Raw genomic sequence first — 120,606 nt, 5'->3', positions numbered from 1 at the left:
AAATTTTGATTTTTGTAGCACAGTGCTATTGTTAGCCCAGTGCTGTACAGCGATAAATAAGCATCGCGCCATAAATACTTCATCGGACAGACAATTTGGGGCGTGTGTTACATTAATCAAAACCTGAGGAATATTTCACCTGGTGGTTGCACTGCACCTTCGCCGCATTGGGAGTGCAATCAGCATTTCAATTTGCTCAGACGCCCACGCGGTGGTCACTTTTTATAGTTTCGTGCGTGCATGCGAGTGTGTGCATGCGTGTGAGTAATTGAATCTGCTGATTGATTGATTGTGATTGATTAATGATATTTAAAGTGCGTGCGTGCTGACGCTGCAATGGCATTGCAGCTTCTTGGAAATGCGCCTCGAGGCAAATCAATAGAGTAAACACTTTACTTTAGACAGGAAAAAGAAAGCAGAACAAATTCGAATTTACCGCCATTTGAAGAGCTCTCTGACAAAAGCTGCTCGCTTTGCAACTCACCTGCGTGCTGCTCTGTTACAGCTGTGCACAAACATCACATACGGTCACACTCTTTTGTTGCCAAAAAAAAAATGTGCATATAAAACCGAAAAAATTTCTTAAGAAAAGCGAAAAACAACCGAAAAAGGATATTGAAAATGTCTGTGCTGCGCTTCCTGGTGACGCGCCAGGTCCTGGCCGCACTGTCCAGGCCGGCGTCCATCAATCTGCTGCAGAATCGGGCACAAGTCGCACTCGCCTCCACCCTGGCGAGCAGCAGCACCAACAGCTGTCTGAAGGCAGCCACCTCAATTTGCGATGGGAATCCCTGCCAAATGCAGATTAGAGGACACAAACGCTTTGGCCATCAGCAGGAGAAGACCCCTCAAGTGACCAAATACTTCCATGGACTCATCCTGAGTCTGTTCATCATATCCGTGCTGGATTGGGGAAAGTAAGCAGCGAGCCATAAAGAAGACTACTACGTACATTCTGTGGCTAAAATGGAATCTATTTTTAGAGTGAAACGTTTGCTGATGCCCAAAGTGGATGCAGATTCCGGCCAGCGCCCGTCTTCGGCAGCTGGCGTGAATGGAGAGGACAGCTCGGACGACTCCGAGAGCGACGATAGCGATGAGGACGAATCCAGCGGCGGCCTGCATCTGCATGAGGGCAAGAAAATCAGGGAAAAAGTTGGTTTCCGCGAGCGCAAGGTACAATCCAGCTTATAGGAAGCTGTTCCCCTCTCTTTTCCTTCATTAAATTGTTTTCTTTTACCAATATTTTTGTTTTTTCTTTTATGTTGTCCCCATCTATATGTATTTTGCGTTGCCATTACACTCCACACACACACACCCATGAAGATTATTGAGTATGAGAACCGCATCCGTCAGTTCTCCACGCCCGATAAGATCTTTCGGTACTTTGCCACAGTGCGTCTGCAAGATGCCGCACAGACGATTGTGTGCATGACACCCGAGGACTTTCTGCGCTCCATCTATCCGGGCATCAAGCAGCCAGATGGTAAATCTTTCATCCTGTTCCCATCCTTCCCTCCACTAACATCAGTTTGTAGTTCCCGTTGGGTTTTTGTTTTTGCCTGTCTACTACTGCTCGTACGATTCCCTAAGCTAAGCTAAGTTAATGTCCTTTGCCTTAGATCATTGAGTATGAGAATCGCATACGTCAGTTTTCCACGCCGGACAAAGTATTTCGCTACTTTGCCACCATCCAAGTGCCAGTTGCCGATGATCGTCATGAGGTCTACATGACACCGACCGATTTCTTAACCAGCATGACGCCAGGCATGAAGCAACCCGATGGTATGTGCTAGATAACCAAACAATCAAAACCCCCACTCAAAGATAGCAGCAAAATTGGTTCTTTACTAATACTCTGAAAGTCTCATTATGGATTAAGTTTACTAAACGGACTTTTTCTGCTTTTTTTAGGTCTTGGTCTGGATCAGTATCGTCGCTATGATCCCAAGGTAAGGCTTTGATTATTTACGAGGCACAGCTGAAAATAAACCGTGCTTCCTCTACAGTCTGTTGGCGAACAACTGAACCTTCACTTGGAGAAGAACAGCATATTCTATAAGCTGGGTTCCTATGGTCTTATCACCTTCTCCGACTACATTTTCCTGCTGACAGTGCTCTCAAGTAACTCAATTAAGGAGATATCTATTCCCCTATTAATTTGTATGATTCTTGCCCAGTTTCCCGACGACACTTTGAGATTGCCTTCCGCATGTTTGACCTGAATGGCGATGGTGATGTAGACTGTGAGGAATTCGAGATGGTGGCCACTCTGGTGCGGTCGCAGACGAGCATGGGTACCCGACATCGCGATCATGCCAATACGGGCAATACCTTTAAGGTAAACACGGGGTAAAAGATCGCTTGGAGTGTGATTGTATGAAGGAGACCGAAAGAGTACCACCACATGTTGTACTAAACGAATCCTTTTTGTATATTTTGTATATTCTCTGTCTTTTGGCTTTGATCCTATATTGAACGCGTGTCTAACTGTGTACATATCAAATCTTAACTTCCCTCTGTTTTTGACGTACTTACAGTCCTTGAAGGTACTTTTGTGTGATAATGCTTATTCATTTCTTTTGCCTTCTCAAAATCTGTACATACCTTTATCTTAACCCCAACACCCCCATATTCTCACCGAACTAGTCAACCACCCACCACCACCATACACACAATCATTATTTGCCTCTCCGCTCGGAACGTAACTTACGCACCTGCTCCCATGCACCCCAGATTAATCTTCTTGATGTTTTTGCCCTAACTTTTATGGAAGATCAGTGACAAGTTCTTTGAAATCCTCTCCACAGGGCGTGAATTCCGCTTTGATCACGTACTTCTTTGGCCCTAATATGGATGAGAAGTTGACGATTGAAAAGTTCTTGGACTTCCAAGAGCAGCTGCAGCGTGAGATCCTCTCTCTGGAGTTCGAGAGAAAAGAACCCAATGATGATGGCAACATCACGGAAGCTGATTTCGCTGAGCTCCTTTTGGCCTATGCGGGTTATCCCTTGAAGAAGAAACAAAAGAAATTGAAGCGTGTGAAGCGTCGCTTCCGTGATCATGGCACGGGCATATCCAAGCAGGATTATCTGGACTTCTTCCACTTTTTGAACAACATCAATGACGTGGACACTGCCCTGACCTTCTACCACATTGCGGGCGCCTCCATTGATCAGCAAACGCTGCAGCATGTGGCCAAGACAGTGGCTTTGGTCAATCTATCGGATCACGTGGTGGATGTTGTCTTCACCATCTTCGATGAGAACAGTAAGGGCAATCTTCGGAGATATAATGGAATGCTATACAACTCTCTTTTATCATTGATTTAGACGATAACCAGCTGAGCAACAAGGAATTCATTTCGGTGATGAAGAATCGCGTTCAACGCGGCCTGGAGAAGCCCAAGGATACGGGCTTCCTCAAAATGATGCGTTCGGTGTTCAAGTGTGCTAAGGAGACCAAGCCTGTTCTCTTGGACATATAGTAAAGGGTTCGCGGGGGTCCTTTGTGGACTCTTCTTCTACTTGTGCCCCAATCTTAGTCATTTCTCCTACGCTTATGGGTCTCTGCCTTATTTATGTTTTTTGTTTTTAATTATTCTCTACTGAAATCGAGTTTAGCTTTATCCCTATCCTTGGGGGTTCTTTGACGATGATGATTATATCTCTTGTACAGTTCACCAACTCTTGTGCGCTTAATACGTTTACTTTTTAATATCATAATAAATATAAATAATTAAATTAAAAGATAAGCCCCTATTTTTAGGGCATTTTGTTTAGTTCATAGATATGTATGTATTTCTTATCATATGGATTAACCAAGCAGTAGTGATATATAAAAGAATTTACTCCGTGCTTCATTCTATCGGTAATTATTACTGGAAGTCCACTGCGATTGCGATTCTTTCACTGGGTTAGATGGACTTTATGTATAGCTGGAAAAAGGTAGGTGAATAGAACTTAAAATAAAATATGAATGTTTCATTCGTTGTAGTGGATTATACATATAGGAAATACTGCCTTACAGGATAGGAATGTCTTGATTTTAAGCAGGATTTGTAATCCTGTTTGAGAGAAACCACACCTCTCCTCACTCACAGTGGAAGTTAATAAAATAACTAAAATAAATAAATGATTCAATCATCGTATAGAAAATTCGTTCTTTCGATCCGTTTGGTGGCATCACAGTTAGGTCTCCAGTTAGGTCCCCTGTTCCTCGACGTCCACATCATCCACACTCATGCCGTACAGCTCCATGTCGTGCTGCTTGAGATGTGCCGTGTACGCATCCAGTTCGGTGAATCTCTGCTGGCACTCGCAGCACTCCAGCCAATCCTCCACCGAACTGTCGCCGTCATCGCTCTCATAGGCTGACTTCTCCTCCTGATGCGAGGCTTTGTGGGAAGTGTAGTCCAGATAGTCCTGGAACCTCAATGGGCAGCGCAGGCACTTGTACCAGCGATCCCGGACATGGGTGACCATGTGCTTCTTGAGGGTCGAGCACTCGCGGAATGGCTTGCGGCACTTGGTGCAGCTGAAAGGCTTCTCGCCGGTGTGGATCATATAGTGGCGCTTGAGGTTGTGGCGCGTTCCAAAGGGACGGTGGCACAGCGGGCAGGGATAGGAGCGGCGACTTCTAGAGGGCCTCATCGGGGAAGCTGTGACTGTGGCGTCATTGCTGAGGGACGAGGATGAGTTGGCGCTGCTGCAGCTGCGTGGCAGGGGCGGGCGAGCAGTTGCAGGTGGCTGTACTGGTGGTGGCGGTGGCACAACTACCTCTGGGGCGGGTGGGGTGTGCTGTGGTATTATTGGTACTAGGGTCACGGTCAAGGTGGGTGGTAGCGAGGGCGCTGCCGGTGGTGGTGTGGCATCCTTTTGATCCTCCTCTCCGTCGTCCTGCTCCTCCTCATCATCTTCTTCCATCTCTTCCACAGGATCATCCTCTGCTTGGTCTGCTTCTTCCGTATCCGGCTTCACCATGAGATTCTTGCTCTCGCAGTCCGCACAGCGCGTCGAGTCCTGCTCTATGGGCGGTCCCAGATGGCAGATCATGCAGATGAACAGCGGATCATGAGAGTGCCTCCGGCGATGCTTCTTCAGATCGCTAAACTCTCGGAAGCGACGCTCGCACAGATCACAGGGAAAGGGACGTTCGCCTGAAAAGGGAAAGGGATTAGTAAATGGTAAATGGTGGAACAGCGAACTGTCTGGGGACCGATCTCTCACCTGTGTGTATCATCATGTGGCGCCGCAGATTATAGTTGGACTGCACCTTCTTCCCGCAGGCGGCGCACTCGAAGAGATGCCGTCCCCGGCGGTTAACATAAGGGCGTCGTTTGTTTGGTCTGCGGGGACCATGCTTCTTCTGCTTGGTTGGCCGCTGTTCCTTCTCTTCTTCATCCTCTGATTGCAGAACAATCACTTGTGCCAGCTCCTCTTCTTTCAGTTCACAGCTGACGGCAGCCAGTGGCAGAGTATCCTCATCGCTGGGCTCTTCTGGATCCTCTTCTTGCTCCTCATCGCTGTCGCTTAGCTCGATCTCCGCCACAATGCGCTGCTCTACTCTGGGTATCAATTGGATGTCGGGTGATGTACGTTGCTGTGGCCAAATTCCTGCCAAGCTTCTGGCTGCACTGATGATCAAACCGGACGGTGGCTGTTCCTTCTGCTTTACTCCCTCTTCATCGAGCACAATGATTTCCAGGCAATCCTTCTCTCTTTCCAGACGACGCTGCCTTTCCAGCTCCTCCTGCTGCTGTTGCTGCTGCTGCTGGCCGATTCTCAAAAGCAGCGCCTTGATCTTCACATCATCGATAGATACAAAGTTCTCCTCCGGCTCGTGGTACTCGTATCGAATGGCATCCTGTGGCAGCATCTCGCAGCTGGCATCGTAACACGACGACGCACTGCAGCAAGAGAGGGGGCATTCAGAGCAGCATTCCATGCAGGACGCAGCGGGTGGTGCTCCAGCGGAGCACGTAGACTTACTCAAAGCCAGCTCCATGGCCTGCAAAACAAGTAAAAGAGAGATAGAAATAGTGACACACCAATTAACAGTTACTCAAAGTTAGTCGTGTATGTATGTATATGCATCCCCCTCACTCTTGCTTAGTAAAGAGTAAAAGAGAGATAGAAATAGTGACACACCAATTAACAGTTACTCAAAGTTAGTCGTGTATGTATGTATATGCATCCCCCTCACTCTTGCTTATCCTTACCCGCAGAGGATCAGCGTCAACAAAGGCTGAGAGCAGAAACAATTTCCAACTTTCTGTTTTTTTGCGCTGCAAATTTTGCGAATAATATTATTGGCGCTCGCTCCCGGGTTGCCCGTCTGCCTCTGACGCCGTGCGAGTGAAGAAGAAACTGGATTCGCGGCTTCGGTGCTCGGGCTCAGCAACCTCTCGACAAAAGTCGAGTTTCAGCAGTCGACGCTGGCAGCGACGCCAACGTGACCTGCCCCCCCCCCCTGTTGGTGTCTGGTCCGTCTGCCTGGTCTGCGCTGTCTGTGAATCAGCGAAGCGCGAGAGCACGAGAGAAGGCAACTGCGCTGCAGGCTTTTTTTCAACACACGAGCGCAGCGTTGGCGTTGGCGTTGGTGCTCTGCCTCTCCTATCACCGCCCTATCCACTGTGTTTGCGTGCGTTGGTTGTTAACTTGATTTTTCTTTGGGGGACGCTGCATGCCTGCCTGCTGCCTGGCCTGCCACACACACAAATCGAAAAAAACAAAGAAAATGCGCACAGGGCGGACCGAAAGCATGCCCCAAAGCTACAACAACACTGCAACTGCAACTGCTACAGCCGAAGCGGAGCAGCAACAGCAGCAACAAACTCACGATTTTCAAGATTACTCTGAGAGTGGAGCCCGAGCCAGAGCAGCGCACCCAACAGACGGCAATCTCAATGACGTCCGAGCGCCGTGCACAATAATTTTGTTCTCTTCGTTTATTTGTTGTTCTTTTTCTTTTCCATCTCCTTCTTTGTGCTTCCTGCCTGTTGCTGGTCTTCACTCCTCCCCTCCCCCCCCCCCCCCCCCCCTAGCACACCTTACGCCTTAGTGATCGGCCTTTAAGTGGTGAATAACATCGCGGGGAACGAACCCTTTCGGTGGAAACTTGCACGAGGTTTTTGAATAGCGTGAGGTGAGATGCAGCGGAGAGAAGTACTGGAATGGCGTGTGAAATGCTCATTTGTATGCCTCTAGCGTGGGGGCCCATTACCCATTTCATAGAGAGTTCTGGCTCGGATCTAGAGATCTCCTCCTCCAATGCTTGGCTAGGCTCTCGATCCGGGAACGGGGGCAATGGAAACGGGAATGAGAATTGGATTGGATTGGATTGGCGATCGTGACTACAAGTACGAGCAACACCGCGCACACTTATTTCTTGTTGCTCTTTCAGTTTTCGCTATAAAACTTGTTTATATCGTATCCCCACCGTCCACCATCAACATCCACACGCTGCAAACGCCCACTCGGCCCGGGCCTGGGGGATTGCCGCCGTCATGAACATCCGTGTCGGGGCCTGGCTGTACATGCGCATGCCGTGTGCGGGTGTATGTGTGTTCGTGTGAGGCTGCTGCATATGTGTATATCTGGAGAGCAATGCTCGGCACGATAGTGCCCCCAGGTGTTCGAACTTTTTCGCAATGTGTAAATGAAATTTATCTGTATATGGAATGGAATATACATACGCGTAGATACATACATACATATATGTATAGGGTTTGGCAATAATCATGATATCACGATAATTGGGGGCAATCTGTTTTCGCAATTCCTTAATATTCAATTTTCATTGACTGCTAAATTTTTTCTCATATTTATTTATTATTTGCGCTTGTAAAACTGATGGGACCCTTTCTCAAGAGTCCTTTATTATGGACGACAGCTGGGCTTCTGTTTAACGAGAAAACTCTGCATCAGTGCTTTCATTTCGATATGATAATTAGTGGCAATCTGTTTTGGATTACATTTTCATTGACATCGTACTCTTATATTACTACTAGAAGGAATGTACCTTTGACGAACATTCTCAGGGTTTTCTTAATATGTGTTTATGGTATTCACATATGTAATTCCGAGAATTCCTTGATCATAAACGACAATTGTATTTCTGGTTAGAAAGAAATGCTGGGAAGGTAACACCTCACAGGTGCTACAACTTTCAGCAATTTTGTTCTGAAATAAATAAATACGCATATAAAACTTTGATATTCTTTTATTAAGCATCACGATAAACATTGGGAACTTGCTTTGAAAGTACATTTGTATTCAGTTGTGTTTGACATGCCACTATTTTGTATATTTCAACCTTTCTAATATTCAACAGAGATATACGTTTTGCAATACGTTTAAATACTTGATAATCACCCTTATTCGGAAGACATATATCATCTTCTTTTTTTATTTACTGTGAATGGTAGATGGGGCATATCATTCGACTATCTCAGTACCTCCTTTAATATGCCTCTATCCTTCACAAGACTTTAATTTTTCATATCCACATATGCATACATATGTATATCCAAAATTTATAGTATAGATAGTGCAATGTATGTACGAATATGTGCAAAGGACTGGTAAGAGCAACCATCTCGTTTCCCCAATCTTTTTGGAATCCTAGACTTCGTAATACTTTAATTTTTTTTCCCAGAGTGTTGCATGCATTCTTAAAATGTTATAAAAAGGGGAACAGAAAACTTGTTTTTATATTATGATTATTCTGATTATTGTTAATTAATTGTTTAGTTATTAATTACTGTTCAAGAAAATCTTCTTTGGGTTTGTTTTGCCTTTCTAAAAAATAAATACAATGCGATTACCAGATTTCAGATAATATTTCAGGCACGACAGCTTTTCGAACCATTCAATACATCCCATATCTTAATTATTGACCCAAGTGTTCGCTCAAGGAATCTATGTATATGTGAACTTATATCGTGAGGATTAGTTCTTTTGATCTTTGAAGAATTCTGTAATCATATAGATACATATATGTATATTTTGTTAATGGGACCACAGGTCATCTATTCGATTGTATTCTGGATTGATATTTTAATTTACATTCTCCAAATAATTCTTTGCTATGTCTCCCGCGATATATTCGATATGAAGCAATATTTCACTTTTAAATATCTCCTCCCATCTCTGTTTCAGCATTCCATTCGATTAGATCACCATAACCGAAAGATACATTTAAAAGATTAATTTCCAAATCTGACGTCACTTTTCTTCTGTCAGAGATATATAGATGGATAATGTCTAGAAAAAAAACCAAAATATCTCTGCAATTCGTCTAACACAAAATCAATAAATATGTAGATCGAATACTATTGAACAATGTTTAATATGCATTTCTTTCCATCTGTGGTTCCTTTCTAGATATAACATTTCCTGAAACTACGTAAATTCGCTTACGATAAATACAAACGAATCGTAAAACTATAGTAATTGTATAAATCGATCAGTTTATGGCGGGGATTTTTGTATGTTTGTAGCCCCGCACTTAATTGGATCACATAATATGGATGTACGTATAATTTTCGATTACATAAAGGAAAAATATTTGGCAAAATTGGGTTCTTGGTAGCTATCATCTAAGGGATTGAGGACTACTAACTAACAACTAAACTTCCATAACTATATGGAATATATATAAATATACAAAAAAAATTTGTAAATTGGTAGAAGAAAACATATAGTAACATATAGAGGATTATGTTAAGTTAATAACTCTTTTGCCTATGCCTAAACCTTAGGCTAAACATATTAAAACCAATGTTTTCTAGGAGAATGTGGGATTGCGTGTGGGGAATTGGATTGCTTGGGGAGGGGACATGATGATATGCTTCTAATCGAAGGCGATGTGACGACACAAACAACTTAACTATGTACAATAAAGCTATTAAATAATGTGGGATCAATGGTTTCAATCCTTAGCGGGCTTGGGGACATCTTGGGGAGTGCGTTAGTATATAAATTATTTATAATCTTAATGTACATGTGGGACAATACAATCAGCCACTCGATTGCTTAAAGCTTTTGCTGCACATCCTTGCTGGGACCACCACCACCCTCGTGATGGTTAACAATGTACTTTTTGGCCCCCGAGAGGCCCTGTTTGTTAATGTAGAAGCTCTTTTGGGCCAGCGGCGAGTTACCGTCGTCCACCACCAGACGATTGAGAAAGGTGGCCGCCGTCTTGGCCCCGCTGTCGCATGAGGAGGACTCTATGCTGATCGTGGAACAGCCCCCGATCGATGAGGTCTCGCTCTTGGCATCGTCCATTAGGGTGGCATCGTCGGCCAGATCGTTGACCAGCACTTGGGTGCTCGATGACGCCGTGGAGAGTATGGAGGAGGTGCGACTGCGGCAAGAATTGGGCTCGCTCTCCGGTATGGAGATGCCTTCATCGATGCTCTGGCTCTGACTGCTCCCAGAAAGAGCCAGACACATGGGCTCCGATGAGGAGCCAGCATCCATACCAGGCCCACTGCTACCACCAGCTCCGGGCGAAGCGGAACTGGGAGAGGGACAGTCAGAGCTGCTGCTGTTGTTGTTCTGGCCACCGGCTCCAACGGCATTATTTGTGCACAGCTTGGAGATGAACAGCTTAGGGGTGATGCGTCCATCGTAGGTGCCCGAGTCGGGGCTGGGACACACAGAGGAGGGGGATTGGCACACGGGCGAAGAGCCGCGACTATTTAAGGCGAGAGAGATTACATTGGAAGATCTGTAAGTGGAATTTAGGCGGCATTTAGACGTACCTCTCTGTAAACATCTTTTTCATGGGCGACGGCGAGTAGACACTCCAGTTGCTGCCCCCGGGATTGTCGTCCAGCTCGAACTTGCGCTTCACCGGCCCCAGCTGGGAAGGGCGCATGGCAATCGGCGACATGGAGCGCCTGGTGGCAAAGGTGCGCCGCGTGGGCGATGGCGAGTAGGGCAGTCGCATGCCCGCCCGATTGCTGGTGGGACTGGGACTGGAGCAGCTGGTGCTGCCTGTCGATGGCAGTGTGACCTGCAGCGGATTGGAGAGCTCGTCGGACTTGCACGACCAGTTCTCGGCCACCAGCGTAAGGTCCTCCCAGCTCTGGGAGATCTGTATCTCGCGATGCACCTCCCGCTCGTGGTTTACCTCGCGGCTGTTCAGATCGGCGCACTCCTCCTGCCGCAGCTGGGAGACGCGAGGCGTCAGACACAGCGCGGCCCCGTTGGTCCCTCCGTTGGCGGTGGACATCGGACTGTAGCTGGCCGAGTAGCGTCGGGCACGTGGTGCAAATATATTGAACACCGGCGCCGGCGAGACCTCGCGGGAATTGGGCTGCGATCGGATGTGCATGCTCTTGCCAAAGTAATCGATGGTCGAGTTGCATTTGGAGGAGTAGTGCTCCATCTGCTGGTGCTGCGGTGGGTTCTTCTTTGGCGTCTGCTCGTGCTCCTTGGCCGCGGCGGCAGCAGCTGCGGCTGCGCGTGTGGTCATGGGTGCGTGTGGCGAGGGTCGCCCTGAGGGCGTTCGGATGATTGGCACACTGAGGCAGCGTTTAAGGGTCTTCGAGCTGCTTGGCGGCGGCGGATCTAGGGTGTCCATGGCCACGGGCGTCGCCGTCTTGGCCTGCTCCTCGCTGCTGGCTTTCGTCTCCGTTTCCATTCCGTTGCACTCTTCGAAATACAAGTCTAAAGATACATATAATAGAGCGGCAAATGTTTTATTTTCGACTTGTGGGTATTTCTGGGACCAGCGGCCTGGGGCGAGGGTTTCGTTTGGGTTTCGTTGCGCTACCGATCGCTCGACAATTTGCTTTTTCGTCGGTTCTTATTCGCTTTTTTTTCGTTTTTTGTTTTTCTCTATATTTTTGCACACACTTTGTTCTCGCTGGCTCCACTTTGGCCACAGCTGATGCGAGAGTGTCCCCCTCCCCTCGTTCAGCGGGCAATATCCAAATTCCCAAAGAAATTTCTATTTCAGTTTCGCTCTGGCAGGATTTTTGAGTGCCCGCTGCCTGCAGCCCTCTGCCGGCGTCGCTGCCGTCGTTGGCGACTTCAGCTGCCTGGCGATTTTTTTCTACGACAAAATGCGTGCCCAGCGAGGCACTTTTTTGCTTCGTTTTTGGCGCCTTGTTCCTAGCGAGCGATGTCAAATGTGGCCAAAATTAGTTTGTCCAGAGTGTGTGGCACACTTTGATCTAAACTCTTGTGGTACTTAGCGGTGTCTAGGGGGTTTAATTCACTTACAAAATTGTGTCCTGTGATTATAATTTTCAGCTACCCGTTTAGTTTTTTTCTAGTGTTGTATAGCGCTGGTGCTGCATTGATGAGAAACACGTTCAAGCTGACTGAAACTACCAAGCTTGGTAGCAAATATCTTTACAAAATGATTGTATTTTCATCGGAAACTATTTGATAATAATGGTAAATGCTGGCAAAAATGTCTTTCTATTTTAGTTTATGTAGTCCCGCTTTTCAAACAATTCTGTTTTGCTTTTCCACGCTGCTGCAACAGCTCGTCATTTCTTTGCCTGATACATTTATAGTCATGCATCTCTGGGTTTTGCTGTTGCCCAACATTGTGCGCGCGCGCAATTTGAAATCCACTCGCTGCTGCTGTTGCCGCCCCAAAATGAAAACTCTTTTTATAGACATGTTTTATTTATTATGCGAAACTTAAATACAAAATGTCGTAAGAGAAAACAATCGTTTTTACAAGCTTCAGCTGCAGTTTTAGTTATGGTTTGTTTTTGTCGTTCAGCGACTATGGGATTGGCATTTGTTTTAGTTAACAAAAATCACATGAAATTATAATAACACAGTCGATCTCCATTATTCAGACTAATTGAATCAGTAAATCATTATACATTATATTCAAAATGTAAATTAACATTTAACGCTAGGATCGTACCGAAGATCGTTAAGGAAATTATAAATGTTTCTTTCAGAACTAATAATACTTAAGATTTGCAATAAATGTTCTTGCATTTTGTTTTGCATTTCTACTACAAGCTAAAATTACATTTTAAGCTAATTTTTGTTGCTTAATGCCCTCTTTTTCATTTTCTCTAGATCTCGTTAATCTTTCTTCATGGATGGCTTACAATTGAAATCGTTTAATTACTTGACAGATTTTGAATGTTAAATGAGGAATTTGGTTTTCAATGAGATTTTTTGTGTGTTGAATGTAATTTTTGTTGAGTTGGCAAACACATGGGCATCTGAGCGGACGTTCGACGTGGTACTTAACCATCGGCCAGGCTAGGCGTGACCCAGCCGTACTTCTCATGTGTCTTCACCAGCGAACGGAACGACTCCTCTGCCTGACGGCTGTGAAAGCAAAGGTAAGCAAACAATCGATTTTAGTTTTTTTAATCAACCATTCTGTAACACTCATTCTGTGCTGTAACACTCACCGACTAAACTCCTTTGTACATTTTGGTTTACGCATGATACGACCCTGACCCTTGACCACGCTGGCAGAGAACTGCATGATGACGGCCTCCACGGTGTAGGCACTGGCCCAGCCACGGGGCGTCAGCAGTTCCATGCATATGGCACCTCCCTCCATCACATAGCCCTTCTCGATGCGCGGCTCAACCACACGCATAAAGGGCGGCGCGAAGGGGAAGTTGTTGGGAAAGCTCAAGTGCAGCAGGATGTTTGGAATATTCAGCTCCATCATGTCACGGGCCAGCGGCGAGTCCGGATCAATTACATGGAGTCGCACATGCCACTCAAATAGGCTATCATTGACCAGTTCCACCTGCACAAAAAATAGAAAAAGAGTAGCTAAAATCCAATAAAAGAGCAAATAGATGTGTCCCTCTACCGTGAACACAGCGTCGGACTTGAGCTGCAGTCGTTCCATTTCACGGTACTCTTTCATGAGGCGACGCGATCGAATACTCTGATCGGCTGGCACCAACTGACGCCCTGCCGTCGGCGTCACTCTAGAATCACAAGAACAAGTTGGTTTTATTTTAGGCATATTTCAAACAAAATTTTAAATAATTTTTAAATCCTCAACTGACTTATGATCCTGTCGTCGACGCTTGCCTGGTGAATCGCACAGAGCCTGCTCGCCTGCCATGCGAACTACAGGATTTTTTGAGTTTGTCGTTTCAGCTGCGGCTCCTCCGCCTCCAGCTGGTCCTGATCCAGATCCTCCCGCAGCTGCGGAGGTGGCTTCCTCATTATTGTTGTTAATATTGTTGCCGGTGGCTCCATCAACTTTATCATTGTTGTTCATATTGTTATTATTATTATTGTTGTTGTTCGATTTATGGAAGATTTTACGAAATGCAGTGACAACTCTCTCCTTGGAACGCGATGACATAGCAATGATTTTTGCTATTTTTGGTCTCTGTTTCTGTTTAAGTGCGTGGTTTTGGTTCTTGTTCAGCGGTGGCTTGGATTTCCAGCTAAATATTCCAGAAATATTGTGCGAGAGTGTGTGTGTGTCGTTTTTCAGTCTTTTTCAAACATTTGTCTTTGTGGTGTGTGCAATGATTATGGTTTGTGGGTGGCTTGGCGTTGAGTGAATGCTGAAATGGAGAGTAAAGTGAAGAGACCATGAGAAATTATTGTAAAACAAGTCAAGAATATCAGAAATTATATAAAAAGTATATATAGATTCCTAACATTTTCCTCCGGCTAGAACCATGGGACACATACGGAAAAACGTTGGAGAACGGCATAAAAAATTCCTATTTATTAGTATACATAGATAGCAAAATGTGCAATGATCTTCCATGACTTAACTTCTACTAGATGCTGTCCCACTTTTAGATGAAAAGTCAACATTATTCTAAGTAGAACTTATGTATCTGTTTTCAACTTTATTTAGAACAAATCTCCATAGATTTACCCAATGGTAAACAAAAATTAGCATATTTTATTTTGTCAAGGGTGCCATCTACTTGGATTTTGATTCCTTCGAAGCTATTTTCATATGTTTCATAGTGGTCTCCCTCCCTCGCCTAGAGCCGCATTTGTGACCTTGAAACATACGCATTTTCCCTACCAAAAAGACAGCACAGCCACCAGATACTTTAGGATGTCTAGAGCAGCAGCAGCAAAATATGTTAAATACCACACTTCAGCGACAACAAAAAACAACTCGTAAAGAAATTCTGGTAGAGGGACGACATAAAAAAACTTATTACGTCGCAGCCAGCAGCTGCCAGGCAGCCAGGAGGAGAAATTGAAAGAGGCGTAGGCGTCTCCGGATGAGCATGAGGATGAGGAGGAGCTGTGATGCGGCAAGAGCCAAAACACTCGAGGCGGCACACATACAGAACCGTTTTATGGCCAAAGTTTACACAGCCTCTGCCTCTGGAGGGGCGCTGCTTCTGCTGCTGCTGCTGCTAGAGCGCTCTGGCTCTTCTGTGTGCCAGAGATACAGAAATGAAGACCAAGAGGACACCCACACCCACGCCTCTTTAGAGGTGTTTCGAGGTGTTGACCATGGTCTCCGCCAAATTGTTTGTCTTGCGCATAATTAGCTCTGGTCCCCCCGCACTGTGATTGGTTGGGGTCGAGTCTTTGGGTTGGACTAAGGCCAACCGCATTACAGCGGGTATGACTGAGGGACTATTATTATTATTATTGTTGTTATAAAAGATAGCAGATAATAGTGAGCCAAGTTTAGACCCAAAAATATCAGATACAGAGAGACCAAGGGAAAGGAGTTGGTTGCCAAAGATGGGCAACAATTATATGATTTTGTAGCTATACTTATTTTAAAAGTAGTTTTTGCATGTCTTACCTTATTATTTATCCTATTTACACGATATTTGACTCTGATTTTGGATTGTTTTCTGCACAATTTGTATTCTCAATCACAGGATTCCCTATTCCCTATAAGGTACAGATTTTTAGACAGTGATTATTTCCTCATCTTTTATTCATATCACATCGTAATAGTAGTTCCCTCTTTGCGAGCTTGTTAGGCTACACAAATTATGAATGATTGATTGATTAATTGACCCTGGCAGATGTGTTCTTTTGACCCCCTCTACCAACCTCATTAAGAGTTCATTAAAGTTCGAACTCGTGCTGCTCTCCCATTTCTTGTTCTCTCTTTCGCTTAGTTATGGTCCATTTCCGTGCAACTAAAAGTATTTTAAGACAAACTTTTTGCACTTTTGCTTTCAGCTCGAGGGAAAACTGGACTGCCACAGTGCTGTGGCACTGGTCCGAAACAAAAGGCGCCACAGGCAGAATCAGAGCCAGAGCCAGACCAAAACAAGTTACAGCAGAAAATCAGACAAAGAGATAGAGAGAGAGAGAGAGGGAGAGAGAGAGAGAGAAAAAAGTAGTCTGGTCTCCAATTGAATAAAATAAATGTCAAGAATGGTTGACATATTTCCCCATCCACCCACCGAGGAGGAGCTGTTGACAAGCCCTTGAAATACGAGTATTTATATAGATTGGGCGACAAATTGACTGCGAGGGTTGCAAATTACAGTACAAACACACACACCAAATTTGAGAATATATCTTATCTGGCGCCAGTAAAATCGATAGAGTCCCCACGATTCCCGCACTGACCTACCCCGGACACAGATACAAATACAGATACATACGTATTTAATAATAGCCTTGCCTTCGGTACGCCAGCGTTGAATCAATGTTATTTGCAGATCCAAATATAGAGATAGCTGCTGGCGGGCCTCTGGCTCTGCCCCAAGCGCTCTCGACTCCAGCGTGTCGTTAAGTCAGGTGGCGGGGAGCGGCTATCTTAACTGCTTTTAGGGGGCGTGGGCTAAATGAGTTTTTAATTGAATTTCGCACTGCACAATCCATACTCGGAATGGTCTTCCACTTCAAGTCGATGCTTTATCTTGTCTCGCGTTAAGTGTAAAATATTTCCTGTCCATTGCTAACTTAACACCATTTGGTGAGCACTTTTTATCGTTAAACAGCACTGCCTTGTGCCTGGTGGTGACCAATCAAGTTATAATAACTTTATCAGCTCTAAGTTGCAATAACATATTGTAATGAAACCTTCTCCTTCTTATTTCACTCAATCCCAAAACATAACATTGTTTGTAATATCAAAAGTAAGGGATCATGTTCATAAGAAAATAATAAGACCAATAATTACGGATGGAAACTTCTTCAACTAAAATTAAATCACTTCAATAGTTTAAACTCATTTGGTTTGCTTTGCCTCGCTGCCCGTAAGAAGCGTGGGAAATTTCACAGAGGTAAACAATTCATTTCACAATTAAAAAGAGCTGCATCGGTTAATGCATTACATTATACACACAATTCATAATTAAATATATACATATGTCCATATCCGAGAGACCGAGAGAGACGATATACCGCAAGACCGACATCTGCTTGTGTGCATGTCCGTTCATGTTTAAACGATTTAAGACGTGTTTATTGTTGTTTCTCCATGGCATGCAAATTTCTTTTTCCCCTCGTTCACCCCATGCAAATTTCCCAATGTAAACACGACAGTAAAAACGAAAAACAATACGAATACGGTATATCATGTGCAAACACGAGAGGAAAAAAAGAAGTAGAACTAAAACTGTGCCAGTTTTTGTAAAATACAATTTTGTAAACTCTCGTTTCTTATGCGATTAATTGATTTTCGTCACTGGTGAGTGAATTTTTAATTGCATTCTCCTCAAATGATATGCGGGAATTATTCAACAGTGAGAGCTTTGCTCATTAATCAACAGTGGTACTGGTGCTGGTTCTGGGGTGCTGCAGCAGAAATGCGGAAGTATTTGTCAAGCGGGTGAAAAGAGGGGTGGGGTACGTAGGATGCTGACTAATGGTCCCCCCAGCAACAGTTCTTTGTTCTGTCGGTTATTGCGTTGTGCTGCTCTCACACTCTCACACTCTCCTTCTCACTTTCGTTGTCATGGCATTCAGCCGCTGCCACGCGCCGGTCATCCAAACCCAACTTCTCCCACTCACACTCACGCACCTCCATTTTCTGATACCCTTTGCTGAGAGACTGCTGATTTTTAGGAGATATTTGCAAGGCAGACGGCATGGTGTGCATTCGAAAATGGCATCTTCGTATATCCTCCTATCCATAAGACTTTTTTTCTTAAAGGGTATCAATGGCTGCGACTACGCTTCCCTTCCATGTTATTTCTCCCACCTTATGCACTTGTTGAGACGAGGGGCTGGTTGCTGCTGCCTCTGCCCCTGGCCAGCATTGTTCTAATTGCGCTCCTGCCCATCGTCGTCGTCCGAGTGAGTGAGGGTCAGTCATCGCTTGTTACAGCTCTCTGTTAATTTATTTATAAACAATTGCGCCTGAATGCCTGACAGCCGCCACTCGGACTCTCGGGCGCATGCAAATTGAATCAAGCACGGATTGCATTCTGTTTGCCCCTCTTTGGAGAGCTTTTAAATATGCATTCAGTGTTAATCAAGGCCAGGCCATGCCAGGCGTTTCCTTTATTTCCTGGCTGGGCACGCCAACCCAATCGAATCATTTTGTTACTCCCCCTCCCACCAGAGAGTGTACAGATGAGATGCCGTGTCGTCGTGTGTCGTGTCTGGATGAGTCTGCGGTCTCTCTGGTTCATTGACTTATTCGGTGGAATTCCAGATAAACTAAACTGACTAACGGACTGTGACTGATTGATGCCTTAACCCCATTATAGCCGCCAGGGTAAAGAAACGAACAATAGATGTGTCTTTCCCTCTTTCTCCTTTGACCTTGATATGTCTCTGTTTTCTCAGAGCTTATCTTTTTGAAGTGAGTGGCGCCACAACGGAGGGACAACCGAGCAAAGCCAACAGAAAAGAAACACACATGCATACGTACTCGTACTCCTTTCGCACTCGCACTCGTTTGCCATTTGCTTATGTATTTATTAAGACTCTCTCAGGCATTGCCAGGCACGTAGAAAGAGTCTAGGAAATGGGAATATATGAGTTTGGAGAGGAGAGTGGTAAAAGGATAGCAGAGGAATAGGAGAAAAGTGAACCAGCATTGTGGAGTAGGGGATTACGACTGCTAGATACCCTCTACTGACATAAGCTTCCATACTCTGGCAATGTTTTTATTTTAATTTGTAGCAACATGTGTATAAACACACATCCTGGAAACGATACCTCGCGTGATGTCTATTTCTATTGTTATTATCTCAGGCGACAAGTCGTCCATGCTTCAACAGCTGTGCATAAAGCATGCCCGACACCCCTAAACAAATAAGGGGTATTTGGATGCAAAGCCTGCGTCCTAGTCCTAGTGCTTCAGATCCTCTTCTGCTTCTTCCAGTGCTGGCTGGCGCGTGTCTTGTTCAAACGGAAGCCATTTACAAAATTGCTTTCAACAGGCAACAAAAATAACAAAAAATTCCATGGGCGAGAAGTGGACTTTGACATGGAGCGTCATTTTAGCGCTTCAGTTGATGACGTTAGTGGTTCGATTGTGGCTGTGTAACCGTTGTCCTGGGTCTCTCTTCCCTCTCTCGCTCTCTCTCTGGTGTGTGTGTCTGTTGAACGCGTCAATTTCGCTCTGGTCGGTTGTCAATGTTAAGCACGTTGGATATGACATGCACACGACGCGATAAGCTCTTACTTGCGGTCCAAGCATGTGATTAAATTTCTCTCTACTCTCATTAACCACTTGAAAGTATGCTATAGCATTTAATATATATTTAATGGTGTAGAAAAGATCCATTTAATGCGGTCGTCGCATTATGATTCCTCCTTCTTTGTGTCGTTCCATTTCTCCAAGGATTGGCTTAACCTTTCTGTATAAGCAAGCTGGATATTTTTCACACCTCCTCTGAAAGATTAACAATGCTGACGTCAATGGGGCCTGAGCCAGACAGGGACGAACAGACAGACTTCAGCACTCGTATCGCCACATGCCATATTGTTTATGCTGACTGAAATTGTTTATCACCTGCCACACACACAGCACACCCACTCTCTCCCACTCATGTAAAATGCATAAATTCCAGCAATACCATGACCTGAACCCAAACTCTCTCCCTCTCTCTTCCTCTAATTGCTGGCGACCCTTTGGTCTGCTATTTATAGAGAGAGCGCCACCACACCAGGGAATTCATGGGCCCGGGACTGACTTTCATGGCTATGCATAATCAATTTATGTATCGTACATGGGTTAAATCTATAAATTAATCCAGCCGTAAAAATAAAATGCCTACTGTGCCATAAAGGCACAAACACACACGAGTACTGCCTATAGAGAAAAGGATATAGTAAGCTCCACTGATCAAGCGCGATTTAAATGCACAACATGTCCAAGGAATAGAGGAAGAAAGGAAGGATGGAAGGAAGGAAGGAAGGAAGGAAAGAAAGAGGATGCAAAGTGCTGTGTCCCATTGTGTTAAGTCAGCGGGAAAGGAAAAACGATAGTGCAGACAGACAGAGGGCATATTATCTAGACTCTGGTGCTCCTCTCCTACGTGGGTCTGTCCTTCATTCATGAATGGCAAACAATGAGAGAGCCCTTTGCGCCCTTTCGACTTCTCATGCTTTTCTGAGTGTATGGTCCATGTGTGTGTTTGTGTGTGTGTGCCTGTACCGTATGTGGGGGCGTGAAAATGTCAGCAGTAAATAAAACTTGAGCATTCGCCGTTGCTGGAGCTTCATTCATTTGTTCTTGGATTTATTCCGCTTTCTTCCTATGCTGGCATTCCTTCTCTGCTTAATACTATTTGCTGTGCTGATGCCTTTCATTCTTGACTGTCACAGGCATTTGCAGGCAATAAAAACCAAATAAAATAAATAAATAAAAACCAAATATCCATGAACAACAAGAACAAAAGCAAATGAAACGAGACCTGGCAGCGAGATAGCATAGCGCCAAAAGCAAATTGAAATTTTTCAGCGGAGCTTTATCGCTATTTGGAAGCTCAAACTTCTACTGTTCGTTAAAGCAATATACATAGATGAAATAGGAGATCTGATAATCTGAAGGTAAACCTTTCCCAAGAACCACTGTTTCTAGCTTCTCTTAGTTCAAATTCCCTGTAACTGGAACCTACTATACTGCCTACAAGCACTTCTTTATTTTTTAAACTCAATAAATCATTGGCTTAGACCCATTTTCCACAGAAAATCTTTATCATGAATGCCTCCACCAAGAGTACGAATTGTTTCGTTGGACTGTGTTTCAAAAGTAAAAGGTGCGAAAAATTCTAATCGATCTGCTTTCTTTAACGCCTTAAATTAGTATAAATGTGCAATACTTTGAAGGGCGTATAATATGCAAAAAAGATAGTGTATATAACTTGCACATTGTTTCCACAAGGCATGTTTGAACAAGGCATGCGAATGCGATATGAGTTATGGCTATAAAAATGTAAGTACTACATACTTACAAAATAGGTAAGTCTTGAAAATAACCTTCTAAAGATAAGAAAACTGCACATTGTTCTTATCTCTCTGTTATATGTATGTATATATCTATCAGCCAGGCTCCGTTTTTCACATTCACAAAAGTTTTCCGATTTACTTTTGAATACACATAAATTGGGGCTCCCGTTTTCACATTCCGAAAGATTCCGAAAACATTTTCGTTGACGAAATGAAAAGTAAACGGCTTCTTTTACAACGTAACGAAGCTTAATTGCAAAAGGAAACGAACGTTGTGAGTTGCTGCGGACACCGCAACTCTACATTTATACCCGATACTTAGTCAGTATGGCTCTCCTCCGGCAGACGCCGCTAATATTAAACGACACGACAAAGAGTGCGTGCGAGAGAGACAGAAAATCAGTCTGAGCGTGACGTCGGGCGCTGCGTAGCCACTGCGAATTGATTTGTTGCTTTTGGCTATACAAATTATCCGATCTGATCTAGATTCCGCAACCGGATAGATATGATCATTCTCTATGATTCTGCATTTTTAGTTTCCCGAATCTGCAATATTGTGGATGCAACAGATTTTCGTCCTTTGTGGGGGCGGAAGGAGGTGGGGCGAAATTTTCAGATATACGTTTTATACTCTAGCCTTAATAGTCTCTGAGATTTGTGGATGCCTCAGATTTTCGTCTTTTGCGGGGGCGGAAGGGGGTGTGTCAAAATTTTGAGACAAAACGGGCAAGGTCCGATATCACAGGAGTGTGGATACCAAATTTAGTTGCTCTGGCTCTTATAGGTTCTGAGATCCTTGAACTCATATTTTGCAATTGGCAAAACCCACCATGAAACAACCATGGGCGGAAGGGGGCGGGGCAAAGTTTTGAAATATACTTGTAGCAGTGACATATCACAGAAGTCCGGATATAAAACGTCGTTGCTCTAGCTCTTATAGTTTTTGAGCAATAGGCGCTGATAGGGACGGACAGACAGACAGACGGACGGACGGACTGACGGACAGACAGACAGACAGACAGGACGCAATCGACTCGGCTATTGATGCTGATCAAGAATATATGTACTTAATGGGGTCGGAAACGATTCCTTCTGGACGTTACACACATCCATTTTCACCAAAAATCTAATATACCCCAATACTCATTTTGAGTATCGGGTATAAAAAATAGATGACTTATTGATGCATTAACATAAACTTAACACCTATATCAGGGTAATTAAACTTTTTCTTTCTTTATAAATAATTTTATTTTAACCCAACCTCAAATTTGGCTCGCAAAAAATTGGCCAGGACCTTAAAACGGCTGAAAACGTAATCCGCAAAAGTAAGTGAAAAACGGAGCCTGCCTTTATACATATGTATGTATATACATAGAGGAAAACAGTTTTCTTGGAATTCTCAGTGTGGCCATGACTGTGGCCTTGCCACAAAACAGAACAAAAACCACAAAAGTCAAGTTCAATGAAAAGCTGACATTGAAACGATGGACAGTCCATCCCTTTCGCTCTCATCTATTTTGCATTTTGCTTTTAAAAAAAGCACTCAAAATCTTGTCAATGTCAGAATGTGCAATGGATAGGACAAACACAAATACATTGACAGCCGCATCCACAAAACACACACGCACACGCATTGTGCTAGGTACATACACTCCCCGACACTTGAATACGACATACTAAAATGTACACTTTAGGCACCAATATTTCCGGCACAAGCCAAAGAAAACGGTAAAAAAAAATAATAGCAATATGTATATACATATGCATACATATGTACATATATAAAATGGAAACGTAATGCCTCCAAATCTGTGTTCCAGAGTGCAGAGGGCAGAATAATTTATTAAAATGCTCTTAAATTTGTAGAAATCAAACCAAGTTTGAGTTTTCAATATATCTTGGTAACAAACAACCATAGATTGGCACCGAGAGAGGGAGACAGCAAGAAAGCATCTCAAATAACAGCACATTTCTGTTTGTCAGAGAGCGAGGCTGTGGTGGAAATGTGGGGGGAGAGGTCAAAAGCTTTAAATTGGCGAATTATTGTCGAATGCTGCGGCGCGTTACAGCGAGCGGGAAGGGCGCATCGCAGGCGCCAAACAAAGCGATAGAGGAGAGCAAAGGAAAGACGAAAAAGCAGAGATAACAGAAATTAGAACTCCCGTTACTTACCACAAGCGTAATGCGATTTTCTTCTTCGATCCAGCGTCCTATCAATGTTCAACTCTCACACATACACACACATGTGCACAGTCATGTACAAACAAATAACAGCAAATCTCTTTCTTCTTTTGCGTTTGTGCAAAAATCAATCAAATGCAATTTTTCCCCTTCCCGTTGCAGAAGTTTCGTTTGTTTACTGCGTTCTATAATATTATTACGCCTCTCCGTAGGTACACAATAGTTTGCGCCGCCCGCCGTCCAATACTTTCTTGTTGTTGTCTCGTTTTCCTTTTGTGAGCCGCACTTTTTCTCCCTTTTTTGTTTGCAAGTTTCTCGTTTTCCGTTTCTTGACAGTAGCATGCGCGGAGCTTTTTTTTTGGATTCGGCGGCGGCGGCGGCGGTTGAAATAAATCAGTGGGTTTTCAAAAAAAGCGGAAAAATAGGGTATGGAGAACAGGCAAAATAGCCCAGAAAATACCACGCATGCAGGGTAAAATGCACCCCTTTTGCATAACATACCATGATCATATGATATCACATGTATAAACACGCCGAGGTGAGGTTGGTACTAGTCTTGCAATTTTCCATGGATTTTTTTGCCTGTTGTCCATACCTTTCCACAGTCCAACAAACCAAGGAGAGTGATTTTACTTATTTTTGCGTAGCAAGTATGAGTTTTGGAGCATGAAAAAGTGTGACCGTCTGACTCTCAGGGATGTACCTACGAAAACGAACTTAACCCACCTAGCCCGCCGCTATTTAAACAGACGAAATCTTTGAGCTAAACCGCGAAAAATAATTGTGAGTGTTCCTTATATATCCATCCTATCCTTCTTTTTCACTTAAAAAAAAAAACACCACGATATCTTTTACCTGAACTATGCTAAAATTATTCAAGTTTTATCATTTCCTTGGAGTGTATTAGAATAAATTACTAGGTAGCTAGGTAGCGGCGCTGTTTTTTATATGCTCATTTTAGTCTGTTCAAAAATCTCGCCATTAAAATGTATGGGCGTAAATCTTACATCTTAGTGCGTGATGAACCTATAATCGAATTAGTTACATAAGACGTGAATCCAGTGAATCCTTTAAATATCGAAGCCTTGGCTGGAGAAACAACGATGCCTGCGGACATCGCTTGAAATTAACCCATTAAGGGTATGAAATGAATATGTTAAGAAAATGTTGTAATAATTGGTATATTAAAGCTCATCCTACACCTCAGATCTTCTCGCAAGGCGTTTAAAACCGGCCTTTAATGGGTTAAATTTTAAAGAAATAAAAACATGTACATATATACTTAATTATGAATTCCCTTTCTACACTAGGTTGAGTTATGGAGTTAGGGGCATAGGAGCATAGTGCCCTCCTCTTCCCTCCTGCGCGACGCTTTACCTCATCGGCTTGGACCGGGTAAGTTGTCCTTGTTTCCCCCATATTTATATTTCCTTGGTTCTGCTTCTCTTATTCTTGTATTCCCTCCAGCTCTATTTGGCGAGACGCTTTCTGGACACAAACTGATATTCCGCGATCCCCTCCTCTAGCCCCACCCGGTAAAGTTATTAAGTTATTATTTATTCATTTTCCTTATTAAACTCTTTCTTTCATTTTAGCAGGTCGCACCCTCGGGTGGCTAGGAATTCCTCTTGCGTGCCCGCGGTCAGCGATATGTATACCATCGTTTACCAGGGGCTTCACGCTTCTGGTCTTCCGGTTCATATGATCGAGTGCAATTTGACTGCAGAAAATATCCTTGATCCTTGGCCCATGATAAGGACCAAATGAAGTATTTTTGTCTTACGATCACAGGAAGCTGTCGCACTCCAAGGTCGGACCACAAATAACAAAGAAATAAAAATATGCATGCATTATGAAATTTGCCAAAAATCGGCAGAGATTTGATGCCGCTCAACAGTGTGGATCCTCACGATCCTGGGAGAGTTGGTCCTTCAACAATCGTCCCATAAAGAGATATAGCCTTTTGAAGATTTAGATTTCATATGAATACTGGTTCTTTCTGAACGCTATATCTCTACTATACGGCAGCCGATCGGAGTACGGCATGTCTTTTCGAGATCGGGAGGGTCCTGCCAATCGACTGCCATCGGAAAAAGGGACATCCATTTTTTCACGATTTTCGCAAAAAATCATGATGGTTACATCATGAAATTTGACAAAAATCGGCCTCATTTTCATAGTCGAGATTTTGATGCCGCTCAACAGTGTGGATCCTCACGATGCTGGGAGAGTTGGTCCGTCAACAATCTGGCCCTATTTATCCGGGATATAGCCTTCCGAAGATTTCCATATCATTAAAATACTGTTACTTTATTGAACTCTATCTTTCTTTTTAGCAGGTCGCACCCTCGGGTGGCTAGGAATACCTCTTGCGTGCCCGCGGTCACCGATTCGCTTGTTTACCAGGGGCATCACCCTTTTGGTCTTCCGGTTTATATGAGCGAGTGTGCGATGATTCCGGTCGCGCGCGGCTGGGGCCTTTTGTCCGACATTTTGGTCCGGCCACTACCATGGCCCTCTTCCCTGCATGCCACGCTGTTTTCTTCGTCTTTTCAGTTCGCTCGCTGTCGGTAACTCCTCGTCCTCTGTGGCAGCCACTGACTGGCCTATCCTGATGACGCTGCTGTGTAGCTGGCCCTGCTAGTGGCGCCCGTCCGCTGCAGCAGTGACCAGTGATCGACGGCGGAGTTGTTGGTTCACGCCAACGGGAAATAATGTCAGCAACCCCGCTTTCATAAACTGCCGAATCAAACGCTGGGCTTCAGCTTCACGACACGTAAGCGAATCAGTATATAATTGTGGATATAATTTTAATTCTATCTTCCTTCACAGAGGACTTACTTATGTACCCTACGCTTTGCCACAAGCCATGTCGTATCTGATTTGACCCAGCCAGACGGTCCTATCCAAGCATGAGCGAGGCGTTTTCGAGTCAGACCGAGTATCCCATTGCAAGATTCATACCTAAAAAGCCATCGTCATCCTTCAACATGGTGATCGACAACAAGGACTTTGATTATGGCCACCAAGGGAAGCGCTACGCGGGACGCTAGATACACGCATCCATTCATTCAGATAGTACTTAAAAAATGTTTTCCACTTGTTTATTTATTTATACTAAGCTAAGTTTTGATGAATAAAACTATTGAAAAATCATCCTTGCTGTATCCTTAATCGGGGAAACTATCTCGATTACAAAAAGGCGCGGCACGCCGAAATCGGTTCACAAATAGCGAAGAAAACTAAATATTTGTAATTGGGGAAAATGTCCTTGATCCTTGATAAGGACTAGCAAATCAGGGACATTTTTCCGATCACAGGGAGCCATCGCACGCTCAGATCGGTCCACAAATAGACGAAAAAACTAAATATGTGTGGCCCGGGGTTTTTGGAGTCCTTATCAAAGGATCAAGGACATATATCTGATCAGGGGAAGCATGGCAAGCCCCGATCGGGCCACAAATAAAGGAGAAAACAAGATATATAGGTCTGGGGACAAACCTTGATCCTTGGTCCTTGATAAGGACTGCATTAGATCAAGGATGCTATTCCGAACACAGAAAGATTACGCATGTCCCGATCGGGCCACAAAAAGCCGGGAAAACTAAATATGTATGGTTGGGGCGGTTGATGTCCTTACCGAAGGATCAAGGAACAAGATCTGAGCACGTGGGTCCTTGGCACGTCCCGATCGGACCTAAAATAATGGCAAAAACAATATATATACGTCTGGAGTAAATATCCTTTATCCATGGTCCTTGACAAGGACTCCATCAAATCAGGGACATTTTTCCGATCACAGGATGTCGTCGCACGTCCCGATCGGGCCTCAAATAACGGAGAAAACAAATCTAGGCTGTAATTTGTTATTTTTGAAAATGTAGTTCAAGAAATCACCGATAGGGGCGCCACCGTACAAAAAAAAAGACTCGCGTCAAATGGCTGGGATACCAGGCGAACAGAAATCAGCAGCAAGCAACTGTAGGAACTGCAAAAAAAAAATGTTCGCAGCATACCTTAGGGGGCTCGAAATTTAAAAAAATCATCGACCTTCTGCTGATTTCTGTTCGCCTGGTATCCCAGCCATTTGACGCGAGTCTTTTTTTTGTACGGTGGCGCCCCTATCGGTGATTTCTTGAACTACATTTTCAAAAATAACAAATTACAGCCTAGATTTGTTTTCTCCGTTATTTGAGGCCCGATCGGGACGTGCGACGACATCCTGTGATCGGAAAAATGTCCCTGATTTGATGGAGTCCTTGTCAAGGACCATGGATAAAGGATATTTACTCCAGACGTATATATATTGTTTTTGCCATTATTTTAGGTCCGATCGGGACGTGCCAAGGACCCACGTGCTCAGATCTTGTTCCTTGATCCTTCGGTAAGGACATCAACCGCCCCAACCATACATATTTAGTTTTCCCGGCTTTTTGTGGCCCGATCGGGACATGCGTCAGCCGAACGCGGCTTGCCATGGCTTCCCCTGATCAGATATATGTCCTTGATCCTTTGATAAGGACTCCAAAACCCCGGGCCACACATATTTAGTTTTTTCGGCTATTTGTGGACCGATCTGAGCGTGCGATGGCTCCCTGTGATCGGAAAAATGTCCCTGATTTGCTAGTCCTTATCAAGGATCAAGGACATTTTACCCAATTACAAATATTTAGTTTTCTCCGCTATTTGTGAACCGATTTCGGCGTTCCGCGCTTCTTTGTAATCGGGATAGTTTCCCCGATTAAGGATACAGCAAGAATAATTTTTCAATAGTTTTATTCATCAAAACTTAGCTTAGTATAAATAAATAAACAAGTGGAAAACATTTGTAGTTACTATCTAAATGAATGGATGCGTGCATCTAGCATCTAGTAGACCGCGTAGCCCCTCCCTTGGTTGCCATAGTCAAAGTCATTGTTGTCGATGGCCAGGTTGAAGGATGACGATGGCTTGTTGGGTGTGAATCTTGCAATGGGTGCGCTTCTGTCCTGTACTTCTGTACTGGGATACAATTCTGTCTGGCTGGGATAAGACTCGGTCTGACTCGAAAACGCCTCGCTCATTCTTGGATAGGACCGTCTGGCTGATAAGATAGATTTAACAATATACCCACAATTATATACGGCGTTTGATTCGGCAGCTTATGAAGGCGGGGTTGCTGACATTATTTCCCGTTGGCGTGAACCAACAACTTCGCCGTCGATCACTGGTCACTGTTGCAGCGGACGGGGCGCCACATTGTCAGGCCAGCTACACAGCAGCGTCATCACAACAGGCCAGCCAGTGGCTGCCACAGAGGACGAGGAGTTACGGCGGAATCGTAACCGACAGTGAGCGAACTGGAAAGACGAAGAAAACAGCGTGGGATGCAAGGAAGAGGGCCGTGGCAGTGGCCGGACCAAAATGTCGGACAGAAAGCCTCGCGTGACAGAGGCGCCCCGAGGGGCGCACGGCATCGTGGCCACGTGCGCAGGAGCCAGCGGGGGTTCACGATGTCAGTCGGTCAGACTCCTGGAATGGACAGCCGTCATCGAGTAGTGGTACACGTCGCAGCGCAGCGTTGGCGTGCGATGTCCCCAGGCCACAGAGCTCGGTACCGTGGGGTGAGTTCTTTGCGCATTTAAATCCACTAATGAGTACAGCAGTTCCCTTTTGCTCCCTACAGCCTGACTATCGATCTGCAAGCTCCATAGGACCCATTAAGCAAGGCAACAGCAGCAGCTTGCTCTGCACTGAATAGGATGCCATAGCCAGCACAACAGCTCCTGCAGTAGTGTCGACTGATTCCTCCCTGGACGAGGAGGAATGTTTCTGGACGCGTAAAAGCGAGCCCAGCTGTGCTAAGAGTAAGCCCAAGAAGGCGAGTTGTGGAAAGCGCAGACGCAAGAAGTCGGCTTGCAAAAATCGCAAAAGCAGGAGGTCCAAGAAAAGCTGCTCAAAGCCACCCCGCAAGTCTCGCAAATCCCGCAAATCCAACAAGTCAAAGTGCAAGAAGACTGATGATCATCCTCAAGAAATTTTACTAAAAAGAACCAAAGAAAATTACACGTGTTGGTCCTCGAAGTCGAGTTTTATAGACTGGAAAATTCGTATTTCCTCGTTTTTTTCTATAAACAAAATAATTTTATTTTTAGACAGCAGAGAATCCGGTCCTGGGGCATCTTGTCATCAGCGTAAGTTAGGATTTCGAAGTGGACCAAAAACCGCTTCAGGTGCCCATTCGACCAAAGCTGCGATTGGGGTACCTTAAATAGGTTGAAGGTGCTCCTGAACATGCAGAACTTCACTTTGTCCGCACCAGATAGCTGTTCCAGGGCTCTTTGTGGCACGCCCAGTGGCTTGCGGATCAGCTTGAGCTTTTCGATGCGCCTCTTGTACGAGTCGTCCAGCTCGTGTTTGTTCCCACCCACGAAGGATATAGCCCTCTGCTACTTTCCGCTCCACACCATTTGCAGGTAAGCAATGGCCAGAGTGGGATACAGCATCACGTATACTTCATACTTACGAAAGTCAACCATTTCCCTGGTGACCTTCACGATCGTCTCGAACATTTGCTCATAGTCCTCGGGCACCTTATCTGGTAAGGCAGAACCTTTGCTGGATCGGTCCGAGTCCAGCGCCCTCATAAAAATCGACGAAATCTTCGTTTCGCTTTTGCGAAAATCGTAAAAAATGGATGTCACTGGCCAGAGAACGTCTCGCCAAATAGAGCTGGACGGACTAAAAAAATTAGAGAAGATCCAAGAAAAAATTATCAATGGAAATTATGAATATGGGGTAAACAAGGACAACTTACCCAAAGCCGATGAGGTAAAGCATCGTGCATGAGGGAAGACGATGTCGGTAATGCATGCACATGCGAAGCACATAAGTCGTACGTCGTAAAAAGAACAGGTAAATAAATAATGTACCAGCTGCTGGCGGTATGCATGCGATCGTGGATGCAGTATCAATCCAATCCGGCAACACTCAAACAGCTGAGGCCACCGTAGGGCGCCCAGTTAAAAAAAAGTTCGCGACCGCTAACTGCTGTAAAGTGAGAAAATCACCAGAGCAGCGCAGGACATGGAAAAGTGAAGAAAAAACAACAGAAACCAAACTCTGAAAGCGAAAAAAGCGTTGCAAAGCGTGGCTGGCTCATGATGACAGTTACAAGTTAATCATGATCAAGTTGCATAAATCATAAGCTCACATATATACTGACTGAGTACCGGGTATAAAGTAGAGTCGTGGCAATTGCCGGTGATCACCTACATAGGTGATAAACGGTTGCAAAAAACCTTTTTGACAAAAACAGTACCAACGTTTTTTTTTGGAAACGGCGGAATGATCTATAGAGACGTAAAGCCATGGGACAGTTTTTTCTACTGCTTTGTTGCGATCAACAGTTTAATCAATTCACCAACAACTTTAACGTTAATGCTGTTGCCGAGCAGCCGGTACTTTTGTCGATTTGTTGTTTCAGGGGGAAAGGCAAACTCCTCGGGAAAACTCATCAGCCGTGCCACTTCCCGGGGTGTGAAGTAACGTAGTTTTAATTGTCGCAGGAGATCCAAACGCCGCTGCCGCACATCCTCATAGCTACTACTGGTATCGTGGTTATTATTGTCGATTTCTTTCACCAACTCAAATATACGATGGGACTCCTCCTTAGAAAACGGTGTAAAGGCCGAGCCCGTGCCTTCAGTATAGTGCGTATAGCCTTTGGTAAAGCACATAGATCTATTTTCTGTTGGATGTATTATGTCCATGACCAACACCCGCTTGGTTAGAACGTCGTCGGGTACAAGGTATTCACAGGAGACATTTTCCTCAAGGATCGCGGAGATTTGGGAAACGGACTGTTCGGTTGAGGGACTTTCAGGCATTTCCTCCCAGATTTTACCTCCAGCAAAGGCAAAGTCTTCAGTCTTGCGAGCAATGCAGTAGTACCGATAGCGAGTATTGGGAACATTAAATTGTGTGGGCGTCAGTATAAACTCCCGCCAATAGAATCCAGCCTTCTCCAGGGCTTCAACGAATTGATTTCGAGCTTGAGAGCATTCGAATCCCTTAACGTTTTCCATCAAAATATACTGGAGAGTTTCGCACTGCGGAATGAGAGTGCACAAATGGGTGAGTGCATCCGATCGCTTGTCCTCCGTGTCCCTTTGTAACCCCTGGCGGGTGTGCGGCTGACACGGCGGCGACATAAGAAGCACGGTAGCTCCCAACTTGCTGACCTCTTTCTCACTGAGGCTTTGAATGTTTCTCGTCTTCACATGGCAATTGAGCGCAAAATTATAAACAGCATTGGCCACTGTATTGACATCCATTGCGGCCACAATATTGCCATCTAGCTGGGCATCTGCAATGCAATACGAATGTCAATAGGATTTTCATTCCTACATAATATCTACTCACATTTAAAGGCATAATGCATGCCCCCGATGCCACTGAATAGTTCCAAAACACGGAATCCCATTAAATTTAAATGCTTTATATCGAAGATATTCTGTATTTCAGTGACTTTGTCAGCTGTCAACTTTAACCCATTAAGGTTATTAATAAAAATTGTCGACGTACCAATGTGAATGAATTTTTCAAGAAGAAGAACAACATCAACACGTGCGGGGCTTGAATTTATTTTACAGAAAAATGATTAAAATAAAGAGAAAACTCCCGCCTCCGCCTCCAGTGGACGAGGACTCGGACAGCGATTCGAGCTTCGCAGAGGAGGAGACCGAGGACAAAGAAATAAACCCAGAGGACGACAGCACAGACGAAGATGATGAGCCAAAGGAAGATGATGACGGTGCTGTCGACGACGATGCCGAGGACACCGCCATCAAAGATGAAGATGAGGATGAGGAGGACGACGACAACGAGGATGATGATGAAGATGAAAAGAAGGCACGCATTCCTCTTTTCAATCCACTAAGCTTGATGAGAAACAAGGAACAGCGCTTGGCTCTCTATCGCAAAATGAAGAAGGAGAAGCACAAGAAGAAGATGCAAGAAAGACGTGCCCGTCGCAAGGCTGGTGTGCCGGTCAATCCGGGCCACACAATTGAAAGCCTGCGTGAGAAGGATCAGACAGAGGTGGCCAATCTGAACGATTCGGACAACGAGGAACTGCAGAAAGAGCTGGAAATCGATGACTTCAGTTCGTACTTTGAACGCGTGTACGAGCCCAAAGTGCTGATTACCTTCGCCGACAATCCCGTGACCAAGACACGAAAATTTGGCCTGGAGCTGTCTCGCATATTCCCCAATGCCCTGGTCAAGATTCGGAATAAGGCATCAGTTAAGAAAATCTGCAAAAGCGCCGAACGCGAGGAATTCACAGATGTGGTCATCATCAATGAGGACAGAAGGAAACCGAATGGTTTGTTGGTCATCCACTTGCCTAACGGCCCCACGGCACATTTCAAGTTGTCGAACGTCAAGCTTACATCGGACATCAAGCGGGATCACAAGGAGATAACCAAGCATAGGCCCGAGGTGATTCTGACCAACTTCACAACGCGCTTGGGTCTCACAGTCGGCCGTATGCTTGGCGCCCTTTTCCATCACGATCCAGAGTTCAAGGGCCGGCGCGCGGCAACGTTTCACAATCAACGCGATTACATATTCTTCCGCCACCATCGCTACGAGTTCTCCAAAGAGGGAAAGCGCGTGAAGCTTCGCGAATTGGGGCCCAGGTTCACGCTCAAGCTGCGCTCGCTTCAGGAGGGAACATTCGACAGCAAAACTGGGGACTATGCCTGGATAATTAGTAACAAACGACATGCCATGGAGTCCCGACGACGCTTCTTCCTCTAAATGTATTTCGATTCTTTGTATTTAGCTTAGAGAACATAAAATAAAAAAAAAATTTCTCAGCTCAAGAGAGATAACCATCTGAGGAGACCACCACATTGACATTTTGTTTTGTCCAGAAATACAGAAAATAATAAAAATACAAAGTCTTATCCTAAAAATGTGCAACACTCAACAGTTAACCGAATTGGCACACTACGGAGAAAGTGTTCCAAAAGAAATTGCACCTTCTCTTCCACCTACATGGTGGGACACTGGGGATTTGGGCCACCGCCACCGGCGATAGCTGCTGTGGGATCGGTAAACGGCAGATCACCACCCATCTCGGCCAGAATCTCAGCTGGTGGCTGTCCATAGTCTTGAAGTTTTCGCATATCGTCCAGAACCACACGGAACTTCTCGCGCTTGACGGTGGCCGAATCGTCGGGCTTTTCCGACTGCAAGTGGCCCTCGATTACCTTGTAGAGCTCCATCTGTTTTTGGTACCTAGGGAGACACGGGACATGTAACCGTTTAGAATTGTATGAACATTTAAATCAATGTCTAGCCAACCTCTCTTTGTCCTCAGCCGATAGCTTGGCATCGTTCTCTTCGAGGTACTTGGGGTACTTTTCCAACATCTCTTTAATGCTGGGCAGTAGAATTTCAGCCGAAAGCAGGCTCTGCATCATGTTTTCCATGAAGGGTAGGAACATGTTGCCATCAGGGGCGCCACTCTAAAAATTTGAATAATGATTGATTTCACTTGACTTAGGCTTCAGACCACACTTACACCATCCAGATTTAAGGAACCAAACATGCTGGCAATGTCATTCTCGGAGGCAGGTGCTGCCAGATTGTCAGTGCCTTCCTGAAGACATTTCAGGGCCTGCGAAATGCTGTCTGAATACTTGGAGACGTCTTCATCGGTGGCCGAGTTCTCGCCACTCAAAGTCAATGCGGCTGCCTCGGCCATCTTCTTAAAGCCAGACATGATCTGATCTGGGTCCTGCGGCAACGGTGGAATATCCCCACTGGGCGTATCCGGACCACCGAACAATGTGTTCATGCGGTCGGCCAATACCTTGGCCTGCTCGCTGCAATTGGAGAATACAAAGTTCAAAAGTTGGCTCATGACATCGCGCAGCAGCACAGAAGTTGCTGCAGACTCCCGTGACTCACATGAAAAATGCATCAGGGTCTTCGGAACCTTCGGAGACCTCGGCGCTTGCCGCATCGGTGGCCTTGCCCTTCTCCTTCTTATTACCACTTTTGTCGAAATCCTGCAGAGCACCTGCCGAGAGAAAATTTCAACATGAAATCGAGCATTACATAATTTTGTCAAAATTCAATGCGGCTCCAAATGGGCCATCCACTCACTGTCCAGCAGGTCGTTTAAGTCATCTCCGTTTTGCTTTTCCTCAGACATTGTGTAAAAAATTAAAGAAAAATCTTTTAATTCTAATTTTCCGTGGGGAGGGGGTTGGGAGCAGTGTGACCGCGGACTTTTACCGTAAATATACTAACGAATTCATGTTCTACTATACATATTCCTCGTTTTTTATATTCCGTGGATTATTACTAGCTATATAGAATATTTAGCCATGCCCACATCATTTTATCCGATTAATGAATGTATTTCATAATTGACTGGTTTAATTTAAATACTTGCTTTTATTGCATTTCTATATTACGTTGAAAATGAAATTACCACCAACGTATTTGCAATAAAATACTTTGCAATAAAATAAAATAAAATACTTATCGATAAAATATACCGTCCAAGCCTTAGAAATATACCAAAATATACCGTTATGTCATGTTAAAAATATACCGTAAATATACTGACGAATTAAAGTTATATTTTACATACTCCTCGTTTTGTGATATTCCGTGGAATATTACTAGCTATATAGAACATTTAGCCCTGCCCACATAATTTTAGGCCATTGAGGAATAAATTTTCTTTAAGATTGACTAGTTTTTAGGCCTTGCTTTTATTGTATTTTGGCTAAAACAAGGCTTAAACAACCGTAAATATACCGCCGGTTCAATTTACTGACAGAACGGCAGTTGAAAATTCAAATTCAAATTTAAATGTGTAATTATTATGCGGGACAGAAATACAATCAACGTGTTTTTATATCTCCTTGTAAATTAATAAATGACGGGTATAATAATAATAATAAGAAACAATTTTACAGAAAAACCAAACAAAAGGGTTGGGTCCTTTCAAATAAAGAAAACAGATTGCCCTGAAGTTGTATAGGTTTTTAAACATTTGAATTTATTCTGTGTTACTTAAGTTTCCAACATTGAACATTAGGACTGTAGATATTTGTGCAAAACTCGGTAACAAAATGAAACAATCCAAGGACATTAGTCGAAGATTATCTAAAATAATCACCCAAAATATTTACGGTTCTTCTGCGAAACACAAACATGCTAGGACAAGCACCTTGCTGTGCGTCCATGAAGATCGGCGACCAAAACTGCGACCAGAAACCCAAACCGCACATACTCGTACTGCAGCTCAGCGTAGAGCATCGCAGCGTAGCGCATCGCAGCGGTGAGGGGCAAGCAATCACCAAGTCAACAAATCCATCAAGGTTACGCCGAGGCGCGACCAATTCTAAAACCAGAACGCTACACCCACACCCACACCCAGGACACAGGGGTTTTTGCAGTAGGGAGTCAAAGCCGGTCGGAGTGTTCTCTTCTGCACGAAGGTCATCTCTCCTGGCTAGTTTTTCGATTCATCTCATATGGTCAATTGGTTTGGTTTTGGGTTGGGTGTTTTTCTGCCTTAACCGCACAGTTTAGTTTACCGAAAGAGCAAAACGAATTCACGATTCGGCACGCCCACGCAGCGAAGTACATATTGTGGTAAAATGTGTACTTCCATTCTTCCATTTGGGGCGGAGTTTTCGACGATATCGTATGAACTGAACTGCTGAGGGTTCCATGAACGTGCCCAGCATGGGCGGAGCTCCAGTTGAAATAATGCATAATTTAGTGTTTTATTTTTGGGCTACAGCACGGATTTAGGGTGTTATAGTAAAACATTTGAGCTTTTTTATTTTGTCAAAAAGGGGAAAACATATTTTCTCACCATTTTTCAACGGCAAAATATACCATCTTTAAGATTTCCTGGAACTTAAACGGTTCGAAAAGTCAAGACAACCGTCAAAAAGTCAAAAACAAAAGTCGAAAGCGTAAAAACCCTTTCGATAGAACACAATGTGGTATTGGCCCATACGGCTGATCACAATATACAAAACCTGGATGGTCCTTTGCTCTTTTTTGACATAATTTTTAATGAACAAGAGGTTTGTCATAAAATTATTTATTTGGATATAATCGGTTGCTTGGAGTTTAGCGAGTTTACCTGAGTCTCGGTCGGCACCAGCGCACGCTATGCTTCTCAGGAAGAGTGTTGAAACGGAACTCAGGACCCGGTCCTGGTCCTGGTCGTCTTTACCGTCATAAAATGCGCATCAGCATCTCCTTCTGTCTCTCTTTCTCTTTACAGAGTTTACTTCCTTCTTGCACATCTTTTTTTGGAAACTTTGTGTAGATATAACCTTTCCATATATTGGCTGCGATTTCACGGTCACTGATCGCAGCATTTATATATTTATTTTTTCCGACTTTTCCGCATCCTTCCAGCGAAAGAAGGTGGAAGAGGCGCAATTTTATGAGCTATTGATCATGCCATAATGGACTTTCGCGATTGTTCAGTAATGGCAATGATTGCGGTTTTATAAGCACCACCATTCAGGTCGCGGTCGTGGCGTGTGTCTGCCCAGGATCACAGATCATCGTCAACGCTATCTTTTGATATATTTACTATAGGCCATACAAATTGCGATTACAGGGCCTGCAATGTTTTCCTGGAAAACTCCCAGTTTTCCTTTGAAATTCAAGTCACCCCCTAAAGAACTTCTTTCTCATCCTCAACCTCATCACCATCCCCATTCCCAGCCGCATCTCCTTCGGTATTGCGCAATGAGGCACTGAGTTCTTCATGCTCTGACACCATCGCTCTCCATCAAAGCGCTTAACGCTCGCTCCCCACATGCAAATGAGCCCTTGCGTCTGTCGTGACTCCGGGCGTCGGCGGTGGCGGCGGCCGGGCCAGATTGGGCCGTCTGCTCCAGATGATGTGGGCTGCTATTTGCTGTTTGCTGCCCCTGGTTTTCTGTTCTGTTTGATTAAACGGAAATTAAGTGTGCGTTTCGGTTGCAGCCGCCCCATGCGATTCGCCATGGCTGCCTTTTTATTCCGGCCTGCACATATTTTTTATTTTTCATGTTGCTTGATCAATTTGGCATGTCAAGTTTTTTGAGTCAATTTTTTGTGTTTGTAGCTGATGGAGAGAACCATGGGCCTACATTTTATTTATTATCTAAATGCTAGGGGTTATGGATTGTTCTTAGATCTACTCAAAGATCAGAAGAATTTGATCATTGATCCTGGCAATTCGGCAGAGTTTAAATGCTTATATTCTGGAAATCGAAATTGAATCAATTCTGGTAGTTTGTTAGGATTAACTTAATCTTAAATTACCATTTAAAGTCATATTTAGAGCACGAAATATTTCATATCTATTTATATTTTTTAAATTGTTGACTAAGATAAATCCAATGCTCATTAATAGTTATAGACAAAGCATAAAGGCGATCAGTTGAATAGAAATTTCTATTCGAACTTTTAAAAAATATGAATATGAAAAGTATATGGAAAACACAAACAGATTACGATCGATTTTCTATGACTAGAAAAAATATTACCTCAGCTTAAATTATCTTAAGTTAAGATCTTAAGATCTGTGTTAACCTGTGTGTGCACTGCATTTTCTCGAAGCAAATAAAGAAAACGCAGCTCCAAGGCCTTTGATTAATGAAACAATTGAATAATATTATTTAAATTCGCATATATCCGATGCGAAGCGTGGCTAATGGACAAACGCCGCCGCAGATCCAAGACCAGGTCCAACAAACTACATAATCGAAACCCACGAAGATGTGAGAAAAGTGCCACCTACTTTTTGGAGTGCTGTGTGCTGTGATCTTCGACGGCTAGCTAATGATGTGTATATGGTGAGTGGACGGTGGATCCGTCCACGATCGATGATGATCCACAACAATCGGCTACAAAGCAGAGCAATTACAAATCAGAGAACGAACTCCCGAAAGCGGACGGACGGGCGCAAGCGAGCCAGCAAGAGTTCGGGACAACAGGTTGCTGGCTGATGGATGGCTGGTGGAAGCCCCTTGACGGCCGACAGGAAAACAAATTAATCTTGTTGACGTCTTGGCTTGATCGCCGCGCCTCATCACTTTCTTCAGAGCCCTGCTGCAGGCCAGACCCAGAGCCAGAGCACAGCAGTTCAGTGCCTCCAGATGTTTGATCTCGCCCTGATGCTGATCTCCTGATCTGCTGTTGGACAACGATGTGTTGCGCCTACCTTTGCGCCTTCTGTTTAATGATCAATTTGTTGGCCTCCGGGTCTCAGATGTGTGCCGACAGCGTTTAGTAGTCGATTGGATTGGATGGCTTTGTTTTTGTTTAGGCCCCAGGCTAATGAGTTTCTTAAAAGTGGGTGTATGTGGCAGGGGCTCCCCTTTGGCCCTCGGGAATCGGTAATCGGGAAACGGGAATCACCCTTCAAGAGTCAGCGAAAATTTCCGCCAGACAATGCGTCGTCTCAGCCATGACGAATCTGACCAAGACTCTGCGGCGAACCGACCACTGGATTGTGGGCAGAGTTCGAGGAGTTCCTTTCAATCGAAATGCGATGCGTTATACTCGTACGAAATATGCTAATTTGCAGACAATGCCATTTCTCGGGAACGCCAACCCAAGCTCGTGACCCACAAACAACTAATGCCTTCAATTAGCCCGGCTAAACTGTCATGGAGGACTTGAACATGGACCAGGTTCGCTCGGCTGCCACCAAGTGCAAGGGTTAATCGTATTCGCTTTGCTGCTGATCGCCGCCTGCAGATCGGGAAAGACCCTCACTCGCAGAAGCTGGATCGCCCCTGGCCCATCCTATCGATGGGCGTTGGCTGCGTTAAGCCGCAGCATTTTTGTTTTTCTTTTTTTTCGATGGGCTGGATGGACTACCTGGGGTGGCGATGCCCCGGTTTAACTCGTCCACATGGAAAATCGTTTACAAATGTTGATCAATAAAACGTTGGACTGTAATGCGATTATCCGCTTTAATCATGCCCAGCTACAGATCAACACTTGAGAACTTTTCCAAAATATTTGAAAAAGTCAACTGGCGATCTTTAGGATCTCCCTCCAGTGGCTCTCCTCTCCGGCACTAAGCTGGTGCGACTTTCCCTTTAATCTCGCACTTTGGTGCTATTTGTTTGCATGCTTTAGCGGGGATTTCGTTTTACAATCGCTCCCTGGAACTATAAGGACACATAAGGATACTCGTAGAATATGTGTGTCTGCAGGGCTTAGGGCAGAGGCATGGGCAGTGACCAGGGGGCAGCCTTTCTGCCTACATATCGAGACGCGTATTTACTAAAACTTACTAAGGATTACCCGAAAAGTCAATCGCCGCCTGCCTGGTCTGATCTGGTTGAGCCAACGGAAATATTTGAGGATCAGCAGCCAGCTTGAGGATCAAAGAGGCGGATCAATGTTTAAGTCAAGGTTGGAATAAAAAGATTAGCAGATTCCTTAAGATCATTTATAGAACTGCTGCAGCATTCAACTTGAGGATCGGAAAAAAAGTTTCCATATTTAAGGGATAGCTAAAAGTTTAAAAGAAAAGAAAATTGAATAATTACTTTAGCTGCTTGGTCAGTCTTAGATTTTGAAACATATTAAAGGTATGTGACGATTAGTACATAGAAAATTCATATATAATCTATAGAGAAACATCAACACTCAAACATAATGGAAGATCACTCACAGAATCTGGCACCTCTTGAAAAACAGATAGACTTGGACAGAAGTTCTGAGCATTATTCGTATCTGTCACAGAGATCACGTATGGGACAAGTTAAAAGGTCTGGCATGTTAAATTAAGTTCCCTAATTTCTACAAATTATGGCTCTAAATAGTTCATTATATAAGCATCCCAGACACCCGTTGAGTGGTCGGTTGGAAAGATCGCCTTCGCCTTCTGTGGTCTGCATGGAAATTCGTTGCACAGCAACAGGCAGGCATGGCAGGGCATCCACGACAGCAAACAAGACCGAGAGAAAAAAAACAACAAAGCTAGAGACCCCTGATAAAGACATTAGAAGCAGGGGAACGTGGAAACAATCAAGGCCGTTCCAATGTGTGACAACAGAGCACATTACGTTTGCCCAAAGCGAATCGATTGCCAAACAGAAACAGCTACAGAAATCAAGAGGAAAAAGCAAAAACACAAAGTTGGAAAGAACTATGCAAGAATGATGATCAGATGAGATTTCAAGACTTGGGAGATACTTACTAAAAGCTCTCTATAAAGCAAAAATTAAGTTTAGTTCAAGTTGTTTATGATCGATCAAACCATGTGATCACGCGGAGTTTCATTGCATTTAAAGGATGTTACATTTGAATGAAGAAAGAATCAAAAGATCTTGTGAGTAATCTACCCATCGAACCCACATATGTATGTTAGAAGGTTTGAAAGTTTGCCAAGAAATGGAATTTGTTATTCCATCTTTTAGGTTATGAGGGCGAAGCCAAACAATTATCAACAGATTGCAGGTGGAAATGTGGAGGGTTGATAACAAAGAGGGAGGAGTTAAGAGCTCCCCCATTCCCCTGGCTAATAGGATCGTTTGCACAGATTGATTGATCACACGATCCTTTCAAAGACGATATACCAGGTATGGATATGGGCCTGGACGAAAGTTGGCTTTGAGGACTGAGACAACGATCACGAGTATGATTTTCATTCATAGCACCCTGGATGGCATCATAAAAAGTCTCTTAGAATCTTTATTCATTGCATGGACGTGTTTTCATTTTTCCGCTTGTCGTCCTGTCCGTTCGTGGAAATGCGATTGAAGCTGGCTCGCAGCGTTTATGGCACCGCTGCCTCCTACTGTTTTCTGCATTTTCATACCGCGCTCGCAGCTCTCTCCCTGTTCCACTCGGCCTGTTGCTCTGCTGCAGAGCCGATCCCTATGATGATGCTGGACATTTTGCGCGTTGATAGCGCAAAATTAGCGTTATATGAGTGGCCTTTTCAGTGCTCATTGTTTGGCCAAATCGAGAAATCAACGCCGTATCGGAAACGGAATAGGATTGATCGGCAGTTGCGGCGCCGCGTACCCCAATTCTTCTTCCTGTTTTGGCCAAGGTCAGTGGCTCAAGGTCGTCCTGGGTCTCCTGCTAGGCGTAAATGTTTGCACACCCTGCACATCCGTACTCCGTACTGGGTACTCCTCCCGTTGGGTTTGCTTAACCAAAAACCCACCGGGCAGCCGTACCGAGCAGTAGAAACCCAAATCTTTTGTTGATTTGCGGCCTCCGTTGTCCTTGATCCTTGCTCACTGGCTCTCAGGAGGATGCGGGATTCGTCACGTCTCTGTGGGCCAATTTCCTCGCTGGCGTTTCAGCTGGGGCCCGACCCGGGCCCTGGCCCATCATTAATTCTTCAAACTCTTGGCGCTCCTCCATTGTTCCATGGTTTTTGTGTGTTTCAGTGGTTGCAACAGCCATCGGTTCGCTTTCTTTTCCAGCGGTTTTACTTAACCTTTTCGAGGGGTCTCTGTTGCGTGAAATTTCATAATTAATCAAACCCACACGAAGCCCAAAGACTGGCCACCAGAAGCAGCTTGAATCAGCCGTCAGCTTGGGTCCACTGGTGCATAATAGTACGGAGAGAAAAGCGTGACAAGGATATGGTTAGGATACGACTAGGGTAAGGCATATGCATGGGAACAGTTTTCGCTTCAAAGAAGAACCTGTCAGATCATCACTTTGAGTTCGATTCCTTTTCGAATATGAACTGAAAAGCTAATTGATTGATTTATATTTCTAGTAACCGTTTTAGTGTTCGTACTGTTGAATAATTCCATGATTTTTCGAATCAAATCTAAGCCCAATCTTTTACAAATAGATTGTCCATTTCTTCATTCTTATATTTTCTTATGGAATATCTCGACTTTATGCTATCAGGATTATTGCATGTTCAAAACCCACTCTACAAACTTTAGGAATCCTTCATATCCTAACAAAAAACCGGACTAAAAAGATCAACACAGCAAAATTTCCATGCTAAGAATATCCACGTCGTCATTCAAATATTCTAATGGAAGTACTATCTCGTCTCACCTTTCATCTATGTATCCATTGCTTCCCCCTAGAATGTCTCTGCAACAGCATTTTAAAAGCATTTCGTTCCTTCGTATCCGAAAAGAAGCTTCCTTGAGTAGTTCGATCCAAGTCCGATGGGTCTTTGTTCGGTTCCGGAAGCCGTGGCCAACTGTCGGACAGGTAGAGGCCTGGAAGCATATAAATTGAGGGCGCTAATGAGGTATCAATAAAGGATATATTACGCTTGTAAACTGTTTAATGCATACTCGATTGCATTATGCGTTCCATTGAATATCTAATTTGATTTCCAAGGGTAAAAGTGGGACCCGGAACCCCTCTTCATGAAAAACTATGCCCAGGACTGGTGCCATGACCAACAGAAGAACCAGGCTGGAATATGACAATATGGTACACCCCCTCAATTTCTGCTACTCATTCCCGCCTTTACAATTGCTTTTGCTGAGACGCCCCCAAAGAGCGGGATGGCGTGCTGGCTGGTTTGAGATCTAAGCACGAGTGCGAGGGAGAAGCCAGGGCTGAGCGAGCGGCGATTGGTCCGCGTATTGCTTTACCTGCCAGATGGCTGACATCTTGGCTGCCGCTGTCGTCGTCGCCGTCGCCGTCGCCTTCTTCACAGAAAGGCAACGATCTTGGCCGCCGTTCGTCTGGTGAAGTCAGTTAGGCCCAGACTGCGCAACGAGTCAGACCACATCTCGTCTTCGTCTTGCGTTTCGTTTCGCCTCTGTTGCCGTTGCCTCCGTCACCAGCCAGTGTCGTGGCTATGCTTATCGAAATAGTGAAACAAATCGCCAATTATAATTTTGCTACACTCACTTAATGCTCTGATCGATTGTCAAGTGTCGAAAATCGAAAGAAAGTGCAATCAAATTCGGAACAGAGCACGCCGGTTAGTTCCGGGAAAACATTTTGTGGTCTTGCCACTGGGAGCCACTGAAACTATGACTGTAACCGCCTTTGCCGCCGCAATGCACAGACCCTTCTTCAATGGATATTCCACTATGCAAGGTAAGTGTCTTGGATCATCCGAAAGGCATCTTGGGGGATTGAGAGATCGAACAGTCCTTCAAAGCTTTGAGATGTCCAGTCCTTCTTTTCTCCGAAGATTGAGAGATGAAACAGTCGTTCAACAGTCCCTCGGTATTGAGGGGTCGAGTTCGGACTTTCCTTCAACGGTTCGAAAATTGAGCGATCAACAGATCGTACAGTCCATCTTCTCTCCAAGGACTCACTAATGGCCATTAGTTGCTCTCGGCGGGAGAGTCGCGCGTCGTTGAGACGGAATGACCTTCGCTCCGACTGCCGACTGTCTTTTCCCCTTCCCTGGAAGTCAATTGTGCGAGAGGTGTCGTAAATCAAGTGGCTACGGTCGTGACACGCGCAGCCTCCTACCTGGCAAATTGGAAACTATCTTTGGAAAATTGTCTAACTTTCCCTCCCGCCTCTCCCTTTGCAGACATGAACAGCGGCCAAGGACGAGTCAATCAATTGGGCGGAGTATTCATCAACGGACGTCCACTGCCAAATAATATACGTCTAAAGATCGTCGAGATGGCCGCCGATGGCATCCGGCCATGCGTGATCTCACGCCAGTTGCGCGTCTCCCATGGATGCGTGTCCAAGATTCTGAACCGCTACCAGGAGACCGGCTCGATACGCCCGGGAGTGATTGGGGGATCCAAGCCGAGGATCGCCACGCCCGAGATCGAGAACCGCATCGAGGACTACAAGCGCACCAACCCGGGCATGTTCTCCTGGGAGATACGCGAGAAGCTCATTCGCGAGGGCATCTGTGACCGCAGCACGGCCCCATCCGTGTCCGCCATATCGCGCCTGGTGCGCGGCCGCGATGCCCCACTGGACAGCGAGCTGTCGCCGTCCTCCTCCTCCGCCGGCCACCACAAGGCCCCGTCCAGCTCCTGCGGCTCCGACCTCTCGTCGGGCCACCACAACAACAACAACAGCAACAACAACAAGCCCTCCGACGACGACCTCTCCGACTGCGAGAGCGAGCCCGGGATCGCCCTCAAGCGCAAGCAGCGTCGCTGCCGCACCACCTTCTCCGCCGCCCAGCTGGACGAGCTGGAGCGCGCCTTTGAGCGCACCCAGTACCCGGACATCTATACCCGCGAAGAGCTCGCACAGCGCACCAACCTGACCGAGGCCCGCATCCAGGTGTGGTTCAGCAATCGCCGGGCACGCCTCCGCAAGCAGCACAACTCCGTCTCGGGCGGCCCCGGATCCGGAGTAGGTTCCTCTATGCCGTCCGTCTCCATACCCTCCAGCGTGCCCAGCATGGCGCCCCTGGCAATGATGCCTAGCATGGAAGCGGCAGCCGTATACCAGCAGCAGTACGACTTCTACAGCACCGCAGCCCCAACGGCCACGGCGGTAGGGAGCAACCTCTCGCCCGGCTCCAGCCTGACCCTATCCTCCCTGAACTCGGCCACAACACCACCGCATCACCACCAGTTCTACAATCCGAGTGCCGTCAGCACGGCCAGCTACATCATGCCATCGAGCGCCAACGCTGGTTCCGTTCCCGGTTCCGGTTCAGGCTCCGGCAATATCATCGTCTCTGGAGTCACTCCCAGCTATGAGACACAACTGGGCTTGGGAGTGGGCATTGGAGTGGGTTCCTCCGTCTACAGCACTGAATCTGAGCCGCATCAGACAATGCCACGTAACGAGAGTCCCAACGAGTCCGTCTCCTCCGGTTTTGGTCAGCTGCCGCCAACACCCAACAGCCTCTCTGCGGCTGTGGGTGGAGCCGGTCCCACCGGCGAGTCCTCGCAGTCGTTGATCAATGCCAGCGGTGGCAGTGAGGAACTGTCGGCCGCCCTGAAAGTGGAGGCCGCTGATCTGGTGGCCGCCGCCGCAGCTGCGGGACAGCCTCAGCTCTACAGCAGCTGGAGCTCGATGCAGAGCCTGCGCCCGAACGCCCCGCTCTCCCCGGAAGACTCTTTGAATTCGACCAGCTCCACCAGCCAGGCCTTGGAGATGTCGGCAGCCGCCCATCAAATGTTTCATCCGTATCAGCACACGCCGCAATATGCCCCATATCCCACGGCCACGGGGCATTCGCATTCCCATTCGCATCATGCTCACGGCCATCCCCATCCGCACGGATCGCATCATGGGCACGCTCCACATCCGCATCCGCATGCGCACCATCCACAGTATGCCGGAGCGGGACATCCCCACTATCCGCCCACCTCTTCGACGCATTTCATGCCGCAGAACTTCAATGCCGCCGCCTTCGCATCGCCCTCGAAGGTCAACTACGCGACGATGCCCCCGCAGCCGTTCTATCACCACTCCTGGTATTAAAAGTGGAGCTGGGGATCGCAGGAGTATAGGATCGGGAGCAGGTGTCACCTGATCCATGATTGATGTCGCCAAAGATGTACATACATACACAGGGGAGAAGATGTGGGGAGGGGGAAGTAGAGACATTTTCCATATGGTAAACATCTTCAGGACTTCCCCGAGTAGCACCAATTTTCTATAGCCAAGTCTTGATCATAGTCCATCCTATAATAAGTATACGTATAAGTACTATATATGTCCATCCTAAGATCTCTATGATAAGTAGCAAGTGCCTTGAAAATAAATACATATTCTAATTTATCTAAAAATAATAGCAGTCCTTCCTTACACTCGAAATCCCTTAGTGTTCCATTCAGCAGCCTTGACACGCTTCTGTTCACAGCAGGAAATCGGAAATGGAAATCCTGCCGGCCCATTACTGTGGCACATTAGAGCCTTTAAGTAGCTGCACATTCCCCGGACCTGGCGGGAGATTTCAACAAACTCTACGGGGAGCAGGGACATCATTGCAGAGAACTCTCGGAACTCCTATTTCGGATGTCAAGCTGTGCCAATGCCAAATGTTTTTCCGAAAAAGAAACAAGACATCCAAAAGTGGAATCGGGAAAATTTCAGTGTTCCCTGAGTTTTCACCGCTTATCAGAATTGAGGCAAACTCCAACCAAGGTGTTAATTGCCCTTCCGATTCCTCCGAATTGAATCCCTCGTAATTGCCCTATTTCAGACTTACCTCAAATTCACACCTCATCCAAGAACTCGTGCACTGGCCATCCTACGTATCTGGGTGATGGCAATTAATGAAGTCATTACCCCAAAAACGATCCCAAACTATTCCAAATGATCCTTGAACGATACAATCCGAAGCAGCTCAGACAGTCTTAGGTCGTGGCTCTATTATTTTAATCCAGAAAAATCGGATAATCGCTGTTTGTTTACCCCTAACCCAACCAGCCAGCAAAACAAATATTGACTTTGCAATCGACTTAGGTCTTACTATACTTAGGGGGTTTTCCAGGTAAACAAAGAGCCAAGGCAGTGCGAAAGATTAGCAGAGAAAATTGCACAAAATTCATTGAGATCCATTTGATTTATATCAGGGATCTTGGTGTGTCTAGGCTAAATACTTCCTCATTTAGATAAAATCTTGAATCTTGAATGTTGGGCTCATACATTCATACATTGGGATTGTTTACATTCAAGGGAAGAATAAGTTTGATAATCGGTAAAAACCAAAGTGACGAGCGAAATGATCAGCCAAAATTCAGATGTTTATAGAGACAGCGAGAAAAGATAATACTGATTCCGAACAGGAATCTACATATACTCGTAGTACAATATGTTCCTTTATGTATTATAAATATTCCTGTTCATCTATAAGAATACCATATAGTACCTGTTTGCTCTCCCGATAGCAGGTATAATCATAATGATATTTAACGTAAAGCGGACAAATATTTTGGTGGTGCTGGAAGTGGAATCTCATGCAAATTCATATTTTCCATATTTCTTTTTCTCCTTAATGTGTAATTTGTGTTACATATATGTGTAAGCTTATAGGTCGTAGGGACGAGGCTACGTTTAAAACGCTTTCCTGACGCTAGAATGGATCAGTGTTCCGCAAACTTTTCGTGTTCAAGGTATACACATATCAAATCAATAAATCTTAGAGGTGCACCAAAGTACAAAAAGCAATGTCCACACCATGTAGGAAAATACCAGTTCATTTTTTCTGCTAATAGCTCCTAGTATTACACTATCAAAGCCTACACTTCTCTTTTCCTAAATCGGCAGCCATGAAATTTAGATACCTTTCATTACTACGACGTGCCATTGCCACGTGCCTGATCCGTAACACCAACTTACCGCGAAAGCTTTAAATTTTGTATGAAGACGTGCAAATATTGGAGTTCCTGCCTTGCATTTTTCGGTTGAATATGTCCGCCATATATGGAATTTTTTTCTATCTCATTTTTCAGCTGGTAATTCCGAGATACCAATACATTTGTGTCTTCTTTGCTTAAGTTTCTAAACATCTGAAAACAGGATTAGAAATCATTATTCTAGTTGGAGTTTCTCTTCTCAGTGTGGGAATCTTCTGCGCCTTGACTGCCCCATTTCCTAGCCATCTTCTAATGCCAATTTAATAGCACCCCGCACCATATTTTCAGGTTAATAAACCAATTACGTTTTTAATTCGCTACCTACTGAGCGGGACGACTCAGGGAAAACTCGATGCCATGAGAGAGCTACTGTAGAAAGCCTCGATTGAGAATGGATTAAATCTAAAATATAACGCATTAATTTTCGGTAGCGATACAAAATTACTAAGCAAAGTGTCTGCAAAAGAAAAGCTCCGATGGTAACCTCTCTCTGGGGCTTCTCTGGGTAGAAAATGGAAGTCGTGGAGCTCAACTCTCAACTCTGTGCTGTCCAGAGATCAGGGACGGAGCAGGTTGTGGCTGTGGCCTCGCTCTCGCTCCCTCGCTGCGACTACTGCCTTCTCCGGGTGATTAATGAGCCGACAATGTGTTGAACATCAAAGGCAGGGAAAACAGTAATTTACAACGAATCTCAAGATGAAATTTAATTTAATATTTTTATTAATTGTTGCTGGACTGGACGTCGGATCGGTTCAGATCTGATCTATCTACCTGCGCTGCCACATGATGGACCAATAAAATTCCTGGCCAGAGATCGTCAGGCGGTGCCTGGGACATAAGCAGCGCAAAACCTCAAAATATTTACTCGACAGCAAGGTGGACTAACCCCGAGATGGATTTGCGAATCAAAAATTCCAATTCCAGGAGGGCAGCGAGGTCCTAAGGTTGCGAAAGGATTTGTAGCACTCTCTCTCTCTCTGCTGCTTTCTAAGGGATTAGGATATTTCGGAAATAATCCTTTGCTGCCAGGAAGAATGCAGTAAACGGCGCACAGCCCTTAAACCATAACCCTCTGGACCTCTGGGCCTCTTGACCAGGTCAACTCGTTTCTGGCACTTTTACGATCGACATCATAAACTTTTATTTGCTGTCATTCTTCGTCCTCGCGCGCAGCACTCAGCCGGGACACAAACCCCTTTCCCAGTCCCAGTCGGTCGTCCTGGCAAGAGTTAAGCCAAGAAAGGCTTAGCTTTCAGTCAGCCAGGCGGAGTCAAAGTCAGGTAGGATTTGAGGATCGATAGAGGGTTAGGTAGTTCTCAAACTGCAGCGATAATCCTTGCTAATGAGGTGTTCTGTCCGAAGAGAGAGATCTCGCTCGAAAGAAGAGATTGTGCGAAGTCTGTAAGTCAAGGATAATAGGGAATAAGGAGGATTAGAGGAAGCAAAATGAGATCCGATCCCATCCCATCCCAGCCAAATGAATGAAGTTGATGGAACCATCACAATCTCTATCCGACTACGATCCGACTAGATCTAGATGTAGTGTACTCATTTATGTGACAGACACCCCACGACACATCCAAACAGTTGCCATCCTGTGTATTGGCAAACATTTCGGTTTGGTCTGTCGGTCCAACTACTCGTACTGTGATCCCTCTCTCTTCTCCCCGATCTGCCGTTGTGCTGTGTGTCCTCGTCCAAGTCAGTGGGACAGCTCGGGACAGCCGTGTCCTGGCCGTGGAGCGCATGCTGTTAGCGCACAAATTGATTTGTCAAATTGAGGCGCACAAGGACATTGCCATCATTAACGATGATTGCCCGTACCGGGCCGAAGGCCGTTGCGCAGTCGGTGCCAACGACTCGGACACGGTCCTTCTCTGAGATCTGGGTATTGTCAACACTTTGTTTACCACCAACTGTTTCTGTGTCTGTTTCGCGACGATGTCTCTCTTTCTCCATCTTCTGTCTATGAGTGTCCTGTATATCCATCTCTGTTTCTTTTGGATAGTTGGAGTTTTATTAATAAACACCTTGCTGTTGTGAGAGTGGAAAAGATATATGTATAGTTTGCTCTCTCTGTTTGATCTTCTCAAAATAGTCGTAATCGATTTGGAATGCTTGGCGGGACTTTAGTTTCTGCTGCTTCTCTTGCTGCCAATGGACTATGGCTGATGTTAGCAACTTGTCAGCTTCCTTTTGGCATCTTGGCCCAGCAAGTGTCCTCTGTCTGCCATCCACCGCACTCCGGACTCCGGGGTGCCAAAAACTTCAGTTGGCCGGAACCGATATGCAACTTTCCGCCAATTAACTGAAGCTGCAAGTCGAATATGCTGGCTAATGAAACTTGTATTGCGATATGGGCCAGACAAAAAGATAACAAAGAAGTTATTGAAAAGGAATTATTTAGTTAGATTTACATTTAGATTGATTCAGATAGAAAAAGTGTTTTTTCTACATAGTATTTAGTAAAAAAAAAGTATGCAATAAACATGACTCTCTGAGAAACTTCAAGAAAGAATGACCTTCATTGTGAGATTGAAAAGTATAGAGTTAAGACGATATCATGACATATCTTTGAATAAAATATGAACCTTTTCTTTATTCAATCAAGACATTTTGTAACTCTCTAAAGTATTTATTAATCATACAGTAAAGTGTCTTTCTGTTGCTGTGGCTGCTGTTAGTCCAGGCGGATGAATCCCTGAACTATTAAATCTGTGCTGTATGTTTATAAGAGAACAAGTTACTGAAATACATATCAGTTTACTTATCTGTATTCCCCGCAATCTACAGCAGATACTACCACGTGGAAATCCCTTGATGCAGCAAACAGGTGTCGTGCTTCACTTTTGTTTTACTCCCTCCCCTTGCTATACCCCAACATACAGCAAAGCAATTCCTCAATCCCCTGAGCCCAACTCAAAGCCATCTAACTCAACATTTGGCCAAAATGGTAATGTGCTCGCTCGCCTCCATGCCGACATTATAATTAATGACAAGCACAGGTCGGGCCGCACAGACCAGACCAGAAGGGGCAATCAATGTGAAAACACAATGGAGAGCAATATTATACACAAAGTTCGTAGTTCGATTTTCGATAAAAGAAAAGCGTTTGGGTTCTTATCGTCCAATTTTGAGGGGAACTTGCATATTAATGGTTCATTATGGTGACCTGCTGCCTCAGTGGCAGTCACACAGGGCAGAGGGCTGGATGGGGTCTCATTCTGGACATGTGTGCTGCAACTTCAGCTTCAGTGGCAGCTCCTTTGGGCTCGGTTGTGGTACGGTTTTGGGTGCTTTGTTTTCTGCCGCTCTGCCTCTGCCTCTGACGCCTGGCGTGACGGTTTTAATTTTATTTTATTATTATGTATATTGTGGCGCACGGGGCTTGCATCCACGCCCCCTCGTCTCCCCACCGTCATACTTTCAGACAGTAGTTGTAGTTTTATCATGAACTTGTTGTTTTTTATGGTCAAACGTCGAGGCCTCTTGCAATTAGTAGTAGAACTACGCGGCAGAGAAATCCGGCGGCCATACCGGGGAGTAACGAACGACATTGCCCGACTTTTTGCAGGCGCGAAGCTAATGAAGCACCATACACTCCATCAACGCTTCACGGACGCGTGCAAATTCCATTGAAAAAAGGAGTCAAAGTTTTGCTTTTTTTCTCTCTCATTTCTGCTTCACTTTATCTGCAGTGGATTGGCCCCAGCAATTTACGTAGTTTGCATTTTGTTGCCTTCTTGGTAGTGCTTTTTCCTTCCTTTTGGAGTTATTGTGAGGCTCTCCACAATGTGGCTAAAGTTTGTGTGTTTGTGGCAGGCACTAATTTTGCATGCGGAAATTGAAGTTTGACATGTGCTCTCGAAGGGTTCGACGTGGTCCGTCCTCCACAGACTATAATTATCCTTAAGCTTGAATTAATGTACAAAGCGTTTTCTATAACATTTTCATGTCATCCTTCCTTCATGATCTCAATTTATACTTGCAAAACTTAAACTCTTTATAAAAATGAGCTACTACTTCACTGCATACTTTTTATATACACTTGTACCTCTCAAGATCCGTACAACGATAATGATATGATCCATATTAAATCTCTATAAATTCCTACTTATCCTTAAGTCATAAATCTTAAGTCTTAATCCTTAATCTTTATAATCTATATAGCTCCAAAAATCTGTTCTAATTTCTAGACAAAATTTGAATGATTTCTTGAAAAATTAAAACCCATAAACCCATTTTTTATAATAAATAAATAAATGTAAAGAAATCAAGAACCCATCGAATTAATGCGATCTTTTGCATTAGGAAATGTATTATAAAGCTCTAGAAATATATTGCATAACCTCTAATGCTCTCACGAGTATTTATGATCTCTTATATTGAGCGTGAGATTGAGCTCAGGATCTCATTGGATCCCCTTTGTACATAATTTCAAATATCGATAATTATTATAATTAATTAATTTTTGTTGTTCAAAATTATAACTGAGCTCTTTAAGAAGAAAATTACTGGACCCTTAACAAAGTAATCTTTAAAAATATATCTTATCTTTATCTTTATCTGATGATTGATTCGCTCAGAAAACTGCCGAGCGACAGCGCCGCAGACCCATCTTATGCTCCTTCTCGCCTCTGTCCACGCCGTAGCCCTGCCAGATGGTGTCCGGGGGTTTGCTCCAGCGCACAAAGTACGTCTTATGAACGGCGGCCAGCGGGGGCTTGGACTTGGGTCTGGAGTGGAGCCGTCGCCGGAAGGGCCACAGAAACCAATGGATTGGAGCGCGGCTAAGAAGAGGCGTCTGGACGACTGGGGCTGATGCTGCTGGATGAATCGCTTCCAGCTGCAGAAGAGCAGGGATTGGAGGAGGCTGCGGATGCGGCTGCAGATGTGGCTGCTCTACTATCACAGATTCAGGAGGAGCACGAACAGAACTATTACGTGGAAATGTTATTGTGGTGCTGGATTCGAAGGTCTCAATATCGTCTAGGCCGTTCCTGCTGGCCTCACTTGGGATGGTTGTTATGGTCGTGGTGGAATCAAAAACTTCAACTTCATCCATGTCCCTGCTGGCCCAGGGTTTCAGGCAGCTCTTTTGAGGACGCTTCTCCTCCAACTCCTCCAGAATGGGCGAGACGCGACTGCTACGACTGCATTTGAAGCAACGCGGCAGCTTCGATTTCGTCTGGGGAGGCGATTGTGTTGTTGGTGCCTTTACGGGCTGCTGGAACTGGAACTGGGGCATCTTCACCAGTATGAAGTGATCGTTGAGCAGGCAGACATCCGAAACTTTGTCATACTTTAGCTCCTCTCGGAAGAAGGAGTCCAGATCGATGTTCTGCTGATAGATGCGGTAATCCTCTCCGAACCGAACTTGACTCCGCTGCATGGCCATCAAGCCGGGTGTCGCCTTCAGAGGGATGAAGGCTTGACGCTGGCATAGTTCCTGGGGCTTGAACTGGTCAAGGGCTGCACGGGCAAGGGACGTCCTTCGGTGCTGGCTCATCTGGTTCAGCTGCCTGGAGATGATCCTAGCAATGAAGGACAGGATGCGCTGGCATGTCTGGTGAGACGGTGACTGGAGCATGCTGGGAAGCGTGCCTGTCAAGGTGATTTGTTGGAGTAGTAATGTGATCAGATCTAGTACGAGTTTGTAAATTTATTTGAATTTAAAAGAAAAGTCAACTGAATATAAAACTTGGTGAGGCCAAAACTGTTGCATACTGTAAGGCAAACGAGAAATGTCTAAGAATTCAATTTTTCTCTTTGAATTTGTCTGGCAAGTGTCGGGGGCATTTTTCATGTCAGTCTTGGCTCTGGGCCATTATCCTTCGCCTGACTTTTGACACTGCACTTGGCACAGCACAGGACATGCTAGACAAACGCCCCAAAGTCCTTCGCCCTGGTTGGCTTCGCTGCTGTTTGGATCGAGTTCCAATGCCAACCGTATTTTATGCCCCACGAAAACAAAAGTTATATTTATTATTTTGACAGGTAAACAAATCACGAGCCCACACACACACACACCCAAATATATAGAGGCACAGACACTAACACAGACAGGAAGTATAACAAAACAATATTCAGGTCCTTGCCATGTTGCCTATCTCCTTAGACACTCACATATTTTGGCTTTCCTTTTCCCCGTTCCCCTTCATCCGGTATCCCCGTTCCACTGACTACCGCTTGTTTTTTCCTGACGTTGTTTGCCGCCTGGCTTTTCAACGGCAACTGAAGCCGCCTTTCGGGCTGCCACATTGCATTGCCGCCACATGCGTGGACAATGAAAATACCCTAGCCCCTGGGGAAGCCCCAACGAATTTATCAGGACGTTTGCGTCACTTTTTGAATGGCGTATTAGCTCAAAGCTCAAAGCTCACAGCGAACTTTGACTTGAAATAAAGATTCATTTTTTTAATAGAGATATATATCTCATATTTATCACGGTATTGTGATTATGATTATGATCTTATCATCGTTTGAATATGGACACAATGGGTTTTTATTCTACGATTTTTAAGATACCATACGATCAAACAGAATCTATCATCAGAACAACCATAATTGGGATGGAATGACTGATCTTTGTGGTTGAAAAAAGTGTTGTAGATTCCGAAAAAGTCCGCTGATCTTTCAGCACATTTCGAATCTAAGCTTAAATATCTAAATATTGCAGATCCTATTAGTGATCAATTAACGTATAACTATGTATCTCTGTACAAGAAAGGGCATTCAATCTGCGGCATTTTCATCTGATTCTGTATTGCATGTTAATGGCAGGACGAGTAGTCGGATTGATAGTTGACAATTAGCAGAACATACCAAGTGTAATGTTTTTATAAATATTCAAATTAAAGATGAGGTAAGCTAATGGAACATCTACTAGTATATGCATTGCAGTGTATATATATATATGTATGTACATATGCAGTGATGTACGTCGAGTACTACATGCATTAATATGAGGGCAATATCTCAATGTCAAGGTTGGCTAAATCGGTTGAAACTTCTTAATTGGTTTTTGACCGTCAACGGAAATATATTTAGGCACATAAATATTGAAGTAAGCATTATTGTTCCAAACTTTGACAGTACAGAACCTCCTTAATTAACTCAGAAATAGAAACATAAAAATTGTATGCATTGCACATTAGTAACCCGTTTCAGAAATCAGATCAAATCAGATCTGATACGAATGAATGTACTCCGAGCCCCCTGCCTTAGCTTTACCTGCTGTTATTCCCCCCCTCCGTCACCCTGTGACTGACATGTCATATTGATTGCTAATGCACGCCATATCGATAAGGAGAAAATACTTGTACTAGAATACTGGCATGGGCATGGGGGGAGCGGGAGGGTGCCATAAAGCCCCAACATTAAGCAACAAGCTAGACCCCAGACCACAGACCACAAACACGGCCATTAACCAAAGGGAATGCGATGGTTTTTGGGAAGAAGGGAGGACATAATAACCAGAAACTTTGTTTATTTTGATTTGTGTGGAAGTCGATGATTATTTTAATGGCACTCAGGGAACCCAAGTTTCGAAATTTGATTAGGGTTGGGTGCTATATGCTTTATGCTCTACAGACCTTTAAATGCGATGACATTTGATGAACAGTCCGGAAAGTGTAAGTACAGTGGTATTTCTCTAGGAGGGAGGGTTCTAGCATAATTAAGGTGTCCTCCTATGAGATTGGATCGACAAGGAACAACTATTTTTAAGCAACTGGGAGCACGAAAATGTAGGGCCCCTGTCCACTAAGACAGCTTTTTACTGTGCTATGTACTACATGTGCTGCTATGTACTTACTTACTGTCCCGACACAAAATTGACACCAATTAGGTGAACGGGTCGTCGATTGCACAGAATTGAACGGAAAATGCGGGCAACCCTTCAATGACCTTCCCCACAGCAACGAGGGTTATCTACATACAACATCAGAAGATAAATCAAAATATATGCAGCATCTGGAGCCGAAGCTTATGATGCCCTTGCACACTGATAGTTCCAATGGAAGCTAGCGATTTTGATAGCAGAAAGCAACAGCAATATCATCTTGCCAATATGTGACGTTTCGGTCGATGGTAATTTGCAAATTTTTTGCACAAAGAATTGTTTATCAATCGTTCCTGTCGCAGCTCCTAGCTATCCGATTCTGGAGGATATGTATGTGCAACGTATAGGAAAAAATGTACGAACAGTCAGTCAGTCTACTGACATGGTTACTCATATTTTGTTTCTGATGTCGATGCTTATTATCATGAAAATAGAAGCGGAAACATTTTCTTCTCTGCAGTGAAAAATATGTTATACCCTCTTCAAGGGTATGCAAAAACACCAAAAAAATTAAAGCATAGTAAAGTAATGCAGATCAAAGTAAAAGTCACTTTCTGAACAAAATACTGGTTATCGCCTCAAGGACAAGAGCTGAAAAAGAGTTTATATCCAGAAACGGAATTCATATTTCGCTCTCGCGCACTCTTCTCTCTTTTATCTTTTTTCTTTTGACTGCAACACTCTTTCTCTCTCTCTTTCTCTGTGTCTCGGCTTTGATTGCTGAACTTGAACTTGGCTCCGACGGCAGATCGATTTTTGCTTGCTCATCCAACAAAACCGCAACAACACAAAAACAAAAAGAAAACATTAAGCAAAGAAACGGTAAATCATGCTTAGCTTCGTTTACTTATGTTGGAGCTGTTGCTTCCCGGTCTTTTGTTTCAGTCTGGACCCTACCCTACCCTGAATGAAGGTCACATCTGCCTGGAGTTGGAGACGTGTAAACAAAGACGGCCATATACATATGATCATTTATCACATTTACCGACTAGATCTCAAGGATCTGTGGGCTGTGGCCGGTCTCTCGCTCTCTGATGCCCCAAAGTGATTCTCTCTTGGAGCCGTCGCTCAGCTCGGCTCAGCCAGATGGAATTGAAGGCTTTGTATGCTCCCAGCACCCGCGCTAAAATCAGTTTGCTGCGAGCAACGAGACTTAACGGGTCGCTCAGGCTTCGACTTGGAAAACAATCTGTGTTTCGGATCTTTGGGATATTGTGTAAGTATTGCGAAAGCTTGGTTTTCATTCCAGTTTTCGGAATATGTGCAAAGGAATCTTGGGATTTCGAGTCTTGTAATTAGAGTGGTGCAATGTTTTAGTGGAAAATTGGCAATGTACAAGTGTGAACAACATTAAAATAGTGTCCAACGATCTCAAAATAGTAATTGAAATATTTAATTGAACTTTTTGTCCACAGTTTTTGTTTAAAATTATCATAAGGCATCATTTTGAAAAAGCATCATTCTCTCCTGAAACAGCTTATTTTAACTCAAAAAAAATAACATCCATAACTCAATTCTTTTGACTAAAGTTCAGTTTGCCCAATAGATTCCCAACCCCAAAATATCACAACAAACCAAGCAACCCTCGGTGCATTGTACGGTTATGGCTTTTGGTTGTTGCAACAAACACTTGGCTTCCCCATTGCAACAAGCCATGTGAGAGTCCCAGCCAGCCGCAGCGCAGTCCGAATCGACTCGAAGAGAATACGCCAAGAGCACCTCCAAGTGGCCCGTTTGGCTAGTTGCAAATTTTGGCATGGGCATAGGCCAATGCATAGGCGTAATCGAGTCGTCCTCTCTCTCGCTCTGTGTGTGCCACATTGGAGTGTACGTAATTTTCATTTTTAGGGGCAAAACGAAACGAAAACGAAAGTGGAAATGTTGCATTTGCTTTTCGCGCTCGCCTACGCCGCCAGCTGTATAAAGTAAAGGATAAATACAATAAACTGCACAATGCTGAAGCTAACCAAAAATTGTGCAAAGCAGAAACCAGCAAATACGGAAGAGATAATAAATAATAAAAGGCAAATCAAGCTAGCAGTGACTGATAATCATTATAATTTTTTCATTATAGAAATTACACATATCACTGGGCGCTCTGCTTGACTTTGCTTCGCATTCAAAGGGCTGTCAGAGCAAAAGATAAAAAAGGAACAAACCCAAATACCATACCATTCTTATCCAACTGTCGCCATGATTGAGCGTGAAATTATCCAGTAAGTGTTTGTCGCAATATGTATTCTATGTGGGAGCAGAGCATGATTGCGCTGGCATCCCCAGCGAAACGTTCAACTCAGAGAACCGAACCCCAAGCGCTCTACAAAAAAAGCCAAGACCCAGAGTCAACACTTGAATCAGTCTCAACATTTTCCATTATCTTATTATGATTGCTGCGATGTGCTATGTGCTGTGCTCTGGGTGATACTATGGCAAAGTCCGGCGAATGCAATCTATTCGACCGTTTGAACATTGCACATGCAGCAACCGCATACAAATAGACAAATTATATCATTTCGGGGCTTGCCAAGCCTCGACTTTTGGCAAATATTTGCTTCTACTTGAGCTAGTAGTTGACCCAACTAATTGTTGAGCTATTGGCCATGGAATACACAATGAGTGTTGTTTGTTCTATAATTTGTAGCACCACAACTGCATCGAAGAGAATATTTGATGTTCTGCAGGATTTTGTACAGTTTCTGCTGCTTTTTTTGCGCATCTTCCTGGAAATGTTTGTCATGCTCATCCAGAAAGTATTACCCAAAAGTCTTAAGGATATCAGCGGGGAAGTTGTTCTGGTATGTAACGAATTTTCTATTGCATATTTAATTAAAAGTATAAAATGCTTCGTTCTAGATTACCGGCACTGGCCACGGAATTGGTCGGGAGCTTGCCCTGCACTACGCCTCATTGGGCAGCACTGTGGTATGTGTGGACATTAATGAGAAGAACAACCTTCAGACCGTCCAAAAGGCCAAGCGCCTTAATCTGGGCGATGTTCACAGCTTCATGTTGGTATTCCAAAACTCAAGCAGAGGCATCCGCATTCTGATATTGATATAATCTTCCAGTTGCGATGTCTCGAAGCGCGAGGAGGTACAGGCACTGGCGGATCGCGTCAAGACAGAAGTCGGACCCATATCGGTGCTGGTTAATAATGTGGGCATCATGCCCACGCACCCCATTTTACAGCAATCGGCTGAAGAGATCCAACGTGTCTTCGATGTGAATGTGTTCTCGCAGTTTTGGACAATACAGGCCTTCCTTTCCCACATGGAGGAGAAGAATCGCGGCCACATTATCGCTCTGTCCTCGATTGCTGGTGTGGTGGGACTTTCAAATCTGGTCCCGTACTGTGCCACCAAATTCGCAGTGCGCGGTCTGATGGAGGCACTCCATGAAGAACTACGCGAAGGACCATACAAAAATATGGTAGGACAATTAATTGGACATAGAGATTCGGTTCAGAAATAACCCGCTTTTTGTGGACAGATAAAAACCACGACCATCTTCCCGTACATGACCAATACGGGCCTTTGCAAGCATCCAAAGGTAAAGTTCCCATCCATTCTGGGTCTGCTGGATCCCAAGGAGGTGGCAATGCGCATCGTGGAGGCGCATCGCTCCGACACGCTAGAGGCAACTATTCCTAGCTGTCTGCTGCACATCAACAACTGGACGAGGCTTCTTCCCGATCATTGTGGTCTGATGCTGAAGGACTACATTGACAGTGGTGTGGAGTCGGACTTAATTTAGATTTATCTTGACTATGCAGCAGTAAAATAAAATAAACGGAATATGTATTGAAATAAACTACCTTATACACATACACGTGCATACACACATACAAAAGCACTGCACTTCAAAACATTGCGCCCAAATCTCGTTGTGAATGTCAAAAACAGTCCTATCGATACCTGTTGCATCGATAGCGCCGTTTATATTACTTCGAAAACTATCATCATCTAACAGCTGTGCGATGAAAACAAAAGAAAATGGCCTGTGAAGTGAAAACATTTGGGGAAATACGCGATTTTAGAAAAGTTCAGGAATATTTTGGCCTGGGGCATGGTGAGACACTGAAAGTTAAGCCTAGCACTACCGTAGTTAATCAAAAAATCTTCCCATGGAGCAGACGATAACTGGCTAAACGGCATAAACTCTGCCATATCCCCAACGGGGGAGCTGATCGCCCTGGCCCAGGGGGAGAAGCTAGCCTTTCTATCGACCTGCTGGACCAGCAATGGGCATGCCAACACCTACGCCATGGGGTGGTGCGGCGAGCTGGAGGATCCCAATCAGATTGTGACCAGCCTGACGTGTCTGCCCATGACTCAGAGCCGGAACACTGATGGAGCTATAGAATGGACCTGCGTGGCAGTGGGCTTGGTGTCTGGACTGGTCGTCTTTTACACAGACGTCGGCCAAAAGCTATTCTCTCAATGGTTAGTCATTAAAACCTTCCCACACTCAGGTATTAATCAGTATATGTTGCAGTTGTCAGGAGGATCCTGTGATTGGCGTCAAATTGCAATCACCTCCACGCCATTCAGACGGAGATGCTTTGCTCTACATTGTGTACTCGCGCTGTTTGTGCTTCATAAAGGGCCAGGATATATTACCCACGCTGACCAACTGTCGGCATAATGTCCAGCGTGGCGCTCTTGATAGAGGTTCCTATCCCATAGCGGATGTGGTGCCGTTCCAGAAGTTCAAATTCAAGCAGGAGCGCGAGGGCATCATTAACGACGCAGCCATATCGAGCACACAACGGCCCCCGACCTACGATTACATTGTCCAGCAGAGCATTGGTCACGGCTACTACGCCAAGGTGCATGCCACACCGCCGCGAAGCTCCCAAGTGCTGGCAGCCGGAGCGGAACCCTATTTGGGATTCTTTCATGCTGAGGAGGGCTACAAGACCGTGTCACTGGGTGAGGTGGCCAAGGGTGTAATAGGCTTAGCCTATAATAATCTACTGGGCGGATTATTCAAGCGTGCCCCGGAACCGCCGCCAACCCCCGAAGATGCCCCTCTGCCATTGCCCACTAAGGAGGCGCCCATGAGGACACGATGCCGCCTGTATGACGGCAAAAGGGATGGCCTAACCCTGGCCATAGCCCCAGGCGGCCGCTTGGCTGTCGTCACGGATAATCTAGATCGGGTGATGATGGTCGACACCCAACAGGCAATCATTCTGCGCGTGTGGAAGGGCTATCGCGATGCCCAATGCGCCTTTGTGCCCGTCAAGGAGAAGTCCGTGCGTGGCATAAAGACACACAAGAGAAAGGCCCTGTTTTTGGTGATCTATGCGCCGCGTATGGGCTGTCTGGACATCTGGGCTCTGCAGAATGGTCCAAAAGTGGCCGCCTTTACTGTGTCAAAGAGCGGCCAATTGATTTACAGCAACCACAGTGCACTTGGTGTTGCACCAGCAACGGGCGGAGGTGGAGGGCATTCAAGGAAATCGGCTGGCATAAACCATTGTCTGTTCCTGGATCCGAGCGACAGCAGCTTGAAGGAGATCCACATACCATTTCACTACGCTTTGAGCGAGACCAACTCGCAAACATCGCGCGATATCCATATGCTGAGGCGTCTAAGGAACCAAATGCGAGCTCTAAGCCACGATGAGGCCAATGACCAGAAGCTAGAGGAGATTGCAGAGCTGGCCAGCGAACTGCAGACGCTGGAGGTGCGGCAGCAGTGTCTGGAAATGTTACTTAAGAGCAAGAAACTGCAGCCCTTTGTATTCCAATGCATTATTAATGCATTCATTAAGAAGCCGCTACCCGAACCTACATCTGGCGAAGATTTCCACGAGTATGTTCATCAAATCGATAACTACAAGCGCCTCACCGACCTTTACTTGGCCCTCAGCCAAGTCAGCCATAGAAATGATAACGAACCCCCAGTCGAGCACTTGGAGCTCTCGGACGCCGATCTGGTGACGATCAATAAGTTGGTTCTACTCCTGGACGATGGCAGTGCGAAGGATAAACCATCCACCACTCGTGAAGTCAGCTTCCAGCTAAGGGATGGCCACAAGTCCGAAGAGTTTATCGATTACCTGAGCATCTTCAATATCGAGAGCCCAGACGGCATCAGTCTGCTCCCAGAGAAGGCCGAAAAATTTGGTGCCGTCAGCATTGATCTCTTCAGTCAGTTCTTTGGCCAAGGCTTGTGCTTTGGTCAGTTCAAGGAGTGGATCGGTCAGGCCTGCCTGCCCAGCAAGAATCTGCTGACATTAATAATTTGGTTCTGGCTGGAAAAGCCTTTCAAGTACAACAACTGGTAGGAGCAAACGAAACCCCCTTTTAAGCTCATCTATTCTTAAATTTTAATTTGTTTTTCTTTGCTTTGTTTTTCCCAGTGATGAAGTCGTGGAGGACATGTCGCGTATTGCGGCAATGGTGCAGACCATCTGCGAGCTGGCTGGCGATCATATCCATGACTATGCATACAATGCCATTTCCCCCTGGTGGCAGGAGGTGCGCGAGCAGCTCTTGGAGAGCAAACAGTTCTCTGGTCTTCTGGTGGCAATTGTCTGCAAAACGGTGGCCACGAATCTCTGGCGCAATCGAAAGGAGGTGCGGTCTGTCGTATCTTTTATATATTCGTTCCCCTTGGTTACTATTCCATTTTCCAGGGCTCGTGCGACGAATCATCCCAGAACGAGGAGGAAGAACGCTGGGAACGCATATCCCATGACGAGGCACAGTGGGGTCTGCTCACCGGAAAACTGGAAGATGTGTCTGTCCTAGGAGCCATTTTAGGAAAGCCACTTACCTGCCGGGATCCAGTGGGTCCGGAAATGCCGTACGAGACACCAGACTGCAGCCTCAAGAGCATCGTAAACGGTGGCAAAGGCATCGTCACAGAGCTGGCTGCCAAATGGTTGGTCAGTGCGCAGCTTCATCCCAGCAAGATCGTGGAGATTACGGCACCAGAAAACGAGCAGGATGAAGAAAGTCGAGTGTTGACCAGAGCCAAAGTAAAGGAGGAAGAAGCGGCGGCAGTTGCAGCGGCAGCAGCAGCAGCAGAGAAACAAGAAAACGATGAAACCGAATCCGAGCTAGAACTGGCCAAGGAAGTGCAAGTGCCTGCACCTGAACCGGTACTGGAGCGACTGGCCCTGTTACGAGCCCACTTTCCCTTTAGCCTGGAGTCCGGAGTGCTGCTGAGCCTCATGTCTTGGCAGTATATGGTGCAGTGGAGCAAACAGCTCTCATCGCTGGACCACATGAGGTCAGCTCTGCTCTGTCTGGCCGAGTTCCGTATCCCTGATTGGGCCTTGAAGCATGGAATCTGCTGCATGCTGTGGAATGCCACCCTGAAGTTCCCGCTGCAGGCAGCGGCCAAACTGATGCAAAAGGTGGGACGCCTGCCCGTCGACAAGATGTGCCAGCAGGATCTGGAAATGTCGGCCGGCAAAGTGCCCGAGTTTCTCGAGCTAAGCCTAGAGTTTCTGCAGCACTTTTCCACCTCCCTGGAGCACGAAAAGCGAGAGCTACATTTCGAGCAGTCGCTCAGCGAGGGAGCACTCCCCCTTCAGTTTCTGGCCCTGCAGCAGCACCATGCCATGCCCAAGCTTCTCCAGCTGCAGACAGAACTCTGCAGTGTTCTGCATTTTATTGCCTTTTTCCAGCTACGCGTGACCAAGCCGCTTACGCTGCTCTTCGATGCCATGGGCAACAAAGCCCTGCTGGCGGAGATCAACAAAGAGCTGCCCTACATTCTGCCAGGTCCTGACTTAGTCCTGCAGCAGCAGCGCACAGATTTCCTCTGCCGCGTCGTGTCTGTCACCATGGATCTGATCAGGGAGGATCTCCAGCAGCTCTACATACTGGATCATGTCTACTACATGGCCAAGATTTGCACGCTGGCCGACAGCTGGGAGTTGGATAAGCTACCGATATTGAGGCGACAGGTGAGCCTTGAATCATCTCTGTCTGCACCCAAATACCGAACACCTTCTTGAACAGATTGTAGAACTTTATGCATTTGGCTATGATGCCGAAGCTCAGACGCTGCTCCAGGATATCAGCGAGGACGAGGAACTGGGAAGACTACTGCTAGAAATAGCCGGCAGACGGCTCAATCTGTATGCCGAGAGCTCCCAGTCCACTTTTCTCAAGATAGCTTCTGTGGGTCATCAACTGTTGGGCTACTTGGATAACCTGGTAAGTGCTGCCAGCGTTTACCACCCACAGAACTGACCCGTCCCCGTTCTCACCGTCCCGCAGAAGGAACCCCTAACCGAGCATAGCATACCGATTACTGCCACCAAGCCGGAAGACATCGATGTGGTAGCGTTGGACAAGCTGCTGGGCCACACTTACAAGTGCCTGTGTCGACGCGAGTGCAAGCAGCTGCCCATCATCGGCCAGATGTACAATGCTGTACGCATCTTGCAGAATTAAATGCTTAAGGCAACAGAAAGGAGCACTTTAATTTAACCACCAAATCATTGAGCAGCAATACCCCCAAAAATATATATGATTTTATCCATTGACAGAGACACGAGACGAGACTACTCAGATTGCTGGCTGGGACTGGGACCAGGACCCATGTCGCCGCGAGTCTTGGCCATGCGCATATTCCGTGGGTCGTTGGGCCTCACATTGCGACGCGTCGGCTGCTTGATATTCAGAGCCGATCCACTCAAATCCACCTTGCCCTCGACGGGCACATAATGATCCATGTAGTTCTCGCCCGCAACGCGACTTATCACAGCCGGCGTGGGCAGACGTTCGAGCATCTCAGTGTGATGGACCTTAAGATGCGTGTAGACAGCAATGTAGCTCTGAGTGGTGTCCACATCGATGCGCTGATCCATGACACTTTTACCGGGCAGCGTGAAGTGCTTGCCCAGAATGGGTTCTTTGAGGGGCTTATCGAAGATTTTCTTTAGATCATAGGCATCCTCCGTCTGGGCGGTCTCCTCATCGCGATCCTCGGGCGCCTTGACCTCGGCTCGCTTAGCGGGTCGATCCATCTGGACGCCGGAGATCACCTTAAGTGTAGTTGAGCTGGCCACCTTTTTGATGTCCGGTGGCAGGCGATAGACTTGATTCTCACCCCCAGCACGCTCGAAGGGTGAAAGCTTGGACCAAGGCAGAACTGTGCCCAGGGTGCCCAAGTAGCGGCCTCCCTGTGTCCACAGGCGACAGGAGTAATCGTGGCTGCCCCTGAAAGTGGACGATTAATGGGGGATTTCGCCACACACAATCTTTATTGCTACGAAACTTACGAAAACACAATCTTTGGCAGATTAATAAAGGCTATCGAATTGATTGCCTTGAGATGAGCCTTGTAGGAGCTCACCAGCAGCGGTTCACGCTGATGGCGCACCACCCTCTTGGCCCGTGTGACCCAGAACTCCTTTCTCATGAATATAAACTCTAGCCGCAGCCTGGGCATGCACACGTGCACCTTCTCCGCTTCCGGCACGCTAGAACGAGAGATGTTACAAGACAAGTTGTACTAGGTTAGTGGTTCGTCGGGCTTCGACTAATCAGGCAAACATCGTTCATGGCAACAAGTGAGCCTCACTAGGTAGTCGCGAGTGCCTTCTCCGACCAGTTATGAATTATTTATTATTTGTACAGAAGAAACTTTGCTTTTGGCAATTGGGGGAACTTTGTTGAGACACGCAAGACACAAGACAAGCCAACCGAGGAGGAAGTTGGTTTGTTGTGGGTGGAATTCGTTTTGATGAACGTGCAGGATAATGAGGAATGTCGTTAGAGACAGTTTCGTGTGGTTTCTTAATGGCCTGAGGATTGCTTTTATGGCGGATACAGTAGGTGCTCTGATAAGGAGACGCGAGTGGGAAAAGTAATGGAGTATTATCAATTCTAAATCATCGGAGGGGAATCTTTTCGAATTTGGGAGCAGCCCAACGAAAAAAGGCCTAATCAGAGCAAGACTCGAGTCGAGCACCCGACAGGTATGATATTTTTTTAATTCTCGGGAATTCTCCTGTCGAGCATCTACATATGTATGTTTGTGCTGCGATGTGTGAGAGATGGGCCCTGTTGGGACGCATCAAATCTTGGTCCCGTTAAAGAGGTTTAGCTTGAAATATACCCAAAGTCTTTTAATCCAACACTCACCAGTAGTTGACTATATGCCAGACCTTGATATAGCCAAAGGCTGTGCCCGTGTAGATGTAACGATTCTTGCGATCAGTGCACATGGTAAGGACACAGTCTCCGGTCTTGTGGACGGACAAAAACTGACTCATGTAGCCACCGCGGGAATGATGGGAATATACCTGAATATAGCCAGTGTCCAGGGAGATAAACACACTGCCTGGATGAAATAAAAGGAAGTTCCAGCAATAAAAATGATTGCGATATGGTGTGCACTTTACCATGATGTATAGTCTGGGGTCGAGTCTGCAGGAATAGAACGGCCTGAACGGAGATGGGTACGTTCTGGCCATAGTCTCGGCCATCGTCTGCCTTGGGCATAGTAATGGCGGTCGCTCGACTCATGCGACTGGAGCCCAAACGAGACATCAATCGCTTGCTTCGGCGCATTAACTTCTCCTCTTCGGGCGTGAGTTTCAGCTCAATGAAGCGTGTGGGATCCATGACGCTATACCTTCGGTAGGGCTGGCCAGTCTCCAGCTTCCAGAATATAACCTCGCCAGAGTAGGTGGCAGTGACCACGCCCTCCCCCAGCTTGACATCGGCACAGGTGATGTCGTCGGTGTGGAACTTGGACCACTTCTTGGGATCCCCGTACTCGCGGCCCTCCACATCATTGAATTCGGTTACCTGACGATCCCAACCCATGGCCAGAATACTGCGGGGGCGAGACATTTGAGAAGTAAGTATATGTATGCCTGCCAGAGTCAAACACCTACCGATCCACCACCCAAATGACTGAAGTCACCTCCTGGTCCGGCATGATGCTCATGTTTCGCACCACCACCGCGTTATTGTAGTTCCAGATTTTCAGGGTACCGTCGCGGGCGCCCGTGAGGAGGAACTGCTCGAGTGGATCGAAGGTGGCGGCCGTAATCTCAATGTCAATTATTTCGCCGTAGATCATTTTCGTGTGGCAGTTCTTCATGATGATCTTGCGCCGTCCACTCCAAGGATCCCACACAATGATGTAGCTGTCGAGGCCACAGGTGACGATATTCCGAAACAGACGATTGTACAGGACCACGGACACGGGTGCCGCATGGGTGTTGCCATCAGTTAGATCTACTCTCACGCGTGGACAGCACTTGATGGAGATTAGCTTGCGTCCGGCCACAATGAGCTCGCGCAGATGCGAGTGGTAGAAATAGGTCATATCCGTTTCGCTGGGATGTATGAGGCGCACCAGCTCGCCGTAGGTCTGGAGCAGTGTGTGCTCTTGGAGATCCCACACTTTAATGATCTTCTGGTAGTCCACGCTGTACACCTTGTTCTCCTCCGGCTGCACAAATACCATGACAATGCCACCATTGTGGCCGGTGAGGATTGCCGACGGCTCTGTGGGTATATAGACATCCCAGATCCTAACGAACGTATCGGGTCCCCCAGTGACGACAATGTTATGGCTCTCTGCCACAAAGAAGGTGGAAACACCCAAAGGTACACGAAAATTGCTCCGCTCATCGTATGTGACCATGATCATGCCCGGACACCGTCCGCGATACTTCTTTGTGTTCCTGTACTCCGCAGTGGCGAACAAGGCGTTCATGTGGAGGGAATAGTGGACACAGCTGATCATCTCGTTGTGCAGATTGATGTACTCCTTGGGTATCATCTGGGGTATCTTGCCCTTTAGCACGTCCGCCCAGACCACCTCGATCAGGGCAGCTCCCGGTTTGGCCTGAAACGGACCGCGCAGGTTTGGCGAGTATGAGAGAATCCTCACGTTGCCAGCATAATCCCCGAGCACCAGCTTCGAGTGTACCTTGCCGTTGTTGTAGAAGGCATAACTCATGCAGTAGACTGCGTGGGGCATACTACGGATGACCATTCGGAGTGTGAAGGTCGAGGCGATGGTCTCGTGGAAGCGCAGCTCCCGCTCTGTGGAGGAAGTGCAGACTATGCTGACATCCGAGAGAGCCTGTACAGCCAGTATCCAAGTGGGCATCTTCAGGTGGACTGAGACAAGAGAGGGTTACGGTACCCCTGGATCGAGAACCAATGCTTACTGCTCTACTTACTGCTCTCCGAGGTTGCTGTTCGAATGGGCTCCATGTGGGAGGTCCAAAAGCGCAGCATACCCTCGTGACTGGCCGTCACCCACATGCCAGAGGCTTCGGGGGAGTCCTCACCGCCAAAGGAGAAGTTTACCGTCTCGGTGACCTCCTCGATGGGCACCTGATCGGACTTGGCCTTGAGCAGGGCCACACAGCACACAGTCGATCGGTGCTCCGTTTTCCGCACAGAAGGTGCCACCGAAATGGGCAGGATCAACGACTCCTTTTGGCTGCTGGGATCCTCCTCTTGGAAGCCGAAGATCAGATACGAGACGAACTCGTTCCAATCGACCATGAAGTCCCTATTCTGATTGATCTTCAAGAAGAGCCGGTTGTACACCGCATCGTTGAAGGTGATATCCTGTTCCAGCAAAAGGCCTCGTAGGTCATCGAAGCCGACCTGTGAATCAGGACGTTCGTTGAAGGCCTGATTCAGCTTCTCGAGCTGCTCCTTGGATATCAGATTATGCAGACGCTCTGACTGCTCTTCCGCCAGGTAGGTCTGAGTCGAGGAGATCGTCTGGTATTCGATCTCCGTTTTGCTATCCTGACTGGCATTGAAAATCATCGACATTTTGCTCACAAAACTATATATAGTTGTTCAATTGATTGAAAAATGTGTATTATCGGACTTAGATATAGAATATAGTATTATAGACTGAACAATCACTTAAAAGTCTACTAGATTGGGGGCTTCTAGAGGCAGCGGGCAACCAGTTCGTTGATGGCATTTCCACGATAGCCATACTCCCCGCCGCGTTTGTATGAAACCGAGACCTTTTTTTGCCAGCCATTGCGGGGACTTGACATCTGCGAAGAGAATCGGAATCGTGGAATAAGGAAATTGTTAAGAATTCGCATACGAAACCTACCGTAAAGGCACACAGGAATTGTGTAACAGCAGCAAAATTGGGTCCAACTGTGCAAATTTCATGGATGATATCCTCCAGGCATATGACACCCTTCTCGCCCAGATGCTCCTCCACCATGGTGTTCGACTGTATGGCCGTCTTCTTGCCGTCGATGCGGGCAAAGCCCTTTTTGAACACCAGCTCGCGTATTGTGCTCAATGATGGATTACCGTACGCCACAAAGGGTTCGATCACGCGCAGCAACAGTTGGTTCTCCTTGGTGTTCTCCAGGAATACGGCATTGTGACGCTGGCCCATGCGCAGCGTTTTGAATATGTCCGTTGTGGTCTTGTCAAAGATTTTCTTGCCCGCATGGCGCATCACAAACAGCAGTTTGGGGTTTGAATCATCGGCGGCCGCCGCACTCTGTTCGGTTACGTTCGTCTTGAGGATTGTTTGCCTGATCCGGTTTGAGGTACGTTCCGCCTTCAGATAGCCCATGACAAAGGATTCGGCGCGACGGAATTTGTGATGCGTCTTGGTCTTCTGTCTGCGTTTAATGCGATCATTTTTCTTCTGTTCAATGACAGCCTGATCTTGCAGAATACGTCGCTTCCGATGCTTCAGCACGGAGACGGTTTTTCCGGGTAATTTGTTGGGCACGGCGTATCTAGTTAGTGTAATTATATTGTGTTGGATTGAATAAGCAATTTAATATAGTTTTCATTAGCCTTACTTGTCCGACATCTTTGTACTTTTTATTTTAATAAACGAATTCAGAAAAAACACGTGCAGCGCAATCAAAACAATAACTAAAATGAATCGAATCGTTATCGAATCAGCTGTGTCTACGTTACGTGGGGAATGACAAAACGAGATTACATTTTATTTTTCAAAATAGTTTAACTAATAACAGAAAACCCATCCAATTTCTTAGCCATTTCGTTTTGATAAAAACAGATAGTTTTTAAATTTATTGAACTCGCAATTTAGTCGTTTAATTTGAATCAGCTGTGTCTACGTTGCACAGAGAATGCCACTTAAGCGGGAATTCAATTTTCATTTCGCAAACAAATATTTTTGATTATAACAAATACTTAAACCAATAAAATAACTAAAGATTTTGGTGAATATATTGCATTTTCTGAATGTATTTTATCTTAATAAAAATATCTGACTGATCCCAGCTGATTGAAAAAAGTGTAAACATGTGGCATACATATTCCGGTTTTGAGCACTCTCTGTTTTTGGCCCCCAAAACTTGCTACCCACGTTCTCTCAAATGACGCGCACATTCATTCTCTGGGTTCTCTATATACTATAATTTACGCTGGGGTGGAAATGCGTCAACATTAATATGAAAATGCCGGTCTCGATGCCAACGCACAGTCTCAACCCGCACTTGGAGCCGATTTGTGTGTCCGCACCGCGCAGTTTTTGCTTTTCGTGAGGTATAAAATTGCAATTTATGGTAGAGCCGACACTAAACCCCGCGACGCGAGAGATAAAACCAAATAATCAACTAAACTGCATTCCAAACGTTGACACACACAAATAGGAGAAAAAGGTGTACAAGTGCGCAGAAATATTGCAATAATTTTCACTGCCACGCGACTGTGTTTATGGCGGAGGGAACGATTTGTTTGTATTGCACTGGAAGGGGTATGACGAAACCGTGAAAATTAGCACGAGGTACGAGGCGGCGCCACCTAGAAAAGAACTCCTCTGACGTACCATAGTGCCGACGCTCGCCTTGCGACACTTTCAACTTTAAATCATAATTGTGTGTCTGTCGAGTGATAATGGAGTGATGTGGAAACATCGCTGTACTTATAGAGAGATTAGTTTGGGTGCCAACGCAGCAGAGATCTACTTGAGGTTCATTGTGGCTGCGATTGACGGGGGGAGCAACGACCAACAGGTTGTAGTATCTCTGTGCAATAGATTGTTTACAATTGGCTAGGTTTCGCTTTCGCCCAGCACGTGACGTGTCTCCCCTTGATAATAATAGATTCCCCTAAATAGATTTGCATCTTTTAAACACACACTTCCTCTTGTGCATTCCTTTCCTTTCCAGTGGCAATGCCAACTATTGCGCATTAAAGACAAACTATATCCGTACACATAATGACTGAACGATATGCGAATGGTGTGACCACCAGCTTGGTGGACTCCTCCGAAGGTGCACCCAAGGAAACCCCCGAATCGGATGGAAAGATCGTACTGAAACGGAAGCTCACTCTGCTCAATGGAGTGGCCATCATTGTGGGCACCATTATAGGATCTGGCATATTCATCGCACCCACTGGAGTCTTTCTCTATACAGAGTGAGTAAGCTGCCAGGGCATCATCCCATCTGCATATTTACATATGCATCTCTTTATGCATATAGTATCATCCTTAATTCAATTTATTCACAAAAAGGTCAATTAATGCTATAATAAATTCTTTTTGGCACCAATTAAGTGGAATTTATTAGTATCCGATTTTCCCTTGAGTTGATTGTTAAAGCCCGCCCTCCCTTCGTTTGTAAAGAAATTCTTTCAAAATATTGCGTCAGCTTTCAAGTCGATTTCTCTCCAATTACAAGATTGCCAGCAACGAATCGCTCCCATGCCAAAAACTATTAATATCATGTATGCATAAGGTGCTTGACGAAACTATAAAGAACTTCGTTGGAATCATGAAAATAAAAAAAAATAAAAGCGAAGTGTAATAATATTATCTTTGGATTTCTTATTACTGACTAAATAGTAGTTGTATGCCATTTTATCAGCTTTATCTTTCGCGATAATAAAGTGTTTTTATTAGGCGTTATTCAAGATAAGCCTGTTTAATCCAGTTGTTTTAGTCACCGCAGAGATACATACCAGTCGAGTGGACAAAAGGTGTTTGATGTGGATTTATTTGTGGGAGTTCTCCATCTCGAAATGGGGATTGCGTATCTGTTCGTTGTGATGGGGCAGTTTTAAGTAGTCCTCGAAACCGAAAGTGTGAATGCGGCCAGTCAGTATGTCGTCCATTAAGTAGCTAGGCGACATGTGGGAGGGATGACCCACACGGTTAGCTATGGTGCGATCCATCTGCATCGTAAGTGCCATACCAGTGCCATAGGTATTAAACACATCACACAACTCGGCCTTGTACTGATTCTGGCGAAAGTTCTCCTCACTACGACGCAAATTATCCAGTTTGGGAACCGCTGGGAAGAAGCTGCCAATCGAATTGACTTTATTGACATCCTTTTGGTTGAGGTGACCAGATATGTTTTGTTTCTTCGACATGTCTACAATTTATTACGAAAATTTTCGTAATAGTAGCTTGTAGACAATTCCAAGGGTTGGAAGGAATTAAGTTATTCAAAGGGTCTTGATGAATGAGAAACAAAAAATTCAATGATAGATCGATTTCATTAGTTATACTTTGATGATTTTCAAACTGCATTCGATTCTTTCTCCATTCTTTAGTGGAGAGAGAATAGCTTTACATACATTTCCATTTCCGTGGTATATTCGAGATGAAGGAACTACTTATAGTACTTTTATCTCTCCTTCTGATGGTCTATTTTCACAAATTATACATTTATTTATTGCGCTCTCAGATCCGTTGGAACTTCCCTGTTGATTTGGTCGGCCTGTGGAATTTTGTCCACAATTGGAGCCCTCTGTTATGCGGAGTTGGGTACAAGCATTATGAGATCTGGTGGAGACTATGCATATTTACTGGTTTGCTTTGGTCCTTTGGTTGGATTCCTACGCCTCTGGATAGCTTTGCTGATCATCCGGCCAACGACGCAGGTCAGTAAGGGCTGCCTGGTGGGCGGGGGGCCAATCAATTGAATTATAGAATGTTTATTATTTCTCTTAATTGATGGATTGCCATTTGAATTGGTTGTTGATGCACAACAAATATATAAATTTATTAAGTGGCGGCAACCTTCGACCAGAATTGAATTCAATTAAGTGAATAACTTTCTCCAACGAAACGAAAGTGGAAAGCTGGATTAAACATGTATTTTTGGGATAATATTCGTCTTACATTATTGATTTTCCTTTACAGACCATTGTAGCTCTTACTTTTGCCCATTATGCCGCCAAACCCTTCTTTGAGGACTGCGATCCACCTCAGAACTCGGTCAAGCTTCTGGCAGCGGTGTGCCTGAGTGAGTAAAGACCTCAAATGACATAAAAAATTACATTAAAGATTCATGTTCTCCCCCTTTACAGCTTTGCTCACTGCCATTAATTGTTTGTCCGTCAAGGTCTCAATGAAAGTCCAGGATGTCTTTACAGTGGGCAAGCTGCTGGCTCTGATCATGATAATAATTGCTGGTATCTACTACATGGCCATCGGCAAGCTGGAGAACTTTAGTAATCCTTGGGAGGGCACTTACAGTGCTCGGAATATTGGCTATGCCTTCTACTCTGGCTTATTTGCCTTTGGCGGATGGAATTACTTGAACTTTGTAACAGAGGAGCTGCAGGATCCATACAAGTGAGTAGGGTAGGGACCGGGCCTGTCAGCAAGACAAATGGATGCGGCGATGGCTGGGGGATGCCTTTTGCGTCATGCGCAAGCCCGCAACAAGTGGTAACTTGTTGAGTGTCCTTGATGTCATGAATAGATATGGGGTTGTAACAGGGGTGGTGTAGGATGCTGCTGGCTGTCTCCCTAATGAATTCAATTTACGCTTGAAACACTCCCAATCAATTTAAGTGCTGGGGTTGCTTGCTTCTCTCTTCGCTAAAATCACGTTTCTGACATTCCTGTGCGTGTATTTTCAGAAATCTTCCACGGGCCATTTGGATAGCCATGCCCCTGGTCACGGCCATCTATGTTCTCGTGAATTTGGCCTATTTTGTTGTGGTTAACAAGCCGGAAATGCTCAGTTCTTTGGCCGTAGCGGTGACTTTTGGCAACAAGGTCTTTGGACCCCTGGCCTTTATGGTACCAATCTTTGTGGCACTCAGCACCTTTGGCGGCGTCAATGGCGTGCTGTTCACATCGGCACGACTCTTTGCAACTGGTGCCCAGGAGGGACATTTACCAAAGTTTTTCCAGCTCTTCCATGTGAAGCAACAGACACCAATACCGTCGTTAATTTTCACCGTAGGCTGTGTTGAATATTTGTTAATGTAATTATTAAAACTTAAGCATTATTTCGCCTTCTGTTTAGTGCCTGATGTCGCTGCTTATGCTCTTGACGGATAATGTCTACCAGTTGATCAACTATTTCAGCTCTGTGCTCTGGCTGTCTGTCGTCGCCAGCATAGCAGGCATGTTGTGGCTGCGGCACAAGAAGTTTGTATTCCTTACATATGTATCATACATACCCTTATAAATGCAGAATATTTGTGTATCTTTCAGGCCGGATTTGCCACGACCTATTAAAGTACATCTGGTCTTGCCCATCACCTTTATGGTCTGCTGTGTGACATTGGTGCTACTGCCCAATTTCGAGGAGCCCGGGAATCTGCTCATTGGCATTGCCATCACTCTCGCCGGCATTCCGTTTTATTATGTTTTTATAGCCTGGAAGCAGAAGCCCAAGTGCTATGGCCGCCTGTCCAGTGCTGTGGTGGAGCTCTGTCGCGGCATGTTCAACACGACCATCATAGAATCGAATGAGGCCATAAACTAGGACCGATTTTCCCCCAACAAAAAAAAAAAACTCATGTATCGGCTAGAACCGATAAAAGACAAATGATATTCAGAGTAGCTATCCGAACTGTTTGCCTTTAGCCTGCATTCTCTTTGTGATCGGCCAACCCCCATGTGTATGATATTTGTGCTTAGAAATTGGCATTCCTCACATCGAAATCGGTATCGTTTATAATTTTTTAGTTTATACACACCTACATTTAGTTTCCCCATAGTACGTATATTTATTTGAGCAAGCTCCACAGTTAACATATTTTATCTCCGTATATGTTATACGAGTAAAGCCCCGAAGGCCTTCCTCAGTAGAACGCATTTTATAATTTCTTCCTGATGCCACATTCCTTTTTTGAATATACGTCAGGAAGTGCTGCTTTTGATGGGAGCAAACTGCATGCATACTCGTATTGTGACATGTTTAGGGAACAAAACAACGGGCACTTTCTGGCCACAAATTTGTAAACGTTTTTGCTGATAAATGTTGCTATTTTAAATGCTAAATGTCTCCTTAATGAACTCCATCTAATGTGCAATCTTGCGACGATTCCAATCAATGGCTGTCTCTACAATGGTGGTGCCTCGTATGAAGTCAACCGCCACAATGTTGGAATTTTCGCCCAGCTCATCCCGATACAGCTGCGATATACGCCAATTGATAGAGTCGGCCATTTTACGGAGTCCGCCGTGCTTATCGAGTATGACATCCCAGGTTTCCGGCGTCAACTCGGCCATATCTGCCACCGGGCGACTCGAGAAGCGTCTGCTCAAGAGAAGAACAATCCATAAGTAATTGGTAATTATCAATTTGCTCTTACACTTACGACACATCAAAGTCATTGATGTTGCGCAAATAGGTCTCGAGACGCGGCCAGGTCTGTACGTTGCCCCAACGCTGTTCCACGGCTCCAAACAGCAGCTGGGGAAACTCCTCCACAATGACATGCTTGTCGTAGGCCAGGATCACATTCTGTTGCCTGGACCAAATGTCTCGCAGGGAGGCGCGCCACGTCAGTGAGGGATGTGCAATCAGATCCTGGAACTGTTCGCGCAGATAGCTGACCAGCAGCCGATGGACGCCCAAGTTCTTGCCGAAGCCTAAAAAACAATACGGGACTCTAAGCAAAAATTAAGAGGGGGAAAGATGATGACACATTACCCACTGGAAACTCCTTGAGTCCGAAAATGACAATCTCATTGGTTTCATGGACAAAATCCTTGACCTGATTGATGACTTCCTGCAGCGGACGCTGCTTGGTGATGCCATGATAGATGAAGAACTTCTCCTGGGATGCTCGATAGTAGCCGACGCGTATATCCAGATATCGAACTCCATGCATTAGCTGTCCCATTATGTCATCGTCCTGGGTGAGGGCGTATTTGGTCACTAGACTCTCGCGTATCAGTGGATCGAAATTGGGGCGATACGAGCCGGAATCATGGGTGCCCGGTATGAAGAGATCCCGCAGCCGCAGCTCACCCACCACCGAACGCAGCTCGTTCATCCAGCGTGGGTAGGCCCTCACACAGTTCTTGGCTAGAATGCGACCCTCCGCATTGATGTAACTGGCCCAGTATCCATAGCAGAAGGTCTGGGCGGTCACATTACGCGACAGCGCATAGTCGAAGGGCACTCCCGTGGTGAACCACTGGGTGGAGAGGCTTGGCTGAATGGCGGCCACAATTTCGGCAGTACCCTCGTTGGCCACCCAGTACTGGCGCGACGACGGCGACTTGGTCGACTTAGCCAGCGAAGTAAGCGGCTTCCTTGTGAATCCCTGGACAGGAACATAGTCGGCAGCCCCATCGCCGGATCCACTGCCTTCGTCAGAGGCAAAGGAAGCCAAAGGCGTTCCCGTTGGCAGTGTACGCTGCTCGAAGCTGTGCGGATCCTGGACTGTCAGCAGGACATTGTCTCCCATTCTGGCGGGGGCATTCTTCCAGGAGATCTCCAGAAAACGCTTGCGCGCATTGATTGTCAGCCAGAGCTTCAGTCTATGACCATCGTCATCGGTCCGGGCCGCTCTGATTGTCTGCACCTCTGGCAGACCGGCAGTGGCAGGCCCTGTCAGGGCCAGGATGAACATAATCGTTTGAAGGAACATCTTCTGTGCACAGCTGACGATCCCTGTCAGTCTTAATCTTTGATTGAATTAATGCTGATTTGCTCTGATTGCGTTCCGCGTTAATCAGCGGGCGACGGCAGTGGGAATCTGAATCGTGACGCGATACGAGAAATCAACTGCTCGCAACACCAGACTTAAGCGTTATGATCGGAATCAGCCAGCCCCATCATCATCATCAGCCTCTTCTTGCTTGCTTGGGTGTTGGGTGCCCCTATAAGTACATGTGCAAGCAATTCGTCCGTCCGGTGTAAAAACAATTGGAATCCAACGCGATACGATAGCTTAGTGAGAAGCGTAAATAGACTTCCTCTACGAGTATGTTTATGTTGGGATTTCCAGTAATTAAAGGTTAGACTTTCTATACGATATGATCACATCCAATTAGTCTAATCCGACAATCAATATAGAATCTGCATGCAATTTGAGTTGAAATCGCAACGAGTCTGTTTTTTATTGTTTGCGTAAATGGAACAACAATTGACTACAATCTGATAAAACTCCCGACAATGGCTGCGCGAAATTCCCAAGAATGTATCACCTTATTTATTCCTGCTCGTTTTGAATTGGCAGTGTAAGATTTGTTTACAAAAATGGAAACCAAAACAATAGAGACGTTGCCCTCTAATAAACGTATTTTAAATAAACACCGCACATAAGCGGGATCCGTGGAGAGGTCTTTCAAAGACCAGTTTGGCTTTTCAACTGAAACCCAAGCCGCGAGATGTCCAAGAGCATATTTAACTGGGTTCTTTTGATGAAAAACTTTCTGTTTGTGTGTTTTATTTAAAATGCTAATTTTAAATGCACCTTTTAAGGTGTAAAAACTGGAATTTTTAATTTGTAATGGTTCATTTCCATTTATGAAACCGAAAGATAAACCAGTTTAATTTAACGGACACCTAAATAATGCGCTACTACGTATCACATGGTATTTTTGATCTTCCCAGCCCCTGGTCACATTGCGCTGCTCAGCTGTTGCGATACAAACAAAACAAACAATTTTTTTATTGCGAAAACATCTAAATTTTTGTTTTATAAAATGCTACTGGCACCAGCTGTCCAATCTCTGCCCACCCTACACCAGCCGCTCCACTCGAAAGTATCCAATTACCTCAACAATCAGCGACGTACGGGCCAGTTCTGTGATTTGCTGCTGGAATTGGATTCGGACGAGGCGTTGAGCCTCAGCGTGCACTTTTGTGTCCTGGCCGCTCAGAGTAAGCTCATTGGCACCAACCAAAAGCAGCAGCAGTTCTCCATACACAATCCGCTGAAGATAACCATCCGCAATTTCGCCTGCACTCAATGCCTGCACACAATTGTGGACTTTTTTTACGAGGACATTGTGTCCGTTTCCAAGGAGCATGAGAAGCATTTCCGGGAGCTGGCTAAGATATTGGCCGTGACGGAGCTCTTAAACTTGTACCAGATGCAGCCCGTGGACGAGGTTAGAGACACATGCGAGGCGACGACCCCCGGAGAGGCTGAGGTAAACCTGGAACCCACAAAGAAACCCGAAGATCTATTTGAGAATCAACAGAGCTTCTTCAAGGTATGCTGTGGAGCTTGTTGTTATTATCTTTTATTCATTAAATTTCTCTGGTTTTGTAGCTGAAGAATCCCCGGGCAGTAAAATCCAGCAGCAAGGTTAACTATTGTATTGGCTGTGACTTCAAATGCTACCAAGTGCAGAAGATGATTGAGCACATGAGCAGCTGTGAGCCCTCGCATCTAACCTGTTCCCTGTGCGAGGTCGGCTTCCTGGACTGGCGAGAGCATGACAAGCATCTTCGCCGCCACTCTGGAGATCTGCGCAAGCCCTTCTTTTGCCTAGAATGCGGGATTCACTTTACCACCAGAGCTGCTCTCCTGGTACACCAACCCAAGCACTCTACGGAAACGCCGCACATCTGTCCGCACTGTGGGAAGGGCTTCAAGTGGAAACAGGGCCTCAGTAATCACATTTTAGTCCACAATCCGGAGAAGCAAATGCTCTGCGATGTGTGCGGCTATAGCACCACCCATATGAAGGCACTCAAGTCGCACAAATTGCTCCACACGGGCGAATTCTTCGCCTGCACCGTGTCGGGCTGTAAGCATCGGGCCAATCGCAAGGAGAACTTGAAGCTGCACATAGAGACGCATAAGCAGGGACGGGACTTTATTTGCGAAATATGCGGATGCAAGTTTAGCCAGAGCAAGAACCTCAAGCGACATGCTCTCAAGCACACAGAAAACGGGCTGAATCGCTACAAATGCCAGTTGTGTGGCTTTAGTAGTCATCGATCCGACAAGATGAAAGAGCATGTGCAGCGTGTGCACACCGAGAAGGCGGTGCAGCTGGAACTGTCTGAATCAGTGGATAGTTCATTTGAGAACAAAATGCCAGATGATTTTGACCTCCCCATGATCGAAGACACTCTGCCGCCGGGCAGAAAGAAGCAAAGAGAACCCAAAGGTTCCCGCAAGCAGACGGAAGAAAACACTTCATCAAGCGAGAAGCGCCTGAAAACGCTGCTCCCCAAAGAAAGTTTCAAATAGTATAGCCCCTAAATTGAAAAGTCAAACTGATTGATAATATTCTGTGAAAGGTTGTACACTCTACAATGTAGACTCAATACAATGTAAGGGGAATGCTTTCTTATCGAGGAATGCGATAACGATTCCGTTCTATTGCGTTGTTTCTCTCAAAGCAGGTGGAACTCCACGACATCTGCTACCTCAAGTGACTAATGAACCATAACCAGAGCAATAGTTGACAGCACTATCTTATCAGACCGAAGGAGGGATCCGTACGTAACCAGTGTTGTTCATAAAAAACAATTAGAGCAAAACCAATTAAAAGCTTTATATCAAAATAACAAAAAATGGATTGGAGTGAGAGAGAACTGGGTCAGCGGATCGGGTTCTGACAAGCCCACTTCTATATGTAGATCAGTGCGTACGATCACGTTTCCCGATCAAAATCAAAAATAGTATTTGAAATGTAACGGAACGTTTCCGAAGATGATGCAATTTGAATGCACCCTCGGGGTCACATGAGGGCGGACCAAGGTGGGTGGCAAGCGAAAAGTTTATATAACAACCGCTTGCTCGGCCCTACCTGCCCCTCCAGCTGTTTGAAAACGTGTATATTATGAGAATATTCTGAAATAATTTAAATAAATGGACAAGGCAAAGAAAATATGTTTGGCGTTGTGTGTTTTTTTGTTTACCGCGCACTTTGTAAATAAAACAACAACAATTTAATTGCGCAGCAAAAATTGTGGAAAGCTTTGCTCGTTACTCTCTTTGGCTGAGAGAGTGAGAGGGAGTGTTTACCTGTGATGGTGCTGCCATACTGTTGAAGAATATTTTTCAGAATTGAAAAAGCTAAAATGTGCATTTGATCACCAAAAACAATAAATATCTTAAGAAATCTTTTATGTAGACTTTCTTTTCAATCGAAACTATTCTATTAAATGTATTATATGGCTTTTTTGAGACCACAAAACTCATTTTTCGCAGACAGTCTGGCAACTTCACGTGAGAGCATTTGACATAACTCTCTGACCGTTTAAAAGTTTCTTGGAGCATTTGACATATCGCTCTCTGTCAGCTCGAAAAGCTTCTTGGTGTATATAAAGGTCCGCCAAAGCACTAAAAATTTCAATATCTGTATCGAGGGGAAAGTTCTACAGTGAAAAATTCGTCCAGAGTTGCAGCCAAAAGGCCACAGCAAAAAAAAAAAAAAAAAAAGCGCAGTATATTGCAATTGTTTTAGTCAAATTTAAAGAAAAAACAAACAACCATGTCCGAGTCGCATTTTGATGAGTACGAGCACTACAACTTCGACTATGACAAGCACATTTTCTCTGGCCACGGCGGCAAGCAGCGCTCCAAGAAGGAGGCCAGTGTGCACACCAACCACTTCGACCCCTCCGGTCACTCCAGAAAAATCCTAACCAAACTGATGAACACCAACACCAACAACATTAAGAAGGCCTGCAAAAACTGATGCAGGGCTGCCGCTAACGCGGAATCAAAGAAAGGAAAGGAGTTGAAGAGAGTAGAAAACGAAGAAATAATCGAATTTAAGTTACTAAAAGGCAAACGAGAAGAAAGGGCAACAAGAAGAAATTGAAAATCAAAACAGCGCAGCGGGCTGTGTCGCAGTTGCGTTTGGTGAAAGAAAAGAGAGTGGAACGCAACAGCCACTGGAAATAAAAGCATTGCATTTCCATGAAGCAGGCGAAGCAGCGGAAAAAAAATTTTGTGAAAATTATAATAATTTTACTTGCTTATAACTTCACAAACAAAAAAAGATTACTCTTAGCTTAAACTATTTGCTAAACTTAATTCAGACTTACAATTTCTAGTTAATAAGCTATAGTGAGTTTCACATTATGAAGTTTGATTTAGATATTACATTTACAATAAAGAGAAACACAATACTGAATTTATTGCATTTTTGCTAAAGAAGTTTCCAGAAACCCACACAACAGCGATGCGCCCAGGTGTTGCATTTGTATTGTGTGTTTGTTTCCGAGAACTTTCCAGAATTTGGAATCAACGCTCTCCCAGGTGGTGTTTGTATTCATGCTAATACACACATGTATGAATACATACATATACATATGCAGAAGGTGTATTAACCAAATGTGGAGGCATCACCTTGTATTTGGTTTCCCACTCTCTCGCATCGCATATTACATATAGACACACAAAAACAACATGAACTAAAAATTTATAGGCGACCCACCAACTACAATGCTCACCTTATATGAATGCACCTTGTCGACGAATATGTCTGTGTGTGTGGCGGTGTGTGGTTCCGTCCCGCCACGTCCCCCTCCGTGTAGTCGTGAGCGAATGCGTACGATCTGAGTGCATATTTATAGCCTTTTAGTTGAACTCATTTGCACTCAGCTCAGCCGTCTCGTCGATCTTCAAGTACCAGCGCCGACCGCCAATGCAATTGTTACACCAAGTGATCTCTTTGTTTTCACTTATCAACGCAACCACTTGCAGTATCACACATACTTAATACATCTGTGCATACGTATGTATGTATTTAGAAATTGCTTTCAAAACGGAAATATTCCCGTGACCTTCCATTAAAGTTCATGCTTACACGCGTATGTATGTAATTCTTCCGCCTGAAGCTTACATACGGTAGTGAGAAAGCAACAAAATATGAATGTATGAAATTTTATAATGTCTTTATTTACTAAAATTCTTATAAATAAAGGATATAGGTTTTTTGTATTTTTTGTTCATAAACCTGTGTATCCCAAAGCCACTTTTCGAGACAGGTCCACTCTAATGGAATTCTCTCGCTCTCTTTGCACAATTTGCCGGCTTTTTATTGCGTTGTTTCTGTTTATATTCGGTATTTGGTAAACAATAAAACAGGCGGCATATCAGGTGGTTTCTCTACATACGTATGTATATGTACATATGATGTGCTGAATATTAATATTAATCATCATGAGATACTACCAAGCAATATACTTCAGCTACTTGAATTTCATGATGCATCGCTTTGTTTCAAACAACACCGTATTATTCACGCATTATTTCCCGAAATTGCTTTTTCTCTGACAGTAAGTTTTAGTTTGAAAAAGAGATGCTTGCGTGACCACGACATGACAATATATATGTAAATATATGGTCATACATATGTACATATGTATGTATAGTGTTTTTTAATAAATGTTTGTACTCAGTTTACTCTTTTTATTTGTTGAAAAAGACCATAAGTGTATTTGTCCCATTTTCTAACGGATGTACTTCGGGTCAGGTCACATATCGTAACCTAGGCGCTCGTGAGAAAGAGAAACCAAGATCACGCTGCCATCACCACGTTGTAGGCTTCAAACAAACAATAAATACAAAAAGTGATAGAGCTTTTTTTAGAGGAGAACCACTGCGATATCTGGAGAATTATTGTATATAAACTATTTTGGGGGTAATGAAATGACGCATTAGAAATTCAGTACAATCTAGAAGAAAACATTAGAATTGAAATGGCAAACACTACAGTAAAAGCTTTGTTGTTTTCTTCACACACACAACATTTTCAAGTATAGAAAGATTTCTAGATAATAATTTGTTATATTATGAAACCTTTTATCAATAAAATAAATCTCATTGTATTCGATGGGTTTCAGATCCCCCAAAGAGTTCAAATCAAAGACAATCAATGCCAGATTCCAGATCCCAGAGGCCTGTCTGGAAGCAGCTTCTAGAAAATACTAGATTTCGGGGGATACTATACTCACTTAAAAGCTAGAATGCCTGTATCAGGTCTTCCAAGCCGAAATCAATACCTCCCGCATTCCTCACACTCGGACCAGCCACTTTTGTGGTAGCCAAAGACATCTTGATTGTAGACATGTATCTTTGCCTTAATGAAAGACACACGCTCGCCTTGTAATTATATTTATGTACATATATGTATACTCTATATGTACATAAATGTATAAGTATATATGTATATGTCAATATGTAAACTCCACAAATCGTGCGTGTGCGCGTGCCACACGTCAGACAATGCACCACGACGCGTCGTTGGGCGAGAGGCCAAGATCTACTACTCCCATATTCTGTGTCCCATAGAATCCTACGGGTATTGCACACTTTCACCGCGAAAAAAAACGAATTTCTGGTCAACAACAATGTCGGGAATTATGCATCAAAATGAATGGAGATGGACCAAAGACATACTGGATGTTGGGGACATGTTAATTGGTGTGGCACTCGATGGCGAATGAACCGTTAAACGGAAACTGGAGCACTGGCCCAATAACGATGATGCACGCGGCACACGGATTAGCACCTTTCAACGAGATGAAGATGGGGCCCAGCGAAGATGTTCTAGATAGTAAATGTGGATACATTTCCGTTGTATTAACACCATCGCACTGGCCATCGATGGTACAAGGCTTTTCTGGAGCATCGCTGGAGATTCTTCGTTTAGTTGACGACTGAACCGCAAGCTGACTGGCCGTGCCGCGCCTCGAAATCCAAAATTAAGGATTCCGGAAAAATAAAAACCTTAGTTCAGGAAGAATACAATAGAATACGGACAATGTCAGCCTACGAAGATATGTCACAGAAGCAGCCACAGCGGCGTCTCTCGTCCATATGGCTCCTTCTGCTCACCCTGCTGCTCTTCGTGTCGACCCTCACGGTGGTGGCTTTGATCGAGGCTGAACGGGCACAGTCTGGTGATGCTGACGTGTTAATACTGAATCGTATGTGGAGCCATTTTCAAACGGCAACTCGAAACGACACGAAAGAAGAAACTGCCACTGTGGAGCGCATAGCGAGGGAGGCCAGTAATTCGAGTGTTCCCAACCAGCCATTGGAAACAACCAGGCAGAGTAAGGACTTCTATGAGGAGCAGCGGGCGGTGGTGGTGAATGCAGAGAACATGGATCCCATTGTGGCACAGCGTCAAGATTCATTTGGTCCACCCGAGAGCAGAGAAGATTCTAATGAACAGGATCCGTATTATGATGCTGCCGATGATTACGGGCCAGGACATTATCCATATCAGCAGGAGGAGCCACAGCAGTCGGAGGAGAATTTCTATGGAAATGGGGATGGCTCCTCTGAGGGCAGAGCGGCTCAGCCTCGTCCCTACGATGGCTTTTACGCGCCCTGGAAAGCATCGCCCGTGGCATCACGTCCTACGACTGATGGAAACAACAGGAAGCTCCAAGCTCCTCCAAATCGGTAATAATACAATTTATTTTTTAAAGCTAGAGCCAACCCGAACTTTTATCATTTACAGAGCGCCTTACCCTGCCTACGATGAGGTGTACGACTATCCCATGGGTTTCCAACGTCGTCCACAGGCGGAGACACCGCTGGCCAAGCAGGCCCAAACCCAACCACAACCTACACAACATACCGCCATTGTTCCCGTTCAGGAGGAATCTACTTTGGTAACAGTTCTCAAGAGTCTAAAGCAACTCTGGGATCTCTACCAGGCCTTAATGAGCGCCTGGAATTCCATGACTGAGCGTCATCAAAAGAGCACCGAGAAATTCCGGAAGGAGCAGGCGGAAAAACAGGCCGAAAAGGATCGCCTGCGTCAGCAGCAGCAACAAAAACTGAGGATTAATTCCAAGAAGCCACCGCGTATCGAAGGAGACAAAAAGAATCAAAACAAGAAGAGCACCACAACGAAAAGGCCGACATCCACTTCGAGTACGACTCCGGCTGCGGATAGCTCTGAGGAGGAGGAGAAGCAGGAGAAAGAAGCGACATCATCAACCTCATCAGCCCAGCCAGAGCCTCAGAAGGGGGAGAAGGCTGATGTGAGCTCCGTTCGCGGCCTCCGCCAGAGACGTGAAGCGGCGGAAGAGGACAGGGCTGACACGGATGTGGGTGAGGGTCGTTACATCAAGGGTGATCCCCTCAATGGTTACTACGATTTCGTCATTACGGAGGGCTCCTACAAATTCTGGGCTGCCTTTCAGGTTAGTTGACATCTCCTCAGCTGAGTCCTACCCGCTACTTACTAAATCCTCTAACCATTAGGTGGGCACAGCTCTTTTGATTATCTATTCGACATTCGCTGCCATTTACTATTCCAAAGTAAATCCCTTGACCAGCGACTACGATTATACAGATTACCTGGGTGGTGTGCGCTCGCTATCTGGCGGTGATGCTGATTTCGTTGATGATGCCGATGCGCCGCCACCGGTATCAACCACATCCCGCATCATGGAGTGGCTACCACGCACAGCGCATTCCGTAAAATTCATTTTGGACGCCATTGAAAAGATGCCACTGGATCATGGGGAGACGAAAGAACCAGGCTGGGGGAGCACGGAAACAGCGACGGCAGAGGAAACGAGTTAGGGTACCCACCATATTTGTTTATGAAAATAAAAAAAAAATAATGAACATAACCGTTTTTAACTTATGGCGGCTACAATGGATTATTTTTTAATTCACAGTGCCACGTAACCATTTGTGACGTCTTCTTCTTTCTGATCAAACATTCACAGACCTGAGGCTTTATCAAACAGCTGTTCAACATTTTTTGAAGAAAACAACACGTATTTATTTATATTTTGCACTTGCATTTGACATGAAAATACTCAAAGTAGGCAACCTTTAAACTGTTAACATGAATGACGTTCAAGTAAATGCAATAAAAATAGCACTGCTGCTGGGCCTGCTGTCTGTTGCGGCGTGCCACGAAGCCAAAGATTTTGACGATTCAATCTTGTACAGAATTAACTGGGCCGTGCCAGATTTAATTGGTGTTTCACCAGTAAGTCTATGGATAATACATATAAAACCCAAGTATATAGCTAATATTTTTTGTATGTTTATAAGGACTTGGGCAACGAACTGACATCTTTCATTACGACCGACAAAGAGAAATACGAGTGTCTTATACCCGCCCTGGAGAAACCGAAGGAGGAAGAGAAGTCCGACAAGCCGGAGTTGTGTAAGCAGATATTAATTTGACAAATCGGATTTCTCCAAATGTACGTTTCCTGCAGCTCCAATCAGTTTTCTGAAACCGACTTTCTCTGGCCAAACCTGTTCGTACCGCATCGAAGCTTATTGGTCCTACGAGATTTGCCATGGCCATCATGTGCGCCAGTATCACGAAGAGCGCGAGGGCAAGTCCGTCAAGTTTCAGGAGTACTATCTGGGCAAATGGAGCGAGGAGAAGTCGGAGCTGCTGTCAAGGGCGTGGGAGTCGGAACAGAAGGATGGGGGAAAGCACAAGTACAAGACTATCAAGATTGACAACACTCGCTATCCGTATTTTGAAATGGAGTTTAGCGATGGAACCATGTGTGACATTATCGAAGGTACTCGCACCACATTGGTTCGTTATGTGTGCTACCTCCATGGCAAGGACGATATTTACTCCTTCAAAGAGACTTCCTCGTGCAACTATGAGGCCATTATACTCACTTCTGCATTGTGTTTCATTCCTGCCTTCCATGCGGAGGAGACCATGGAGACCACCATCAAGTGTTTCAATTCGGAAACGGAGCCGCATAAGCCACTGAGCATGCTGCGCTCAGAGCTAAGTGAATGGTCTGAAAATGAGTCCGATCTGATTCTCTCAAAGGGCACCGAAAATAAGCCCGTTTCTAAGGCGTGGCCAAAGGAAGGGGAGGTAGTAACCTTCAAGCATAGCGGAGATGTGGACAAAATCATAATGGAGCTGATGAACAAAGGTGGCGTGGACTCCGAGAAAGAATACCAACAGCTATTGCTCGCCAAAGCAGGGGCTACTCTTGGAACACAACCAACCCCCATCGATGAGCTTACGCCCATCAGAGAGTTCATATCTGGCGCCAACTGTCTAACTGGGGTGAGAATTCTCGCCTGAAAGCATTTCGGTGAAATCAATTTACGCAATGTTATCTTTTTTGCAGGGCAACGGCTGGTGGAGGTACGAGTTCTGCTATGGCAAGCATGTGCGACAATTCCACAAGGATAAGAATAGTGAAATTGAGCTGTTTCTTGGCTACTTCTCAGAGGAGTCACACCGCCAGTGGGCCATCGCCAATCCCGATAAGGGAGCCCGGCGCACCGGCTTCTCCTCATCCATTTGGCACCATTATGTGAAGGGAACACATTGTGATCGCACCAAACAGCCGCGGGAGGTGGATGTCAAGTTGACGTGCACCCCCGTGGCCACTAGTGGAACAGCAGTGTCTATGTACTTGCTGGAGCCAAAGACATGCCAGTATATCCTGGTCGTGGAATCGCCCATCGTTTGTGATCTCCTGCGTTATGCAGACTCCCACGGTCTGGTCAAACCCGAAAACCTTTACAAGGTCTTCACTAGTGACGAAGGCCAGCCAGAGAGTCCCGCACCTGCCACAGATGGGACCACTGATGACTCTGAAGAGAAAATACGCTCATAGGGCTGTTGAATATTATACATGTAAATGTAAATGAAACGGCATTTTTTTTTGCCAAATTTACGTTACAGTGTGAGTGGCACGCAACAGCTGCCAGCGCACATGTACCGTCGGCGCAAATATCAAAATCGAAGAACGATTAACCCATTGTAGACCATTGTAATAAATCTTGAAGTAATAGAGTAAAGTCTAGGTGAAAGATTTTGTGGGGTTTTTTTTAATTCAGGAGGAAGGATAGGATGGATTTACAAAAAGAATTATTATTGGTGTTATTTTCCGAGGCTTAACTCACGTTGTTCACCTGTTTGAAAAGAAGGGGGTTTAAGGGGGTTAAGCATATCTTACTGATAAGTCTGTTTTCCATTTCACAGCAGGCCCTGAAATACAATTTCAACGTATAATCCACAATCCTAAAAGGAAAATAGGACAAATAACAACTCTTATTTGCTAAATTGACTTTAGTCTAAAGTTCGTGAATGAGTAAGTACTGTGCCGTGGCGTTGAGTGGCGTAAATGAGTGTGTGAAAAAATCAATGGGGTTGAGGGTTAGGGAGACGTGCACGGTGCGCCCCGGAATTTAGCGGAGCTCAGCCCGACCCGCGCTCATTGATAAGCAAACGGACTATTACACAATTTTTTGTATTATTTATTTGCAGCCCAACAGTAGACACACTCTATAGCATCAGAATGGCCTATAACTTTCACTCAGTAAAGTTGAGTAAATGGCAGATTGCGTTCATTATCGGCACACCCCTGGCCATCGGCCTGGGAACTTATGTGGTCAGAAGGATGTGCGAGCCCGGTGGCGAGTCTAAGGGTGAGGAAAAGAAGCGGTCCAAGGGGAAAATCGACAAGCAAGCGACATCCATTGACGGAACAGCGCCGGACAAGGAACTGGAGCTAAAGCAGAAATCTGCCGAGCTGGGGGAGAAATTGTCTCCCGTTAAGGAGGCCAATAGCTACAAGAACGAGGGCAACAATTGCTATCGCAATGGCAAATACGACGAGGCAATTACCTTCTACGACAAGGCCATTGACAAGTGCCCCCCGGAGAACGGTACCGACATGGCAGTCTTTTACCAGAACCGCGCCGCCTCCTATGAGAAGCTACAAAAGTGGAGTAAAGTGAAGGAAGACTGCACCAGCTCCTTGGCATACAATCATCGCTATGCAAAGGCCTACTTCCGTCGTGCTCGGGCCCACGAGGCAACAAAAGACATGCTGGAGTGCTTGAACGATGTCACTGCCACCTGTATATTGGAAATGTTCCAGAACAACCAGAGCATAATGTATGCGGATCGCGTGCTCAAGGAGACGGGACGCACGGATGCTGAAATGCATATGCTCAACCGGGTTCCTGTAGTGCCCTCCACTTCCTTTATAAGGACATATTTGCAATCATTTGTCGCAGATCCCCTGCAGACTATTAACCTTCCGCCATCGACTGAGGCGGACACACCGGCGCGCGGCTTCCTGCGTGCCCATAGCGCTTTCCGAGAAGAGAAGTTTGAATACATTATACCTGCCTGCACAGAGGAAATCGAATCCTCTGAATCCGAGTCCCAGTATAAGGTGGAGGCCCTGCTATTGCGCGGCACAGTCCATCTTCTTTGTGGCACCTACACAGAGAGCAAACTAGACTTTGATGCCATAATAGGCAATGGTAAGAATTTCTGTTTTAAATGTGGTCTCTATCCATAACAGGATTCTCTTTCCAGTCGATGCGGATGACACAATCCGCGCCTATGCCTATATGAAGCGTGCTTCCCTCTACATGCAGGTGAATAAGCGCGACGAAGCACTGGCCGATTTCGATGCAGCAGAGAAGCTGAAGCCCGACAGTCCCGATGTATACCATCAGCGTGCCCAGATCCTGCTCCTATTGGACAACACTAAGCCTGCCCTGGAGCAGTTCGAAAAGGCAGTACGCTTGGCCCCCAACCATGCGATCGCTTACGTCCAGAAATGCTATACCGAGTACCGTCTGGCGCTCATGACCAACAACCAGCAAGGTCTGGAGAGTGTCGTCCGCCAATTGGAGCAGGCAATCGATCAGTTCCCCACGTGTGTAGAGTGCTACAGCATGTTGGCCCAGGTGATGGCCGACCAGCAGAATTTCCACCAGGCACAGCAATACTATGATAAGGCCATGAAATTGGCGCCCACAAATGCGGCACTGTTTGTCCACCAGGCCGTCATGACTCTGCAGTGGCGTGGCGACGTTGAGTCGGCTGTTGATACGCTCAACAAGGCCATTGAGCTGGATCCCAGATGTGAGCAGGCTTACGAGACTCTGGGAACCGTCGAAGTGCAGCGGGCGAACCTGAAGCGAGCTGTTGATCTCTTCGAGCAGGCCATTCGCTATTCCAAAAGCTTTGAAGAGGTCGTTCATGCCTACTCGCTGCGCAATGCGGCCATGGCTCAAATCAATGTCACCAAGAACCTGGGCATTGACATGAACGCCATCTCGGCCATGAGTCAAATGTGCGGCACGGGCATGTAGAGGAGCGTATTCATCGGCAGAGATGTGCATTTAGCATTTGGCATGCCGGAAACCACCACCACCACCGGGAAGCAGACCCAATTATTTGTAGTTAAGTTTATCCTGTTATTTATATATATAAAAACGAAAGCTTTTTTGTGCACCCTTAGTTCTAGCATAAAATTTAACGACGATGACGATATCTCGCCGTTGAAGCGTTTAGATTCATTTGTATGTAAAATCTTTGTTGCCTAAGGAATCCACTAAACAAACAAACACATAGCCTATGCTTAAGCGTAAGATTAAAATAAGTACAAGCTGTATCGCCGTTATTTTAGACCCACTCCCTTAGCCTGCCGGTTGGTTGTAGGACTGCACTTCGGCGGATATATATGCGGAACAGATTAGCAAGAGGGCGGACCGCACGCTCCCAACAATGGCATGGTCCGCCTCGAACTCCCGGAGGTAGGGCAGCAGTAGGCCAGGCAACGCACCCATACCATTTGAGATACCCATCAGAGTGCCAGCGTAATTGGGACTCATATCCAGAGGCAGCAGCTTGATGCCCGCGTAGTAGGCACCCACGGCCAGGACTCTCCAGATACGTGCGCCAGCCGATTTCAAGGAGACCATGTACATGGAGCCGCAGAAAAACACCAGCCAGGACATGAGTCGACGCGTCTCCGTGCGACTGAGGATTCGCTCGGCTATGAGAAAGTCGCTCAGGGTGCCCGTGGTTAGAGAGACCAGCCAATTGCCGACATGGGGAGCCGTCACCTTTATACTGGCCTCCAGCTCATCCCACAGAGTGCTGCCCTTAGATCTGAGATCCTCCAGCACCTTCTGCAGCTCCTGGGCGAACTGCTGCTCACTCCAATCGTGCTGCATGGAGGCGGAAATCAGCGCCCACAGCGGGGTACTCATCAGCATTCTCTTCCAGGGCGCATTCGACGGTGGTTGGAGCTCATCACGGTCCTCTCCCGCGGAGCTGGATGTTACCAGCAGTGTGGCACTGACATGGCTCCTAATGTACTCCCGCTCTTCGCTCTGAATGTACGGACAGTTGTCGGGTTTGCTATAGCAGATCAGGGTCTATGGAAAAACAAGAAAAAGTTAGAGATCCACTGCTCGAACTGTCGTACACGTAACTCACGAATCCCAGGAACCAGGCAACGGCGCCACCACCGACCACGTAGAAGGCCACCGGCCAATCCTCTTCCGCCATTACCAGCCCACTGAGGAGCTGCACTAGGGTGATGCCAATCTCTCCACCACTCAGAACACCGCTGGCCAGCAGGCCGCGTTCTCCCTCTGGGACCCACTGGGCCAACATGGCAGACACCGCCGGAAAGGTGGGGCCTTCGCAAAGTCCGATGCCGAGGCGGATGGCCATCAGGGCATACGGACCACCATGACGCACTGCAACCGGCGTCAGGAGCGTTAGAATGGCCGAGGACATGATGGCTGTTCCAAGGATCCATTTGCCGCCACAACACTCCGACAGACGACCGCCTGGGACGTGGGTGAGCATGTAGCCGGCATAGAAGGCTGCCGTGACCAGGGTTTGGGTCTGTCGCGACCACATCTCGGAGCAGCTAATGCGCTGGCGAGATGATACGGGAACCGGCTCAATAGATGGCACTTTTACCGGCTGCTTGATTGCTGCAAAACGCCCTTTCCACTCCGATGGGCGGTACTCCGGTGGGCGGTACTCCGGTGGGTGGTAAAAATGTTCCCTGCCAGCCCGGAGTCTGGCTCTTATTAGGTTTTCAGTCTGATTCAATCGGGCGCCCAGTTCTGTTAACCAATTGTGTGGTTTGACCTTTGCAACTGCATGCGGAGAATGCGCACAACCTTCCAAGACAATGCGATTTAGGGAAAGGTCCAGGCACAGTCTCATCGTGTACGCATTGATGATGGCCAGGAGGCTGAAGCAGCAAAGGACCACACGCTGCTGCACCCTCAAATCTTCCTTGATGATGGAAACATATCAAAAACGATACCTCGAGGTGGATTATCCTTCAGAATACTCACAGCTAAACAGAACGCGTAGCATATGCTGAATGGAGAACATTTGTAAATCACATATGTAAAATGCACAAAGAAAAATATTTTTGTTTGAATCAACTGAAATATTTGACAAAAAACTGGGCAATTGATTGATCAACATAATGGTATCTTTGTAATTTCGAAAATCTCAGCTTAATCCTTGTTCAAAAATAGTGAACAGATGGACAAATTACAACATACTTAACCCCGTAACCCATAAAACATAAGTGTACAAACTTTGTCCGCTTAATGTGACACCGGTCAAAACTAATTTTCGTTTAAAAATCAGCCGTAAACTGCAGTGCAAAACTGCCCCAAACAATAATCGAGGGATTATTGAAACCCAAAGTCTCGGCTTATTGCAGACCTACAACCCTCCCAGCATCCCATCTTCTTCTTTAGAGGTGTTCCGCAGCAAGAAAAGAAGAAAGCCAGATGCTTAATGGTAATCCTTTAAGTTTTCTACCGTTTTCCTTACAGTTACCTTCTACAGTTTCCCGTAAAGAAAGCGTGGGGACCGAAAGATAAACTCAAAGTCAAGTTAAACACCTGGCCAAAAAGGTCTTTCAGGGAGGTGTGTCACTGTTGGGCCAGGTCTCTCGATTTCATTGCTCCTTTTTTCTTTATGCACTTTATTTTGCTAACATCATAAAAACAGTTATGTCTTAACGGAGTTTGTTAAAAACACGTTTTGGCGTTACACATTGATCAACAATTTAAAACTCAGGGAAGGTGTTTTACAGCACGGTACGGAAATACGAACTCGGTATACACTTGCTCTATCTAATCTTAAACGTTGAAATCGGGTTCAGCTGCTGCTTCAGGTTTCGATTAAATACTAAATAATAATTAAGAGAGTACGTTGCATGTACGGGGACATGAGCGGGGGACAGGACAGTATTAATTAGGGATTATCCTACCTACAACGGGAATATTGTACACATAGAAGTACGCACTGTCATGCGCGTTCTTTTTCTTCTTTCTTTTTTTGGTGAGTGTAAGTAAATTCTTTGCTTAAAGTTAATTAGTTGGTGGCCCTGTGCCCTCTGGGCCGGGTATCTCGGCCAGATCGGAAATACTATAAAACTAGCTATCTGAACAGCAGTAAGGGCGTATACGTATATCTACATTGTATATAAATTGAACCTCGACTCGTGAACGGGACAGCATTTTGAACTAGAGTACAATATGGCACATTCTGAAGGCGATGCCGATTTAGGAGCTTCGCTCCATTCGCTTCTGTACTCCTGTACTGCTGTCGTTGTACTCGGGTTCTTTGAAGGCTGTGGTCTTGCGCTCCTCGGCCTCAAAGTCCATGGATCGGGGCTGAATGGGTGCATTGTTGAACGGCTGTACCTCTCCCGAGGCCCACAGGCAGTAGACAACTGCGGTGATACACAGCACGCCAAAGGCCACCCAGAACACAGTGCGCCATTCGAGCAGCGAGGCCTAAATCAAAAGGAAAATCAGTTTAGATGGGATATCCGTGACTAAAAACGAGCTATTGCACTCACATTTGGTGTCATTACTCCCACCAGATACGGCGTTATCACGCCCGTGATCGCTCCAATGCCGTTTGTAATGGCCATCAGGGTGCCAGCATAGTTTGGACTCATGTCCAAGGGACTGAGCTTCATACCTGCGTAGTAGGCGCCCATCAGGCCCATGCAAATGGTGAAAAGGATCACAACCAGGACGCGATCACAGCCGGCGTACGAGGCGGCTACCATGAAGATGGCAGGACCAAAGGCGGCCAGACCCGTCATCACCTTCCGGGTATTTGTCGTGCTCATGATGCCCTTGCGGATCATCCAATCGGCGACGAAGCCGCTGCCCACGGACACAATCCACATCATCACATACGGCAGGGAGGAGTACAGGCCGTTGGCCTTGATTGAGAACTGCAGCACATCGGCCATGTACTTGGGCAGATCCGTCACCATGATGTAGAAGCCCCAATCGTGGCCAATCTGGGCAGAGACCAGGGCAAACATGGGCAAATTAGTAAGGATGGCCTTCCAGGGCGTGGGGGGCAGGCTCTCGTTTCGGCCAATTGTCCCGATCTCCTTCGCAAGATACTCCTTTTCGCTGGGCTTGATGAAAGGATGGCTGGCGGGATCGCTGTAGCAGAGGAAAACCTGTGGAAAAGTAAGGGAAATTGTTAGCGCCCGACAGAGGAGTAGAGGATGAGGTGAGTGATACTTACAAAGATGACGAACCAAACGACACCTAGGCCGCCAAAGAAGTAGAACACAAATGGCCAATCGTATGCATCCAGGAAGACGCCCGATAACATATTACCCATGATAGTTCCCACCTGTCCGCCACCCAAGACCAAAGCACCCAATTTTCCACGTTCGTTTGCGGGAACCCAAGCAGCGAGGAGCACACTGAGGGCGGGGAAGGTTGTGCCCTCCCCCAGACCCATTAGCACACGGGAAACGATTAGCCAGTCGGAGCCTCCCTGCTGAATAGCTAAAGGTGTGAGCATAGTGAACGCGGCTGTGGAGAGGATTCCCAAGCCCAGGGTCCATTTGCCACCAAACTTCTCGGCCAGCAGACCCCCAGGAATGTGCGTGACAATGTAACCAATGTAGAAGGAGGACAAGATCAGGCCCTGCAGCTCCTCGGACCAATCGTATTCGCCGCCACTCTGCAGGGATATTAGGATTAAAATGGGTTTCTTTTACGGCAAGTGATGACACTTACGCTGGTGCCATCATCCAGCTCATCCGGCTCGCAGATGGCCACATCACTATCCTCATCCGTGACGTTCTTCTTCATGACCAGCACTGTGATGGCCTGGGAGAGGCACACACGCATTGTGTAGGCGTTGAGGATCGCCAGAAACCCCATGATGGCCAATATCACACGTTGCGGTATTATAAAATCTGCAACACAGAAAAGATGCGTCCAAATGGACAGATGAGAGAGTGAATCGAACATTTGTATTGTGTATTAATTGTCTGCGTCAAACGTTTCCATCTCAGGGTATCATCGAATATTGTTTTAAACAATTTTAGACAATTTAATTTGGTTAGCGTGCGAATAAATAGTTTGACGAGTTGCTCTTCATGGCGGGGCTGGTCAATTGGGTACAAATCAATTTGCGCTGATAAACTTCAAATTGCAGTTGATTGCCCTACAGCGTTATGCGAGTATCAATTTCATAGTTGAGCGTACACCAGAACGTACACATGTATGTGGTGATCATCACATCATTTATCTCGCACGACCTAACTTTCACAAGATTGCACCTAAAGAATAGTGATTGATTATTCCCCCCTGATTTAAAATATTCTACAATCTATTCCTTCACACGGTTATAACTTTAAAAACTTTATCCACTGTTGGTTTCTAGACCACATGGATAAAATATTCTACAAATATTCTGATAGCATCATCGCATTCACAGGCTATATGATAGAATCTTCCTTATTCTTCATAGGAAATACCTATGATTAGGGGTAGAAGATGTATTGTTTCATCTTTTATTATACATTGGGACTGCTAAATGTATCCTAATAAGTGTGCCGTAAAAATATCCCCTAAGAATCAGATCTCTGAGAGGATCTTTTCCGTTGCATTACAAAAAATGCAAGGAACATACATTTCGCAAGCACGATCATTCGTCATATAATTATATACAGACTGTCGGAAAAGTGGTTGCCTTGACAACACATATTATATTATAGCCATATATTCATTTAAATCATTTAATACAAGCCATTTAAATAATATATGAGTATTTTGTACCGTCTCTAAAGTCAAGTGTTCTTTTAAATTCGTTGAAATTTATTTGCCATCATGTATAGATTATTTTATTGTACTATATTGTTACTCAATGGAATTTAAGGAATTTTTTGTGAATATTATGGCCCTATACGTGTGCTTCCTGTGCTGTTTATGACCCATGGAAAACATTCGGCACGCGATTAGGCGCTATATGAACGGCGCTATGCACTTGTTTTTTGGGCCATTATCAATCACCAAGCGCCTTCGAGCAAGTGAACCATCGATGGAGCGAGCGGGTTATACGACCCCCATATCATAATCAAATTGTTAAGCGGAATTATGCGTTGATAAGGTTCCAAGTGTGATAGATCTGCGATAAAATACTTTGAGTGTGTATGGCACAATCTCGAGTATTTCAAGCGGAGTACCACAATGACCATAAAACAACGGGCTGAGGGCACTGCCAATTAATTGGTCTTCAGTGTACATTTATAAGGCTCCCATTTTGGGGCAGAGGAACCTCCTCAATTGGGCGATTTGGATTCGGATCAAGTTCATCAGTTTTGAAGGTTAAATTGATCAATTAATTGATAGAGTTTGCTAAGAATAAGGGTCAACATTGACCTACATATATGAAGAGATCCGCTCTAACCAGAAGAGCAAACAAACAAGATTGCTGACGATACAGAGGGTCTGCATCGTTCTAAGGCAAATATAATCGCAGTCCAATTCATGAGTATTATTAGATCATCTATTGGCATTTCCCCATCCATTTTACCTACGTAAAATCCAAAAAGCGCGCTGTTTGATTTTATAATGAAACCACTCTTTTATTTTGATAGCCCGCCGACAGACGTCACTGGCTAGCATCTTATTTTGTTTATAAATTAACATTGTTATTAAATATTTTGCATGAGTGCTGCTGGTTGAAAAAGCGAAACTCCAAAACTGGCTAAATTAACAATGTGTCAATATTTGACATATCGCTTAACGAAGCCGACAAGAAACTTTATACGCGCACCAGTCGCACGAGTGTCAAATAAAAAGTAAAAAATCAAAAAAAAAACCTCCTTTTCATACAATTCCCCCAAGTGATAAGTTGATTAGGCCACCGTCTTTCTATATGTATGTAAATACAGGCGCTAATCATATTTCTCGTTCATTTCGAGAAGTATGGCTATATTTCACTTGACCAATCACGCTTATTGGCGTTAATATATGACCACACTCGATGCAAGTCCCATCACTTCACACGATAAGCTGGTTAAGATCTAATCAGAATTGTGTAGCACCCACAGTCTTATCGCATATAAAGCTGGTGCTAGGTATTACTTTGAGTACTTTATAAGCAAGAAAAATCGTACAATCTCCAATGAGCACATCATAAATAAGGGGCTCGTAGGACATCATTGAAGCATAGAGTAAATATTGTATTAAAGAAAATTCCAATAGCTTCTAGAATATGCATAGTAATCGAGTAAAACTTTCCACAAGATAAGTTCATACTGGGAAAACTCCTAGCATGGAAAAGTTTGTATCCATCCGAAATATATCTGTAATTATTTATATGCATTTACATATACATATGTATATATACAACAATGTGTTAGGTCCATGTAATCATTGTAATAATGGGAAAGTGAAAAGGAATAAAACAATCTCCTGTCTGTCTGTTGACATTTCTGACTCTCCGACTCTTTGTCTTCATAATTACATATATACATACATGTATATTATATAGTTCCAGACAATCTATAGCGTCCAGTCCCAGATCATAGCATTGATAGCACGGCCTCGGCACAAATACAAATATTCCATTTTCACATTTTTACATCATTTTCTTGGGGCGCTTGCATGCATTTCCGCGGTCTTGCGAAAATTATGTCAATGGGCGGGCTGGGGGCGAGTGTAATGTGCGATTGCTGCATACGAGATATGCCCCTTCAGAGGCAAGTGGCCCTCACCACCTACCCGAGCCTCCCCGCCCTTCCTCCACATGTTCGATAAGCGTGCATCGCATCGAACAATTGGGGCAGACGACGAGTGCGTGCAGGGAAAGTGATGAAACAAAGCGATTAGCTTGGGAATGGACTTTTCGGTGTTTGGGCACTCGGGTATTATTCATTGGAGTGCCAATCAATGCCCTGCATCCGATGATTTATGGCCAAGTCATAGACTTAACAACTCATTAGGCTAACAAAATACTTTAGAACTCACGTTTAATCATGTGGGGGTTTCGTTTGCCCGTTTCGAGATGTTAAACTTAACCCATTCCCAGGCACATTCGACTTTCTGTGTTTGTTTTCTAGGCAAATAACAACAGCCACAGGCTATTGATTGTATGGCCAAAGTAAAAGCTAACAAACGAGAGAATGAAACTGTAATTATTGGACATTCCAGAGAGTGAACATTCAAAACTCATCAGCAGATAGATCCTACAAAAATATGGATCTACAAGGGTATGCAAAATCTTTGTGTAACGTTCTTTAAATGCTGCTGTAGGCAAGTTCTTACAAAAGAAACGATCCCTTACAAAAGAACAACGCGCAGGATATGCATTTATTAAATAGCATTGACCTTGTCCAAAAGAATAACTAACTGAGGGGGTGTCAGAGGAAACAGGGAGCCCATTAACTGTTTTCCCATTAATTCCCAGTTAATAAATAACTGTTTTTCGTTATAATGGGTTCCATGGCATAGCGATTATGAAAATTGACGGGCCCGATTGATGGGCACTGGGAACACCCTGCACACCTGACGCACCGACTTCCCCGTTCCACGAGTCACTTCACATGCAAATCGAATGCAAAATATATACACGATTTTATGTGAATTATGTTAACGCGTGCCGGGAATGCCAACAGTTCGGACATGAGAGGAAAAGAAGCAGTCCACAATGGCAACAAACAAAAACCGAAAAAACCGAAATAAAAGAGCGTAAAATTCGAGACACGAAATACTAAATAAATCCACTAACTGAATCGGAAGTGGCTGGCAGAAGCGTTTCTGTTTCTGTATCTGTCATTGTTTTCATTTATGCATTATACATCGGACCGCTGTATACAGCGTATGGGTATGTGTGTGTATTATACATACATATATTTAGGAATTTATTTTGTTGTCGGTCAATGTCGGTTAAACCACTCAAATATACTTTGTTAAATCATTTCATTTCAAGAATGCTCCGATCGGAGTTCAACGTATCCAGCCCCAACCCCATCCCCATCGATTCGTATTTATTATTCAATAAAGCACACTCCCAAAGTTGGGCTCGGGGTTTACGGATGTGGAAGATAACACAGAAAGTTTTTGCCAAATAACTTTTGATGGCGGATCCCCCCGAAGGCAGGGGCTTGGGCATGGGACACTTACACCGTGATAGGTTTATGCCCCATTGCGGCTGTTGTGTCATCTCGGGATTATTGCTTTTCAACGTTAGTAAGTTGCTCAGTTCCTTCGCCACGATTACACAGGATCGGTTCAGATATATAGGTGAAGGATATCACGCGAACACGCACACGAGCACACACACAAAACACAATTTCGTATCTCTCTCCAGAAGAAATTCTACTTCCTTAACACTTGGCTCTGGCGCATGCGTAACAATTACAAAACGCAACTAAAAACCACACGCAGCGAGAACGAAACGGCAATGGGGGCTCTCCGACTCCGGCTCCGGCTCCTCCACGCACTTCTTTGATTCTCTTTCGCTCTGGCTTTGGCTTTGGCTTGGGCTTGAGCTTTGGCTTTGGCCCCTCTTCCGTTATTTCAGTGTTGCACCGCTCTGCTCTCTCTCTGTGTGTGGAGTGTAGACTGTGGAGTGTGTGTGTCTATGTGCTTGAGTCGAATTTGGTTTTAGCAATGTTTTCCACACACACACGCAAACGCAACAACTGTAAAACTGTTAACGATCTTCGATCCCCGCTTTTGGCGCTTTGTTCTCTGCTCGATCCGCGCACGCCGCCTGTTAAATTACAAATGAGAAATTATTCCCCCCGACTTTAGTTTATATGTGAGCAGATAAGCGACGATCGGCGCTGGTGTCGCTGCTGCTGCCTGCCTGCCGCTGCTGCTGCTGGAGTTTTTTTTTTTTATTAGCGCGACATCGGGGTTCGGTTCGTCAACCAACGATCGTGGATCAAGGAGTTGATTTGTCATACATATATATATGTACATACGTATATGTATGATCATAAAAACTGTTGCTATCTTAATCGATCGACATAGACGCCGTCTACATGCGTAAAGCGTGAACCCCAAAAGTCTAACTGTGCCGCCGCCCAAGGAACTTTATTTTATTTGCTCATTTTAAACTCGATTTCGATTTCAGTTTATAGGAACAATCGATTATGCGCTGAATACTTAGCGGAACACACCGTTGCCGTCGTTGAACTTGCACGCGCCTGTTTTATATCCCGTTCTATACACAGCAGCCATAAAAACCCACAAAAAAAAAACTACATATATTTCAATGCACTCTGCTCTTCATGGGAATCCGCGTAGACTGTAAACATTTTTAAGGGATGTACATACATACATATATACATATATACAACATTTGAAAGACTTTTTTAAACATTTGAGATCAATTGGAATGCCCGCACTATCATGGCAATATAATCCCCAACAAAAAGAAAAACACATTTCTTCTTAAATTTTGTATACATATAATATCAAGAACTTTTACTTATTTTGATTATTTGAAAAAAACAAAAGTTTTTCCCTACCATACATATATTTATATGTAAGAAATACTGTAGATTATTTTGAAGAACTCAAAAAAACAACACGAAATACATATGAACATATATACTTGGACTTTAAATGACTTTTGATGAGTATACTATGTATGAATATATGTATAAAGATAATCCAAATTGTTGACAGAATTCTCTGGTCAGCGAATATTGCGAGCATTACAGCGATCGCACATCCCCCAAAGTGTGGAGTGTAGGGTGTGCGTCCAATATATGCGACAACTTGTTGTATCTCCAATAGAATTAGTATTGTTGCTGCTGTTGCTGTTGCTGCTGTTTTTGCCGACCAGAGACATAGATAGTTAGATAGTTAGTTAGTAACGTTTACCGGTTAGAGGCGGGTTTCGGGCTTTATGCAATGCAATTTAGTGCAAAACAGACGGAGACGGAGACGTAGACGGATCGGAACGGAACGGGACGGAGGCGTGAGCGTGAGAGACGGAGAAAGGGAGTGTGCTTATCGTTTTAGTCGGTTGAACCACCTCGAACCACCTCACCCTCACCCTCACCCCCACTGACGCTCTTCTATTGTGCATCTCATTTTTCGCTCAATTCCGATCCAGTCAAATGCTGTTTCAATTTTTTATAATTATCTGCATAAATTGGTGCACACAACACACAAACTTTTTGTCTGATTTTACCAGTTACAGATGCGGTTCAATGCAGTCGAGTCATGGTATAAATATATAGACTTGTATTTGTATCTCTGGGGTATATATTTATATCTCTGTCTATGTATATTTGTTTTAAGAGATGGCTGAGTTAATGAGCGATCTTAATGACTAGCCATTGTCAGATCATTTCCGAAATTAGTTCACTGGAAACTGCAAATATTCGATGGAGCTGTGAAAAGTTCCTCCCCACATAGTAGTACTTTCCGGTTCTATTAAAATAAAGATAGGGAGAGAGGGGGAGAGGTGGAGAGACTCTATGAGCAATTCGAGACCTATCTTTCTATATCAGTCAGCTGATATATAGTTAGATAATCTGGTACTTTCTACATTGTAAATCAGATACGCAAGAATTTCGACTTACATTCCTGGTTTATCTTCGACCTTATCGATGGCACACTTTGTCCAGACTTGAGATCAACTTGATTACAAGATAATTACGCTGGTACGAGCAGTAATTGTTCGATAAAAATACTAAAGTGCTGAAGATACTCCATTTAGGGGTCTTTCCGTTCCATAGAACTTTCCTTGTACACATTCTGGCATTTGTGTACTGGGATTTTTCCATCTTTTGCTTATTGAAAAGTGACAAACTTCAATAATTGCTCGCCCCAACAATTAACCACACGCACATGCAACAAATGTACATCGGATCGGATACCATCCAGCACGATCCAAGCAATACGACACTATTCTGAGATGATCTTCAAAATTGTTTTCTACTTTTTAGCATTGTCATTTCCAATTGAGTCAGCGAACCATACCATATCATGCTACGCGAATCGAAACTCTGCAATTGAAATGTTTGCTCAAATAAATATCTGAAAATTCAGAACATCAACCCAAAAATATAAATATACGGTTGTCTGAGGCTCCCTCGGGTCCCGTCCCATTCCCCGCCCCCCCTGGCACACGCTACTACATATATCCAAAATCTAGCTCAAACTGGCTTCATCGTCCATGACCGAAAATGTTACCAGCTTGAACTGGTAACCGGACGGACAGAAAACATAGCACTCAATATTTAACTCGCATACAAAATATTTTGCGTTATATACTCGTACAGCAAATTAATTGAAGCGGCCAGAAAGTCTTTTATATTTGATGTCCATTAAATGGGATGCGATGGGGCGCCAAAATAAAATGATACAAATATTCATACGGTAATTCCCTAGCGTACCCTACAGTACTCAAGTTTTTGATATTTTAGGCAAAGACTGGAATGGATACGGCTAAAAGACAGATTCTTATCCACAAAATGCCTTGGAAAACTAATATATCTATAGGTCAGATTTTGATCGGATACCATTTTGACTAAATATAAATATGACAACTTTTCTTATATATATTCAAACAAAAAATAAAAGAGTATTAATAGCTTCGACCTGGCAAATGTAAACTCGATTTGTCAAGCAAACAGCCAAGACCTTTGAATCAATGTACGAGCAGCTCATATCAAAAAGAACGCAACATATTACAGGCAGTTAAATGTGAATTTTTATCTCGGGAAAGGAAAGAGTCGCAATAGAACAGGACACAAGTCAAAGCACTGAGAAAGTAGTGGAATGTTACTATCAATCATAATATATGCCTGATGAATATTCATCATTTAAATTGAATATCTCTTTGGCTGACACATGGAAGTAATAGTTTTATCAAAACCCATCTTTATCATAGGGATCTTCATGTTGTAAACTAAAAATATCTCGATTGTGTGATTACTGTCCAGATAAGATATGATTTATCTGCCAACACATGATTCTAACTTAGATACTCTCCATATTCCTGATGTACTCATGCACTGGCTTATCCCAAGGTAATTTTCTCGCCAGTTTAGTGGTTTCGAGATCTGTAGCCTGTATACATTACGATTCCAATCCGTAGTAGCCACAAAAACGATCGAAACGGTTTGAGTCGCTAACAAGTTTCGCTCTCAACAATAAATCAATCAAACGAAATCATACTGATTGATCGACGCCGGTTAAGGCGAGAACAATTTTAATAAAAATACGTAAGTAAATACTTAAATAATTAAAATAGTTGCCACAAACGAAAAACGAATTGTGGCGGCAAGGAAATTGCCATACCAATTGACATTTCGAGGGTCATCGAAGCCGAGAGATATACAAAAACTGAGACCACAAATTGGAGTGTGGAATGGAGTGTAGTGGATTGGCTTGCTGTGAAGTGGGAGCTGGAGTTGGAGCTGGAGGGGGTATTGAGCGTTGAGTGCTCTCGCTTGAGACGAAGGCTGACCACCACCAATGGGTCATGGGGTTACGTTGGTTCTGGGTTTTTTCTTCTGTTGCCCGCTTAATACTACGGCCATATTTGCGTCCGCCATAAAATAAAAAAACTAAACAACTGGGCGAGGAGCGGCGAGCACAGCTAGCTATCTTAAATATGTCTTTTACAATGGTACTAACCATAATATCGGCTCTAATCTTTATAGCCGACAGAGACTTTACAATGCTAGAGTGAACAAAAAAATACAATGACTTTTGTACCAAAGCCTTCGGCTTGAGATAAGATTGGCAAAGAGGCCAGATGGGAATCTCCACACCAACTGGGGACATACCATTCTGTTCCTGCAAATCGGAGGCATAAAGCTCAGCATGTGACTTTTTCGACTTGAAATACAATAAGTCAAGTCCCATTGATACTCGATTTATAGGCGGGAGTCAGTCCCACTCTGAAGTCGGGTCTGCGATCGTATGTATGTGTCATCGACAAGGTGTTTTTAATAACTTAATTGCCAAATTGGCTTGTAATGAACACCACGAGTCGTGTGCGCCGCTTTATGATTTGGCTTTAATAGTGGGCGAAAGTGCGGCACAGCCATATCCAAGGGAATTTCGAGTATTTTTAAAAACTTCATTATTCCCCCCAATTTGGGGGCCGGCATTCTACAGCCATATACTAGATGTATATACATTTAGTGTAAATGTGTAATATAAATGCAAGTATTTTAATTGTCGTCAGAACTCATTTAAAGTGTGAAAAGTTGTAAGAACTTTTAGCACGCAAACACGTCTCAGCTGCCGGGTTGCGAGTGATCTGCGGGGCAGAAGCTGAACCTGGAACTGGAGGCAAGCCTTTAACACGTGATTCTGTTATTTATAAACAATATTTAACCTGCTAATTTGTGCAAAACGGAAGTGAATTCGGTAATTCCAATTGGGAAAGGTTCGCCAGATCGTTTTGGGGCACTCTCTTGGGGCCTGGCCTGCCCAAAAAACCAGTTGCTACTGTATGTACGAGTAGTATACATATAAGATGATTAAATATAAAACTACTCACAAATGTGAGAAAAATACCTACAGACAATGGCCCACCTTGACCTTTCGACCGCAGCTACAAGTGTCGCTATGTGGATGCTTTGGAGTTCTTTCAAATGCCGACAGTGCAAACAGTACAATTATTAACAGAACCCCGAAGGCGGTACTGTATAGATCTGGATGGCGTATTGATAAGATTAGGTTTTGGAGGAAACCAGAGAGATTTCGGGCAGAGGAGCGTGGGAATTGCTGCACGAAAAGTAAACAGAGGAAGTAGACCACAACTTTGTATTATTTCAAAGTAATATTTTGAAACTAAATTTTATTATTATTATTATTATATAAAGCTAATAAATAGTTAAAACTAGGTATTAACAAGGTGTGGGGCTATAGCTACTGAGGCCTTAAGCTCGCTATGGTATAATTATACACTTGAGTATGTATGAATTTATATACGTATATACGTATGTACATATATACGTGAAACTAATTACTTTTAGTTTTTTGTATGCATAAATTCTTCAAAAATTTTTTGCTGTCATTGTCATGGTATTCCTATGATATGCGTCTGCATTAGACAGGCACGTGCGTCTATTGTTTTCGACAAACCACGAAATCTCCCAAGAATGGATTTCGATTGTCTTCAATTTCAGAACGATCTCATTTTGTGCTCCACAGTCTAGTCACGTGTGGCTATTGTGTGGAAAAGCTGCAAGCAGCTGACCTGACCCACCAAATCTAAAGCAAATTACAATCATTTTTGGTGGTATAAATATTTACTTTGTTGTTTACCATGTGAATGTTTGTGAAATTTGTTTTTTGATAGCTTGAATTCAGATAACGATGGCGATTATTTTCGGCCAGCAACTGTTTTTCTCTTACATACACCGGCGCCCTCTATTCTACACGAATATGAGAAATCATGTGCCGAGAATTCGAGCAGCTTTGTTCCTCAACATGGCGCGGACTGAGCAACATTTTGCATACCCTGTGGAAATTGATATTATAGAGTTATAGAATCATAGATACATATTACATATTACATATTACAAGACCCTAACCATATGCATGAAAATGTCTAAAACATATCAATTTGGAGATAATTTCTTTATTAATTACGTTTTAAACCAATTGGGAGCTTGGAAAAACAGTATCTTCATATTAAATTGACAAAATAGGGTATACAAAACCCATTACTCCGGTTGACAAGCCACAAGTAAGAAATGACATTCCACTTATCTATTTCGCTAAAACCTTTTTTTACGCAAGATCCAAAAAAAACAAGTATTAAGAATAAGCCAGTTAAGTAGAAAATTGAGTCATCAATCGTATAAAACTAATTGGGCATGGCTAAATGTTCTATATAGCTAATAATATTGTACGAAACATCAAAATTGAGCAATATGCTTTCCAATCCTTGACGGAGAACGATTAACCTATTACAGGCCAAGGGATTATTTCAATTGTCCACCGAAAATGATGAAAATTTAATAATGTAGCGCAGTTCAGGTGGAAGATATCGTGTTTTTTTTTTTAAGTTCAGAAAAAAGATGGTATGAATCTACAAGAAGAATTTACAATCTCTAATATTTTCCGCCATTTACCTCAAGTAGTTGAACTATTTAAGTAGAGGGGGCCTAAGTGAGCTAAGTTCGGTTTTTCATCGCATATATTTTGGTATATTTCTGAGGGTCAGACCGTATACTTTATCGGATTTTCTTGTTTTCTTGCCACCACGTCTAGCTCACACATCTCGCAATTTATATACTTTTCATAGTTTTTTTCTAGTATTTTCCAGTATATTTTAAGACGCGTTATGGACTCACCCTCTTGTCTAATGCACCAATGTAGAAACCGTGTATAAATGCCACTTAGAGCCATGTTCCTGGCCACATCGAATACTAATTCGTGATCAGCATCGAATTTTTGAAACGTACACTTTTTCCCTTCAGGTGTCGCTACTACTATATCAAAATGTAGTTAATATGTAACAAATGTGTAGTTAGCGTGTAGTTACCGTGTAATTAAATTAATTTAGTGGAATTTGTTGTTGACCGGTTTTGTTTAAACCTTATTATATAAATAATCCAATAATGATGAGAGCTTAAAATTAACCATCTTGTAGGAAATTGATGTAATAATCGGATCAATTTATGAGTTTAGACCCTCAGGACTTAGCTAGCGAGTTATATTCCACGGAATATCCAAAACGAGCAAAGTGATGCAACTTGAATACAAATAATTCGCCAGTATATTTACGGTATATTTTGAAATTTGTGACGTCGTCTCGTTAGGTGTAAATTGCGGTCCCAACGAAAATTGTTATGACAAAGATAAGAAAATCCAAACAAATCGGTGGATTATATATTTGAAAGCCCTCCCCTCCCAATTCGAGGACTGCACAGTCATAAAATGTGACTCTCAGTGCCGCCGCAGCACCAGCACACCGCATTTTAAGTGGTGGTGTAACAAAAGTGAGGCTCGGAAGCAGACCCAAAAACACAATAAAAAATGATGGGCGATAGCGAGAGTGAGCAGATATGGCAAGAAATCGGCATTGATCTGCAGCATGTGTGTGAGTCAGGCGATGGGAGCAGCGAGGGGCGCTATCAGGTCATATGCGACAAGTCGTGGCTGCAGGCGCTGGATAAGCACCGAAAGTTGACGAACTTCGGCAGCTGGCCGAAATTGGATCGACGAGCGCATCCCACAGGACAGCTGGAACACCCCTGGACCCGCATCCTGGTGCAGACATACCGCAAGCAGCCCCCACGTAGGGTATACCCCCTGCCGAGATCCTCAGGCGGCGGCGGGGATGGATATGCTCCAGACGCTCTGCCGATGTCCTATTCCCAGGCGGTGGCATTTGTAGCCAACAGCAACTTTAAGCAGCTGTGGGAGGAGGCATACAAGAAGTATAATGGGGCCCATGTCAAACTCTGCAGATCTGCAGCCACTTTGTCGTCTTCCAAGCCAATCACTGGACAGGGACAACTGCAGCCGCATGATATGGTGCTCAAGGAGCTTATTCAGCGTGTCTACCACTGCCCCGTGCTGCACTGTCAGGCGGATCGAGGAGAGGCAGTCTCTCCGACTGCCGCTGGAACGGATTTTACAACCAATTGTCACCCCAATATTCTGCCCGCCCTGGTGGCCATCGAGTCCTCCACGCACTTCAGTGTGTTCTTCTACCCACCAGCACTGAAGTGCAGCCTCTATGACTGCATCACCTACAGCCCGGCGCTGCTGGGCAAGGGCTACAACAAAACGCTGTTCATCATCTACCAAATCCTTCAGCTCTCCAAGCAGCTCCAGAGCCAGGGCTTCTTCCTGGGCGACCTTCGGCTGCAACACATTGTGTTGCGGGAGAATCTTTGGCTGCAGGTCCTGCCACGGCTGCAGTGCAATCTCCTAGAGGAGGACACAGCCGGTGCGGGCGCGGACATGTCGCCCCTCACACCGCTGACCACGCCCGAGCTGGGCGATCTGGCCGATCCGCCCCTGCACCTGCACTTACCCACGAGCAGTACCGTGTTCGACCTGAAGCTCGCCTACGATCCCGCCCACTTCAATCTGCGGGAGTACGCGGAGATGTGGTGCAGTGGCCAGCTGTCTAACTTTGATTACCTCACCATCCTAAACAATGCCTGTGGACGTAGCCTCACGAATGCCGCCCATCACCATATAATGCCCTGGGTCACAGACTTTGCCGGCCGCAATGGAGCCAACTGGCGGGATCTGTCCAGAAGTAAGTACCGGCTGAACAAGGGCGATGTTCACCTTGATCTCATGTATGCCCATGCTAGCCAGCATGGAGCTGTCGATGGCTTGGGTGGGGAACAAGTACCCCATCATGTCTCGGATTTTCTCTCCGAAATTACGTACTTTGTGTACATGGCCAGACGGACGCCACAATCCATACTCTGCGCCCATGTGCGACCCATTTGGGTGCCGGCAGAGTACCCGGTGTCCATACAGCGACTGCAGGAGTGGACCCCCGATGAATGCATACCGGAATTCTACTCGGATCCAATGATCTTCAAGAGCATACACGAGGATCTGCCGGACTTGGAGCTACCTGCATGGGCCACCTGTCCGGAGGACTTTATCTGCAAGCATCGCGAGGCCCTGGAGTCGCAGTATGTGAGCGAGCGTCTGCATCATTGGATTGACTTGAACTTTGGGTGAGTTTTGTGTCCCCTAGAGGTTTCTTTAAACTTGTTCTTTGCTTTGTCCAGCTACAAGTTGAGTGGAAAGGCGGCAGTCAAGTCGAAGAATGTCTGCCTTACTTTGGTGGACCAGCATCGGAATCTCAGCCAGCGCGGCATTGTGCAGCTGTTCACCCAGGCCCATCCGCCACGACGGTACGTCACGCCGTGGTTCAACAAGACCGCCCCGCGGATGAGTCAACTCTATGGCAGCCCCTCCAAGCGTCTGGCCAGGAGTACAGAGAACTTGAATGCGGATTTCAGTTCCTCCAACACTTCACTGCGCCCCAACAACGATTCGTCGAGCGGAGCCTCCGTCCACAGCAGTTCGGCCTCGGCCTCCGCCTCCAACTTTTATGCCATCACCAACTTTATAGACCTGCCCGATAACTACAATCCCACCCTGCTGCTGCAGAATCTGGAGACGCTGGAGGCCTTCTATGCCCGCACATTCCCACAGCAGAGGGCCTCTGCGAATCCTGAGGAAAAAATGATCAACAGCGATCTCATGTTCGAGCAGAACTCGGCGGATCATTCGTTCACGAATCAACTGTTTGCCGGCGCCGAGATCCACACCAAGTCCAAGAATCTCTTGCGGGAGAAGAAGAGCTCGCTGCTGCATCTGTTAGGTGTGCGCAGGGAACGCGAGCTGCAAGTCCTGGGCTGTCTCATTGTGGAGCTGTTTGCGATGCAACGTCTGCGGCCACTCCTTATGGGCAGCGGATTGACGGCGGCCTTTGAGGCTCGTCTGGCCGCCTGCCGCACCGTGGCCCAACTGCATCGCCAGGATCTGCCGAAACCAGTACGCCATGTGGTCCGACTGCTGCTGCAACTGGAATCGGATGAGGAAAAGGATCAAGGCCTGCCGCAGCCCCCCAGCCCGGCGCAGTTGGTGGAACCGATGTTCGCCAACCTGTTGCTGCCCTTCCCCAGCCACTACATAGCCGTCTATGCCCTGGTGAGATCTCTGCACGCATTCGAGCTAAATGCCATCCTACTGGAGCTGCACACACACTTCAGTTGCCAGGGTGGTAGGGAGTGTGCGCGCTACACGGAGATGGATCGCCAGCGAGTGCTGTTCGACCGGAAGATAGCCGAATGCAAGGTCATGTCATGCTGTGCCCATGTCCGGCGACTCCTAGAACCCGTGGCCTTTGCCTACGAGCAGTACACGCCCGTGGAGTTGCTTCTGCCCCACATTATTGATCTGCTTAGGGATGAGCGCACCTCTATTCTGACCGCGTGGAATCTCTTTGATTCGATTGCCCAGGCTCTGGGTGTGGCGCAGACCCAGCAGCATCTACTGCAGCCCCTGCTCAAGCTGTACGACGTGGATGGAACGAGTGTCCCCGATGATGGCACTTCCATTGGAGGGGCAGCCAATGGCGGACACCTGCGCTTCTCCTCCAGCAGCTCCTTCAAGTCGCGCAAGTCGGTGAAGCTCTACCACCACAGCTTCCTTCTCCGCTTGATTGTGCGTTTCGGCCTGCGCTGCTTCCTGCAGCACTTTATCGCTCCCCTAATCGAGGCGGTGGGCGGCTACAAGGAACCGGAGCAGGGCAACGGATATCACTACCACAGCGGCGGCAGTCGACGAACCAGCAAGAATCTTAACTTTGCCGCCGAGGAGGATGAGCGCCAGCCCCCGCCACCGCCAGCAGCGGAGGCAGAAGCCTCCAAGCCAGACATCGAAGAGCTCTTTACGTTCGAGGAGGATCAGGATAGAATATCCAGTCAGGAAAGCAAATCCATCGATTCGTTTGACATGCGCCCGGCCACCGCCACCAGTGCGGAGGAGGCGCGCGAGTCGGATGGTGGCGGATCACCCGACAAACAGGTCATTAACGAGCTCATCTACGGAGCCAAACTCTCGCCGGACAAACTCTCCCTACGAGAGGGTCAAACACCACCAATTCTGGCCCCCCCACCCGTCCTGGGACCGCGTTCTCCCACCATTGAAATACCCAATCCCACGATAGGGATTCGACGCAGCTTCCAGCTGAGCGCCATCGACTGCGACATTGGCTCGCGAAAGAGCGTGGACAGCTTCGAGATGATCACTCAGGCAGTTCAGCAGGAGGCAACACAGCCAGCAGCGGCAAGCGGAGGGGAGGCGGAGGGATCAGACTCCTTACAGGCTTCGGTTATATCGAGGATGTCCGAGGCGAAGGCCCTGCAGAACAATCGCATTAGCGAGATGAGTGCCGAGAGTCTAGTGTGGCTGTCGCATCGACTGGGTCCGGTGCTCACATCTCGGCACATAACCAGGAACCTATTGAAACTGCTCTCCCTGTGCTATGTGGGGCAGGAGAACCTCCTGCCGGAGTTGGATGATGATGGCCTTAGTTCTTCCCCTGAAGCGGCAAACCTGAACTTTTTTAGCATTGCCAATGCACGCGTTGTGGGGGATAGGAGTGCGGGCCGAGTACTGGAGTGCCTGATGTCCATAGCTGGTGAGTGTGCCACATTAAAGAATGTCATGTCATCTCTAGAAACAAGAGCCCTGCATGAGTCCAATCCACAGTACTCCAGCTATACTCAAGCCTCTTTAATGCTTTCCATCATTACGAATCCTTCCTTCAGTCAGATTCGGATCAGCCCGAATCACTAAAAAAGTAACGAGTAAGCTGAAACAAGAAGCGAATCGATTCGGTTGCCTGTTCATGCAGGGCTCCACTGAAACCCTCCTCACAATCACATATGCATGTATGTCTGTATCTTCCAGCTCTCTATGGGGAAAACTTTCTCCTGCTGCAGTATTTCCCGCACATCAGTGAGCTGATTGGCCTGTGCTCCAAGCGAATCACTGGCAGCCTGGAGGGGGCCATCATTAGTTCGCTACAGCTGCTCAAGTTCATGGTGCCCTGTCTGACGGATTCGAGTATAATGGAACATCTGCAGCACATACTGCTGGACGCCATCCTACTGCCCATTCTGCGGCTGCTTAGCTCCACCAATCTCCTGATGCCGAGCGGCTATCTGGGTCGTTCGCTGCTGGCACGGAAGTTCCTGGATGCCATCTACGCATTGAGTGTGCGCCTGGGATCGGATATGACGCGCGAACATCTCTGCCAGTCGCTGCTCTGCCCCTTCTTTCTTATATTCAACAAGGCTTTTGGTCTGCCCAACGAGTTCGGCTGCGACTTGGCACATCTGTCCCTGGTGGGCGGTGCTACTCAGCGGGAGCGTGCCCTGGAGGAGTTGAGGGATGTTTTTGGTCCGGAACTGGCGCACACCGCCTACCTGGCGTTCCTGCGCTTCCTGGGCGAAGCCATCATGCAGAGGACGCTCACCAATCTGGAGTTTGTGCTGACCCTGTGCCACGAGCACGAGCAACCAAGTGGCGGCGGCCAGAGAAAAACTAATCTGGCTTCCAGTGTGATACCCGGACAAGACGAGGACACCGTAGACACTTCCTGCGAGCTGGCTGCCAACAGTTTTGGCACCCAGATCGTTGGAAATCGCCTCCAGGTGGTCAGAAGTAGCATGGAACTCCTCGACATGGTGGCCTACAAGTTGGATCAGCTTCCCAGCAGTCGCCATCTCAAGGGCAACTGGTTGGCCTACTGGCGGCACGAGACAACACGCAGAGAGAAGGACAATCAGGCCCTGAACCTAAAGCAGATCCGCCTGCAATCGTTCGTCGGACACACAAATTCTGTGCGGGCCATCTACGCCATGGACAACGAGAACAGTTTCGTGTCTGCCTCCAAGGATAAGACGGTGAAGTTGTGGTCGCTGCGCAGCGAGGGAGACGGCAGGAAGACCACCGCCTGCCAGTTTACCTACTCGGCCCACAAGAAGTCCATACACTCGCTGAGCTTCCTGGAGTCGCTGCGCTTCGTGGTGTCCTGTGACTCGGGAGTGCATCTATGGGATCCGTTCATGGGACGACCTCTTGGAATCTTGGACGCTCCCCGACACAGCGCCGTGACCGTGGTCAAGTGCCTGCCCTCCCACTCCCCTCTGGTGATTGCGGGGACAGCCGAGTCCACGGTAAAGGTGATCGATGCTAGATCCATGGAGTACGTCAACGAGTGGCGCGTCTGTCACCCGGCCCTGCCCAATGCGACCGTTCGCTGCCTGGCCGTTGCTCCCTCGGGCAATTGGCTGGCCGCTGGCCTCTCTTCTGGCGGTATTGTGATGCTGGACACGAGAACCGGCATGGTTCTGAACTCCTGGCGACCCATGGAATGCGACCTGCTCCAGCTGACGGCGCCAAGTGATCAGTTTTTGGTCAGCTCCGCCCTGGATCATAGCCTGGCCGTGTGGCATGCTCTGGATGGGATCATGCACTATCAGCTCAAGTGAGTTTCATAAATATTATTGTAGCGAAATTTGCAACTAATCAGAGATATCTTTCCTATAGACCACCACCGGAACCCGCTCACTTTCTGCAGAGTGTGGGTCCTGCCCTGGTGTATGCCACCACCGGCAATCGTGTGGGTGTCTATGCAGATGTGGCCGACTCGCATGCCTTCAACACGATAACAAAACTCCGTTCGGAAACTTTCCGTGGCGTCCTCACCTCCCTGGCTGTGTTGCCATTGAATCGGGCCTTTCTCGCTGGCAACGAAAGCGGAAACATTGCCCTGCTCTGCTAGCCTCAGCGGAAGCAATGCTTGTACAATATTATGACATTATACTACACTATAAATATTTAGTTTACTCTCTCTATATACTCAATGGCACCAAATATTACTTTAACGCAAGACACGTTTCAATTTCCACTGACTGTCTATAGATGTTTGCTATAAACTGAAGGAATTTCCTACAATACGATATGTTTTAGAGTTCTCGCACAATTCAGTCAGTCGGTCAGTCTGGTCAGTGTAGGCTTTTGAGGCGTGTCCTTATAACATAAAGAAATTGTTCTAAAATTATCCAAATTATGAACATTCACGATTATAAAATGTGAGCATTCCAGATATGCCCTTGAGTACATACATATGTATGTACTCTCCATTAGTACGTACAAAACAATATATAAATATGTATTTAAAAATATTTATTTAAGCTGGAAAGAGGTAAAATGTATTTATATAGAAATATACCCAAATCTACTCGATTCGATATGTATGTAATTTTCAGCACCAACTTTCGATCTCCACTGACTGGAGGTCTGCCCTGAAACCAGTTTACGGGACGCGATCAGAATGATTTGCTCCCTCGATTTTAATGCCTTGCTTTTTTTCTTGATTTCCTTTTGCACATTGCCTTGGATTGGGCCAATGAACTGACGGGAGCAGCAGCAGCGGACGTTGCAACCGACGATGCCGAGATCTCTGAGGCTGTGTGGAGAAGCAGAGAGCGAGAGGGATAGAGGAGAGGGCCGTCTGGTAGTATGCGTAGAGGACGTATACTATATGGGAGATCGTCCGTTCGAACGCGTTGCATTTATTTTTGGGCGATGCCCCGACAACGATGTGGAGATGTGGGCATGCTGTCGCCTTTTTATGGCAACTTTTTTGCATTGGAATTTTTTTTGTTGCTGCTGTTGTTATTGTCGGCTGCAATTTCCGAGTTTCTGGAGTCAGGTCGTCGACGTATGCGTAAGACAATGATTCTGGGCGCTTGTTACAATGAGGATTTACAGAGGACAATAGTGCGTCTAACTCCAGCAGGGGCCCCCACTTCCACCCAGTTCGGGATTGGAGTGTGCTCCGCACTGCACTGGGATCCGATGCGATGCTTTGCTTAGGCTGTCACCTTGACTTTAAGGAGTCGAGTCGTCTTTATATCGCACTGTGGATGTAGTGCGTAAACTCTGAATGCGTGGAGGGGTGATGTGAGTATTCTCCACCGAATCAAACTAGTTGGACCTGTTGGAAATGTACGACAAATATACGTTGAATTTACTCGCATCTAAAAGGAAGTAAGTAACGGAGGCACCGGACCTAAAATAATGTGAGTTAAAATTTGTTAGATTTTTTTTTAATATTTTCTTTTTTGTTTAAATTGGTTTAAATCTTATCCAAATTGTAATTCTTTCCGCATTCGAAATTCTACTTTTTCTAATCAAATAACTGGGTTTCAGGCCTATTTTGTTAGGTTTTCTCCTTAATCTTCTTAAGAAACACTTAATTCCTTTTGAAACTCTCTACTTATTGTACATTATCATATTAAATTACCATTTACATCAAACGTCATTAGGGTTGATAATAGCCATCCGCTTTCATTCATAAACATTCACCAAACAAAATAAATAGCAACAGGTTGTTTTTAAAATTTCCTTTACATTTTTCCCGTTAAGGTTCTTCTTCTCCTCCTTGAATTCCTTTCCCCAATTCAGAATTCCCACAGTCTGACCTTCCCCAACATTCAAGCTCCTCATTGCAGCTGACAGACATACACTCATCAAAAGCCCACTGACGCTAACATCATGATCACGATGCGCGGTGAACGAATAACAAAAATGCCAGACACGACATGAAAATATGTGGGGAATTCGAAATTTCCGAGAATTGTATTGCATGAAATTTCACTTAGTTGCCCGAACAGGCAAGCAGCGTAAAAAGCAGACGGCATTGTTATGCTCGGAATGCTTGTCAGTTGTGAGCGCAATGGTTGTCCAGGGTTGTCAGAGTGCGGTTTTGGTGGCGGCCACCGGACTGCCGACGATCACAACAGGTGGTCTGACAACCCTAGCTTCCCAGCGCGCCCACCCCACGCTCCTCCCACACACACATGCAAGCATGCTGCCATTCCAAATATTTCGAAAAGAATGCGGTCCGTCCGTGTGTGGTGTGAGTTTTTTTTTACATTCAGCCGCTTAACATTCGCGACATGCCAGCGAGAGCGAGGGAGACGGCACGAGGAGCGTTGCCATAGCAAACACTTTTGAGGACCACAAAATGTTACCAACATACATCCGAAAAATCCAACCAGGCGATCAGAAAATGCAAATCGTGAACGCGCGAGAGAGCGGCTGAGTATAGAAGCCACCTTTCCATTCCCCTGATCCATCCATGGACCCTGGTCTGGTGTTGGCAATGTGGCAGCAGTGCAAACGCGCATGAAAATGTCTACAAAATGTTACCATACACTCGAAAAACCGGAATAGGCGAACAGGAAATGCAAATGCATCGAGACGATAGAGAGCCCCATGTTTATAAATTCAAGAGAGACAGTTTATGCCATCAATTTTATAACTCACACCCACAGCCGGGGGCGACGAGTCAATAAATTCTCGCCGGCCGCATACGTATTTTATAGTCGCACATTGCAGATCTGACATAATAACTAAGAGGCGCGCAGAATGCGTAGCTGCTGTACTGTTAGCGTTCAACCCACACACTGTTACCACTAAAGTCAAGCCAAAGCGAACGCGAACACCAACTCCCCAACTCCCCAGGTGCCCCAGGCCCCCAGGCCGCAGAACTCAGACCCCAACCAACACACCGTCATCATCTTCTCGAAAGGCCGCCATTGGTGTTTGTATTTGTATAATTAGCAGTAAACAACACGCCTCTCTCTTCCACAGGTCGCTGTTCGTTTTTTTTGGATGTCGCTGCTGGTAGACGTCGTTGGCTTTAGGTTTTGTGGGCGTTGCTGGAACTCTATAAAATCGAATTTTTAACGTTCAAATGGTAACAGAGCCACAGAAGAAATAAGCTGTGCGGCAGGGTGTGTGTTTTTTTGGCGCCGCATAGTTTTGTTTTCGTCATCTGTTATTGATTTTTGCGACATGTTAATGCTGAATGCCTGCTGCTAGTTAACAGGCGCCCACCCCATGAAATGGCATTATTAGGATTGCCAAAATCATAGCAAGACGATTAACGCTGAGAGAGGTACTTTCGGTTCATTCTTCAGGCGTCAGTCTCTACGAGAGCAAGTGAGATGGATATACTATTTATTAGTTTTAGTCCGGGTTGCCAATTGGCTAGTTGGATAAAACAGAATATTCTCCATTCTAAGATACTGATAATTGCTAGAGCTCATTCATCAGTCATTAATGTTAATATCCTTTCATGTTCTATTCAAACTGGAGTAGTTCCAGTGCATAATAATCGAAATATGTAATAGCACAACACATTAAAATTAACATTTAACGGGGAAACATTGCAGGAAAGGAAAACAGAAAACAGTCTTCCAAATTTAAGGAGTAAAGATATTGGTAATTATTACATGATATAATTTTAAGGGACAAGGTGTGACAGAGGAAATATATTATATTTACATCTGTCCAATGGAATAAATGCTAAAAGAGTCGTAATACTCCATGCTCTCGTTTTAGAACAATTCTAACCGAAAAGTGCATGGCAAATTCGCTAACGGGATTCAACATGCTGACGTCACCAGACAAACGAGTGTGTGAGCGGGACAGCTCTATGATGTGTTGCGCCCATTCTGTAGGCAAGAGGCAATTTAAAATCGTATGGATTTCATTTCGAGAAACGCAATGCAGCAATAATGGCCGAACGCGGGACTGGCCGGCGCTGTGCGCCTGTTCGCAAACGATTAAATTCAGTTTAATCATCCACTAAACAGCTACGAGATACCGTTTCGTTCGTTATTATTATTATTACATGCAACAAGTCGCTCCGCACACAATAAGAGGAATGTCGAAAACGACACAGAAAATGGTGCAAACAAACGAATGCGGCCACTTCTTCTTCTGCGCGTCAGTGTTCAGTAAACAAATTGGATTATCCGAAGAGTGGGGAAATGGGCGCACTCACTCGCACTCGCATTCAAATCAATTGAAAGACAGTACATCTCTCTATCTCTCTAATCCCTACACAAACTCACACACACGCGCACCCGTCTAGACCATCCCCATCTGTGTATATTCATCTCGCTCGCACCTGTTGCTGACGCTTCTAACAACATTTCTATTGAGTTTTCATTGAAAATCTAATCGCTCGCTCTGTCGCTGGCATGCTGCTAAATCTCATGGAGGCCTAGTAAAAATGTTTGTTGTTTCTTAAAGAGCAAGAAGAAGCCCCACACGGCCACTGCCACCCAACCACCACTCGCATCACATACGACACACCACTCACCACACAACACACACCACAGCCAGCCCCAAACACACAACTGTACTTTGTCTATGGGACTCATTCGCCCCGGTTCGGCTGCAACAATGTTTCTATACTCGCATTGGATTCGATGATGCCCCCCGCCCTCACCCACACAGTCGCACACCAATCACCTTCTCAGCCAATCACGCTCTCAACTTTTGAGTCAAAATGTTGTAATCATGTGCTGCGAACGCTGTTCGCCTGATACCGAGTGGAACATTCGCTGAATTGAAACGCTGCTTTCAGCCAAGGATTTTGGTTGGATGTGCGCGGGCAACAAAGAAGCAGAACTTCTTTCAACCACCTATTCCACCTATTCAGGCCGGGCCCCCTGAAAATGTTCGAGTAGTGTTTCCCGATTTGCTCTGCCTGAGTTTCGATTCGTTGCTGCCTGGCTATTCTCCTCCCTATATATGAACAATAAAAAACGAGCAACAATCACTAATGCATTGGGAAATATAGTATTGAATTGCGCTATTGCCTCGTCGAACTCGAGGGGCTACTCAATTTCAGTAAATAGTATTTGTACATAGACAAAGACTTGCACCTCCGCATTTCACTAAAAAAGCAGTAATATAAGGGAATTAATAGAAATGAAAATTTCAGGGCTGATACTGAACCAATGGATTGGTCTGATGAGTCAGATATGAATTATGAACCACACAAATGCAGCCGTAATCTCTATAAATATGGATATTGTCGTTGCCATGCAAAAATTGCATTGATACATACATACATATACATACATATGTATATATATTTATTTTTGTATCCATTAAAGTATGAAATGTTGCAATCATTAGCTGTGGACATGTCTTCACATGAACATACTCAAAGAGTTAGCGGTACATATATTCGATTTGTGGTGGCAGTGGATGTGTTTAACACCCAGAAGGAACCCCCACCCGACCCCATTAAGCATATATATTCTTCAGTCGATATAGCCATGGCTGTCTGTCCGACCGTCCACCTTGTTTGACGCCTTGTTCTCAGAGACTATAAGAGCTAGAGCACCGAAATGTTGTATCCAGTCCAGTCCTGTGCTATCAAACTGTTACAAGTGCATTTCCCTTGCCCCCTCCGCCCTAACAAGGACGGAAATCGGTGGCATCCACAGTTTTGAAGATGCTAGAAAACGCAGCATCATAGAAAAAGATAATATCTGCCAGATTGCCAAAAGTAATAAATGAAGTTGCAGTGTCTCTGTCTCTTTCTTTCTCACACACTCTTCCTCGAGCAGTGCTCGTCCTCTGGCGGAGGGGAGGTATACTGACTGAATACTGGGTATAAATTAGAGCCGCGGCCTTTGCCACGTCTCACAACGTTCCCTCTCAGCCACTGACGTATTTAACGTTTCTGTTGAAATGTTGTAATCATCTGCTGGGAACGCTGTTCGCCTAGTTGGATTCGTACCGAGTTGAACATTCGAATTGAATAGCACCGCTTCTTTCAACCCCGTGACTGTTTGCCGAAGACCGTATTTCATTTGTTGGGTGCCGTGCCAGGTAAAAAAGTACCAGAGTACCTTTCAACCATTGGGTGGATCCGCTGCTGCAGACGCTGTTCGCCTGTCACCAAGTTGAGCATGAATTGAAACGCGCTGCTTTCAACCAAGCATTTTTTGTTTGAATGCATCAGAATCAACGAAGCAGTCAATCGAGCAACCAGTTGGTTGCTTTTGCAATCAAACCGTCGGACCGAACAGACTCACAAGAATAGAGGGGCATACATATGTTCTGTTATATAGTTGTATCGAAGCTATTGCCGATCGACAATTGACTTTTCAAAGAGGATATGTATCAGACCAAAATACTTTTGGCTTTGTAATTGATTTTTGTCCAGAATTAATTGAATTTTCAAGGTTCATCTGGTTACCAGATTCTATTCATTTAAAATAATTTTTTTTAGGTGGTCCATGCTTTTCATATTATCCTTATTTCTTCTTATTTGCATATTTACTTACAACTTTCCCCGCCGTGAACGGCAATGATGGCAATGAAAACATTTGCTATGGAAGGTTCCATCTTCCATTGTGGGTATGAATGCCAATCACCTTTTTAATTATTTTGTTTCTACGGAGGCTGTTCCCCTGGTCGGATTGGTACCGAGTTGAACATTCAAATTGAATAGGAACACTGCTTCCAACCCCGTGGTTGCATGCGGAGATCCGCAATTTGGTTGAAGGCAACAAAGAACCAGAACTTCTTTCCACTCATTGAATACTGTGTTTTTGCTGCTGCAAACGCTGTTCGCCTGATACCAAGTTGAAACCCTGCAGCGTGGCGATTTCGACGAAAAGAGGTGGCAAAAGTCGGAGATTTTTTTTTAGCGCTTTGGATACAATGAATACACGCATTTAATAGAGAATTTTCCAGAGCTTTCAAAAATCAAACCTTCAAAAACGGTCAAAAACGGCTATCACAGCTCTTAAATCCCATACAAAATCATATTTTGACCGTTTTTTGTGCGAGGTTGTGACAGGTAAATCGGTATAGAAGCCAAACGGCTCCGAAGCGCAGAAAGGGCTTTTAGACTTAGGTAATAAATAGTTCAAGGAACAAATACAATAAAAATCTCGGAAAAATTTAGGTAAATATTTTTGTAAAGTCCAGTCAAAGTTGAAAAACTGCTCAAAATGTAGGTACTAATGAATCCATATGCTCAGGTACACTCAATATTAGAATAATTTTCCATTTCGCGCTACCTCAATTATGTTGTTGGTTATGAATGAATATGCAGGCTAGTATTTCTACCATTACCTGTCTTTTTTAGCAGGTTTTGTAATGTTTTTATTATGTCAAAGGGTGGTACCTACATATGTGTATATATTGAATTCATTTTTAGCCCAGCTCTATAGTCTTATTTTGACTTTTAAAGGATTCAGTTGCGTCTAAGCCAACATTAGTGAATACAATTTTTAAAATGACAATGAATAATACAAAGTTCTTCGAGATATTTAGAAATTCAAGCACCTCAAACGAATTCGTGGAAACTGTTCTTAATGAATTAAATTTAGTAT

At 45.3% G+C, this 120,606-nt stretch overlaps 24 protein-coding genes and 2 long non-coding RNA genes across 44 annotated transcripts; 13 read left to right on the top strand and 13 right to left on the bottom strand.

The window, feature by feature from the left end:
• Nucleotides 1-523: 523 nt before the first annotated feature.
• LOC108163515 (calcium uptake protein 1 homolog, mitochondrial) lies at nucleotides 524-3,717 on the top strand. Of its 6 annotated transcripts, none has more exons than XM_033393344.1 (9): nucleotides 524-917; nucleotides 984-1,176; nucleotides 1,623-1,785; nucleotides 1,915-1,952; nucleotides 2,010-2,124; nucleotides 2,181-2,341; nucleotides 2,541-2,549; nucleotides 2,811-3,270; nucleotides 3,333-3,717. In XM_033393344.1, exons 1-9 carry the CDS (start codon nucleotides 622-624, stop codon nucleotides 3,485-3,487), a joined length of 1,590 nt encoding a protein of 529 aa, XP_033249235.1. In that variant the 5' UTR covers nucleotides 524-621; the 3' UTR covers nucleotides 3,488-3,717. The 6 variants fall into 6 exon arrangements, with proteins under 6 accessions (XP_033249235.1, XP_033249237.1, XP_033249236.1 ...); XM_033393345.1 differs by lacking the exon at nucleotides 1,623-1,785 and adding an exon at nucleotides 1,327-1,486 and having other exon boundaries at nucleotides 526-917; XM_017298849.2 differs by lacking the exons at nucleotides 1,623-1,785; nucleotides 2,541-2,549 and adding an exon at nucleotides 1,327-1,486 and having other exon boundaries at nucleotides 527-917.
• LOC108163514 (zinc finger protein 771) lies at nucleotides 3,598-6,430 on the bottom strand. The gene is made up of 3 exons (XM_017298846.2): nucleotides 6,221-6,430; nucleotides 5,229-6,009; nucleotides 3,598-5,158 (listed from the first exon to the last, which is right to left on the bottom strand). The coding sequence occupies exons 2-3, from the start codon at nucleotides 6,004-6,006 to the stop codon at nucleotides 4,203-4,205; spliced, it is 1,734 nt and encodes a 577-aa protein (XP_017154335.1). The 5' UTR covers nucleotides 6,007-6,009; nucleotides 6,221-6,430; the 3' UTR covers nucleotides 3,598-4,202.
• Nucleotides 6,431-9,327: 2,897 nt separating this feature from the next.
• On the bottom strand, nucleotides 9,328-12,339 carry LOC108163719 (flocculation protein FLO11). Of its 2 annotated transcripts, XM_017299169.2 has the most exons (3): nucleotides 12,240-12,339; nucleotides 10,772-11,681; nucleotides 9,328-10,704 (listed from the first exon to the last, which is right to left on the bottom strand). In XM_017299169.2, exons 2-3 carry the CDS (start codon nucleotides 11,653-11,655, stop codon nucleotides 10,038-10,040), a joined length of 1,551 nt encoding a protein of 516 aa, XP_017154658.1. In that variant the 5' UTR covers nucleotides 11,656-11,681; nucleotides 12,240-12,339; the 3' UTR covers nucleotides 9,328-10,037. The 2 variants fall into 2 exon arrangements, with proteins under 2 accessions (XP_017154658.1, XP_033249238.1); XM_033393347.1 differs by having other exon boundaries at nucleotides 10,772-12,317.
• A 341-nt stretch (nucleotides 12,340-12,680) lies between these two features.
• Nucleotides 12,681-23,907, bottom strand: LOC108163647 (ubiquitin-conjugating enzyme E2Q-like protein CG4502). 2 transcript variants are annotated; one of them, XM_017299057.2, is made up of 6 exons: nucleotides 23,505-23,907; nucleotides 15,763-15,854; nucleotides 14,027-14,539; nucleotides 13,825-13,945; nucleotides 13,409-13,758; nucleotides 12,681-13,322 (listed from the first exon to the last, which is right to left on the bottom strand). In XM_017299057.2, the coding sequence occupies exons 3-6, from the start codon at nucleotides 14,329-14,331 to the stop codon at nucleotides 13,238-13,240; spliced, it is 861 nt and encodes a 286-aa protein (XP_017154546.1). In that variant the 5' UTR covers nucleotides 14,332-14,539; nucleotides 15,763-15,854; nucleotides 23,505-23,907; the 3' UTR covers nucleotides 12,681-13,237. The 2 variants fall into 2 exon arrangements, with proteins under 2 accessions (XP_017154546.1, XP_017154545.1); XM_017299056.2 differs by lacking the exon at nucleotides 15,763-15,854.
• Nucleotides 23,908-24,150: 243 nt separating this feature from the next.
• LOC108163648 lies at nucleotides 24,151-26,669 on the top strand. 5 transcript variants are annotated; one of them, XR_001775705.2, is made up of 5 exons: nucleotides 24,151-24,296; nucleotides 24,824-24,908; nucleotides 24,981-25,048; nucleotides 25,109-26,289; nucleotides 26,346-26,669. It is a non-coding gene; the product is annotated as an uncharacterized LOC108163648 (long non-coding RNA). The 5 variants fall into 5 exon arrangements; XR_004472917.1 differs by lacking the exon at nucleotides 24,151-24,296 and adding an exon at nucleotides 24,733-24,757; XR_001775707.2 differs by lacking the exon at nucleotides 24,151-24,296 and having other exon boundaries at nucleotides 24,769-24,908; nucleotides 25,109-25,323; nucleotides 25,853-26,289.
• A 2,844-nt stretch (nucleotides 26,670-29,513) lies between these two features.
• On the bottom strand, nucleotides 29,514-32,045 carry LOC108163418 (tRNA (cytosine(38)-C(5))-methyltransferase). The gene is made up of 3 exons (XM_017298686.2): nucleotides 31,917-32,045; nucleotides 30,310-31,860; nucleotides 29,514-30,233 (listed from the first exon to the last, which is right to left on the bottom strand). Exons 1-2 carry the CDS (start codon nucleotides 31,975-31,977, stop codon nucleotides 30,878-30,880), a joined length of 1,044 nt encoding a protein of 347 aa, XP_017154175.1. The 5' UTR covers nucleotides 31,978-32,045; the 3' UTR covers nucleotides 29,514-30,233; nucleotides 30,310-30,877.
• Nucleotides 32,046-32,085: 40 nt separating this feature from the next.
• On the top strand, nucleotides 32,086-33,410 carry LOC108163417 (probable ribosome production factor 1). The gene has a single exon (XM_017298685.2). It carries the CDS (start codon nucleotides 32,151-32,153, stop codon nucleotides 33,315-33,317), a length of 1,167 nt encoding a protein of 388 aa, XP_017154174.1. The 5' UTR covers nucleotides 32,086-32,150; the 3' UTR covers nucleotides 33,318-33,410.
• LOC108163419 (peroxisomal biogenesis factor 19) lies at nucleotides 33,315-34,802 on the bottom strand. Its single transcript, XM_017298687.2, has 5 exons — nucleotides 34,674-34,802; nucleotides 34,476-34,587; nucleotides 34,087-34,390; nucleotides 33,867-34,030; nucleotides 33,315-33,800 (listed from the first exon to the last, which is right to left on the bottom strand). The coding sequence occupies exons 1-5, from the start codon at nucleotides 34,720-34,722 to the stop codon at nucleotides 33,554-33,556; spliced, it is 876 nt and encodes a 291-aa protein (XP_017154176.1). The 5' UTR covers nucleotides 34,723-34,802; the 3' UTR covers nucleotides 33,315-33,553.
• Nucleotides 34,803-40,801: 5,999 nt separating this feature from the next.
• Nucleotides 40,802-46,231, top strand: LOC108163753 (segmentation protein paired). Of its 2 annotated transcripts, none has more exons than XM_017299223.2 (2): nucleotides 40,802-40,890; nucleotides 44,050-46,231. In XM_017299223.2, exons 1-2 carry the CDS (start codon nucleotides 40,854-40,856, stop codon nucleotides 45,921-45,923), a joined length of 1,911 nt encoding a protein of 636 aa, XP_017154712.1. In that variant the 5' UTR covers nucleotides 40,802-40,853; the 3' UTR covers nucleotides 45,924-46,231. The 2 variants fall into 2 exon arrangements, with proteins under 2 accessions (XP_017154712.1, XP_017154711.1); XM_017299222.2 differs by lacking the exon at nucleotides 40,802-40,890 and adding an exon at nucleotides 43,394-43,601.
• A 6,051-nt stretch (nucleotides 46,232-52,282) lies between these two features.
• LOC108163985 lies at nucleotides 52,283-53,757 on the bottom strand. Its single transcript, XM_033393352.1, has one exon. The coding sequence runs from the start codon at nucleotides 53,391-53,393 to the stop codon at nucleotides 52,386-52,388; it is 1,008 nt and encodes a 335-aa protein (XP_033249243.1). The 5' UTR covers nucleotides 53,394-53,757; the 3' UTR covers nucleotides 52,283-52,385.
• A 3,013-nt stretch (nucleotides 53,758-56,770) lies between these two features.
• On the top strand, nucleotides 56,771-59,472 carry LOC108163986 (short-chain dehydrogenase/reductase family 16C member 6). Of its 2 annotated transcripts, none has more exons than XM_017299549.2 (6): nucleotides 56,771-56,862; nucleotides 57,721-57,862; nucleotides 58,288-58,441; nucleotides 58,500-58,654; nucleotides 58,715-59,075; nucleotides 59,136-59,472. In XM_017299549.2, exons 2-6 carry the CDS (start codon nucleotides 57,840-57,842, stop codon nucleotides 59,397-59,399), a joined length of 957 nt encoding a protein of 318 aa, XP_017155038.1. In that variant the 5' UTR covers nucleotides 56,771-56,862; nucleotides 57,721-57,839; the 3' UTR covers nucleotides 59,400-59,472. The 2 variants fall into 2 exon arrangements, with proteins under 2 accessions (XP_017155038.1, XP_033249244.1); XM_033393353.1 differs by having other exon boundaries at nucleotides 56,777-57,025.
• Nucleotides 59,473-59,604: 132 nt separating this feature from the next.
• Nucleotides 59,605-64,166, top strand: LOC108162291 (rab3 GTPase-activating protein regulatory subunit). The gene is made up of 7 exons (XM_017296951.2): nucleotides 59,605-59,714; nucleotides 59,779-60,088; nucleotides 60,141-61,937; nucleotides 62,017-62,233; nucleotides 62,293-63,573; nucleotides 63,629-63,826; nucleotides 63,890-64,166. The coding sequence occupies exons 1-7, from the start codon at nucleotides 59,639-59,641 to the stop codon at nucleotides 64,064-64,066; spliced, it is 4,056 nt and encodes a 1,351-aa protein (XP_017152440.1). The 5' UTR covers nucleotides 59,605-59,638; the 3' UTR covers nucleotides 64,067-64,166.
• LOC108162292 (WD repeat-containing protein on Y chromosome) lies at nucleotides 64,071-68,449 on the bottom strand. Its single transcript, XM_017296953.2, has 6 exons — nucleotides 67,822-68,449; nucleotides 66,520-67,759; nucleotides 66,022-66,458; nucleotides 65,762-65,960; nucleotides 64,897-65,097; nucleotides 64,071-64,834 (listed from the first exon to the last, which is right to left on the bottom strand). Exons 1-6 carry the CDS (start codon nucleotides 68,429-68,431, stop codon nucleotides 64,177-64,179), a joined length of 3,345 nt encoding a protein of 1,114 aa, XP_017152442.1. The 5' UTR covers nucleotides 68,432-68,449; the 3' UTR covers nucleotides 64,071-64,176.
• Nucleotides 68,450-68,457: 8 nt separating this feature from the next.
• Nucleotides 68,458-69,520, bottom strand: LOC108162296 (60S ribosomal protein L7-4). The gene is made up of 3 exons (XM_017296960.2): nucleotides 69,445-69,520; nucleotides 68,730-69,378; nucleotides 68,458-68,667 (listed from the first exon to the last, which is right to left on the bottom strand). Exons 1-3 carry the CDS (start codon nucleotides 69,453-69,455, stop codon nucleotides 68,554-68,556), a joined length of 774 nt encoding a protein of 257 aa, XP_017152449.1. The 5' UTR covers nucleotides 69,456-69,520; the 3' UTR covers nucleotides 68,458-68,553.
• A 115-nt stretch (nucleotides 69,521-69,635) lies between these two features.
• On the top strand, nucleotides 69,636-74,860 carry LOC108162294 (large neutral amino acids transporter small subunit 1). Of its 3 annotated transcripts, none has more exons than XM_017296956.2 (8): nucleotides 69,636-69,834; nucleotides 70,786-71,035; nucleotides 72,310-72,505; nucleotides 72,768-72,870; nucleotides 72,935-73,202; nucleotides 73,493-73,817; nucleotides 73,885-74,009; nucleotides 74,076-74,860. In XM_017296956.2, exons 2-8 carry the CDS (start codon nucleotides 70,836-70,838, stop codon nucleotides 74,347-74,349), a joined length of 1,491 nt encoding a protein of 496 aa, XP_017152445.1. In that variant the 5' UTR covers nucleotides 69,636-69,834; nucleotides 70,786-70,835; the 3' UTR covers nucleotides 74,350-74,860. The 3 variants fall into 3 exon arrangements, with proteins under 3 accessions (XP_017152445.1, XP_017152444.1, XP_017152446.1); XM_017296955.2 differs by lacking the exon at nucleotides 69,636-69,834 and adding an exon at nucleotides 69,870-70,159; XM_017296957.2 differs by lacking the exon at nucleotides 69,636-69,834 and adding an exon at nucleotides 70,300-70,400.
• LOC108162297 lies at nucleotides 70,784-72,097 on the bottom strand. 3 transcript variants are annotated; one of them, XR_004472916.1, is made up of 3 exons: nucleotides 71,812-72,097; nucleotides 71,579-71,738; nucleotides 70,784-71,378 (listed from the first exon to the last, which is right to left on the bottom strand). XR_004472916.1 is itself a non-coding variant. In XM_017296962.2 (2 exons), the coding sequence occupies exon 1, from the start codon at nucleotides 71,990-71,992 to the stop codon at nucleotides 71,612-71,614; it is 381 nt and encodes a 126-aa protein (XP_017152451.1). In that variant the 5' UTR covers nucleotides 71,993-72,095; the 3' UTR covers nucleotides 70,784-71,378; nucleotides 71,579-71,611. The 3 variants fall into 3 exon arrangements, 2 of the variants coding, with proteins under 2 accessions (XP_017152451.1, XP_033249245.1); XM_017296962.2 differs by having other exon boundaries at nucleotides 71,579-72,095; XM_033393354.1 differs by having other exon boundaries at nucleotides 70,784-71,368; nucleotides 71,579-72,095.
• LOC108162295 (PI-PLC X domain-containing protein 1) lies at nucleotides 74,569-81,453 on the bottom strand. The gene is made up of 4 exons (XM_017296959.2): nucleotides 81,247-81,453; nucleotides 75,523-76,700; nucleotides 75,188-75,461; nucleotides 74,569-75,126 (listed from the first exon to the last, which is right to left on the bottom strand). The coding sequence occupies exons 2-4, from the start codon at nucleotides 76,466-76,468 to the stop codon at nucleotides 74,889-74,891; spliced, it is 1,458 nt and encodes a 485-aa protein (XP_017152448.1). The 5' UTR covers nucleotides 76,469-76,700; nucleotides 81,247-81,453; the 3' UTR covers nucleotides 74,569-74,888.
• Nucleotides 77,460-79,673, top strand: LOC108162293 (gastrula zinc finger protein XlCGF58.1). 2 transcript variants are annotated; one of them, XR_001775563.2, is made up of 3 exons: nucleotides 77,460-78,041; nucleotides 78,101-79,113; nucleotides 79,183-79,673. XR_001775563.2 is itself a non-coding variant. In XM_017296954.2 (2 exons), the coding sequence occupies exons 1-2, from the start codon at nucleotides 77,529-77,531 to the stop codon at nucleotides 79,028-79,030; spliced, it is 1,443 nt and encodes a 480-aa protein (XP_017152443.1). In that variant the 5' UTR covers nucleotides 77,460-77,528; the 3' UTR covers nucleotides 79,031-79,673. The 2 variants fall into 2 exon arrangements, 1 of the variants encoding a protein (XP_017152443.1); XM_017296954.2 differs by having other exon boundaries at nucleotides 78,101-79,673.
• LOC108162298 (nuclear protein 1) lies at nucleotides 80,141-80,923 on the top strand. Its single transcript, XM_017296964.2, has one exon. The coding sequence runs from the start codon at nucleotides 80,280-80,282 to the stop codon at nucleotides 80,484-80,486; it is 207 nt and encodes a 68-aa protein (XP_017152453.1). The 5' UTR covers nucleotides 80,141-80,279; the 3' UTR covers nucleotides 80,487-80,923.
• A 1,525-nt stretch (nucleotides 81,454-82,978) lies between the features above and the next one.
• LOC108164328 (nucleolar and coiled-body phosphoprotein 1) lies at nucleotides 82,979-85,374 on the top strand. The gene is made up of 3 exons (XM_017299983.2): nucleotides 82,979-84,211; nucleotides 84,270-84,960; nucleotides 85,022-85,374. Exons 1-3 carry the CDS (start codon nucleotides 83,562-83,564, stop codon nucleotides 85,343-85,345), a joined length of 1,665 nt encoding a protein of 554 aa, XP_017155472.1. The 5' UTR covers nucleotides 82,979-83,561; the 3' UTR covers nucleotides 85,346-85,374.
• A 118-nt stretch (nucleotides 85,375-85,492) lies between these two features.
• LOC108163750 (endoplasmic reticulum lectin 1) lies at nucleotides 85,493-87,586 on the top strand. Its single transcript, XM_017299218.2, has 4 exons — nucleotides 85,493-85,763; nucleotides 85,829-85,943; nucleotides 85,999-86,828; nucleotides 86,893-87,586. Exons 1-4 carry the CDS (start codon nucleotides 85,617-85,619, stop codon nucleotides 87,385-87,387), a joined length of 1,587 nt encoding a protein of 528 aa, XP_017154707.1. The 5' UTR covers nucleotides 85,493-85,616; the 3' UTR covers nucleotides 87,388-87,586.
• A 144-nt stretch (nucleotides 87,587-87,730) lies between these two features.
• LOC108163383 (mitochondrial import receptor subunit TOM70) lies at nucleotides 87,731-90,153 on the top strand. The gene is made up of 3 exons (XM_017298637.2): nucleotides 87,731-87,864; nucleotides 88,041-89,047; nucleotides 89,103-90,153. Exons 2-3 carry the CDS (start codon nucleotides 88,072-88,074, stop codon nucleotides 89,885-89,887), a joined length of 1,761 nt encoding a protein of 586 aa, XP_017154126.1. The 5' UTR covers nucleotides 87,731-87,864; nucleotides 88,041-88,071; the 3' UTR covers nucleotides 89,888-90,153.
• A 43-nt stretch (nucleotides 90,154-90,196) lies between these two features.
• On the bottom strand, nucleotides 90,197-92,010 carry LOC108163384 (putative inorganic phosphate cotransporter). The gene is made up of 3 exons (XM_017298638.2): nucleotides 91,901-92,010; nucleotides 91,020-91,834; nucleotides 90,197-90,958 (listed from the first exon to the last, which is right to left on the bottom strand). Exons 1-3 carry the CDS (start codon nucleotides 91,938-91,940, stop codon nucleotides 90,215-90,217), a joined length of 1,599 nt encoding a protein of 532 aa, XP_017154127.1. The 5' UTR covers nucleotides 91,941-92,010; the 3' UTR covers nucleotides 90,197-90,214.
• A 517-nt stretch (nucleotides 92,011-92,527) lies between these two features.
• On the bottom strand, nucleotides 92,528-99,633 carry LOC108163385 (putative inorganic phosphate cotransporter). Its single transcript, XM_017298639.2, has 5 exons — nucleotides 99,023-99,633; nucleotides 94,625-94,806; nucleotides 94,122-94,568; nucleotides 93,430-94,053; nucleotides 92,528-93,364 (listed from the first exon to the last, which is right to left on the bottom strand). The coding sequence occupies exons 1-5, from the start codon at nucleotides 99,060-99,062 to the stop codon at nucleotides 93,131-93,133; spliced, it is 1,527 nt and encodes a 508-aa protein (XP_017154128.1). The 5' UTR covers nucleotides 99,063-99,633; the 3' UTR covers nucleotides 92,528-93,130.
• A 5,055-nt stretch (nucleotides 99,634-104,688) lies between these two features.
• Nucleotides 104,689-106,301, bottom strand: LOC117188854. Its single transcript, XR_004472918.1, has 3 exons — nucleotides 106,183-106,301; nucleotides 105,149-105,344; nucleotides 104,689-105,094 (listed from the first exon to the last, which is right to left on the bottom strand). It is a non-coding gene; the product is annotated as an uncharacterized LOC117188854 (long non-coding RNA).
• Nucleotides 106,302-106,430: 129 nt separating this feature from the next.
• On the top strand, nucleotides 106,431-113,632 carry LOC108163132 (WD repeat-containing protein 81). The gene is made up of 4 exons (XM_017298246.2): nucleotides 106,431-108,540; nucleotides 108,595-111,017; nucleotides 111,290-112,871; nucleotides 112,934-113,632. Exons 1-4 carry the CDS (start codon nucleotides 106,868-106,870, stop codon nucleotides 113,166-113,168), a joined length of 5,913 nt encoding a protein of 1,970 aa, XP_017153735.1. The 5' UTR covers nucleotides 106,431-106,867; the 3' UTR covers nucleotides 113,169-113,632.
• Nucleotides 113,633-120,606: the final 6,974 nt, after the last annotated feature.

Source organism: Drosophila miranda, chromosome 4, assembly GCF_003369915.1.
Source record: "Drosophila miranda strain MSH22 chromosome 4, D.miranda_PacBio2.1, whole genome shotgun sequence".
In the NCBI taxonomy this organism is placed as follows: Eukaryota; Metazoa; Arthropoda; class Insecta; order Diptera; family Drosophilidae; genus Drosophila; species Drosophila miranda.
The sequence above is the reverse complement of the archived record's forward strand: the minus strand, read 5'-3'. Positions and strand labels throughout refer to the sequence as shown.

Coding starts and splice junctions, on each gene's coding strand:
- LOC108163515 (XM_033393344.1), top strand. CDS start 622: ATGTCTGTGCTGCGCTTCCTGGTGACGCGCCAGGTCCTGGCCGCACTG. Junction 918..983: donor TCCGTGCTGGATTGGGGAAA/GTAAGCAGCGAG, acceptor ATCTATTTTTAG/AGTGAAACGTTTGCTGATGC. Junction 1,177..1,622: donor TTGGTTTCCGCGAGCGCAAG/GTACAATCCAGC, acceptor CCTTTGCCTTAG/ATCATTGAGTATGAGAATCG.
- LOC108163514 (XM_017298846.2), bottom strand. CDS start 6,006: ATGGAGCTGGCTTTGAGTAAGTCTACGTGCTCCGCTGGAGCACCACCC. Junction 5,159..5,228: donor CCACATGATGATACACACAG/GTGAGAGATCGG, acceptor TTCCCTTTTCAG/GCGAACGTCCCTTTCCCTGT.
- LOC108163719 (XM_017299169.2), bottom strand. CDS start 11,655: ATGGAAACGGAGACGAAAGCCAGCAGCGAGGAGCAGGCCAAGACGGCG. Junction 10,705..10,771: donor AAAAAGATGTTTACAGAGAG/GTACGTCTAAAT, acceptor CGCCTTAAATAG/TCGCGGCTCTTCGCCCGTGT.
- LOC108163647 (XM_017299057.2), bottom strand. CDS start 14,331: ATGTCATCGCGTTCCAAGGAGAGAGTTGTCACTGCATTTCGTAAAATC. Junction 13,759..13,824: donor AGTCCGACGCTGTGTTCACG/GTAGAGGGACAC, acceptor TTTTTTGTGCAG/GTGGAACTGGTCAATGATAG. Junction 13,323..13,408: donor TGTACAAAGGAGTTTAGTCG/GTGAGTGTTACA, acceptor TTGCTTTCACAG/CCGTCAGGCAGAGGAGTCGT.
- LOC108163418 (XM_017298686.2), bottom strand. CDS start 31,977: ATGGGATTCCGTGTTTTGGAACTATTCAGTGGCATCGGGGGCATGCAT. Junction 31,861..31,916: donor CATGCATTATGCCTTTAAAT/GTGAGTAGATAT, acceptor ATTGCATTGCAG/ATGCCCAGCTAGATGGCAAT.
- LOC108163417 (XM_017298685.2), top strand. CDS start 32,151: ATGATTAAAATAAAGAGAAAACTCCCGCCTCCGCCTCCAGTGGACGAG.
- LOC108163419 (XM_017298687.2), bottom strand. CDS start 34,722: ATGTCTGAGGAAAAGCAAAACGGAGATGACTTAAACGACCTGCTGGAC. Junction 34,391..34,475: donor GACCCTGATGCATTTTTCAT/GTGAGTCACGGG, acceptor CTCCAATTGCAG/CGAGCAGGCCAAGGTATTGG. Junction 34,031..34,086: donor GTTCCTTAAATCTGGATGGT/GTAAGTGTGGTC, acceptor TCAAATTTTTAG/AGTGGCGCCCCTGATGGCAA.
- LOC108163753 (XM_017299222.2), top strand. CDS start 43,535: ATGACTGTAACCGCCTTTGCCGCCGCAATGCACAGACCCTTCTTCAAT. Junction 43,602..44,049: donor TGGATATTCCACTATGCAAG/GTAAGTGTCTTG, acceptor CTCCCTTTGCAG/ACATGAACAGCGGCCAAGGA.
- LOC108163985 (XM_033393352.1), bottom strand. CDS start 53,393: ATGCTCCAGTCACCGTCTCACCAGACATGCCAGCGCATCCTGTCCTTC.
- LOC108163986 (XM_017299549.2), top strand. CDS start 57,840: ATGATTGAGCGTGAAATTATCCA. Junction 57,863..58,287: donor ATTGAGCGTGAAATTATCCA/GTAAGTGTTTGT, acceptor TATAATTTGTAG/CACCACAACTGCATCGAAGA. Junction 59,076..59,135: donor AAGGACCATACAAAAATATG/GTAGGACAATTA, acceptor TTTTGTGGACAG/ATAAAAACCACGACCATCTT.
- LOC108162291 (XM_017296951.2), top strand. CDS start 59,639: ATGGCCTGTGAAGTGAAAACATTTGGGGAAATACGCGATTTTAGAAAA. Junction 59,715..59,778: donor ATATTTTGGCCTGGGGCATG/GTGAGACACTGA, acceptor CCCATGGAGCAG/ACGATAACTGGCTAAACGGC. Junction 60,089..60,140: donor CAAAAGCTATTCTCTCAATG/GTTAGTCATTAA, acceptor TATATGTTGCAG/TTGTCAGGAGGATCCTGTGA.
- LOC108162292 (XM_017296953.2), bottom strand. CDS start 68,431: ATGTCGATGATTTTCAATGCCAGTCAGGATAGCAAAACGGAGATCGAA. Junction 67,760..67,821: donor AACAGCAACCTCGGAGAGCA/GTAAGTAGAGCA, acceptor CTCTTGTCTCAG/TCCACCTGAAGATGCCCACT. Junction 65,961..66,021: donor ACCCCAGACTATACATCATG/GTAAAGTGCACA, acceptor TATTTCATCCAG/GCAGTGTGTTTATCTCCCTG.
- LOC108162296 (XM_017296960.2), bottom strand. Junction 68,668..68,729: donor AATTCCTGTGTGCCTTTACG/GTAGGTTTCGTA, acceptor TTCTCTTCGCAG/ATGTCAAGTCCCCGCAATGG.
- LOC108162294 (XM_017296956.2), top strand. CDS start 70,836: ATGACTGAACGATATGCGAATGGTGTGACCACCAGCTTGGTGGACTCC. Junction 73,203..73,492: donor GAGCTGCAGGATCCATACAA/GTGAGTAGGGTA, acceptor GTGTATTTTCAG/AAATCTTCCACGGGCCATTT. Junction 73,818..73,884: donor TACCGTCGTTAATTTTCACC/GTAGGCTGTGTT, acceptor CCTTCTGTTTAG/TGCCTGATGTCGCTGCTTAT.
- LOC108162297 (XM_017296962.2), bottom strand. CDS start 71,992: ATGTCGAAGAAACAAAACATATCTGGTCACCTCAACCAAAAGGATGTC.
- LOC108162295 (XM_017296959.2), bottom strand. CDS start 76,468: ATGTTCCTTCAAACGATTATGTTCATCCTGGCCCTGACAGGGCCTGCC. Junction 75,462..75,522: donor ACTCAAGGAGTTTCCAGTGG/GTAATGTGTCAT, acceptor ATTGTTTTTTAG/GCTTCGGCAAGAACTTGGGC. Junction 75,127..75,187: donor ATCAATGACTTTGATGTGTC/GTAAGTGTAAGA, acceptor TCTCTTGAGCAG/ACGCTTCTCGAGTCGCCCGG.
- LOC108162293 (XM_017296954.2), top strand. CDS start 77,529: ATGCTACTGGCACCAGCTGTCCAATCTCTGCCCACCCTACACCAGCCG. Junction 78,042..78,100: donor ATCAACAGAGCTTCTTCAAG/GTATGCTGTGGA, acceptor CTGGTTTTGTAG/CTGAAGAATCCCCGGGCAGT.
- LOC108162298 (XM_017296964.2), top strand. CDS start 80,280: ATGTCCGAGTCGCATTTTGATGAGTACGAGCACTACAACTTCGACTAT.
- LOC108164328 (XM_017299983.2), top strand. CDS start 83,562: ATGTCAGCCTACGAAGATATGTCACAGAAGCAGCCACAGCGGCGTCTC. Junction 84,212..84,269: donor CTCCAAGCTCCTCCAAATCG/GTAATAATACAA, acceptor TATCATTTACAG/AGCGCCTTACCCTGCCTACG. Junction 84,961..85,021: donor AATTCTGGGCTGCCTTTCAG/GTTAGTTGACAT, acceptor TCTAACCATTAG/GTGGGCACAGCTCTTTTGAT.
- LOC108163750 (XM_017299218.2), top strand. CDS start 85,617: ATGAATGACGTTCAAGTAAATGCAATAAAAATAGCACTGCTGCTGGGC. Junction 85,764..85,828: donor ATTTAATTGGTGTTTCACCA/GTAAGTCTATGG, acceptor TATGTTTATAAG/GACTTGGGCAACGAACTGAC. Junction 86,829..86,892: donor GCGCCAACTGTCTAACTGGG/GTGAGAATTCTC, acceptor TCTTTTTTGCAG/GGCAACGGCTGGTGGAGGTA.
- LOC108163383 (XM_017298637.2), top strand. CDS start 88,072: ATGGCCTATAACTTTCACTCAGTAAAGTTGAGTAAATGGCAGATTGCG. Junction 89,048..89,102: donor TGATGCCATAATAGGCAATG/GTAAGAATTTCT, acceptor TTCTCTTTCCAG/TCGATGCGGATGACACAATC.
- LOC108163384 (XM_017298638.2), bottom strand. CDS start 91,940: ATGTTCTCCATTCAGCATATGCTACGCGTTCTGTTTAGCT. Junction 91,835..91,900: donor GCTACGCGTTCTGTTTAGCT/GTGAGTATTCTG, acceptor TCATCAAGGAAG/ATTTGAGGGTGCAGCAGCGT. Junction 90,959..91,019: donor TTGCCTGGTTCCTGGGATTC/GTGAGTTACGTG, acceptor GTTTTTCCATAG/ACCCTGATCTGCTATAGCAA.
- LOC108163385 (XM_017298639.2), bottom strand. CDS start 99,062: ATGACACAACAGCCGCAATGGGGCATAAACCTATCACGGT. Junction 94,807..99,022: donor GGGCATAAACCTATCACGGT/GTAAGTGTCCCA, acceptor TCTGTGTTGCAG/ATTTTATAATACCGCAACGT. Junction 93,365..93,429: donor TGGGAGTAATGACACCAAAT/GTGAGTGCAATA, acceptor CTTTTGATTTAG/GCCTCGCTGCTCGAATGGCG.
- LOC108163132 (XM_017298246.2), top strand. CDS start 106,868: ATGATGGGCGATAGCGAGAGTGAGCAGATATGGCAAGAAATCGGCATT. Junction 108,541..108,594: donor TGGATTGACTTGAACTTTGG/GTGAGTTTTGTG, acceptor TGCTTTGTCCAG/CTACAAGTTGAGTGGAAAGG. Junction 112,872..112,933: donor ATCATGCACTATCAGCTCAA/GTGAGTTTCATA, acceptor TCTTTCCTATAG/ACCACCACCGGAACCCGCTC.